This window comes from Rattus rattus, chromosome 11 (assembly GCF_011064425.1).
Source record: "Rattus rattus isolate New Zealand chromosome 11, Rrattus_CSIRO_v1, whole genome shotgun sequence".
Classification (NCBI taxonomy): domain Eukaryota; kingdom Metazoa; phylum Chordata; class Mammalia; order Rodentia; family Muridae; genus Rattus; species Rattus rattus.
Genome location: NC_046164.1, coordinates 30,767,746 through 30,911,924, shown reverse-complemented (window position 1 = coordinate 30,911,924; position 144,179 = coordinate 30,767,746). Strand labels below are relative to the sequence as shown.

The 144,179-nt window shown below is 45.3% G+C and overlaps 1 protein-coding gene and 1 non-coding gene across 2 annotated transcripts; one reads left to right on the top strand and one right to left on the bottom strand.

Annotated features, from left to right (window-relative positions):
- Nucleotides 1–33,464: 33,464 nt before the first annotated feature.
- On the bottom strand, nucleotides 33,465–33,585 carry LOC116913009. Its single transcript, XR_004389563.1, has one exon. It is a non-coding gene; the product is annotated as a small nucleolar RNA SNORA26 (small nucleolar RNA).
- A 21,383-nt stretch (nucleotides 33,586–54,968) lies between these two features.
- Nucleotides 54,969–123,436, top strand: Usp46 (ubiquitin specific peptidase 46). Its single transcript, XM_032915861.1, has 9 exons — nucleotides 54,969–55,139; nucleotides 85,442–85,522; nucleotides 89,599–89,812; nucleotides 92,454–92,683; nucleotides 105,983–106,059; nucleotides 116,281–116,364; nucleotides 118,768–118,965; nucleotides 119,355–119,433; nucleotides 119,929–123,436. The coding sequence occupies exons 1-9, from the start codon at nucleotides 55,104–55,106 to the stop codon at nucleotides 120,028–120,030; spliced, it is 1,101 nt and encodes a 366-aa protein (XP_032771752.1). The 5' UTR covers nucleotides 54,969–55,103; the 3' UTR covers nucleotides 120,031–123,436.
- The last annotated feature ends 20,743 nt before the right edge of the window (nucleotides 123,437–144,179 follow it).

The following is a 144,179-nucleotide window of genomic DNA, read 5'->3' as shown; positions in this document are numbered from 1 at the left end:
AAACTGGAATTTTAAAGAGCAGCTGGTCTAGATTTTAGAGATTTAGCTTCGTATTAACTTGTCAGACGCACTCCCCCCCCCCCCGCCGCCTTTAAGAGATGATTTTCATTTCTTGTGAAATTACAGGAATAAAGATGTATTTGCAGTTACAAAACAGGTCAAGGTCACTCATGGTGCTCGTTTATTCTGCTTCTCCATGAAAAGGACTAAAAGCATTGCCTGGTGGAAAAGAACTAACAGGTTCCATCTTGCTCTGGGTACAACAGCGAAATCTGCAGTGGAGTCAGAAATAGAACCCCGGGGGATTTGTGTTCCTTGTTTGATGAGGAACAGCTCTCTGCTCGAGCAGCCTCATTAAATCATGTGATAGAAGAGTCAGATGGCTCCTGTCGCTCAGATTTCTTGAATAGAATTAAGCAGTTCAGCCAGGTGTGATGGTGCACGTCCATAATCTCAGCATTCAGGGGAAAAAGTAAGATCAGAAGTTCAAGGTCATCTCCAGCTAAGTAGCAACAGTAACGGCAAAAATGTTTTATGTCTAATCAAAGTTATTTATGCTAATTAGCCTAATATATAGGCAGTCAAATATAACATATAGTGCCACCAAGTACACTGGGCCCTAGGCATAGAGGACAGTCTGTAATAATTTTAGGGAAAAATCTTCAAAAACATAAACAAGACTTAAGTTCAATATATAACTGAAAACTGTAAGAGAGGAAACTGTGTGACTAATGTCCATCTGGTCAACCGGCAACTTCTAACATAACTACCCTTTGTAGAATTCTTAATTTTAGGAGATTCTAATTTCTACCCTACAATCATTAGAAAAATCAACCTTAGGAAGAATTATTTGAGATGATTTGAATGAGCGGTTCTTCACAAGTTCCAGGTATTTGGATACATGGCTCTCAGTGAGGAAGCTTAGGAGGTATGACCTTGCTTGTGGAAGTGTGTCACTGGGGGACAGCCTTCAAGGTTTCAAAATACTCACGCTATTTTGAGTGCCTTCTCCCTGCTTCCTGTTTGGGGTTCAAGATGTGAGCTCTCAGCTGCTACTGCAGCCACCACACCTGTCTGCCACCTGCTACCTCCGCTCTGCCATAACAGACTCTCACCTTTTGCATCCGTAAGTCCCAAATAAACTCTTTTATAAGTTGCCTTTGCCGTGGTGTTCGAGTGTACCAACAGAGAAGTGATGGCGTATACCAATACAGATAAGATAAAAATAGAAATTTCTGGGGCTGGAGAGATAGCTCAGTGGTTAAGAGCACTGACTGCTCTTCCAGAGGTCCTGAGTTCAATTCCCAGCAACCACATGGTGGCTCACAACCATCTATAGGGGGATCTGATGCCCTCTTCAGGCAGGTGGATGCATATGCAGCAGAGCAACTTGTACATTAAATAAATTTAAAAAAAAGAATAAGAAAAACCTTTTAAAAAAAAGGGGGGAGGAGGTTGGGGATTTAGCTCAGTGGTAGAGCGCTTGCCTAGAAAGCGCAAGGCCCTGGGTTCGGTCCTCAGCTCCGCAAAAAAAAAAAAGTACTGACTGCTCTTCCAGGTCCTGAGTTCAAATCCCAGCAACCACATGGTGGCTCACAACCATCTGTCATGAGGTCTGTAATGCCCTCTTATGGTGCGTCTGAACAGCTACAGTGTACTTATATATATTATAAATAAAATAAATCTTTAAAAAAAAAGAATGGAAATGTCCATGCTGTCTGCCTTCCACCTTATGTCTACCTTCTTGCCATTGCAGGGTTCCTAAGCCCGTTTTTGTGCACATGAGTGTGCAAGTGTAAAGGTGAGACCAGAGTGAGTAGCTGCTTCCCTAAACTGGGCAGTCAAATAGCTTTCCCAAAATAGCGGAGCACAGGTCCTCGGGTTGCAATGAGGAGCTCAAGCAACCTGCTGGCTAGAGGAACCGGTGGGAAAAATGGGACCAGCCCTCGGCGTTTTGCTCTTACTTTGCTTTGAGGCAAGGTCCTTTGTAACACAGGCTGACCTGAAAGATGGGAGATGACTTAGAGCTCCAGCTCCTGTCTCCGTCTGTAGGCCTCATGAGGATGACAGGCACGGGCATTGACCTTGATTGGGTTTTGTTGTTGAGACAAATTTTCCTCAAGGACTGCAGAGTGGCCTGGAACTCTCCATTCTCCCCATTCAGTCTTCATAGCCTCTGGGTTGGTGTTTGACCCCAGGTCCAGCCCCTGCTCCTCTGCGTAGAGCAGTCATAGAGTGTGATAAACACGCACTCAAGATCAGCTACTATTGTCTAACGTGCATGCCTGGACCCACGCTGGTCGTGTCATGTAAATGCCAGTGCTTGATTGACCTGCATTTATGCCACAAGCTATTATTTAAGGGCATTTTGTTGTTTTGTTTGAAGCAGAGCCTCAGTATGTAGTAGCCATGCTGGCTGGGAACTCCTTGGGTAGACCAGGCTGGCCTGAACTAGTATCAGTCCTACTACCTCAGTCTCTCAGGGGATGGGATTACATATAGGAGTGTTCTGCCACGACCAGCTTTGCTTCTGAAGACTTTTTAAATATGCTCAACCGTGTCGAGGCTAGTCCGGCCTCCCCAGCGACTCCGGCAGCACCTATCCCTGCAGCCTAGTTGATTGCCTCTCACTACATCACATCTCAGTCACCCTAGCCCTTGGCTGTTTGTGCAGAAGTCCCAGAAGCTGTTCTACACCTCCATGAATGCACAGGAACTCTCTGCTGGAGCATGCTCTGTGTTGGTCTTCCCGCTATGGGAACAGAGATTCCCAGGCTCTTCTCCTTTGCCCGGTAGACTGATCTTCAGTTTCCCACTTTGTCATCCCTTCCTCAGTCTCATGGGGGTGCCACTCACCTTCACCATGACACCTCTTAACAAACCTTACATGAGTGTTTCGCCTCCGCATCTATATGTCTGCACAGTATGTGAGTGCCTAATGCCTGAGGAGGCCAGAAGAGGGCATTAGATCCTGGCACTAGAGTTATTGATGGTTGAGAGCAGCCTTGTGGTGCTGGGAAGTGAGCCTACGTGACAGCCGTCCCTCCACTGTCCCATAATGTCTCTTGTTGAGTGATAGTTTTACATCCTCAAAAAGGGTTTTACATTCACACCTGTCCGCTAAGCTAGCAATTCCACAGCCCAGGGTCAAAGCGTTGGACCTTTTACTGTCTTTACTGTTCACTGTTTTCACTGTTTGCTCCAGGTTGATTTGCAGTGCTTCAACATGATCTCTGATCGCGTCATGGTCGGACGTCACTACGCAATGCTGTCACTTCTACCGAAGGGGCTTTTTTTTTTTTTTGTGTGTGTGTTGTGTGTGTGCGTGTTCACATGTGTCGGGGCTCACATATGCGCATGTTTATATAGAAGCCAGAGACTCTTGATAGTGGGTGTCTTCTTTGGTCACTCCATTGGGGGGGGCGGGGCTGGAGAGATGGCTTAGCCATTGAAACTAGGCTTACAAACAAAAAGACAAGCGTCTGTCAAGCCAGCCTGTTTTAAACCAGGATCTCCCTCCCACTGTCCACTGAATGCTGGGGTTACAGGCTTGCACCACTACCACTAGTTTATGTGATGTTAGGGGTGGAGCCCAGAGCTTTGTGAACTACAGTAGCTCTAGAAGCAGGGAAGCCGGGACTCAAAGCCTTCCCCAGATGCACAGGTACGAACAGAGCAATCGCGAAAACCCACGGAGAGCGCCAGATCTTCCAGCACCAAGGTGTGGTGGGAGCCTGTTGGGTTCGGTTTGGTGGCCTGGCATTCAGAGAAGGGCACTCGAAATGCTCCAAGGTTTCTTCAGATCCAGAGCTGGAGGGGGCCAGAACAACCCTAGCAGCCAATAGTCAGGCCTCAGAACTGACTGTAAGGTTCGCAGGCCACGCCCTGAGTCACCTCTGGAATTGGCCAGCTGCTCGCTGTGCTCTACCTTGATTGGTTGCCTTTTTACGCCCCGCCCAGTCGCCCTGCCGGCTTCGGGTCAAAGTGTGGTTGCAGCCTGGGTTTAGGGTCCTGGGCAGGGAGTACCCCCTGGTTTGGGCATCAGGACGGCTCCTTGTCCCCGTGATCTTTGTTCGCCCGGATCAGAGCTCTGCGGTCAGAACGAAGGAGCAGGGCACCCTTGGCACGCTGACGCTTGGCCACAGCAGCGCCGATCCCCCAGGGCTGTCCTCAATATCACAGCGGGCTCCAAAGAGCGGGTATTTTCCTGGCCTGGAGCGAATGGAATGGCCCAAGCCCTGAGCATGTGTGGACACCGATTCATCTGTAGGGTTCTTGAGCACGTCTGCTTCAGCGGCTGGAGCTGACATTCGCTTTAAAAGAAATCAAAGGAAAACACCCCCAACAGGGCAGTGGTGGCATATGCACTCCTTTAATCCCAGCGCTCAGGAGGCAAGAGGCAGGTGAACCTCAGAGTTCAAGGCTAGCCTCGTCTACAGAGCGAGTTCCAGAACAACCAGGGCTGCACAGAGACCACCTATTTACAAAGACAAAACCAAACGAACAAAAAGAAAAGAAAAACACCCAAATCACCTGTTCCTATGCCCTTTAGGGCTGACACAGAAATCCATTGCAAAACTCTTTGGAAGAAGTCACAGCTGAACTAGAAGAAACTTCCATCCAATGTAAGCACCCTTGGGATGGTTTTTTCCGAAGTCATAGCACAAGTGATAAATTCACACTAACCCTGCCCAACCACCAGGACCATATAAAAAATACCATTTTGTACTCTGTAGTCATTGGCTATCTATGGCACTGGCTGATTGAGACAGTGAGTGTGCTTAGCTCTTCATTAGGGTGTAAAATAGAGCATGGAATTCCGACCCCACAAATGCCTCAAGTCGTTTATCCTTTCTCCAAGGACAAAAGATTGTATGATCTTACAGCCAATGGAGTCCCGATCTTAGCTCAGTGAGGGCCATGGAAACCTCCCTGGTGTCTTGGCATCTTAAAACACTGAAGTTGGCATTGTCCATTTCCAGTTCTGACCCTCCACGCTCAGTATAGCAAATTTAGCAAGGCAAAGACACAGGTCATTCAACTTCCATCCCCTCTACTTTTCTTAATCCTTGGACAAAGGAAACAGAAAGAACTCGCGGGGGGGGGGGTGGTGGCAGGGGACAAATACTATACTCTAATGGCTCTCAGCCTGAACTTTGTCTCTCAAATCTATTCAGGCAATAGTGCCACGTGCCTTTAAGCCCCAGCACTCAGGAGGCAAAGGCAGGCAGATCTCTGTGAGTTCGAGGCATGCTTGGTCTGCAGAGCAAGTTTCAGGCTAGCCAGATAACCAGGGCTACACAGAGGAACCCTGTCTCAACCCCCTACCCCACCCATACTCCCCAAATCTAGACTTTTCCCACAGAAACAAAGATCTTTGGAGTTTTGGTGCTTACTTACCTTTTTTTTTTTTTTTTTTTTTTTTTTTTTTTTTTGAGTCAGGGTCTTCTGTAGCCAGTCTAGCTTTGAACTCCCAATCTTTTGGCATTCATCTCCCAAGTACTGGGATTATAGGCACATACCACCACACCCAGCAGAACATCTCTTTTTAAAGGAAGCCAAGAAGGTGCTACATTGCTACATGCTTGCCCTCCCAGCCCTGGGGAAGCTCAGACAGGAGATTGCTGCAAATTTGAGACTAAGCTCAGTTACCTACTGAATTCAAGACTATTCTGGGCTACGTACAATAACATGAGCAAATGCTGCTGGACAACAGGCTGCTGTATGGAGGAACTGTGCTGGGGTGTGGCTCAGTGACAGAGCGCTCACTTAACCTGCGAGTGCTAGCCCTGGGTTTGGTCCCCAGCACTGAAGAATAAAAAGTTATGAAGAGTTGTTACACTTGAAGCATCCCTTCAGTGTGTGGTCTTCACCGACTGTCCCTGCCATCTGTTTCCTCCAAGGGCTCAAGTAGGTATCCATTACTGTCTTGAAGAACATTGTCATCTATCTGGTAGGACTCTTACAAGGTGTGGCTAAGCACCTACATGGCCATCAAAATGAAATCCCTTGGCTCGGGGCAGCCAAGCCAGATCCAGGTCATCGTATGATAACCACAAGGTGATCCTGTGGATTACCTCAAACTAAAACTTTCTAGAGTCTTCTCATGGACCCCAGTAGCTAATTACACCATGACTGCTTAGGGGTTTTGTTTGTTTGTTTTGTTTTTTGTCGATTTCACATCTGGCAAAAGAGAAACAACTCCAACAGATTGGCCTGTAGACACATCTGTGATGCATTTTATTGATTAATGGTTGTTGTAGGGGGGACCCTGTTCCACTGTGGGCGGTACCATTCCCTCGGCAAATGGCCTCTCTGGTTGTTGAAGAGATCTTCAAGCTGAGAGAGGGAGAGGAATGCTAGCATGGGCTTTTGAATCCTCAAAGCCCACTCCCAGTGACATATGTCCGCCCTCCAACAAGGTCACACCTCCCAATCCTTCTTAAACATTTCTACCAACTTTGGAACACGTATTCAAATGTTCAAGCCTATAGGGGCCATTCTCAGTCAAATCAGCACAGTTGTATTTAAAAGTGATGACGATGATGATGATGATGATGATGATGATGATGATGATGACAATCTGGCGACATCAGGCTGATTGAGCAATGCGAAACAAGTTAGTAAACAGTATTCCACCAGTTCTTGTCTTTCCAGATTCCTGTCCTTCTTGAATTCCTGCTGCCATCAATGTTGGATTAGGATAGGGATGTAAAAGCCAAACAATGCCCCCCACCCTGTGTGGCTTTTGGTCATAATCTTTATCATAATAGCAGCAAAGTAGGACAGCCATTGATTTCCCCTTGTATTTTGCCTGGTTTTGGTCTTAGAGGCCAACAGAGGCACATGGGAAACGAGATGCATGAAGTCCAACAGGACTAGTAACAGAGGTCACAGAGGCATCATACCCCAACCTGTGTCTCTCAGGTACCGCTCCGACTTTGTCTGAAAATGGCCCCGGTCTGTTTAATTTCTGTATGAAGATTATACAAAGAACCAATGATCAAGATAATGTGGATTTGGCTATGTGGACCTTCCTAGCAACCAGCCCTGTAGGAGAAAATGCACACATGGCCTGGTGGCCAGCCTACCTGGCACACCACGCTGCTAAGTACGAAGTGTGGCACTCCATGCCCCTGAGTATTCCCAGAAGTCAGAGGACTGAACCCTGAGGCAGCATGAGCAGCTGCCCAATCTAAGGTCATGTGCAAACCAACCACAGTTGATAGGCTTCTACTCCATAAATAGATGTTCATGGCAATACTAGGACGTGGTTCATCTCCACACCCTTTACTGACCCGCTACAGTCTTTTTCTTTTTTTAAGATTTATTTATTTTATATAAGTACACTGTAGCTGTCTTCAGACATACCAGAAGAGGGCAACCGATCCCATTACAGATGGTTGCGAGCCACCATGTGGTTGCTGGGATGTGAACTCAGGACCTGTGGAAGAGCAGTCAGTGCTCTTAACCACTGAGCCATCTCTCTAATCCCCCAACCCCCGCCCCTACAGTGTTGTCTGGGATCCCACCTCACTGTGAAGTAGGTTGCAAACTTGAGGTCCTTCATGGAACACCACTTAGATGCGACCAACGACTCGTTTAGCAACGTAGGCCCTTTGCTCAAGTTTGAGAACTTATCGTCTAGAAAAAAGCAGAACTGAGTCTTTCCAAATGGCAGAGACAACACTCCCTGCCATTATGCGGTACTGCCTCTGAACTCCCAAACTCTGTCCCGCTCACACTGAGCAGACAACTGGCAAATGCTTATGCAGCTGTTGGCACTGCCTCTGTGCAAATAAGAAGTAATGTCTGATCTACGGTGTAGACATGAACAGGTCAATGCCCAACATCAAATAAAGGCATTGCCATCATTTAATTGGACTGACCTGCTCGCAGGAGTGGGAGCCCGTGTTAGTGGAACACGGGGCTGCATGGTTCCCTTTGATCTTGGGAGCTTTTTACAACTCTGTTCTGATCTGTGTTCTTGCCTTCCACGGAGCTCTAACTCCTGACCTTTCACCCACGTCTTGTCTGCGCGGCCACGGAGCCAGCTGTTTGCCAATGCAACTTCTTGTCAGTTTTCAAACGGGCCAGTGAAGGGCCTGACAGCCCATCGGGATGGCCTGAAAACCTGACTGAGGCTGAACGGAGCAAAGAGCAGCTGCAGGGAAAAGCCTCGTCTAAACTCCCTTTGATGAGCTGTGCAGATCTTTCTGCAAATGCAGCTGCTACAACCCCCCTGCAAAGCCTCCGGAAAAGAAGGAGACAGAGTGAGAGGAGAGGGCCTCCCAATGGACTGGGTTGCCTAAACAGGCCTTATTATACCTTCTGCAGCCTTGCACGCACGCACGCACGCACGCACGCACGCACGCATGCACACTGCAGTGAACCACGCCATCAGACAGAAAACCTGGTAAGATCAAGCAGATTACCCTGGCGATTCTCTTAATTCCGAATGGAAGATGGGTAAATTTACTCCCAATCCAGGTTCCTGTCCTAGAACACGTGACCATGACCCCTCAAGGAGAGGACCGTGACAATCAGTGAGGTGGGACAACCTGAAATCCTTCCTCATGCAGATGAGGCGTCCCTAACATCTCACGTCAAGCCAATAGAAAGCCTCTGCCTCTAGATCCCAGCCCACCCCCCGAATGTTTCAAAGTCCTGTCCACAAGGAATAACGTGCACGAGTTATTTTACCCAAGACCGTCGTCTGAGGTCCCGTCTTACTGAGCTGCAGCTCCAGGGAAGAGTTTTCTCTCCCAAAGCTTTCCTGCAGTCACCTGACAGAAGAGGCCCAGCAGCCTGCCTTGTTCTCGCTGCTTCTCAGAGAAGAGTTGTAACTCTTTGGCTGCTCCAGCCAGGCCAGAGCCCGGCCAGTCCCCAAGGACAAAGCCCGGTACACAGACTGGCACATGTATATTAATATATATAAATATTTTCCGTGTGTGTGTGTGTGTAATTTATCAAAATTACAGATTTACAGGCTGTAGCCCACTCACTCAACAATGGCCAACTGTGAATGGGAGTCCAAGAATCTAGTCATTGCTCAGTCCACGAGACTGCGTGGCTCGGATGGTCTGTGTAAGTTGGAATCCTGAAGAAGTAGGTTCCACCAGGTGAACTGACAAGTAAGGATGAGCAGGAAATGCAGAATGAATATTTCCTTCTTCCGTTGTCCTTATGTAGGCCTCCAGCAGAAGGTATGGCCTGATTAAAGGTGTGTCCCACAGCGCCTGGACCTGAGCTTTTCTTTCCTTGAAACTTGTTCTGTCCTAGGCTGGCCTCAGACGGTTTGCCTCTGTCTCCTGGGATTAAATATGTGTACCACCTTGCCTGGGCCTAATCTTTACAAGGTCACTGTGTCTCGGGTCTGGATCACAAGCTTGTGCCATCCCACATCGAGATCTGGAACAAGAGTCTCTGTCTTCGGGGGCTGGAGAGATGGCTCAGTGGTTAAGAGCACCAACTGCTCTTCCAGAGGTCCTGAGTTCAAATCCCAGCAACCACATGGTGGCTCACAACCATCTGTAATGGGATCCGATGCCCTCTTCTGGTCTGAGGATAGCTACAGTGTACTCAAATACAAAATAAATAAATAAATCTTTAAAATAGGTCTTGCCTTTAAAAAAAAAAAAGAGTCTCTGTCTTCCAGCCTGGAGATCTGGATCGCAGGTGTGCCTCCATTCCGGAAATAGTCACGCTGATGATGGGAATAGCCATCGCGCAAGGGATGGGATTTATTTTATTTGGTTGAGAATTCCAGGTCATGAACGATCACTGAGGGAGTCAGGGCAGGAATTTGAAGCAGAAGCCTTGAGGAGAGCCGTGCTTGATGACTTGATTGCAGGCTAATGCTTTGCTACCTTTAAGATACAGTCCAGACGCCCCCGCCTAGAGACAGTGCCACTCACACACAGAGGGGCAGATCCTCCTGCATCAACTAACATTCAGTACAGCCCTCTTCCAGACATAGGCCGTAGGCCAATCTTATCTAGTCAATATTTAAAATTGTGTGTGTGTGTGTGTGTGTGTGTGTGTGACTTAAGGTCTCTGCTGTGTCTGTTGTGGAATTCCTGGAACTGAAGTGGCAGACCATTGTGAGCTGCTATGTGGGTGCCAGGAACCAAACCCAGGTCCTCTGCAAGAGCATCCAGCACTAATGTTGACTACAGCCCCGACACTCAGCTTTCATGATGAGGGCGTTTGGAATTTTTAATACATGTGCTTCAGAAGAAACTCAAGTACACTGGTTGACAAGATTATCAGCCAGCTGGAAGGTCTTTCTATTTCCCTCTGTATATGTATATATGTATAATGTTATGTCATATGATATAAAATGTATTATGTATATGTATATGTATATGTACATGTGTGTGTATCCACATATACACTTTGTCGTGTAATCCTGTCCTTTGATACATTTGTCTAAGTTCTCCAGCTTTGGCCTTTAAGATTTTTAAAGTTGGTTACTGTGTGCTTATGACATGCTGTTGACCACCTTGGCTTTGTTTTGAGGGTTCAGCACAAATTTTCTAGTACTTCCAGACTCATCTTGTGTCTTTTAAAAAGATTTATTTTATGTATATTACTACACTGTAGCTGTCTTCCGACACACTAGAATCAGATCCCATTATAGATGGTTGTGAGCCACCATGTGGGGGCTGGGAATTGAACTCACGACCCTCTGGAAGAAATCAGTGCTCTTAACCACTGAACCATCTCTCCAGCCCCTCATCTTGTATTTTTCTTGCACAACAACGACCTCCAAGAAATCCACGGTCTCCCCCCAAAAAATTGTTTTTTTTTAAAGGTTTATTTATTATTTCATGTATGTGAGTACACTGTAGCTGTCTTCAGACACACCAGAAGAGGGCATCAGATCTCATTACAGATGGCTATGAACCACCATATGCTTACTGGGATTTGAACTCAGGACCTCTGGAAGAGCAGGCAGTGCTCTTAACCCCTGAGCCATCTCTTAAACCAAAATCTGTATCGCTTCCTTCAGGAACATAACTAGGGCACAGATGTACAAAAGTTAATCCTTACACATACAGATACGGCATATCTAGATCCCACCCCACGCCCTTGGGTCAGCACAGTGACCTTCCTTCTTGCCCTTTATTATTTGTAGCTTCATTTCTGTGACACACGGCCCTGTTTCCTATCACCTGAAATTTATTATCTTCAATTCAGCTGTGCTTAGACTCCTACAAGGTTCAGATGGCCAAGTTGTATCCCTTGAGAAATTTCCTACTCCGGATACAGAGTTTGCCTTTCTCCTCTGTTTTACAGTGCTTAGTCTAAGCATTGTTTTCAAAAGTTAAGAAGATGAGGGAAGATTGCTATGAAGTCAAGGCCGCTCTGGCCTACAGAGTGATGCTGGATCGCAAACCACAGAAACGAGAGTTAGATCAAGGTCTGAAACTGTGTAGTCTGTGCTGCTTTGGAGACAAGGACGCTAAGTTCAAAGCCTGACTGTGAAGAGTTGGTTCAAAGGCTGACTGTGCAACTTAGTGAGACTTTTGTCCCCCAGAATAAGAAAAGGCTGGGTAAAGAGCGCACATGCCTGGATTCTATCCCTAAGACCAGGAAAGAATAAAAGTTGAGTCTGCTCTCAGATTTGCATATGTGCATACATAGTTGCTTATTAAAAAATTGATTCATTATTATTGGAAGTTAGATGGTCTAGGTACAAAGTAGAAGCAAGCAAACAAAAACTCAGATAATTTGCTTTAAGATAGTTTCCGCTCTTGAATTTTTTAAAATGTATTTTTATGTGTATGGGTACAGTGTATGTGCCTAGTGCCCAGGGCAGCCAGAAGAGGATGTCAAATCCACAGAACCTGGGGTTACAGTAGTCAGATGCCCTGTGAGAGCTGGGAATTAAACCTGGGTCCTCAGGAAGTGCAGCCAGTGCTTTTAACCTCTGAGTCATTTCTCCAACCCTCCCCTTGCTCAGTTTTAATGTTACATAGATGGAATGACTATCCTGGCTACTTCCTTGCAACTTTATAAAATAATACTTGAGTGTATTAGAGTAAGATCGAATGTAGTAATCTTAACCAAAAGCCAGGGAAAGCAATTTCCTGGCAATAGCTCTGTAATTCACGATTTACTAGTGAGAGCTAGAGGTCTGCAAAATAAAAGGTGAAGGAAGTGGGCGGCTGAACAAAAACATTGTGCACATTGTTGCAACCGTAGAAAGGCTTACTAATGCAGTTGTCTCAGGAAACTGGCCCTGATACTTTGTGTATTCTCAACCAAATGCTGTGGGATGTTCTGACTGACTTTTGAGATCTTTCTGAGGGCCCAATTTTGTATCAATTTCACTAATTGGAGGCGCAATGGCTTGGAACCATGGGACACTGGCGTCGCGTCCTGCTCTGGTGACACGCAGTGTGAGGAATCTGAAGTTTTCATGAAACCCCAGTATTGTTTTTGCAAGTTTCTGTGAAACTATAATTCACAACAAAACGTTTTTAAAGTGACATTTAAAGCTTCTAATTCAACTTAAATGTGTGTATATTAAAACGTAATTGTCTTAACTTTTTTCTGTATTACAGTCATAGTAAATCCTCAAGCGAGATCACATTACTTGTTACATGTATAATAGAATATTTAAAATCCTATTCTCTTTGGCTGAGTAATTTTACTGAGAGTGTATCTTAAGGAAATAGTCCACCCTCTCATACCTTTCTAATAATAGAAAAATATCTTCCCCATTTGTCTTCTCAGTAAAGAATATCTACCAAGATACTCAAAGAATCTAAACAAAAATACTTAACAAAAATATTTAAACAGTAATCAATATTGATAATTATTTCCCATCCCTACCTCCTTTACCCCGCTGTACTGACCTGATAAGGGCAACTCTGGTTGGCCTTCAGTAACTACCTAGTCCTGGCCTGTACTTGGCTAAAATTTAATGCCTAAATGTGAACCATTCACTTTTTTAAGTTCAGGATCATAAATCCAAGATCAATTGTGCCCACCTGTCTCACAATTCTAGTTTGTGCTCTCTGACATCATGGACATAGCCCTGGGTGGTGGTATATGCCTATAAAGTCAGAACTTCCAAGGTAGAGAGGCAAAAAGGTCAGAGGTATGAGGTCATCCTTAGTTATAAAGCAAATTTGAGGCCACCTTGGGCTCCATGAGACCCTTTCTCAAAATCTCAAAATCAAGCAAGCAAACCCCCGAGCAAGCCAGTGTTAAACCTTGTGGGTTTTCTCAGAATATTCTTAGGCTGCCTCCTCTATCAGACGAGCTTGCATCCCATTCACTGAGAAATAGAAGCAATTATATTCTCTTCCCTTCAACCTACCCAGTTCAGTCTCCTCAGTCTTCCCTCTTTCCATGAAGTGCCCTTGAACAATTCACATTCCTGCCACCTCCTCACCCTCAATGTCATCACCAAAGTATCTGCTCATCGAAACCCCCATGGCCTCCATCTTGTCAAACGACCTTATTAAGATTTTTTTTTCAGATTTAGTTTTATTTATGTGTACATATCTGTGTGCCACATATATGTGAGTTCCCACAGAGGCCAGAGAGGGCTTCAGATCTCCTGGGCTGGAGTTAAAGGAGCTGGGAAGTGAACTTGGGTTCCTTTTTTTTTTTTTTTTTTTTTAAGATTTACTTATTTTATTTATATGATTTCACAGTTGCTGTCTTCAGACACACCAGAAGAGGGCATTGTATCTCATTGCAGATGGTTGTGAGCCACCATGTGTTGCTGGGAATTGAACTCAGGACCTCTGGAAGAACAGTCAGTGCTGTTAGCGGCAGAGCGGTCTCTCTAACCCCGCTCCCCATAAAGTTCTTAATGGAATCTATGGCTGCATTCTGCACAGTTGGCCACTCTATATGCCTTCCCTGAGTCACACTGAGAGTATTTTATGTGTCTACCTGACTGGGCTTGGGGGTACCCAGGAAATGGTTCAAGTGTTCTGGATGTTTCTGTGAGGACAGTTTTTAGCCGAGATTGACATTTAACTCTGTACTCAACACTGACGGTAAAAGCAGGTTTCTCTCTGCTGTGGAGAGACCTCAGCCAATTCTCTGAAGGCCCGGCCAGAACAAAGGCACTCACAGAGTCTGTAGCATATGCCACACGTATTCTAGGTGCTAGACACAGACAGCAGGCAAAACACCATCTTATAGTCTGTCAAGAAGGGATAATTCTCAAAGAAGCAGCACCTCGCAATGCTCTGGAGTGAAAACCAGCAGATCATGTGACTGGGGTCACTAGCAAGCTGTGCAGCAGACAGCAGGGCGGAAAATCCAGTGACAGCTCTGTTAAGCCCCTTCCCTGAGGCCTGCTGGAGTCTTTACCTAAGTCTTGGGACTCAGTTAATTTGCTACAGACGAACACGATGGTAATCGAGCCTCCTCTCCTTGAGTTCTGAGAGCGTGCACTGAATAACAAGCGTCAGTGGCTGCCGCACAGAACAGCTCTGAGTGTCTTTGTCTAACTTAAATGCGGAACTTACATATAGCTTTTAGAAGGAAGAACCATTTAAGCTGAGATTCAATGGATAAAAAGGATCCAGTCTTGTGACGTGGGCTGAGGATGAATGTTGTGGGGCAGAGGGATCAGGTGGGCCAAAGACTGATGATGCTGGCCCTGGGGAGTTGAGGGGGTCTCATGGGGCTGAGTAGACCCACCTAGGGATTTGGATTTTATGCAAGCAGGATGGGAAGGGGATCTGGAGTGTGACACGGTGAGAGTTGTCATGGTCCTGTTGAGATCTCTAAAAGGACCTCACCCTACCAGGCTCCGGGATGGGCTTCCAGAAAAGCCAGAGAACAGGCCTGGTCAGAGAGAGGGCCAGTTAGGAAGTTCAGAGACTCCACCGGGATATTTAAGGGGGTTGTTTGGTTTGGTTTGGGTGGGGGAGGTTATTTTTGGTTTTGTTTTGGTGTATGTGAGCATACTTGCCTGTGTGTGTAGTGTATGCGTGGTGCATGGTGTGTGATGTGTAGTTTGTGATGTGTGTGTGTGTGTGTGTGTGTGTGGTATATAGTGTGTGATATGTGATATGTGATGTATTGTGTGTGTTATGTGTGTGTGATATGGTGTGTGATGTATGGTTTGTGATGTATGTGTGTATGATATATGGTGTGTGATATGTGACATGTGATATGTGGTGTGTGGTATGTGATGGGTGATATGTGGTGTGTATATGTGTGTGCATGGTGTATGGTGTGTGATACGTGATATATAGTGTGTGGTGTGCGGTGGGTGGGTGGGAATGTAAAAGGAGGTCTTAAGATCCCCTGCTTTTAATCCCTTGATACAGGGTCTCTCACTAAACCCAGCACTCAGCATTTTGTGTTAAATTTTGGAGAGGCTGGCCACCGGCAAGTCCCAGCAGTCTCTGCTTCCAGCCATGGGATTATGGGTGCAAAGAGCTATTCCTAGGCCTGGGTGCTGGTTATTAGAACTCAGGTCCTCATCCGTGTGCAGCATGAGCTCTGAATCCACTAAGTCATCTCTGAGACTATACCTTGAGTTTTCAAACATCATGTACACTTTAAGAATTGTTGTGATTAGGTTTCTTTGTGTGTTTATGCACGGACAGACATGGGCAGAGATCAGAGGATGAACCGGGGGTTACTTTCTCCTTTCATCATGTGAGTACCCGGGGTCAGACTCAGGTCTGCAGGCATGGGCACCAGCTGAGCTACCTCAGAGGATTAACTTGAATATTTTATATACATTTCGAGTGTTATTCCCTTTCATCCTTCCCCCCCCCCTTCCTTATGTGGGTGTGTTCCGGGGCCGCCCCCCTCCCCACAGTCTAGTTCACTCAGGTTCTGCTTAGCAGGCTGGAACTAGGATATTCATTGCTACCTTTCCAGGGTCAGTCCATGCCTTTAGGTAGTGGCTAGTCCCTGAAGCCCCCCACCCCTATGTTCTTATTGGTTACTTTGTTTCATTTGGAGACAATTAAAATCATAAGACACCTACTCAGATCCTTCAGTATCTTTCCATTGAATTCCTCAAAGTGGATAGAAAATTACTTTCTTCCAACTGTGGTATAAAAATTATTTCTGCTGAGCAGCTGGCTCATAACTTAATCCTGCCAGGGGCAGGTGGGTCTCTGTGGGCTCCAGGCCGGCCAGGAGCCTGGCTGAAAACAAACAAGCAAACGAAGTTCAAAACAATCATTCCCAAACAATTTTTCATTCACTGAAGTTGTTTCACTCTCTTTTAAAGCTTGGAACAATATAACAGTGTGTGTTTCTATATTTTAATTTACTGTAGTAAAATTTTATGAAGCCACTGAAATTCTCTAATTTCTTGCATAATTGACTCTAAAAACTAATAATAGTCTTTCTTTTTTGTATGTTCTTTTATATTAAAATTCACTTATTTTTAAGATTTATTTATTATATATAAGTATGTTGTCAAAATCTCTTTTGCTCTTCCAGAGGTCCTGAGTTCAATTCCCAGAACAATATAACCATCTGTAATGGATGATGTTCTATATTGTTAATGTTACATACATAAAATAAATTTTTTAAAAAATAAAAAATAAATAAAAAAGTATAGTTGTCCACTGTCCCAAGATATCTAGATATCTAAACACATCCCAGTCATTTCTTCACATAAAAGAACACACAAAATACAATAATGATCCAATCCCACTTAAAATACAAAGTACCATCCATCCCTTGAACATTGATAACAACCTGTTCTTTTGTTATGGCTTCCTTTGATCCAGTTAAAACTTCACCCATCCTAATGACAGTTTTATCCTGTACCTTTACCTTTACTTAAATATGGGGAGAAGGTAAGTGAAGTCACCTGAGTTCTGTAGTGACTGGCAGCTTTTCAGTGGAATTAGCATCAAAATACAGATAACCCAGGGGCAAACCACAACATAATTAGCTGTAGCTGTCTCAGACACAGAAAAGGGCATCAGATTTAATTACAGATGGTTGTGAGCCACCATGTGGTTGCTGGGATTTGAACTCAAGACCTCTGGAAGAGCAGTCAGTGCTCTTAACCACTGAGCCATCTCTTCAGCCCAAAGTTCACTTATTTTTACATAGGGATATTTTTTCCTCCACAGTGCTGTGGCTCAGACCCAGGCCCTACTATGCACTATGGAAGCCTCTAACCAATCTACTTATCTCACTCCTCACGGCTTTTTAATAGACATCTTCTCTATATTTGTGTTTAGCATTGTACTAGCATACCCATTTTATGTGAATTCACATATAAACAGGGATATAAAATATTTAGTCTTGGACTTCAGAACTCCTAATGCATCTTGCCATCCAATGGTTCTCTTTTACTTCATCCTTTGTACCGTGCAGTCTCTGGTGATCTGAGCAGGTTTGACCTCCATAGACTCATGTGTTTGGATGCTTGGCCCATAAGTTTTGTCACTATTACAGGTGTGGCCTTGTTGGAGGAAATGGGTCATTGTGAGAGTGGTGCTGAGGTCCTGGAAGCTCAAGCCAGTTCACTTCCTGCTGCCTGCTGATCTGGATGTAGAACTCCCAGCTCCTTCTCCAGCACCATTTGTGCCAGGACGCTGCCATGCTTCCACCATGATGATTATGGACTAAGCCTCTGAAACTAAGCCAGCCCCAGTTAAATGTTTGTCTTCATAAGAGTTGCAGTGGTCATGTCGTTTCCTCACAAGCAACAGAAACCTTAGCTAAGACAGTCTCACTGTGATGAAGAGCATGCTCTGCAAATATTCACATTAGAGCTTAGCCAAAGGCCAAGAAACAATGCCCACGGAATCAATTCCCTTCTCGAAGACTGCCTTAGTGCATCTAAAAGCTAGAACTGAGATGGCATTTGCTGTGTGACAGGAAGTGTTCTGAATACTTTACATAAAGGCAAGCAATAGTAGATACTGATTTATTAGAATTAATTTTTAGTGCTGGCATCAACACATCTAGAGTCTCATTCCTGCTTTGTTGTACACATTTCAGTGATCAGGATCCATCAACCCTCTGACAGAGCCTGTTTCCTTCATCATGAACGCCAGGTTGCTCAGAATCTTGCCACATGGTTCTTTGGTGGTAATGGTGGGTTTTGCCAGACGAGACATTGTCTTACTGTCTATCCCAGGCTGGTCTTGAACTTATGATCTCCCTGCCTCAGCCTCCCCAGTGGCTGGGATTGCAGGCATATGCCACCATGTCAACTTCTCTGATCCTAAATGATAGGTGTTAAGTACTTTTGGCTGGAGGGTCTTGGAGGTAAGAAAGTGAAGTCAATTCAACTAAATTGAATCGGAAGGCCTGGAAGTCTGTGGTATACCATGAAATGTGTAAGCGTTATGAAATATAATATGGCAAGGGGGTACCTTCGATGGGTCCATGCCAAGCGGTGCCCCTGAGCAATTACACCATGCAACAAGCCTGGTATTAAAGAAATTTATTGGGGAGGAAAAGAGGATTGAGGGCCTAGGAAAAGGTTAGAGGCAGGCAAGTGGGCTTGTAGACAGATGGACGGACAGAAGCAGAGCCAGGAGGGGAGGGAGAGGAGGTGGGTGCAGGGAAGAGGTGAGGAGAGCTTACCCTGGGTGGCTGGCGGTCCTTTTTATCTGCAGTGCACACCTGCACACCGGGAAGTGAGTGGCAGGTGATGACCTAAGCAGTTGCTAGGTCCCTGAGAGCAGGTCAGTGGAACTGCCTGTCCACTAACAGAAGGGAAGGAGAACTCAAGCAGCAGCTGAGACAGTATCATGTTACTTCTGCATTTCAGTGACCAAAATACCCAACGGAAAGGAGAGGAGGCTTATTTAGCTCACAGATTCAGAGCGTTCAGTCTGTGTTTCCCTAGTTCCATGCGCCTGGACAGAACATTCTGGAAACTGGGACTCATGACAGAGGAGCCTCTTTACCTCCTGACTAACAGGAAGCAGAGAGGGAGCGAAGGAAAGGAGGGGAAGGAGCGAGGAAGGAAGAGACAGGGACAAGTTTCCCCAGAGGCTCACCCCAGCAACCTGCTTTACCCAGACCCCACCACCTAACATATTCAGAACTTTCTAGAATATTGCCAACGACCGGGGACCAAGCATTCACCAAGGAGCCTGTGGGGGAACATTTTGTACTTCAACCATAACTAGTGTTCACTAATTAATATTTTAGGGCAGTAATTCTCAAACTTGGCTGCACATTTGAATCACTTGGTAAGATTTACAGCTGACACTAATGCCTGAGTCCCACTTCCCAGGACTCTGGCACAGTTGATCTGGAGTGTGGCATAGAAGGGTGAGAATTTCAAGACCCAGGGAATTCAAAGGTACGTCCAGGCTTTATAACCGGTAACTTAAAGGAGCCTTAAAGCTAGTTCCTTCTGTGTATAGAGATGCACACTTTTTTAACCTCAGCACTTGAGAGGCAGAAGCAAACAGATCTCTGTAAGTTCAAGGCCAGCCTAGTCTACAGAGTGAGTTTCCAGACAGCCAGAGTAACTTTGTAAGACCATGTCTCCATGAAAAACAAGAATGCAAACAGAAACACAAAAACCAACCTATCACCTATATTATACAAATTCCAGACTAGTGGTTTGTGTAACCTACAATAAGTCATAAATACACACAACACAATAAACAAGTGTGCATTATGCAAGCGAATATAAACAACATTCGTCACAGCATCGTTCACTAGCCCAAAGGAGGAACTCCCAATACCCATCAACAAACAGACGAGTAGACAAAATGTGGTGTGTGCAACACAGTGGGATATTATCTAGCCTTGACAAGGAAGAGAATGCTGCCACATGTCACAGCATGGGTAAACCTTGGCTGCGTGAAATACGGTAGAGAACAAAACACATGACCCTGCAGTGAGCGTGGTCCAACTCTTGGGGACAGGAAGTCAACAGTTAGGTTAAGGGGACCTGGGAAGATTGGGTTCATGGGTGCAGAGTGTACAATGTAGAAGGTTGAAAACCCTCTGGAAATGAGTAGTAGTTGCATGACATTGTGTGTGTGTTTAATGCTGCAGAATTGTGTGCTTGTAATGGCAAAAAGGGTATGTTTTATATTATATAACACTTATTTCCTTGAGACAGCGTTTCATGAAACCCAAGCCTCAAACTCCCCAGAGAGCCAGCAATGTCCTTGAACTTCCCATCCTTCCTCTGCCACCTCCAAAGTGCCAGTGTCACACCCATTTTAACACAGACACACACACACACACACCACACATGCATTAACACACACACACCACATACCACACACACACAAACACATACCACACACACACTAACACACACACCACACATGCATTAACACATACACACACCACACACACACCACATACCACACTCCCCACACACACACATACACACTACACACATTAACACACATGCATACCACACACACAAACACACACACACCCCACACACCCCACACACACATACACACACACACCCCATACCACACCCCTCCCCACATACACATTGCATCACACACACACACACACACACACACACACACACACACACACACACACACACACACACACACACATGCCATTGGGTATCTGGGCTTCCTTTCCCAGTCAGATTCAGAGTGTCAGGAGAAAAGCATAGGATGTTTTATTTTAGCAAAGACTAATAGTTTGTTCACTGCCGATTGTTTTCCTTAGAACATTATCCTATCTTAGCCAGTGTTCTTTTGCTGTGAAGAGACACTGTGACCACAGCAACTCTTATAAAGGAAACATTTACCTGGGCCTGCCTTATAGTTCAGAGGTCTAATACGTTGTCATCCTTGTGGGCAGCAAGACGATAAGCACACAGACAGACGTGCTGCTGGAGAAGGAGCTGAGAGTTCTACATCTGGATCTGCAGGACCCCAAAGCCCACCCCTGGCATGGCTCCTCCATCAAGGCCACGCCTCTTAATCCCTGTCAAGTGGTGCTACTTCCTAATGACCAAGTGGTCAAATATATGGAGCCTATGGGATCATTCTAGTCAAAACACCACAACATGTATTTAGATGTGTGTGTGTGTGTGTGTGTGTGTGTGTATACACTGTGCACATGAAGATGGTGCCTGTGAAGACTAGAAGAGGCCATCAGACCCTCTGAAACTATGCTAGTGGTGGTTGTAAGGTGTCTAACATGGGTACTAGGCACCAAGCTCAGGTCCTATGGAAGAACAGACAATGATCTTAAGCCATTTCTCTAGCCCATACTTGCATTTTCAGAATTAATTTGTTTGTATGGTTGTTCATTTGGGTCTTTTAGAGACAGTATCTCACTGTGCCTTGAACTCGCTGTGAAGCCCAGGGTGGCCTCAGATCGTCAGCAACCACCTCTCTCAGCCATGGCAGCGCCAGCGTTTTAAATGTGCAGGGATTGAAGTGCACAGCACCACACCCAGATCCTCACACCACTGTCAGAGGAAGCAGTCTTTACACCTTGCTAACAACTGATAGCTGCTCTTACACCCTCGCACATGTGTAGACACGTGGGGCCTGGAGCTGAAACCCGCAGAGCTCTGCTGCTGTAAAGACTCTTGTGGGGAGAGAGCCTTTTGAAGGCGAGATTAAAGGTGTCTCAATCACCCCGGCACCTTTGATGCAGGCCGGCCTAGCTGCACACGGGTAAACAGAGTGAGTCATCTCACCTCCATTTCTTTCCTTTTCTGAACGTCCAGTGAGATTTAACGAGCAGCGGCAGAGCTGCTTGGATTCTACACTTAGGGTCGCTTAGGAGGAAGAATGACAGAAGGGCTTGTGTTTATCTGAGTCACCTTTTCCTCCTCCCCCCTCCTCCCCCCTTCTCCCTCCTCCTCCCCCTCTTCTTCCTCCTCCTCCTCCTCCTCCAAGATGATGTTTCCCTGCATAGCTCTGGCTTTCCTGGAACTTGCTCTGTAGACCAGGCTGCCCTACAGAGAACTCAGAGATCAACCTGCCTTTGCCTCCTGAGTGCTGGGATTAAAGATTTGTGCCACTACCGCGTCACTAGTTCTTAAGTGACTCAGAGTTACCAAGAGAAGTGTGAATTGCATCTGACTTGATGTTTCTGGTATCCCCAAAAGAAAGATGAACCGAACTGAAACCTCTCTCTTTGGTGTCAGATTCTGTGAAAAGAAGTGAGGCCTGTTTACGTGTGGTCTTGACTGAAAAGCAATGGATGACGGGGTTCTGTCAGGGAAGCCTTCATGGACTGTGGTTCTGGATTTCTGCTATGGTGGATGCCGTCAGCAGGAGCGGTTGTCCTTCCCAACACACTGTGGTTGTCCTTCCCAACACACTGTGTGATAAGTTGCTGTTGGACACAATGTAGGTGCGTCTGCACGTAAAGAAACATTGTTCGTGAGATTTGCCACATATGTTTCCTTGACAATCAGAAGATTCTGGAGCCACACTGCTTTGAGGTATGTCATACCAGTGTAGCTGCTGCCACAGACAGCATTAATTCCCATGGCTGCTGTAACATGCATGTTCCTTAAAGCAGTATATTCCATTATTTTACGGCCTGGAGACCAGGAGTCTGAAATCAGCTTAACTGAGCCAACATCAAGGTACATCTGAAGAAGTACCAGGGGGCAAGGTTTCTTTACCTGCCCCAGCTTTAAGAGCTGTGGTCTTTGTGTTTCTTAGTTAAGTGTTCCTTCTTCCAGTTTTAAAGCCACCAGCAGAGCCAACAGCCCCTTACCTTAGTCACTGTCCTGTGCTGCCTTCTGTCCTGTGGTCAGATCTTCTTGTAAAGGAATTTTAATCAAACAACATGGCTGCTTTGGCAAGGGATCATAGCCAAAAACCTTCTAGGTTTGTGTGATCCAACCTCACTAACATACCTTTAATCCCTCTGACTGGAATGCAGACATACCCTTAATCGACAGCAATGAAGGTAAAGTTAGTTTGTAGAGGGAAGCAGCCATGTTTGAAAGTGACACTAATCGAGGGGCTGACAAAGTGATGACTCAGAGAAAGATTTGACAGAATAAGTCAGAGATAGAAGATGGCCAATCTTTGCAAGAACAAACAGGAAGAGAGGCTACCTAAGGCAGCATCGATTGAGTCAGGATGGAGGGCAGTTGGGTGAGTGCAGTTCAGTTGAGTTCAGGCAACACAGCAGAGTGAGTTCAGTTGGGTGCAGCTGAGCTCGGTGTAGTTCAGAGCAGCTCAGTTTGCGGAATGAAGAGGCAGTTTTTCCAAGCAGAGCAACTCAGCCAGAAGCCAAGAGAAGCCAATTTGAATCAAGCAGCTTGGAGAGGGGTTTGACCTAGAACAGCTGCGTTAAACCAGCCAGCCAGAATTCAGAAAGAGCTTACTCAGCAGTAAGCCTCTGAGATGGCAATTACATCTGGGGAATGAAGCTACTTTTACACCTTCTTATAGGTAATTGAAGGCAGCTGTCCCATCTCAGGCTCCTGAGTTGACTGCTTCCACCAAGCTCTTTGCCATATAATGCGTCAGGATTAGCGTGTGAGCCTATTTACATACCAACATTTAGTCTCCTACTTGAACAAACTGAGTAGTTCAACCCATGGCTAGTAGCAACTGTTTCAACAGGAATCCCATTTGTTTGTTTTATTTTGTTTTGTTTTTCTCTTCCTCTTTGAGACAGAGTTTTTCTGTAGCTTTGGCTGCCCAGGAACGTACTCTGTAGAGCAGGTTGGCCTTGATCTCAGAGATCCATCTGCCTGCGCCTCCCGAGGGTTGGATTAAAGTCATGCACCACCACCACCCACTGGTATTTCCATTTCTGAAAGTACAAGTGCAAAAGAATTAGATATCTTATCATCTATCTGTTACTGTAGAATAATACATACACACTGCTTCAAGGCACACACATTGCAGCAGCCATGAGAATTACTATCGTTTGTGGCAAAAGCTATGTTGGGGTGGCGTGCCTTCAACCAGCGTGACGCTAGAGTCTTCTGTTCGCCAAGAAACTACTCTGAGTGACTTTAACATAAATGTTCTGAATTTTAAGATTTATTTATTCCATGACATGATTGTTTTGCCTACATGAATATATGTGTACTACACACATATGTGGTGCCCTGAAGTCAGAAGAGGGTGTTGGATCTGTGAACCAAACCGGGGTCCTCTGGAAGTGCACCAGGGCCTCTCAACCGCTGAGCCCCTGTATATCTTGAAGAGCACCTCAGAAGCAGGCAGCTATGAAACAAAACCTCTAGATTTTGGCTACTAGTAGCATGGCTACTGTCAAAAGCTTCCAGAGAAAACGGAAGTGTACTCTGTCTATGCTGCTTCTGTGCAGTCAATAACTGCAGTCATTTAATTGAATTTGTAATCAAGTCCCAAGATTCACCATCAAGGCTTGTCCTAAAAACAATGGTCGTGGAGATTTGGTATTGGCACAAAGACACATAGACCAAGTAACAGACTGAACTAGAGTTGGGGAATGAACTCTGTTTGTATGACTATTTGCCTTGTGACAATTCCAAGGGAGGTGATCTTTCGCATTAAGCATACAGAGAAATGGTATGTGAGGTTACTTCCTATCCCACTGTCTGAGTTTGGTTTCTGTAACCGTGATGAAACAGCAGGACCAAAAGCAACTTGAGGAAGAAAGGATTTATTTGGTTTACCTGTGACTAGTCACAGTCCTTGGAGGGAAGCCAAGGCTGGAGCTCACACCGGGTGGGAATCCGGAGGCAGGCGCTGATGCAGAAAGGTACTGCAGGGTGCTGCTTAATGGTTTGCTCCCCGTGGCTTGTTCAGTCCTGCTTTCCTACAGAACCCAGAACCACCAGCCCAGGGTCGTTCCTAATGACAATGGACTGGGCCCTCGCCCATCAGTCACTAATTAAGAGAAGCCCTATAGACTTGCTACAGCCGGATCTTCTGGAGGCGTGGTTTTCCGCTGAGGTTTCCCTCCTCTCAGATGTCTCATTGAGATGAAACTGGCCGGGACAGCCAGCACCCAACCTTCAACTCTCAGTGAATAATGAAGCAAACTAAAGCTTGGAGAAGGCAGAAAATCCTCACATAGAGCAGAAAGCTAGCCGTACAATAAAACAAAAAAAAACAAAACAAAAAAAACAAGATTGTCTTAATGTCAAGGACATTTTTCTTCAAAGGACATCATTAAAAGAGTCAAAAGGAACTTGGAATAGGAAGAGACATTTTCAGTATATGCAGAGAAATATTCGGGATAACAAAACCCAAAAATATAACACTAGTTTTTTATTTGTTTGTTTTGTTTTGTTTTTGTCTTTATTTGAGACAGGGACTTACTCTGTCTCTCAGGCTGTCTTGGAACTCATTCTGTGGACCAGGCTAGCCTCAAACTCACAGAGATCTGCCTGCCACTGCCTCCCAAGTGCTGGGATTAAAGGCGTGCTCCACTATATCTGTCACAGCACTTTTGTTTTAAATGATATTTTAATTACATTTGTCTATTCATTTATTTGGTGTGTGTAGGCCTGCATGCAGACTCAGGTCTGTGCTTGTCCTGCACAGAACAAATGTGACTGTCCAAGGACAACTTTCAGAAGTCGGTTCCTCCTGCTACCATGTGGGTCCCCTGGATCAAAGTCAGGTTGTCAAGGTTAGCCCCAAATGCCTCCCTGCTGAGCCATCCCATTGACCTTTTGACATTCTGGGTTTGAGGCGCTCACCATGTATCTCTCTCTGACCTCAGATTTGAGATCCCACCCAGCACTGAGGTTCCAAGCTTACATCACTGAACCAGGGCTTGTCCATGTTCTAAAAGCATTACCGAGCCAGGCAAGGCAGTTCTCACCTGCCACCCTAGCTCTCAGGAAGCTAAGGCAGGGTCAACGAGAGTTCGAATCCTGCCTGGGATACAATGAGAGACCCTGTCTTGAAGAGAGAAAAGCTTTGCAGTGCTACACACTTAAAATGTTGGTGGGGGACAAGATCTGAATCGTTACAATGGTGATAATAAAAAGGGTGGCAGGGAGAGGACTTGGGAGTGATGGATATGTTTAAGGCATTGGTCATGCTGATGGTCTGAAAAGCATAAAATCACTTCCAAATCCATCATGTTGCAAAGGTTGACTATATAAAAATGTAGTGTACCCATGACTCTTTTTTTCCAGAGCTGAGGACCAAACCCAGGGCCTTGTGCTTGCTAGGCAAACACTCTACCACTGAGCTAAATCCCCAAACTTCCCATGACGCAATAAAGAGATTTATGCTTATGGATCAGGAGGGATGGCTCAGTGGTTAGGAGCATATAGCGCTTTTCCAGAAGACCCATGGTCAGTCCCCGGCACCCATGTCAGGGGTACACAACTTCCTGCAACTCTAGCTCCAGAAGAATCCAACACCCTTGTTTGGCCTCCGTAGGCACCGTGCTCACATGGCATACATACAGTCAACATGCATGCACTACATTAAAAATAAAAACCCATATACTGGGGCTGGAAAGATGGCTCAGCAGTTAAGAGCACTGACTGCTCTTCCAGAGGTCCTGAGTTCAATTCCCAGCAACCACATGGTGGCTCACAACCATCTGTAATGAACCCAATGCCCTCTTCTGGTGTGTCTGAAGACAGCAACTCACATATATAAATAAAAATATCTTTTTTAAAAAACCCACATACTTATAATAATCTGCTTCATCAAGTGGATGTCTACTTCTAACTCTGAAAACTTCAAAAGGAAAAAAATGTTTGCTGTGCAGCTGCGTGGGTAAACCTCAAGTAAGTTTGCAGAGTTGAGAAAGCCATAGAGTAAAGAACAGATTGCACATTTCCACTTATGCCAAACTCTGGAATTGGCATAAATAGCCCGCAGTGAGGCTGCTAGTTGGCACGTGACTCATTCTGGGCAGGTGGTAATGGGAGGGGCTATGAAGGAATCCATAGGGCAGCAGGATGCTATACATTTGATAAGAAATGTCGGTTTCACAAGTGAATGTATTTTCAAAATTTGGCACGCTAACAATTTGTGAATGTTCTGTGCATTTTGCATTGAAAGATTACCTTACTCTGGCTTTAGTTAAAAAATGCACACGCACAGAGAATTATTTACAAGTCTTAGCATACATTGCTACCAGCATTCTTTGAAATGCAAGGGTTAGGTGAGTAGAGGGAGGGGTGACTGTATCATACAACCAGTTTTGTAAAGTATCGGTGACAGAGTGTATGTGGACAGTTTAAGGGATTTAATTTATAAAATATTTACAATTTGTTGAATACTCCCAATGCTCCATAGTCAAGTGGCAGGAAAAATGGGAGGGGGGTGGTGCGAAAAGGAACTTTAGCAATTGCTTCTCAGAGTTATTTCTGAATAGCTGACAAGCAGAAAAGAAGGGTGTCAACGGGCTAGGGTGGTAGTAAATTCTGTGTAGAGAAGAAAAAACAGGTCGAAATCGTCCGGGCTTGTGGGTCAGCAGAAAACACCTTTGCCTCAAGTCTGAAGACCTGAATCCACTCCCAGAACCCACAGAATAGAAGGATAGAGCTGACTCCCTGGGGCTGCCCTCTGACTTCCACATCTGCACTGTAGCAAACCTCCCCTCCCCCATAAGTAAACGGTTTGTTTGTTTGCTTGTTTGTTGTTTTTTTTTAAAAGTCATCCTCAGCTACACGATGCATTCCAGACCAGCCTGGACTATATCTGACAGTCTCAAACTAAACAAGCGAACAAAACAAGTGCTCAACTTAATTATCATAGAGATGCAAATTAGAAACATGGGCAACTCCATTATCACCCACCAAAATGGAAAAAAAAGGTGTTGATGGGAACACTGAACTTCAACTCCCATATGTTGCTAATGAGAGTGTAAAAACACAAACACTTTGGAAAACATTAAGTATATCCAGTGAATGTGAACATGGCTGTACCCTTGATTCAAGGCTTCTGTCTGTTGGCCCTGGACCAAGAGATACGCTCACTATGTCTCCTGCTTCTAACGATGTCATCACGACGGCCACAGAAGCAATGTTCTAATAGCTTTAAAATGCAAACGACTCCAATTACTGTCAAAGTTTATCTGGATACATTTTACTGTATTCACACAGTGGAATGCAAAGCAGCCACATAATCAAACTCCAAAAAAAAATATGGGTGAACCTCGAAATACTGAGTTAAAGAAACCAGGAACAAAATGCATGTTGACATGCCTTGGCCCGATTAGCACAAAGCTAGTAGTCTACCAGCAGAAAGCAGGGTGTGGTCCCATCTGGGGAGAAATGTTCCAGGACGTTGGTTCTATTCGATCCTGAGTGTGATTTATTTGTGAAACTTTAACATACTGACTTCATTAATTGTCGGTGCATTTACCTGTCATTTGTTACAGTGGAATAAAAACCGTCTGTGGGAACCTATAAGCAACGAGGGATCGCAGGATTTGACATTTGAGAGACTCAAGACAGATTTGGGAGACATGATCAGATTTGCATTAATGAGATTAGTGCTGAAGCCTCTCCAGGCTGCTAGCAAGAGTAATCCCGGCTGGGCGTAAAGCAAGAACAACCCGGAAGAAAAAGAAAGACTACCGTGGGTGGAGAGACAGCCCGAATGTTGGGAATTGTCCTGTCTTCGGAGCTCTTTCTTGAAACATGTAAATAACCCTCTGGTGGGTGCTATTTTGATGATTTAATGTTTAGTCGTAATTGCCCATATCTCCAACCCCACCGCCGCCCACAGGATCAATTCTCCTTATACAACCATACAGAACTAGATGTATGAAAAGAGAGAAATGACTTAACAAGGCGCCCCATCTTCCCCAAGCACAGGTAAACCCCTCCGTGCTTTGTACTATGTGAGAGTAGGAAACCGGGCACAAGACTGAATGGGAGGAGGAGACAGGACGTCAGATTTGTGTGAAATGTGCCTAAGGAACCAGAACTTTACTGTATCCTGGATTCCAAAAGTAAACTCAGACCCAGTCACAGCAGGGGACCCGAACTATGGGCGGGCGGGATGCGGGCAGAGGGGCTGGAGTTGGAACCTGGGTGTAACCAATCACATGCACCAGTCTCCCCAACCGGTGATTGGCAGATGTGTCTACCAGTGTTGTCTCGTCCCGCGAACCCTTGCTGCTTTTGTTAGTCCGGTGGTGCTTCATCTCTCAGTAGGAGTCACTCCTGCTAATCAACTAATCCCAGCTTCGGAACCTAAGGCACCTAAGGCACCGGAACCTAAAGCAAGGCTGCCTGTCTGCCTACCCGTGTAGTGAAAAGGGAGCTTTGTTCCTATTGGAGCATTGTTAAGTGCCTGAGGCAGGGCTTGGTACCCTGGGTAGGGGAATTAACTGCTCCTGATGTTCCCAGTCATTTTCTAGCTCATATTTCTGAAGTGGAATAAGGCGACATTTATAGTTTGAAGTACCTTTCCTATGCAAAGTCCTTATCCCCTTCCCCCAAAGGTAATTCGATCCTTTCAAATTCCTTCACTTAGCAAGTAATCCCAAATTATCTTAAAGAACCTTATACTTAATCCCGTAAACCTTGAGTGAGGGAGGAGGTTCATAAGAAATGAGAAGTGTTTCCAAGTGCTTATACTCTCCTAGTGAGACGGTGGGGTAGCTGCAGCAGAGAAAGCTGGATGGCTCCACGGAGATTAAAAGTAGAAATACTGTGTAAGTCAAGTTACTTCTCAGTAAATACTGAAAGATGCAGATACTTGACATCAATGCATCAATTAGCATTCATGATAGCCAAAAGGAGCCAGTTCAAACGTCCAACGGAAGAGCAAATTTCAAACAATATTCATCTGTTGCATATGAATACAATAGAGCATTATTCATTCTTTGGACAGTATCAATGTATGGATGGATTGTAAAAACTTGCTCTGAGAGCTAGGGCAGGAGCTCCGCTGACATAGTGCCTAGGATGTAAGCCCTGGATTTGAGCCCAAGCACCATGTAAATCAGGGAGGTTGCAAGTAGGAGGATCAGACGTTCAAGGTTAGCCTCAGCTAGAGTTCAAGGCCCGGCAGGGTGACGTGAGATTCTGTCTCCAAAGTAGACAAAAACAAAAGTGAGATGGGGCCTGGAAATAGGTTGATGGCTAAATGTTTGCTGATGGCAAGGGGACACTGCTTTGGTTATAGCACCCACAGGGCTGCTCACAACTGATCAGTTCCACGAGATCTAGTGCCCTTGGAAAAAGAAGCCTACATGTACAAAAAAAATAATTTACAGACTGACCTGAGAACTAAGTAAAACATTTAAAGCTTACAAAATATTAAGTTTGTTACATTGAACTCCAAAAATTAGTATTTGCAGTATGGGTTTCAGGGAACTAGGATTATAGATACCCAGCCACACATAGAATGGAGACATCAACATCCATTTTATTTTAAAACCAATTCTTATCAATTTCTTGCATTTGAGGTTCCCAGAGTTCCTACTGCAAAAACTATTAACTTCAAACTAGCTCATTATGTGTTTGTGCTAGTTGTTTTTACCCTGGCTGTCCTTGAACTCAGGATGTGCCTGCCTCGCCTAAGGGTTAGAATTAAAGGCATGTGCAAACACATCTAGCTCAAACTAGTTCATTCTAATATATAGCCCAAGGTCAGCTTTCAGAACACTGTTTAAATTCTGTGTGGTTTGTGGTGCTGTCTGCCACAAGGTACTTCAACCATCACTCCTTTTCACTGCAAAATTAGGGAACTGTAGACATCCTTCGGAAGGTGGGGAAATGAAGGTTGAGGTGGCAGGGTCCCTAAGCCTGCAACTTCTCACAGGCTATCCTTTGTTGGCTCGAACCCTTCATGAGTAGCTTGAGAAATTAACCATGGTAGCCATTGCTAGCATTGGCTGTAACTTGGGTCATCTAACAGTGGGTCGAGATCCCTTTGGGGTCAGATCATATCTTGCATATAAGCTATTTACATTGCAATTATAACAGTAACAAAGTAATTTATTAAGTAGCAATGAAATAATTTTATGGTTGGGGGGTCACAACATCAGGAACTGTATTAAAGGGGTGGATGCATTGACCAGGGTGAGAATCACTGATCGTTACTTGATAACTTAAATCTGAAGAGTCCTCATCCAGTCAAACAACAGAATTCATAAAATGGCTAGGTGCCTGAAACCTGAGGCGTGCCAACAGGCAAGAGTAGCTGCAAAGTTAAACTCACTTCTGGAGAAGCTGTTCTCATCGTCACCATCGCTGATGCTCTTGCAGAGGCCAAAGCAAATACAAGAAGCTGTAACTTGGGCATACATTCAGGGCAGTTGTTTTTCCATTGGTCTTGGGGAGATGTCGACATATTATACATATTGAACATCTTCCACTGGTTTCCTGGGTGCACGATCTATGTGGCCTGTGAAACTGTCAGTCTTAATATAATGCAGGATGAGCTGTTAATCCAGACCCTAGCAAGCTAACTCAGGGTGCGAAACTAATAGATCTCCCATGATCAAGCTCACCCAGATACCTGCACAATCTGTAAACCTCCAATGCAAAGCTAGATTAATGTCTCCAAAGGAGTGAGTGGGTCCTGGCAGGCAGAGATACTCAGATTGACATTGAAACTCTTTGAAAAACAAAAAAAAACATGCATTCTAGCACATGCCTTCAATTGTAATTTGAGCCTGAGGGCAGGTAGAACTACTTGAAAAACAGGTGGAGAAGGTCTGAGGAATGGTGAGCAATTTAAGACTAAAATAAAACTACTCTGCTTCCTTATGTCCTGCAAACCATTACAATTTGTTTGTACTTAAATTTCTACTTTAAATGGACTTATTTTGATTTCATCAAGTACATACTCAGACCCCAACAAATACTTATTTCCTTTCCCATCTTTGTATTGTTTCATATTGCAACCCAAGCATTGAAATTACAACATAAAAGCACACATGAGGTAGTTTTGGCATTTATTTTTAGACTGCCTACATGTATGCAGGTAAATCCCAAGTTTTCCAGATGTGTCTGACCCCTAGAGGTTGTGAGCCTCCATATGGGTGCTGGAACAAACCCAGGTCCTCTGCAATAGCAAGTGGTCTTATATGGTGAGGCAGCTTTCCAGCCTGTTTTAGAACTTTCGAAAAATGTTTAGCTTCCCAGGGATCCCAGTTTAAACTGGTGTGAAGACACATGCCACCAGGTAGTTTTAGTCTCCTGCACACCTTATTATTTTCACTGGCCCAGTTCAAGGCAGGCTGGTGGTAATGTCCCATGCTCCAGCTTCCTCTGCCCACACCCAGCTTAAGATCTTGTGATTGTCGAGGCATATCTATAGGCTGCCTATTAAAAAATAAAACAAGGTGGTTGCAGAATGTAATTTTGTTAACAGCTACCAGCAACCCTATAGAAGTGGAACTCTATACTGTGCTATCCTGGCCACTTGTGAGCATTGAGTGCTCTGGTCAGTGTGGCCAAATTTTATCTACTCTGGATAAATAAGAGAATTTTTATTAAACTTTAAAGCTATTGTGTAAATAGAAACAATATTTAAGACACAATTGCAACAGTTACTAAAAGACTGGGTAACTTCATACTTTGTATCTTGACCCCTTAGTCTCTCTCCAAACTCTCAACCTTGTATCCTTGAAGGCGGCTACTTTTAAAAGGGCACAGGTGAAGGTGCCATGCAGCCTAAGGACACGTTAGATCCCCAGCATCACATACACTCGGTCTAGAGGAATATAAATTGTGGGTTCAACAGCCAGTATACATAAGTTTGGAAAGGCCAAAGCCAAAAATACTGCTGAGAAAGAATAATCACACAGTTAATGGTGGCTGGCACCAGGCCTGACAGCCTGAGTCTGATCCTAGGCTCCATATGGCAGAAGGACAGACTGCACCAAGTTGTAATGTCTCCACACTCCAGTAATAACAAGTAACTACTTGAAATAAGAAAAAGACCATCATGGAATTGACATAGGAAAAGCCTTTATTGAAGATTATGGAAAATTACTCATGGGAAACAATGTACAAGTTAAAACACGGTGACTACCAGCACATGAACTACTAGCAAAGAACTTGTCCAAACACGCAGGCCAGATTCAAACATTCTAACGATCTAGCATGAACATCCTTAAAATCCCCTTCCTGTTTGCACCTTTAAAACCCCGTGTCATAGCCAGGTGGACCTGATTCCAGGACACCCATAAATAGAGAAGGGGTCGGGGGAGACCGGATCCTAGTACGTTGGTAAAAATTTTAGGAAATTACCTTCAGTTTAATCAATTACTTCAAGGCCATTCAAGGATACTCTCACACGGCCCACAATCTCAATCTGTAAAATGGACTTCACCTACTTCAGTTCACTAAGCCTAAGGTGGGATCCAGGCAAGCGGGGTCATTACATGTGCGACTACTTCACCTTGGAGCCATTCAGCTCGCGAGTTTCTTTCCCGTAGTTTTCAACCTATAAAATGGAAAAAGATGCTTCAGATAAGTGGAAAAACGCTCAAGTATATCCTTTTCAGCTGACCTAATATCTCATTCCTAGCAAAGTAAGTAAGTGTACTCTTGCTACTTTGTGTTTCAGTCCTACATTACTACCTAGTAATCGCCAGAAGTAAAATGAGCGCACTCGAGTGAAGCTTTCTGGTTCATCTGTGACTCCAGACAGGATCCAAAGAGGAGGTGCAGTTTTCCTCTCTGGGTTTTATGGAGACTTCCTTTACCCTTCTGTGTTAGCCTCTTAAAGTACCGCGACAACCTTAAAAGGGCACATGAAAGGGTAACTGGGGCGGATCTACGCAGCTCAACAAAGGCAGGCCTGGAACCTAGGTCTTCTCGACCACGTGCCCTGCGCCTTCCTTCGGTCAATGCCGGGACGTACCTGGCTTCTATCCGAGGCAGCAGCAGCACGGCTGGGCAGTGGAGATCGATTCGGGTGGGTCGACCTGCGGAGGGAAAAGGGAGGCGATCAGCGCGCCCGGGTCGGACAGCAGAGAGGGCTTTGTCTCTCGCGCAGCCCCGGGCTGGGCACAGCCGCCGTCCCCCGGGCCGCGGAGAACTGCTCTACCCCTCTGTTCTGGCCGCCGGGAGCAGCTGAGCTCGGGGCGGGCAAAGCTCAAGGGGACACGGGGACATCCCGACACCCTGCAGAGTGGACACTCACCGCAACGCCCGGAACAGAAAGGCCGAGCCGGTGCGCGCTGCGCTGATACAACCACCAGGGAGAGGGGAGGAGCTGGCACGAAACCCGCAGCCAACCGGCGGGCCGCTTGCAGGGGGCAGGACAGGAAAAAGAGAGCAGCCAATCCTCAGAAAGACTGCAGGCGTGGCTGGTATGGGAAGCCAATCGTCGGGACGTTTTGGAACAGGTAGGGTGGGGCCATTGACTTCCAGCAGAGGGTTCTCTACCTACTGCGGTGTTGGAGGTGACCCCGGGTGAAGTGTCGTCTTTAGGGTGGTCTGCTGGTCTCTGGAGCAATCAGGAGCCTTTGTGGCTGCTCCGAGTCAAAATCATTCCTTTTCTAAAGCTATGCGGTTGCTAGGTGTGTTCCGACTTAGATCCGGATTTACTCCGCTAGTTCACTCCCAGGGCCCCTCTTAGCCCAGGAAGGATCTGCCTTTTTCAATGCTCATGAAGAATAATCAAGGAGAAGGGTTGGAGGAGAGATGAGGTAGTTCTCTTGTTCTGCTCAGAGCTCTACCACAGAGCTTCCTCAGTCCTTTTCCTTAAGTTTGAGACAGGGCCTCTCCTAGGTGCCCAGGTTGCTTTTTAAAGTTCTGTGTAGCTCAGGGGATGCTTCAAACTTGTTACCCTCGGCGCTTAGTGCTGGGATTGCAGGCATGCGTGCCACTCTACCCCTTGGCTATTTCTGTGTTTATAGTGGTCCTATGTAGAATGTAGAGCCTGGCCTGGCATCTCTGATCCCAAACCCTTTTATTACTTTGAAACAATGTCTCACTAAAGTTCCCTGGCAAGGCTGGAACTTTCCATGGCAAGGCTGGAACTTTCCATCCTCCTGCCTCAGCCCTAGGGACTACAACTCTTCACCAGCAGGTCTGGATGTATGCTTAACTCGTTTTAATGAGAATTTCCACCGTGTGAGATGATTTTACTTGCAAGGTTTTAAAAATAAAATAATATTTTTTTAAAAAAATTATTTAAGATTATTTAATATTTAATTTCTGAACTTTATGTATTAAAACTAAAAAAGTTCAAAGAGCCACGCTCGTGCATTCTTATTCTTCTCTCAGCTAAAAGCCAGCCATTCATCCCAGACCACTGGCTTCCCATTCTCACCTATCAGCTTTGTGTGTTTGGGGGAGGAGGCGTATTTTAAAGCAAATCTCAAGCCTCATTTATTTCACCTCTTAATATTTCAGTATTTATTTCAAAAGAAGAGAGGCAATCATGCCGGAGGACAATGCCAATGTGATTGCTAAGACAAACAGAGGCTCCGAGTTCACACCCAGATTATGGTGATACAATGTTACTTTGCAGTGTGTTCCTTTCAATAAGGACTCAAAGTCTATTCATTATGCTCTCTTGTGTTTCTTTAAAACGTCTTTCAGTCTAGAAAACATGATGACCTACTTTGTAATGCCCTTGACTTTGTAGGTAACTCTTTGAGATTGAACACAAGTGTTCTAAGTCCCCCTTCTAAGTGTACAAATCAGTGTTTTTTAACACTCGTTAAGGTCTTATGATCATCTTCATTGTCTACTCCTAGATCCTTTGCACAGTGTTTTATTGGAAAAGGCAGGCCGGTGGGGCTGGAGAGATGGCTCAGCAGTTAAGAGCTCTTCTCTCGCAGGTTTCTAGCACCCACTACCCGTAACTCCAGCCTCCAGCTCCACAGTCCTCTTTGGACATCCACAAATTCACACAAACTCACACCCTTACACATAAAAGTAAATGATACACTTTTAAAAATTGGAAACAGTCTCTTGTACAGTTTTCGTAGAAACAGACTCACACATGTGACTTTTTTGTTGTTATTTTGAGACAGGGTTTCTCTGTGTAGCCCTGGCTGTCTCTGAACTCACAGAGATCCTCCGGCCTTTGCCTCCCGAGGGCTGAGATTAAAGGCGTATCTTACCACCGCCTGACCATACTTGGTCCTTTAAAAACTAGACTTTTTTTTCCTTTGAAACTTGTTTTCCAGCTTTCTTCATTCATATCAGGCATCATGTCTTACAAGGGACAGCAATCTGTTTGGCCATTCTTCAGGCTTTGTGTAGTCTGTTTTCTGGATCCCGCAGTCCTGGGTAACCTTGAATCCCTTGTACGTAGCCAAAGCGAACTTTAACCTCCTGGTTTTTTTTTTTTTTTTTTTTGCTTGCAGGGATTACAGGCAGGCACGGGCTACCACAGTCTAGTTTTTAACTCTAGAGACCAGACCACTTCCTGAAAGTTTTCCTCTTGTCAGAGTTTGACTGATTATTTATTTCTGGTGTTATTAGTTCTGTTTTTCACATAAACTTGAGAGAAATGTCATGTTCTTGAAGGTTTGATTGTCAAACTTTAGTGCATGAAATAAATCCCCTGCTTGCTAGAGGTACAGAGTTCCAGGCCATATTACCAGAGAGTAGTAAACAGAAAAAAAATAGATTTATTTTTATTTTTATGTGTGGACATTTTGCCTGCATTTATGTCTGTGTACCATGAGTGTACCTGGTGGCAAGGAGGCCAGAAGAAGGTGTCAGATTATCATATGGGTGCTGGGTGGAACCTTGGGTTTTCTGAAAAAGCAGCCAGTGCTCTTAAGTGTTGAGCCATTTCTCAAGTCCCAGAGAAATGATTTTAAATGCTCTCTGGGGGAGCCTAGTACTCTGCATCTTTAACATACCAGTTGCTTGCTTCTCAGATACTGAACATAATTTGGACACATATAAAAACACTATTAAAAAAAAATCCTATGTGTTCCTAAATCTTGAGATTCGCAGAACTTGGCATTACACAGAAAATGCTACACAAACATCTGTCAGGTCTCTAATACTTTTAAAACATAAATTTGCCAATACCACTTTTAGAATGACTAAAAAGGGCCTAAGCTCTGGGCATTTGAAAGAATGATGGCCATGAGAATTATGTGTGGTGTTTATTAACCTCCCTGCTCTGAGCCAAGTTAGGTTTACAGGTGATGAAAGCCAGCTGGCCTCTAATAACTAACTTGTCGTACAGGTCTTTACAGCACTGACCTCTATATTTACAAATGCACTGTGATTAATTAATGAGATAGGGGAAATTGATTTTATTGGGGCGGGAGCTACAGTGCACCTGTGGATGTCAGAGGAGGCAACTTTGGGGAGTTGGTTCTCCTCTTCCACTTTGGGGTTCAGGGACCCAACTCAGTTCACCAGACTTGCCTACAAGAGCTTGTGCTGGCCGAGCCTTGCTCTTCAGCACAGATATGAGGAAACCGAAATGTTGACGCTGATACCACTTTCCTTTAGTTGGCCCAGAGCAAATCAAGTTATGACTGTTGCAACGCAGTTGTCATATTTACCCTAGAAGTGGGCCATCGCAAAGGGCAACAGCCATTACTGCTCGCACAATATTGTCACTCTGGAAACAATGCGTTTTACAACAGAAAAGAATTGTTTTCCCTCAAGTTCCTGGAACTGTGCTTATGATCCCTTAGTAGATAAGTGGTGCTTTCTAGGGTATTTATGTGCCCCTCCCCCAAGCTGCATATGGCGTTTCATTTACTCTGATCTCTTGAGCTGTTAAAGAAATGGTAAGATACGCAGGCAGGGGGAGGCACACACTCTTTTAATCTCAGCATTCAAGGCAGAGGCAGGTGGATCTGGGTCAGCCTGGTCTAAACAGTGAGTTGTAGGCCAGCCTGATCTACAGAGGGAGTTCTGGGACAGCCAGGGGTTCCTCTGGAGAGGTGGGGCCTGGAGAGCACCTACCTGTCCCATCTATTTGGGGATACAAATTTGTCTTTTATAGTCACTTTCTTTTAGTTAGAATATGAACTAGAAGCCAGACACGATGATGCATGCCTTTAATCCTAGTACTTGGGAAGTAGAGGCAGGTGGATCTCTATGAGTTTAAAGCCAGTCTGGTCTACATTGGGAGTTCAGGGCTAGCCAAGGCTATACATAGTGAGATCCTGCCTCAAAACAATGAAAGAGGAAGAGGGGAGGAAAGGGAGAGAAGAGAGGAAGATGGGGAGGGGGAGAAGGAGAGGGAGAGGGAGGAGAGGGAGAAAGTCTGAAGAAGACTCACAGTGTAGCATCTGGTGTACCATCCATCTGTCCTCATTCAGTTCCTGATCTGCTATGGTCCTGCAAAGTGACCTTCGATCCAGATTTGTTCTATAATTCCTTCTGCTTTTCTTTATTGCCCATGTTTTCTTATTTCCTGGCTTAATGAGCATGAGATTGAATTTTGGGGCAAGAAGACTTCTGCTTCTTAGTACCTCCCATCACAAGGTTCCTATAGACACTTGGGCCCGCATTCTCTAGACGTCCTTAGTGTGCTCAACATGTCTATCTAATCCCTGCAGTTGACCCCCATCACTCCTGTGTTTGCTTTGTTTTTCAGACAGAATTTCAGGTAGCCCAAGCTGGCCTCAAACTCACGCTGTAGCCAAGGATAGCCTTGAACTTAGGATCTTCCCATCTCCACTTCTCCCAAGTGCTGGGTTTATAGGCATTAACCACCACGTCCGGCTCCCCCTTTTCACCTTTTAACTAAAGGGCCTTTATAGCCATCCGTGTTTATTCCTTACACATTTTATATAATCAGTAGCTGTGAAATAGTAACTTATTTATTTACTTACTTATGTTGCAGTGCTGTGGATCAAACCCATAGCCTTGCAGATGGGCTCTACCTGCCTCCTTAGCCATTTTTTTTTTCCTTTTCAAGATGCATCAATCCTTTTGCATTAATAGCTGGGCTTCTCTAGAGGAAAAAGCTTTCTCTCTAACTGTTTGGTCCCATGGAAAACAGTTCATATAGGAACAGCAACCCAATTTTTTTCTTTCCACTATGAAGTTTAGCAGAAAAACTTTAAACTACAATAGGATAAATTCTGTATTGTTTATTACAAACTCAGAATTTTCTTTCTTTTTTTAAAGTTTTTTTTAATTTATATTGTATACTGTAGCTGTCCTCAGACACACCAGAAGAGGGCATCAGATCCCATTACAGATGGTTGTGAGCCACCATGTAGTTGCTGGGAATTGAACTCAGGACCTCTGGAAGAGCAGTCAGTGCTCTTAACTGCTGAGGCATCTCTCCAGCCCAAACTCAGAATTTTTATGTGTTAAATGTTTCGATGGCAAATGTGTTCTTCAAATTGATTTTCTGACATGGGCTTTCTGAGACAGTGTTTCTGAAAGTCTGGATGCAGGACACCTATATCAGAAGCTTCTGGAGCCTATGTGATATGTCAGTTTCTGCCTTCCCACCCCCAAGCACACCCAGGACTTACAAGGTCAAGGTCTTTGGGAGCAGAGCCCTGGAATCTGTATTGGTGACTCTCTGGGGGTTTTGAATATGGCTATACCATGCATAGCTTCATTCGGGCAATCCCCTCAGACACTAGGAGTAAAGGACAAGGGGCTGGGGGGGGCACTCTACAGTTATTCTAACTAGGTTTACAAGAGATCAGGAAGATGGCCTAGTTCCTAAAAGAGCAGGGCTGTTAGTCCTGGAATCCTGGCGGGCTGAGTCCTGATTGGGCTTCTTAGAACTCTAGGAACCCTCTTCCCCAACACACACACACACGCACACGCACACACACATCCTGTATAACGTGGTTCTACATGACAAAGAACTAATTTCCCCTGTGGACCATCAGGGATACAGTGTGGCAATATCCATCCTCACATCCCACTGTTCTTCCTCTATCCCCAGAGGTGTCCCTGCCCTGCCCCGTTCTTGGCTTATGTCATCCCACCAGATAGCAAATTCTCCCTCTTCCGTTTGTATCTGAAATGTGAATTAGCACTGCGGTCCACTCTAGCTCTGCCTGGCTCATCTCCCCGAGGGAACACAACTTCCATGTTTTATTTAAGTCTTCTGGTGCTTGACATTTCGAACAGAACACGTATTTAGTCGGATCTTCATAAAAGATGTTCCGTTTTTACAGATTCGTTTGTCTTTAGTTATCGAATTTTAAATAGCATTGTTGAATGCACTGACTCACAGAGGGAAAATGAGATGCTTAAGGAAAAAAAATAAAGATTCAGATGAACAGATCTTCTTGTCAGATGTGATTCTTGTTGATCAGAGAGCGCTAGATCACATCTCCCAGGGATGTTCTCAGCATGTGCTTCAAAAGAAGGATGTGGGGATGTGGCGATCCTGACACTCCCCTAAGGGCGCAGTCCCTGCGTGTGCCGGAGAAGTCCTGCCAATATCCAGCACACTGAAAGGGCTCGGCAACCAAAGGATTGGGCATTCCACCAGGGCCTTGTAGGGGGCACAGTTACACACATCTACCCTGTTTGAAAAAAGTCTTCTGTTGGTGCCAGTGCCTTGATAAGGCTGTGTCCAGGCAGAAACCTGGCCTTAGGAGAACGGGCTTAGGTCAGGGTGTGGAAACCCTAATGCCACTGTTGCCAGGAAACTAGCATAAAAGGGAAGGAGGGCTGGACAGAAGACTGTGGCCAGTGAGGAAGTCATGTCCCCTTAAAGGAGGCCACTCCACTCAGCCACTTCTGACCACAGCCAGGAATGTGGACCCCAAATGGCTAAAGCTTTTGGTAGTTCAAAGACACTGACAATGTGAATTTATTCTTTTGTTTCCTTATTGTATGTGTGTTTTGTGCATATGTGCACACATTTGTGTCGATGCATGTGAGCATGTGGAAGATGTAAGGCAACTTCCGATGCCATTCCTCAGGCACCTGTGGGTTAGGCACCTCAGGCGCTGTCCTCTTGAACTTTGAGGCAGTCTGTCATTAGCCTGGAGCTCACGGAGCAGGCTAGGCTGGCTGTTCAGTGTGCCCCAAGGGTCTTCTCGTCTCTGATTCCCTAGGACTAGGAATACAGGGGTTCTCCATGGCGGCAGGCTTTTTTTGTTCTTGTTTTATGAGTTCTGTGGATTGGACTTAGAACCTCATGCTTGCAGGGCAAATGCTTTCCTGACCAACACAGCCTCCTTGGTTCTGCTAATCTGAGTTTTTGATGGATTGTTCTTTTCTCTTTAAATTTTCCTCTGAAGTAGTGTATCGTGTTGTTCAGTCTAGCCTCAAACTCATCATGTAGCCAAGGCTGGCCCTAAGATACCCGATCCTCCTGCCTCCTTTCCCCAAGTGCTGGGATTACAGGTGTGCACCGGCATTCTTGGCTGTGACAATCTGAAGTTTCATGGAAACTCTTTGTATCTCACGTATCAGCATCAATTCAAATGGATTTAAACAAAACAGTGGTTAAACTAGATCTGTCTGTGGGATTTAGGGGACACAAATACTTTAAATTAATACCAGAAACTAATAGAAGAGAATTAGATTAGAGATGAATGAGATGGAGTTATACCTGCTTTGTTAAGGCCATTAGTGGAGACTCGAACCATGGACCTTGAAGGGATAAGTTAAATGTGCTGTGGGTAGGAACTGGAGGTGAGGCTTCTGCAGATGGGAGCCATTGTCACCCGGAAGCTGAGGATAAAACTGATAGGTGCAAACCAGTCACCCAGAGCACACACGCTGAGGACTGTGGGCCCGTGGTATGGCCAGTCTGTGAGAAGGCTGTCCTGCTATGAGGTAATCACTCACCAAAGGAAAGGGGCATCGTTATTTACAAAGACCACTTTACAAGACTCTAAGCCAGAGGTTCTCAACCTGTGGGTCGGTAGAACTGTCCTTTCCCGGGGACAGCATATCAGATATTTGCATCGCTATGCACAACGGTAGCAAAACTACAGTTATGAAGTAGCAAGGGAAATAATTCTACGGTTTGGGGGTCCTCGCAGCATGAGGAACCGTACAAGGGTCACAGCATTAGGAAGGTCGAGGGTCGCTGCTGTGAGGCTTGTCTTGCTGGTGAGTGAAAACAGCAGGGATTTAGACAGACTGGTCTTGCCTTTCTGAGGAGTGATGGGCAGATGGTATGTTCTACTGGGATTGGATTTCAGCCTAAAGTTGTCTACTAATTATCTAGAGGGAGAGCATAGCTATACAGTTACAGTGTACAGAAAGACCAGTCTTCTTCATGGTTAGTCAAGTACATTTTAGAAAGGAATCCAAACCTTGAGAAGTGAAATTGGGTTTCAGGAGAAACTTTAGACTCAAGGAAAGTCATTTCAGGGAATAATTCTGGGGGGCTGTAGTGTGTGGATGCCTACTTGGCCCAGCCTGCAGCTGCAGAGGTCCTGGATAACCAGTTGCTTTTGCTTCTGACTTGATTGAATTAGGTTGAATTATGAAACCACAATGTCATATCCAGTTATTCTAGTAGACTTTTTAAATTTTACTTTTAAATTTAAATTTAAAATTGTAAATGTATGGGCGATCTGTCTGCATGTATGTGTGTGCACTACTTGTGTGCCTGGTGCCTGAAGAACCAGAGGAGGGTGTCAGGGCCCCAGGACTGGAATTACAGACAGTTGTGAGTCACCATGTATGTGCTGAGAATCGAACCCAGGTCCTCTGGAAGAGCAGCCAGTGGTCTTAATCACTTACCCATCTCTCCAGTCCTCTTTATTAGATTTCTTAAAAGTTAATTATTTTTCCACTACTGTGTATATTTTCTAACCTCTATTTTGTTGATCTGGCTTTCAGTGCTGGGGACAGAACCCACAGCCTACAAGCAGCTCTCTACCACTGGGCTACATCCCTACCCGTCCATCTCACTTAGTTCCAAGGAGACGGTAGATGAGTCCTTGGGCTTACTAGGGGCTTCATGTCTGTGTTGGAGTTTTTGCATCGAGACCATGCTGAAAGGAAACAGGATGCTACGACATCATTGCCAATGCTCCAAGCCGGCCTGGAACTCAAAACCTTCCTGCCTTAGCTTTCTGTGTGCTGACCAAAATATACATTCGGGACCATTATGAAGTTACCTATGGTTTTGTGCTATAAACAAACCACAATTGTTTTACTAAAATGCATATTTAAAACAAGGTAAGTATAACTACATTATGATTCATTAGTAAGACTACCATTAAGGAGCCTATTATCTGAGTCCTGGGAGACCGTGGAGCAGAAAATTCTGACATTCTGCTGGAGGGGAGGTTGCTATGATCCCCTCAAACACCGATTGGCATTGTCTCCTAAAGCACTCATGAGGCGGACAGCAAGCAGAAATGTGTGCATGTACGCTGGACATACGAAGTTCCAGAAACAGTTTTGGTAAAGAGGTCGAACTAGAACGAGCAAACGAACCCTTATCGACTGTAGATGCATTTGGAGATTTGCATTTTACAGACTAGACTGTTATGCAGCGACGAAAACAAATTAATCAGAGCACTTTTTAAAACATACTGTTTTCATGCTAGGAGTGGAGGAACTCTGCACCTTGGAGTATGATTGGCAAGCGCTCTACCGCCGAGGCTTAGCCCAGAGTCGCAGCTTTTCTGAACAACATGGATGAATCTCATAAATATATGGAGGGAAAAGAAGCCAAAGTGTATACTGCATGGTTTTAGTTATAGAAATGTATGCAAACAAAAGCCCACACAAGGCCACATTACGGTGTTAGAGAGGGCGTTCCAGCGGAGACGGAAGAGTGAACGTGGAGGGGAGGGGCACCTGGGGGGAAGGGGACGGACGGCCTAGTGGTCGGCACTGGTCTGTGCCCTCACCTGGGCAGTCATCGCCAGGTGTGTCTGCTGTATCCTCACTCACTTAAGTTTTATGTGATTTCCTGTACGTCGCGTCTTAACTCGACAGACTAAAGCACCAGACTCCGTCTTTTTATTTAGATACAAGTCTTTTAATGTCGTAGTAACCTGTAAGACTCCACCCTATTTGGGAATTAAAGCTCATTGCTTTTGTAGGGCTTCTATCATACGGCTCACGATTGCCATCTCCTAGTACATAATTAATGTGCCTTTGCAATTATTTATCAATTTTTTCATGCCAGGTGCTAGGTAAGGCAAATACCACTGAGCCACAACCTGAGTTCATTATTTATTATTATTATTATTATTATTATTATTATTATTGTTGTTGTTGTTGTTATTGTTATAATATCATCATCATCATCAGTCATTGAAGCTCAAAAATATTTTTATCAGTGTTAGAGAAACAACAGGGCAGGCAGGCTGTAAGTTCTGGCAGCTTCCATAAGTGAGATGGAGAAGAGGAAGAAAGAAAACCATGCCGCTTACAGTGAAGGTCAACAAGTTTCCACACGGTGAAAACAAATGGAAAGATATCCTCAGAGGAAAAAGAGTCCACAGTGCCAGGGAGAGCATGCTTAGCCTTTTTGGTCAATACATGACAAAAAGATCAAGTAAAAGAAAGGGCTGGAGAGATGGCTCAGTGGTTAGGAGCAATGACTGCTCTTCCAGAGGTCCTGAGTTCAAATCCCAGCAACCACATGGTGGCTCACAACCATCTGTAATGGGATCTGATGCCCTCTTCTGGTGTGTCTGAAGACAGCTACAGTGTACTTATATATAATAAATAAATAAATAAATAAAATAAATAAATAAATAAATAAATCTTAGGAAAAAAAAAGAAAGTAAATCTATGGTCAGGACTACAACAGAGAGACCTTGTCTCAAAAAAACAAACAAACAAACAAACAAATAATACCCCTAAACCTAAACCAAAAACATATTTTTCTGAGTCCCAACTCGAATGCTCAGTAAAGTGAGTAGTGGAAGCCACTGCAGATGTCTACAGTCTTTTTAAAAAATATTATTTATTTGTTTATATATTATGTATGTTTGGGGTGGTGATCACGTGCATAATCCACTGCTCATGTGTGAAGGTTGGAGAACAACTTGTAGGAACTGGTCTTCCAGTTTTACCGTAAGGGTCGGGGATTGAACTCAAGTCGTCAGCCTTTGAAACTGGAGCCTTTAACTCCTTAGCCACCTCCAGCGGTCTGCACTCTTCAACAACAACGACAACCACCACCGCCCACAGTCTGTTTCGTTTGTTTTGAGACAAGATCTCATGGAGCCCAGGTTGACGTGGAACTAATTATATAACCAAAGATGACCTTGAACTCTCGATCCTCTAGCCTCTGCGTCCTAAGCACTATGACCTCTGGCATGTAGGACTGTTCTTTTATTTAACCCGTCTTCACGGCAGGGAGCGGGATTATGATGGACGTCTCTACCCTGCGTAGCAGCTTCCTACATACGCCCCACAAGGCTACAACTGAACCAGAATTTTATTTAAAACCTTTGAACCAATCAGTTCTCTTGAGACCCTTGCAGCCACTTACCAGCTCCCATGACCTTAAAAGGCTCAGTAACTGAAAGCAGCCCTTGGAGCATGTCCTCAGGGGCCACCTCTTTTTCGGCCGATCATGACGGTGATCGGTGGCCAGCGTTTGCGGAGATGTCCACAGGGAACAGAGTAGCAGAGCTGCTCCTAGGAGGATGAGACCCACAGGTCCTGAAAGGACAGGCCTCATGTCGTCTGTCTGTCTGCTGTCTGTCTGTCTTTCTGAGAAGAGATGAAGCGCTTTCAGTCTTGACAAAGAGGCAGTGGAAGGCCTGTAAGATATCTCAGTAGAAGTCAATGTACTTGCAGTACGTCTTAGCTGGGGTTTCCATTGCTGTGGAGAGAGATGACGACTAAAGCAACTCTTATAAAGGAAACCATTTAATCGGGGCTGGCTTACAGGTTCAGAGGTTCAGTTCGTTACCACCCAGGCTGAAGGCAAGGCAGTATGCAGGTAAGCCTGGCGCTGGAGGAGCCAAGAGTTCTACATCTTGATCGAAGACAGTTAGGAGAAGACAGAATTTCAAGAAGCTAGGAGGAGGGTCTCAAAGCCCATCCCTACAGTGACAAACCCCCTCAGACACACTTCCTCCAACAAGGCCACACCCCTCGGCAAGGCCACACCTTCCCCAATAAAGCCACACCTCCTAATAGCGCCACTTCCGACACCAAGCGTATTTAAACCACCAAAGATAAAGCTACAGAACCCAAGGAAAGGTGGAAGGGGAGAACTAGCTCCTCATAGTTGCCCTCTGACACCCTCTCCCCTTCTATAATACTAAATGAAATAAAACCTAGTATGGGAATTCAGGACAGTCCCCATCTTGTTTTCTGTGGGCCATGTGGTTTAGTTGTAGCTTCCTAGACAGGGACAAAGAATTGTGGGCGATGCCCTTCTGAGGGAAGATGTCTCAGGTGCCACTTCTCTGAGCTTGACCTCCAAGCAGCCGGTGAGGGTGGGGTTGTTAAAATGGAAATAACTCCAAAGGAACTGGAGAAACGCTGGGTGTGACACAGGAAGTGGTTATTTTTCCTTCACTGTCTTTGGCTTTCGGACTGGAGAGCCCATGGCGGCCCCAAGGAAAGCCTGTTCTAAGTCTAATCCAGTTTCGGAACCGCTCGGCTCTAGTGGCGGTTTAGCCTCCTTCCAGGCTACCCTCTTTCAGTCAGATGCTCATTCGATGAGTAATCACTGAAAGCCTACTGTGTGCCTACAAGTCCGAAGGCTCCAATGGTGAACAGTCATCAGACTTCTTTGAGACTGTCTACTGGCCGGAGAAGATGAAGACCATTTCTTAAGAATTTTCTCCTCCTAATGGAAGGGCTTCCTCTTTCCTGTGTGGGGCTTTTGATCTGTCTTGATGCTATCTAATCTCTTGTAATAATTCTGTCATAAAGCTTCACTGTTTACTAGCCCGTCACTTTTTTTTTCTGGGAGTGAGCCCAGGCTAGCATACAACTTCAGCACTGAGCTATATTCCACACTCTGCCTGCTTCCCTACCTCCACGCCTTTTTTCTTCTTCTGATTCAGCGTTCTTGCTAAATTGCCCAGATTGGCCTTGAATTTACAATGTAGCCCAGGTAAGCCTTCGACTTTCAATCTTTCTGCCTCAGTCTCCTAAGTGTGTGGAATTATAGATCCTTGCTGCCTGGCCTGACACCCTTTACCTTCAGATGAGAAACGCATTGACGGGCTCCCGCACTGATAATCTTGACAAAAGAAACAAATAAGTAGGAACTGCCCCTGGTTCCCTCGCCTTTCTCCAGCTTTCACCTGAGAGTTCGCCTCATTTGATGGCCGAACTTCTTTAGGATGCCTGACTTCTATGGAAGCCAGGTTGTTTCAACTTTCTTCTGGCAGACTCACTGGCCAAACCCCTTCCTACCTCTACCAGAACCTCCAGTTCTACTTAATTCAGACCAGAGTGTGGACAAGAGAGGCCCTTCAGGAAAGAGAGATGGTGAGTGCTATGGTTAAGATGAAGGGCTGAGTGTAGACAAGGGTCTGAGAAGCATCTGAGGCATCCATGAAGGCGCTGGCCACTGGACGAGGCAGTTTAGGTTTCTAATAAGATTTTTAAACCAATGATCTTTGACGAGAACTTTTCCTGGAGAAATTTAAGCCAGGGAGTCTTCCTGGAAAATGGAACTTTGAGGAATCACTGAGTGGGTTCTGCTTCAGGTAAGCCGGTAGGAGCAGGCCTGGGCTGCGGGCCTGGAAGCATGGAGTGCTGATGGTCAGCTTGAAGGGACAATTGAACAAAGTGGGCGGAGCCAGGTCACGTGGTCAAGGGAGGAAACCCCTTGTGGAAGGCATTTTGACTTCTTCCATTGTTTACAGCACCACCCTCCTTCCCTTCACTGCAAACACCATCAAAGCCTTTTGTTGTCTCCTCTCCCTTTATCTTAAAACCATCCATTTCCCTCGTAGATTCTGTCCTAACTTCCCCCCCAAACTACCCTAGAGAGAGGAGCAGAGTACCTCTCAGAGGTGGTGCTTCCTCTCCCTGTATTCCCCCCCCACTCCCTCCCCCTTTTTTTGGTTTGCCTTTGGGAGTCAAAGGATAACTTATGGAGTCAGTTTCTCTTTACACCATGTGGATCTTGGGGATAGAAATTAGGTGGTCAGGCTCAGCAGAGGGTACCTTTCTTTATCCACTAAGTCACCCCCCACCTGACTCTAGGTCTCTCTCTCCCCCTCCCCCTTCCCCTTTCTCCTCCCCTTTCCCCTTTCCCCTCAACGTGTAGCTTGGGATGACCTCAAACTCATTGTAGACCAGGCTGTCCTGGAAGTCATAGAGATCCACCTGTCTCTGCTTTGGAAGTGCCTTGATTAAAAAGGCGTAGGCTGCCACACACCCGCGCTCTGGGAAACTTTTAAATTCCTTAGTTCTCTTTCTTTACAACACAGAAGCTAATACCACCTTTCTCAAAGAGCTGTGAGGCTGACGCATATCTTAGAGCCTGGCCTGAAAGAGATCATAATTATTTATTATTATCTCTCTGGCATTACTCTGTAGCTGCTGGCTGTGGTAGCATGTGCTGGGTGATAGGATATGTTGATTTTGTAGCTGTACTTGATACATTTCCTCCGTCTTTAGCTACTGTTTCCATCACCACACCAGTCTTTCTCCTCTCTATTTCAGAGGCTCTCCCAGTTTCCCTTGGCTTTTCTTCTCCCACCACTGCCTTGTACAGTGGCACTCTCTGACGACCCCCTTGTCTCTCGTCCTACCTTCTGCTGGGGCAAACTCCTCCAGAGCAGCATGTGCTCCATTATAATGTATCCATTAATTACTCAGATTTATTTCTCCAGTGAAAAAGTTTCTTAACCTAAGACTTCCATAGTTAAGAGCTTAATTGATTAATTATTCAAGTGCTTAGTGTCTCAAAGTCCACACCTCTGAGCCACCCTCATGTCTTAGTCATGCTCACCTAAATCTAATCTTTAGTATTTCTTCCTGTTAAAAATAAAAGTGTTCTGGGAAGCCAGTCAGACGGCTCAGCTGTTAAGAGCACTGGCTGCTCTTCCAGAGGACCTGGGTTCGGCTCTAAGCACCCACATGGCGGCTGACAACTGGTGGGAACTCTAGTTCTAGGGGAGCTAATGTCTCTTCTGGCCTCAGTGGGCACCAGGCACGCACATGGTAGACACGCATACATGCAAGCAAAATGTCCATACACACATTAAAAAGAAAAGGGGCACGTGTTTCAGTCTAGTCAGAAATCCGGTTCTGGTCCCTAGCTTCTATCCCTGTCAACCACAAAAGCCAATTTTCCTTCTGTCCACCTCTCTCTCTCTCTTTCTCTCTATTGTCACTCCCCTGACAGGTTATATCATCAACCCTGGGACTCTCTCAGATGCCTACTTTATTTACGTAGTGTTTGAATGGGCACCTGCCTGTGTACGTTTCCGTGCGTGTGCGTGTGTGTGTGTGTGTGTGTGTGTGTGTGTGTGTGTGTGTGTGTGTGTGTGTGTAGGCCAATGTTGATATCAGGAGTATTCCCTGATTATCTAATTCTTTAAAGCAGGGCATCTCAGCTGAACTCAGCTCAGTGATTTGGTTAGTCTAGCCTTCCACTGTGTCTGTCTTCTGAGTGCTGATCACAGACCGGCTGCTATGCTCATGTGGAATTCACACGGACTCTGGGGATCCAAACTCTTGGTCCTCACACTTGCCAGCCATCTCCCAAGGCTTCCCAGATTTCAAACTAGGTTCACCTGGAGCATCTCCACTGTCCTTTAACTTTCCTTCACCCAGGGTAGCCAATCAGAATAATGCTTTTTCAGTTACAGTGTATTATCAAAGTCTAATCGTGTTTCACTTTAGCTCAAAAGGTGGCCATTGAAATAGGCTGATTGTTCTTAGGACTTAGAAAACCTGCAGTACCAGGAAATACAGGAATGAAACTACAACATGATATTAGATGCAGTTATCCCATTAGAGCAGTGGTTCTCAAGCTTCCTAATGCTTCAACCCTTTAATACAGTTCCTCATGTTATGGTGACCCTAGCCAGACAATTATTTCATTGCTACTTCCTAACTATAATCACGCTTCTGGTATGAATCATAATGTAAATATCTGTGTTTTCTAATGGTCTCAGGCAGCCCCTGTGAAAGGGTTGTTTGGCTCCAAGTTGAGAACTATTGCATTAGAGGAATTCTGATGTCATGCTCCCTCCAAAGCTGGCCTTACTTTATACTAACAGTACTCCAAACTGGCAGAGACTCTCTTAAACAGTGCTCACAAATGCCGTTAGCATCGGAACAGCTCCAGCACTCATCCTCTGGGTTTGTCCCAAGTCACTGGAGCTGCTCGGGCCAGAGTGCAGTGTCTAGTGTTGGTTGGCTGCATGGTGATTGAGGGATGATGGCTGCAAAGGACAATGCACTGGTTCCTCAAGTGTCACACAGGGGCAAAACACACCAGACTGCCCACCCCTTCATGTCTAATGAGGGCTGGAGAGCAGTGAATGTGTGAGACCAATCCAGGAGGCAGCCCTTGAGCTGTCTGGGTAGAGAGCAGAGACAGGAACATTGTGGCTCCAGAATGAGCTTCCTGAGTTCTGTGAGCTGGGAGACACTGGTACATTAGGATTCTTTGAGTCTTCAGTGGTAGGCACTCAGTTTGAACTGGTCAGGGAGAGGAAGAATTTCACTGCTCTGGATTACCAAAAAGTCTGGGAGTTAGATCTGGCAGTGGTAGAATGAGCAACGATAGAATCTTTCCTCCATGCCTCGGGGCCATTTTCCTGTGTTGGCTTCATCTGGGTCACGGGTAAGAAGTTGGCTCTAGATCCATGTTGGATCAGCTTTCCTGAATCAGGAGTGGGGACAGGACCTGTTTTCCCACTAAAGTCTCCGGGATGAAAGCTGGATATGATGGTGGATCATACCTATAGTCCCAGCACTTGGAAGGTTGGGGGTAGGAGAGCTGCCTGGAATTTGAGGCCAGCCTGGTCCACAGAGAAAGACCCTGAAATGTATCTGGGGAACAGTGGGTAAAGAAAGGCCTTGCAACAGAAGCACGAGGGCCTGAGTTTGGATCAGTAGCAAAGATGAGCATGTCGCCACACTAGCACTGGAGAGGCAAAGATAGAAGCATCCCTAGGGCTCGCTGCCCAACCAGCCTAGCTAAACCAGTGAGCTCCAGTTTCAGTGAGATGCGTTGCCTCAAAAACTAAGGTAAAGAGAGACTAATTGAGGAAGACACCCAATATTTTGTTGTTGTTAAAAGAATTATTTATTTATTTTTAATGTATGTGTGTACACTGTAGCTGTCCTCAGATACACCAGAAGAGGGCATCTGATCCCATTACGGATGGTTGTGAGCCACCATGTGGTTGCTGGGAATTGAACTCAAGTCAGTGTTCTTAACCACTGAGCCATCTCTCCAGCCCCCAAAGTCACTCACTATTTAACCTTGCCTACACACGCGCGCGCGCGCGCACACACACACACACACACACCACACACACACACACACAGAGCACTCACACGTGTACATGGAGTCCCAGGGCTGACTTTACTGGACAAATCGGTCTCTGTGGCTGGGCCATGAGGCCTCATTCTGACTTCAGGTGCTAGGTAAGACGCACTTGAACCCTAGGGTTTAAGTATGTGTACTGGCTGGTTTTGTGTTGATGTGTCACAAGTTGGAGTTATCACAGAAAACGGAGCCTCCCTTGAGGAAATGCCTCTGTGAGATCCAGCTGTAAGGCATTTTCTCAATTAGTGATCAAGCATGGGAGGACCCATGGTGGGTGATGCCATCCCTGGGCTGGTGGTCTTGGGTTCTATAAGAAAGCAAGCTGAGCAAGCCAGGGGAAGCAAGCCAGTAAGCAGCATCCCTCCATGGCCTCTGCATCACTCTTGCTACCTGACCTGCTTGAGTTCCAGTCCTGACTCCCTTTGGTGATAGATAGCAATGTGGAAGTGTAAGCTGAATAAACCCTTTCCTCTCCAACTTGCTTCTTGGTCATGATGTTTTGTGCAGGAATAGAAATCCTGACTAAGACAGCATGGGAGAGGGAACCTTCCCAGAGTAGGTTTGGCAGTGACTACTGGAAGAAACAGAATGATCCCAGGGCAGGCGGGCACATGGTAAATTCCAGCACAGGGGTTGGCTGAGGCAGAGTTAGACCTGCTCTGAGATGGGCACAAGTTACCACATCCTAGGAGATGCCAGTGCTCATCCATGGGTCACAATTTACAGCAGGGAGCACACTACCTGGAGTGGCTGCCTCCCTCTGCTCCACTTAGGTTGCTGCTGGCCTAGAAAACATTTTTCCATCTTCTGGCTAGTCCTTTCCTCGTCATAGATCTCACATCAGCTGTAGTCTATATGTAGAAATATTTTCCCTCAAAATCCCCTCATTAGCTAGGCACCATGTGTGAGATTTTACCTCTTCCTACCTGTGATAGTTCCTCACTCAATGAAGCCAAGGCTCCAATTTTCTAACCCAAGAGCCTTCTGTAATTGAGACTCGTGAATATCAACCTTGCTGAATTGTAAAACACACTTAATCATTCATGAGTTGGGTAAACTCTGCTATGTTCAATTGATTTGCTGACTAACCCACAGCCTGACTTTCAACTTTTTTTTTTTAATCCCCAGAAGTAGACAGGGTCTTCCCACCTCTCCCTGACTGGCCTGGTACTCACTATATAGCCCAGGTGGGCTGTGAACATATGGCAGTCCCTCTGCCTCAGCCTCCTGAGTGCTGGATTATACCACACCACATTCAGATTTCAACCTGTCTGTCCACACTGCCTACTTAGTTTTAGGTATTTAGAGGGCATGCAAGCAACCCTTTTTCCTGTTGGCACAACACCCAGAGTCAGGTGCTGGTTGTTTTTTGCTGTGCCAGTGGTGTTTGTGTGTGTGAACATGTGTATGTTCATGTGTGAGTACATTGTGTGTGTCACAGCCTGAGGTTGATGTTGGATGTCTCCCTCTCTGCCTTAATTTTTGCCTGAAGATTTACTTTATTTTTAACTGTGTGGATGTGTAGGTGTGTGGATGTGTAGGTGTGTGGATGTGTAGGTGTGTGGATGTGTAGGTGTGTGTGTGTGTGTGTGTGTGTGTGTATGCATGCATGTGTGTAGGTGGGTATGTGCATATGATGCAAGTGTCATGGATCCCTTGGAGCTAAAGTTAAAGGTGTTTGTGAGCCACCCCACATGGGTGATAGGAATTGAAGTCAGGTCCTCTGGAAGTATGCAGTTTTTTTTATTATTATTATTAATTTATATAAGTACACTGTACCTGTCTTCAGACACACCAGAAGAGGGCACTGGATCCCATTACAGATGGTTCTGAGCCACCATGTGGTTTCTGGGAATTGAACTCGGGACCTCTGGAAGAGCAGTCAGTGCTCTTAACCACTGAGCCATCTCTCCAGTCCACAGTACGTACTCTTAACCATCCAGCCATCTCTCTATCCCTTCCACTTTTCTTGTTTGAGACAGAGAGGGTCTGTGCCTGAATCTGTAGCTTGTGATTTGGTTAGTCTGGCTAGCCAGCCAGCACAAGCCCCAGGGATTCTGTCTGCCTCTCTAGCAGCGGGATAGTTACACACAGTGACCATGTTCCATTACTTGTGGGTGTGAACTCTGCGGGGAGGGTTGAACTTAGGGACCCACTCTTGTGCTGTAAGCACTTGATTGACTGGCACATCTCCCCAGCTCTCACTTGTGTATTAACTCCTGTAGACCTTGCACTCAGTGTATTCATATTGGAAGAAATCATGAAGTTCATCATCAGAAAACATGGAAATTTAAAACTTTAGACTAACCACTCATAAAGCTCAGGCCTTCAGCTTGTGACATTCCTTAATCTTTATAAGCTTTTCTGGACCTTACTGTTCTGGCCAGTCAGAGTTTGGGTGTTTTATCAATGGTTCCCCTCCCCCAAAGGTACCCAACCTAAGTTTAGCCTTTATCTGTACTATGTGGGTAACACGGAGCTGAGTTGGACACCTGCTCTGTAAGCCTTGTGGAGCTGTCTGTTAACTAATAGTGTAGAAGCTGAAAGAACTATAACTGGCAGCAGTAAAAAAAATGAAAATAAAATTTTGGTAGAATGACTCATCGTGAGCAGACATATTAATCCTTCTACACACTGAAAAGTACAGTATCCACGTGACTTCCCCCCTTCAGTCAGTAGTGTTCGTCTTCTATTTCCACCCCAGGTCCTAGAAGAATTACCAATGGATGGCTCTCACATGTTATGTATATAACCCTGCGGCCTCCTCCCCCCCACCAGTATGTTACTCTTGGCTACATAAAGATGTCTTCAATTATATTAATTTCTCTCCTAATTTAATTTCCCACAAAATACATTGGTTCAAGAATTTATCACGTTTCACACACACAGCTTCCCTGCAAAAACCATGGGACGGCAGACGCACAGTTATTCCCCATGTTTGAAATGGACTTTTTCAATTTTCATGAATGTATCCTTCAAGCCGTGTACAATGTGCCCCCTGAGCCTGCAGTTTTGGCCTCTGTGGGAATGTGTGAAAACTCAAACAGCACCCAATCTCACAAAACTGAGATCAGGAGCTCCCCGGATGGGGGATACAAAAGTTTTGTTTTGGTATTTCCTGGACAGCCTCTAGCACCGCCCAGAACCTGGCCATTTCCTCTGTACCTTCTAATGTCACAAATCTCCCGAGTGGGGCTTTCCTACACCCGGAATACTTTCCTTTCTGGGAACCCTTTTCCAAGCAGCTGGGTTACTGCTGGTCAGGGCTTTCTGGCCACGCCCATGTCCTGGTCTCATTTTACTTTTTGGGTTCCGGCGGATGCCATCTGGCTAGAACCCTGGAGAGAAACTTTAAAGTTGGACTACGGTTACCCTTACTCCCTTACACCCGTACTCATCAGCTCCCCTAGCTAATCTCTAAAAGCCCTGACTGGTTGGAGACCAGCAGGAACAGGCAGAGGGAAATCGGGAAACGAGCATGCCCGTGTCCCCCTGGTGTAGGTCCCCAGCCTACGATCGGCCAGGGTCCAGTGTCCTGGGTCCAGTGTGAAGGCCGCGGTGCTGGGTTCGTTGGGGACTGACCTAGCGGTGCAGCTGGCACGGAGCGGTACCCCAGGGCAGGGGAGCAAGAACATCTTTCAGCCGGGTTGGGCGACCGAGTCCTGGCGGACGCGGGAACGTAGCAGCGGCCCGGTTCGGCGCCTCCCGGCTCTGGGCTCCTCCTCCGCCGGCCGCGGCCCGGCTGCGTCGCTCCGCCACTCCCCGCCCCGCGCCGCCGCCCCGCCCTCGCCGCCGCCCGGCCTCGCTCGCCCAACCCCACTGCAAGCCGGCCCCAGGCCGCCTCGCCGCCACCCGGCCTCGCTGCGCGCCACCATGGACAGTCCCGTTTTCCCCTGGTAAAGATGGCGGTGCGCGATCGCTGCAACCTTTAGACTAATGACTGTCCGAAACATCGCCTCCATCTGTAATATGGTGAGTGGCCGCCGAGCCTCCGGGGGTCGCGCCCGCAGCGAGCCAGGCAAAGAAAGGGAACCCCGGGCTGGAGCTGCTCGCGCGCCGCGGTCGTGGGGGCCGCGCGGTCAGAAGTTCCCGGCTCTGAGGCTGGGCCAGCTGACCGCAGTCCCCCGCCTCTGTTCCAGCCGGGGACCCCGAAGGGATCCCAGGGATCCCCAGGGCAGCCCCATGCCCCCGCCCTCGAGTTGTGGTGCGGGCGGTGGGTGGGGGTGGAGGGTGCGAGGTGCCGCACACCGCTGTCCCGAGGGAGGACCGTGAGGGTGCAAGCCTGGAGTGGGAGGAAGTAGATCCTCCTGGTGCAGTAAATAAACCCTTCCTGGACTCACGGACTGTCCTCTGCTCCTTTTGGAGTTCAGCCTCGATTGTATTTAAGATTCACTTTGCAATAGCAGTGTTCTTACCAGGAGAAATCGGATAGACATAAAAAAATCCAAGTGAAGAATCTGGTTAGAGAAGCGAACTAAAACCTGGAAAGCACAGCAATTTGTTCTGGAGGCCTCAGTTTCCCCACCTGCATGCAGGAGATTGTAAGGCAGGCCCTAGGAGTGAGGTGACTGTGGGTGTGAGGAAGTCTGCAGGGGTCATCCTGCCCCGCCTCCTCTCCATTTAGCTTGGGCACTGCCTCGCCTGTCTGAGGGGGTGGGGGGGGCGGGGAGTGTTACCCAGCGGTCACTTTAATTTGGAGTTTCCCCCCCAACTACCTTCCCGTTCTGTTTAGTTTCCTAGGGACCAGTTCCAACCTTTGGGTCCCCTGAGTGTACTCAGCTGGCACCCCCACTTGTGAGAGCCTCAGGGAGGTCAGTTTGGGGTCAGCATTACCTTTGGTGTGGGGCTTGAGGGTGTGTGCTCTGCCTGTACTCTCTGGATCCTCCTCTCCCGCTTTGAGCCCCTCCAAACTGGAACACTGCTGGCTGTTGGGTTTTGTTTGTTTGTTTTTGCCATTTTGGAGGACACCCCCCCCCCGCCCCTGCCACCAAGTTAGATAGTAATCCTAGCATGCAAAGGGAATCTGAGGAGGTCTGATTAAGTAGGCCTTAGGTAAGGTGATCTGGCTGCCCTTCCCCCATCACACAGCTCTTTAAATCTTCTGTCCCACATTCTGTTGCAAGATCAACACATGGCACAGAGCATTAAGGAGCCATGTGTTAGCTCAGGTGGAGTTGAGACCTGCTGGGGCTGGCTCTAGCTTTCTGCGCTGGTCGCCAAGAGTGATGGTAACTGCCGGCTTGGTACAGGTCTCCTTAGATGACGGGGCCTGTCACCTTGCCATCTCCCCTTTCTGCTTGAAGACACAGGTTTCCTGCTTCTTCCTGTCCAGTGACATTAATGTGGCTGGATGCCCTGAGAAGCCAATGCATTTCTTCTCCGTGTCTCCGCTGTAACCAAGCTCATGTGGAGAACTGGGAAACCACAGTAGTTTCAATGCTGTATCTCCTGCCTGTGGGGGTGGCCGCAGGCCTACAGCCTCCTGAGGCTCAGTGCCTGCTCCTGGTTCTGCTCTTGTCCAGTTTGCTTTCAATGACACCTCTCAGTATTGAAGCAGAGTGGAAACCGGAGAGCAAGCCTGTCCCAAGAGGAAGTCTGCCTCCGGCTTGTTCTTGCCCTTACTGTGGCTAGGACTTCTTGGCACACCTGGACAGAATGTCACAACCTGTTTTCAGTGACACTCAGCCAGGGAGACAGGCTTCTGGGAGGACAGGAGAGGAATAGGCCAATATTGTGTCAGTAGAATAAACACTTCCTGTGACCAAGTTAATTCTCACCCACCCACCCACCCACCCACCCCACCCACCCACCCCACGTCCGATTGTGAAGTAAATCTAATATGTTTCTGTGTAGACACTGTCTTGGGCAAATGGAGAAATGTTTGCATTCTAATGTGAGACTCTAGGTTCGCTCCTGTTTTTGTACTTATTTGTGGGGCTCCTTAGCCCAGGTAGACTTCCAGCATGACATCGCCTTTAAGCACTAGATGACAGACAGAGGTGTTCTGCTCCATCCAGCTTTCAAGTCCCACCTCCAACACCTCGGCCTCGTGCCCTTGAGCACTTTGATAGTCTTTGCCTCAGCTTTCATTTGTAAAAATGGGCCCATAATGGCTGCAACCCAGGGGGGAGTTCCTGGGGTTCAGGGCCCGGTATGTGATAAGTTCTCAGTGAGTGGCAGCGGCTGTGGTCAGTACCTTCTTTCTCTTACCTTCCAGTCTGTTTTAGGGGCCGTGAGAATTTGTCTTCTTCTCCTACTTGAGTATAAACAACCCATTGGGTCACTTAGGCAGAGCAAGCTGAATGACTCTGTGGAGGAGCTGGGGTGGGAACTGGAAACCCCGCCCCTTATAAAAGCCGCTCAGGTCACTTCTGCCCCTCCCATTGGCATTTCCCAGAGGAGCAGGCTGGTACTGAGGAGACTGCTGTCTCTCTGTGCACAGTGGGATAAAACCTTACTTGAGCATGAACTGTTTCCAGGTAGGTGTCTTCCAAGCCTCTCTGTCACTGGGTTTCTCGATGAGCCTCTTACTTGAGCTTTACAACTTTCTCCCTTTGCCCCAGCTGGTATGAGGAGCGGGGAGTGCAGGCAGGGACTGCTTGTTTGCTTGTTGTTTGTTTATATTTATTTACTTGACACTGGATGGCTCACAACCCGGCTTCATGTACTCTCCCACCGAGCAATATACCCAGGCTGCCTTTAGAAAAGTAGATATTTGGTCTATTTTAAACATCTTCTGGTGTGTGTTCCGAAAGAGCGTTTAAAGGTATTCTCTTCTTGGGGAACATAAACCAAGATCAACCAAGATCTAGCCCTGAGAGACTGTCTCTTTTCCTCTATTGAAGGAGCTCCCAGGAGAGCTTAAATAATCCTGGAAGCAAGTCGTTCCTTCAGTAAGGTCTAAACACCCCCTTCCTTCTTCTTACCCCCCCCGCCCCCCACACACTGAGGTACTTTGAAAGTTTAGACCTGGTTCACATTTAGTTCTTGTAAATGCCCTCCCTTAGCAATGCCCTATCAGCTCCCTTGGGGCGAGTCGGTCTGACCACATGGCCATGTGTGGTTGGAGATGGTAAAGCTCGTTTGGCTGGTGTGTTGTAATTTTTGAAAATGCCTCAGCTGCTACCAGGCCCAAGGAGATGTCCCCTGCTGATAATCCTCGGTTGTTTAGAGCAATGTATTCTGCTCGCTCTCTGTGTGTTTCGCCATCCTACAAATGGAAGGTATCACTTGTGCTTATGTGCTGTTTTGTTCCCTGTTTGAATTGAGGAATTTTCAAAAAATGAAAAAAAAAAAAAAAAAAAAGAAAAAGGAGCGAGTGTGACTTGTGCTGGTGTGAACTCGCCTAAGCCATTCTCTTCTTCATTTCATTTGTTAATAGTGCTGTTGAGATGTATTTGGGGGTGGGAGATGCTTGTATGAAGTAGTAGGTTTTGGGAGGGGACGGTGGAACATGTAGTTTAGGGGTAGAATGCTTTGCTTAGCCGGTGGGAGGCTTGAGTTTTGTCTCCAGCAGTGTGTGTGTGTGTGTGTGTGTGTGTGTGTGTGTGTGTGTGTGAGATGTTGTACTGATGAATGACACACAGTGTTAGTGCTGGCACATACATACTGTTTGCAGGTGTTTAATGAATGAGGAAATAAGTCCGCAGTCCCTAGGAGCTCGGTCCTTCACTGGTGGCCTCACGTTGGAAAAAGATAAAACAGTTCCAATACAGTGTGATAACCACACAGATGGGTGTGAACCGGATCTTAGACGCAGGGAAGTGGTCGCCCCGATGGGCACTCTCAGAGTCGTCCTGTAAGAGCCGCACACTTTCTGTGTGGGGTTCCTACTTTTCATGAGCACGTGATCATGAACTGGCGCTAGTAGGAACTGGCGCTGTGGGACTGGGTTCATTCCATACCGTGTTAACCTGCACCTAGCCAGTACGGTATTGGTAGCCTTTGGAAAACTATACATCTGGGACCTTAATTTTTCTCATCCTGTGCAGTACAGTTTTGGTCCTAAGTTTTTCTTAGTGGATAATGTTTCTTAAAGTCTCTCCTCTTTTAACTGGCCCCGTCACTTCGGTTCCTAACTCCCTGTGTCAAACCTTGTTGAACTTAGCAGATATTGGTGGTTTAACAGGGATCACCCTAGGATGTTTTCCCAGGCCCATTTGTGTGCTAGATTTGAACCCTTTTGTGGGTGGAGTTGCCTCCAAATGAGGATAAACAATAAACATTGGTGGCCAAGCTGGCGACTTGATCTTATGTGCATAATCTGTGTGTCTGTACACTGTGTGTGCCTGATGCTCACAAGAGGGTGTAGGATCCTGGAACCAAGGTACCCGCAGTTGTGAGCTGCTCTGGGTGCTAGGAACTGAACCCAGGTCCTCTCTAAGAGCAGCTACTGAGCAGTCCTCTCAGTCCCCAAACTGAGAATTTTTATAAGGATCATTTAATCTTAATACGTCAACGTCCCTAAAGAAAGTGGTTTGAGGATGATCAGAACTCTGTTTTAATGAAAATAAAGAGGCCAGTCTCTCAATGCGCCTGAAGAGATAACTTATTTTCATGACTCATGCGTTCTGTTTGCGAAGATAACTGGCCGCTGGATGTGGAATTTACTGTATCAGTGAGAAAAGGTTACAGTTATGAATGAGGGTCCATTCTGATAGTTGTTAGGTGTTTAATAAATGCAGCCTGAGGTGAAGTGGGTTAATGTTTAAGGAGAAAAAAAGAATTCTGCTCTCCTGACCTTTCAGGTCTAATATGCTGTAGTTCATTTTAGGTCAGAACCTGACAATTAAGTCTGCAGAATTTTCTGTTTTCCTTGCACTCCTGGGAGAAGACAAATTTGAACACCAGTATTTGGCTAGAATTGAAGATTGTTAGACCTTTTCTGAGTAAGAAGCCTGGTGTTCTACTTAACCACACACTTATTCATCTTCACTACTGTGAGACCTTCATGTGTTTGGGTTAAGCCGAAAGGAATTTTGAACTTTCATTGCCTTTACAGTTAAGAGCACTTTCTCTGCTTAGATGTGGGTCTCTTGCCCGCTAGTATCTGAGCCTGGTCTTTGCAATTAGTTGAGGTTTTCTGATGCCATTAAGCTCAATGGTATCAACAGAAAGACACCTCTTTCTGGTCTGAGCTCGGCTCTCCCCATGAAGCTAGTCCGAAGCAAGTTGACCGGAGGAGCTGTGAACAGTGGTATCTTTTAATCTGGCTAATTTGTATGGTCTAAATACTTTCTTGCAAGTTGTTAACAGTTAAGTGCCATTTGTCGTGATATCAATGCTTGCCTAGGGGTTTGCAAGGCCTTGATAGCCTTTGCAGAGAAAATGCCCCCAAATAAACCAGCACAGACTTATCATTTGCTCTCGATGGTTCTATGGGCTATATGCACTGTTGCTGGTCTGGGATCACGCGTTAACTAATGGACATTATAAATCCCATGTTCGCCATGGTAGTGGGTATGATTATTCGCTCTGCATTCCTATATTCAGATATCCGATCTGATTCCTACAGATCAAGGGCTGGGGACCTGTTGGTTCCTGATGCTTGTCTTGCTGTCCATTGGTCCAGCACCCCTCAAGCCACCCCGCTCCCTTTCAGAATTCACAGAGTAAATAAACTCAGTCCTGGGATTCCTTCTTAGGGCGGAGGTGAACTTTAGACATCCAGAAAGGTATGTGAAATAATAGTGCAAATAGCCAGCACTCCCTACCCAGGGAAGAAACGAGCTATGCCGAACCCAGTTAAAACCTTACGAGCATCTCCAGGTCACTGCTCCTCTCCCCAGACATAGTGGCCATTATCCCAAATTTGACAATTTATCCTGTGTTTCAGAATTTTACCAGATATGTGTGCACCGACAAACCAGATACAGTACTGATTCGTGTGTTTTAAACGAACCCTGTAAATCCGAGCTTATTCCAGTTCTCTAGTATTAATTAAATAATTCTGAGTTTTATTACCAAGATACTACTAATTCTCGTTTATCTGCTGTATCATAGTCCTTCAAATGAATGTGCAGCCATATATTTAATTTATTAATAGTTGCAGGGCTTACTTTTTTGATCAGTGTACTTCAATGTTATAAACAGCCTTAGACTCTTCTTCCTGTGGAAATGTTTGCAGTCTCTCTGTGGTAACCGTCCAGAAGGGGATTGCTGGGTCAAAGGAAATGGGCATCTTCTGCTGTAATACATTGCCAGGTTGCTCTCTGAAGCAGTTGCACCAATCCGCGTTCTAGCCAGCGGTGGTTGGGGGAGGGGCCCTAGTGGCTCCGTACGCTTGCTGACACTCGATATTGTTAGATATGGCATTTTGCCAATCTTGATGGGTGTGAAATTGCATCTCTGTGGTTTAAACTTGCACTTTATTCTCCACTAGCGAGGCTGAACAGCTCATGTGTGTACTGCCATGCGACGTTTCTAATTCATGATCAGGGTTGGTGTTGTCTGAACACAGGGCATGGGATGGTGAAGAGGAAGATCAGGGAGACCAAAGCAAAAGTCAGGGAAAGTGGGGGTGGGGGTGGGGGTGCCGTGGCAGCTCGGAGGTGGTGGACACCAGTGGAGATGTCCTGAGCCCCATTCGGATGCGAGTCCATGTTTTGTTTGAATGAGATTGGCCTTGGTAAAAATCATGTCAGGCCTCTTCTGGCGTGCACAGCTGTAGGGCCGGACTTGAGTTTTCCTGTTGACCCAGTTGCTGTTTGAAGATCTTTTAGAAACTGGTCTTATTCTAAAAGCACATTTCTTTGTCCTTTGGGGTAGATTTTGTGCACAGGAAGCCAGCGTTCATCAGGTCTGTCTTGAATGCTCTGGTGCAAGTGTCGTGTTCACTACCAGAAAACATTCCCTTCACCCCAACTCCGGAGCTCTGTGAAGCCCAATGAGCTTAGTCCCCTCACTGAGCACAATAGGTGCCAAAACGACCTATAATCCAGTGGTTCTTTGTGTACCAAAGAATGGAGTGCACTTGTGTGTTCTCTTATTAAGAGTCCAGACTCGGGAGAGATTTTGAGTGAGCAGATCTCAGGCGGGGCCCTGGAACCTGCATTTTCAAATGCCTAATCTTAACTTCCACTCCGCACACACTCCCAAGGACCATGATTTGAGAAATACCAGCTTCCTAGGTGACAGCCCCAAGCTCTTAAAAATATTGTTTAGAGGAATTACCTGCCATGTGAGAGGTTTTTAAAAATCAATGTAAAATTATTTAAGGCAGTGATTTAACCTCAAAAGCCAGAGAGTGTTGCTGTTTTCCTGTAGCGTTTCTTGACATTAAACAATTAGGCTTTCTGTTTTCTTGTTTTTGTTTTTTAATTTTCTTCTTCTCTCACAGAGGTTTCTTGAGTACTGGTTGTGTATCACTCGTGTAGCCTTTAAAAGAAACTTTAAGAAATGAAATCATAAAACATCAACAAAAGTAAGAAGAAATGTAACATTTGTCATATATCTAGGTTTCTACTTTTCAGAGTTAATAGATAACAAAATGTAGCCATATTTAGTTGTTTTTTGTTTGTTTGCTTTTCAGACATAATGCTTAGAAACCAACTCTCAACACCCTTTCTCTTTGCTTCACCTCTCCTGCTAGGACAAACCATTTCTGGAGTTGAAGTGGCTGGCATTCACCATGCACGCCTTTTCTTTGTGATTCCCTAGGCTGTGTCTGTCAGTGTTTGTGTGCAAGACTGTCCAGCCTTTTGCAACTCTTTGGCTTTGCTCAACAATTAGGGCTGCACATAGGTTGACTCAGAAATCCAGTTTACTCGTCCATTGCTTGGTGACATTGCTCTTCGACTTGGCCATGGGTCCATTGTTGGTTCTCCTCTTCAGGGCAGGTTCAGTAGCTTCTAAAATACTCTGTGTTGAAAAGAGCGATGCAGTGGATGTGTCTGCTGTCTTCGTACCTGGGCCTTCATTTCTTCATCCTACAGTCCTGCAGTAGATCGTCCTCTCTTAGGATGTGTCACCTGCAGCTTTACAAGGGGCTGTGCTTTGGATACAGGTCTCCTGTGTTTCTTGAGGGTTCATGTGTTGGAAGCTTGGTTCCCCAATAGGATGGTGGGGCCTTTAAGAGGGGGAACCTAGAGGGAGATGTTAGGTCATCACGACATGCCCTAGGAAGGGGCTGATGTTGTATTTCTTGGATTCTGCTGAACAGTTACATGAGTTGCCGTAAGAGGGGTCTCGATGGAGCAAGCCCAGCCCTTCTCTGGGCTCTGTCTCATCCTGCCTCACAGCTTGATCACTTCTGGCCACATGCGCTCCTGTCATTGTGAGCCATGCACAGAGGCTTTCTCCAGAGCCCCTGCCATATGCCGTTTGACGTTCAGCCTCCAACACTGTTAGCTTAGGGCCAGAGAGATGGCTCGGCGGGTGAAGGCGTTCGCTGCCAAGCTTGATGGCTTGCGTTGGATCCCCGAGACCCATATGGTGGAGAGAGAAAACCAATTCCCACAAATTGCCCTCTGACTCCACAAGCTCCCGGTAGCACTCGGGCTCCCATACATGTGTATGTTCATGCATGTGAACACCCACAAAGTGGGTAATAGAATATATAAAAATATGTTATACAATTATAGCATATGTATGATTTAACTTTAAAAGTATAAGCTAAATAAATCATCTTTCCTGCCTGCCTTTCACTCATTCTTTCATTCTTTCTTTTTGGTTTTCAAGGCAGGGTTTCTGTTTGTTGCCCTGGCTGGTCTGGAACTTGCCTTGCAGACCAGAATGGTCTCGAACCTAGAGACCCCTCCCTCGCCATGTCCTGTCCCCGTCCTTCCCCTCCCCCACCACGATCTCCCAAGTGTTGGGATTAAAGGTGTGCACCACTGTGCCTGGCTCTCTTTTCTTCATGAGACTTGGCCTTTGGGGCATTCTGTTACAGTAGTGGAAAATGGAGTCAATACATGAAGTATTGTCAAAGTGGTTCTGTTGGTAGGAATTTGATACTCAGCTGCAAAAGGGCCTTGTACTTCAGAGTTTCTGACTGTATAAAGTATATCAGTCTAGATTGGTCGTGTGTGTGTGTGTGTGTGTGTGTGTGTGTGTGTGTGTGTGTGTGTGTGTGTTGTTTAAGTATCATGGTTAATTTTGATGAGCTACTGGGGTTGTTAAACCACCATATTTTACAAATCGAAAATGTTATTTTTTTAAGGTACTGTGTGTGTATATGGACAACACCTTTCAGGTCTTTATTCTCTCCTGATGAGGGAACCCGGGATTGAACTCGTGTCATTAGGCTTGTCCAGCAAGCACTCTGCCCATTGGAACATCTCAGTGGCCTTAAACCATGGTTTCGATAGCCCTCTAGGGGAGGAGCTAGGCCATCAGCACAGTGGTTCCCCACCTGTTAGCGCAGTGCCTAGCATGTTTAGGTGATGGGTGTTTAACAAATAATTTTGATGAATAAATAAGGATATCTAGCTTGGTAGAATGGGACAATTACATTGTAGCAGGTGTAGTGGGAGACACTTGTAATTCTAGTACTTGGGAGGTGGAAACTAGAAGACTGGGGGTCCCGAGTTCAAAGCCAGCTTACCTTAAAAAAAAAAAAAAAACTTTTGTTAAAAAAAAAATCAGTGTTCCTCTGAGTTTATAATTGTGAAAATGTTGATTCTGTCTGACAGGCAGGTCTGGAATGAGATTCTGCTGTGTGACAACCCCCTTTCTGGGGAAGCGGGTGCTTCTGGTGGGAGCACAGTCAGAGCGACAAGATCTTAGGAGGATGACTCTCCGCTGGGTACTTATGGGGTCGGGCTTGATATCGGAATATCCTTGGTAAATCTCAGAGCCCGTTTCCTCATCCTTTCCACAAAAGCAGACAGCCAAGTGGCCTCCCTGCTTTCTTGGTCATCGAAGGCATTCCCCTGCGGAAGCACTTGCAAGCTGTGCTGACCTGGGCAAGCTGCTTTTTCTAGTTACCCCCTTCTGATAGTGACTTAGTGTTTGCCGAAAGCACAAACCTCTTTTGTTGTTGTTGTTGTTGTTTGTTTGCTTGTTGGTTTTTTTGGGGGGTGGGGTGGGGGGTGGGGCCTTATGATAGGTTTTCTGTGTGTAGCCCTGGCTGTCCTGAAACTCACTCTGTAGGCAAGGCTGGCCTTGAACGCAGGGATCTGTCTGTGGGGTTAAGCATCACCACACTCAGCTCAGCACAAAACTCTTAATTTCTCAAGGCCCAAGAAACCTTGCTCTCCTTTGGACGTGCCACCTGCGGTTCGTGGGACGCTTCATCTGGCTTTGGGAGTAGTGACCCTCGGGGTACAGAAGCCAACTCTATTCCTTGTTGAGATTCCTCAGGTGCAGCATCTGCCTGTCTCTAAGACACTATGTAGCAGCAGGTGTCCTGGTCAATGAGAACGCCAGGCCACAGGCATTCTCCTGTGGATGGAGATGTGCTCCTGTGGGAATTTCCTGAGGCCTCACCCCTAGAGGAAGAGCTACAGGCAGTCATTGGTTGCTGAGAGGGGAAGAGTTAGTCTTGGCCCCCTGATTATCCGATCCCTAGCTGTCAGCTCTAAGGCACATGTACTTAAAAGTAACATTAAATCAACTCATAGGTTGTATGTGCGTGTCTGTTTATATGTGCAACAACAGTTATCGAGTAAGAGGCCATGAACTTGAGAGTGAGTGGAAGTGACATGTGAGGAGTTGGAGGGAAGGGGGAGGGATAGAAATGATATAAATCCAGCGCTCATGTATGAAATTCTAAAATAAATAAATAAATAAATAAATAAATAAATCCCTTGCCTTCATTCTAACTGTGGGTGGATCGGAGATGGAGGGGCCCTGTCTTGTTGCCTCTGTTGTCAGAGAAACAGCTAGAGAGATGCTCACAGCTCTCTCCTAATCAGCCTTGTACTATAACAGCAGACTGTAGTTTATTCTGCAAGCCAGACCTCTGAAAGTGAATGCCATGCTGGAGATGGCTGTACGGCGTTGGTCACTCCACTCTGCCTGGAATGCGAGCTATTCACAGAGATGCCCAGAAAGTGAGTGCCATTTAAATGCCAGGCTCCAGGGCACTTTGGTAAGTAGAGGGGACTCTGGCTCATTGGTCAGGGAGAATGCATATTGTGTGGGGAAATGAGGGCAAATAGAAAATGTTAGTTCAGTGGCAGTCAGAAACATTTGTGTGTATGTGTGTGTATTTATGTGTGTGTATGCATGTGTACATATGTATATGTGTACATGTCTGTGCATATATATGTGTGTGTATGTGTCTGGGTTCATGAATGTGTTTATGTCTGTGTGTGTCTGTGTCTGCATGTATGTGTTCATATGTATACATGTATGTCTGTGTGTACATGTCTATATGTATATATGTGTGTATGTGTGTGTATATGTGGGTTCACATCTGTGTGTATGTCTGTGTGTCTCTGTATGTCTGTGTGTGTCTGTCTGCATGTATGTGTGTATGTGTGTGTGTGTCTGTCTGCGTGTATGTGTGTGTGTGTGTGTGTGCATGGGTGTACACTGGGGGTGAGGTGCCTTCTATTCTCATTCATCTTTCTCTAGAAAACACCAGTGGAGTAGATCCAATTGCTTAGGTCGGTGACTCTATTTAATTTTATCTTATATGAGTGGATGTTTTGGCTGCATGGATATCTGTGAATGACTTGTAGCCTGTGAAAGCCAAAACAGAGCCTCAGGTCCCCAGAGCTGGGGCTGTTGGAGTTGGTTCTGAGCTGCCATGTAGGTTCCGTGAACCAAACCTGAGTTCTGTTCAAGAGCAACCAGCACTCATGAGTGCTGAGCTGTCTCTCCAGCCCCGGTCAGTGTCTCCCTGCTGATTGTCACCCAAGCTTTTCTAATCGTTTTCTTTAAATCTGTCCATCTCAGTTGAACCTCAGAGAGCTTCCTGAGGGCAGACAGCCCTGTGGCTGAGGTCTGAGAGCCCAGTGTCCCTACCTGTCACAGACTCCTCCTCATCCAATATTGCCTGGGCGAGGAATGAACTTACCCCTGGTCTACCGTGGGGCTCAGACGGAACCAATTATGCCTAGCGCTTCACATGGCACCCATACATTTTGTGCCTCCTTTGTCCATAAGCAGAGGAGTCCAGGTTGCAGGTCTGGAGCCTGGAGTGACACAGGATGGAGATCCCAGGATCCAGTGGAGATCCCAGGATCCAGTGGAGATCCCAGGATCCAGTCTCTTTCTAGTTCAGCAATGTCAGGCAGGACTCCTTGACCTATCCGGGCCTAAACTGAGAGCACCTTTGCTGCAGGAATGATGGTGCAAAGGCAAGCTCGTTGGAACCTAACGTTGGCTTTAGTGAGGGAAGGCAGTGAGCAGAAGGGGCTGTGGCCTCAGATTGACCTGTCCTGGGGATGCCCAGGCTGACTGCACGTAGCCACGCCTTGGAATCTTCAGTTAGGGTGCATTGTGCTTTCTCCTGATAATGGCTGCCCGTGGTCCACGGAGGTCTATTTGGTCATCCAGAGTGCATGCCACCATCTCGGGTTATTTGGTGTGCACTGGTAGGTGTCGGTGACTGGGAAGATCCATGCAGTGCCGACCACAGTTCCTCTAAGTTTTTAAATCAAGCCCTCGAGTGCGTGATTTGCATCCATGTGGCAAAAATTTCAAAGTGTGTAAAAGGAAAGTGTTCAACAGTCCCAGTACCCTCCAGTTCCTGCCTTGGTGGCTGTCAGTATTTATAGCTTCTGTGTTCTCCTGAGGCAGCTTGTGTACACAGTCAAGTGTGTTTTTACTCCTAGTCTTAATCTTTATTTTATTTATTAAAACTTTTTATTTTGGGTTCATCTATTTTGTTTTATTTTCCTTTATGTATGTGTGTGCTCTGCCTGTACATACATATGACCATGTGTGTGCCTGGCATCTTTATGTATGTGTGTGCTCTGCCTGTATATACATATGTGCACCATGTGTGTGCCTGGCATCTTTGGAGGTCAGAAAAGGGCATCAGATCCCCTGGAACTGGAGGGTAGGGCGATTGTGAACCACCATGTGGTGCTGGGAACTGAACCCAGGTCCTCTGCAAGAGCGACAGGTATGGTTAACGTCTAAGCCATCACCTTCAGTCTCTTCCTTCTAGGTTTTAAAAACACAGTCTATTCGGTACACATGGGTTGTCCTACCAGCCCTTTTCATTTATACCCTGTACTCTGTAAAAAGCACCCTCATTCACTAGGCCTCCACTAACTAGCACTTTTCTTCTTCTCTTCCTCCTCCTCCTCCTCCTCCTCCTCTTCTTCCTCTTCTCCTCCTCCTTTTATTTTATTATTTAATTTATTATTTATTTTGGAGGCAGAGTTTCTCTGTGTAGTCCTGGCTGTCCTGGAATGCACAATGTAGACCAGGCTGACCTCCAACTCAGAGATCTACTCACTTCTGCCTTCTGAGTGCTGGGATCCGAGGTGTGTGCCCCCATGCCTGGCGGCTAGCAGTTTTCTTAATCTTTGTTTTTTACCAACGAAATGGTAGCCATGAGAGATTTTGCCAGCCTTCCACTAGCCACAGGTGCAGTTTGTTTTGCAGGAAGTTGGGCCCTAGCAGTTGTCACATAGAAACCTCTTACGCTTGGCTGGTTGGGGGCAAATGACGTCTTGGTGTGTTTTTTTTTTTTTTTTTTTTTTTTTCTTGCTTGCATCTCTTTTACAAGAAGTGTTGCTGGAGGAGCTGTTCAGACGTGTAAGACAACTCAATCTCATTTCCGTGGCTTGCTTTGGGCAATTATTTTCAAAGTCTACAGGAAAGAACGTGCTTTGTTCTTATTTTCAATCTGTCTCAGAGCCATATCTTTTTTAGTAAAATACAATAAAAAAAAAAAAAAAGGATCACTAGCGAAATGAAATAAAAACCCAAAGATACGTAAAACAGAAGCCTCGGTTTTCTTTATGACTCAGCCTGACAGATACAAAATTGCTCTGGCCACTTGTAGATATGCATATGCGTCTCCTGAGCTGAGCTGGGGCTGGTGCTAAGGCTTTCAAGTGACATTGAAGTACCCTCACTCCTCTTTCCCTTTCTTCTCCACCACCATGATCCTTGGCATGAGGGGAGACGACGCAGAGCCTTAGATTTCTTTTACAGTCCACACATTGCTGGTTTTCTTTTGCCATATTTAACGTCTCTAATGGTACCACCCTGCTCTGGAAGTACGTGGTTCCTAGAGGTGGGAAGGCAGCTAATACTCAGCATAGTGACTCTCTCCTCCTGACGCTGGGAGGAGGGGAGACCGGGACGACAGGCTGACATCGAGGGAAGATGATATGGCCGTGCGCTAAAGTTGTGTGGAGCCGCCTTCGAGGCCTTGCGAGGACCCCGCCCCTAATACCACCTCCTGGGAAAGAAATGAGATGAGAGCAGATGGGGAAAGTCGGAGCCAAAGGTGCCTCATCCTGTGGAGGGATCTCGGGGCTGTGGATCGCCAGTGCCGTTCTTGTTTCTGGTTCCCTGCAGTCAGTGGCTGGGTGGCTGTTTTGTCCTCCTCCTCCACTCTTGGCTGCAAAACAGACATGGACTCTGCCGTTTCCCCTATGCTCCTGAATTGAAGTTCACTTCTGTGTGAGGGCTTTGTAGAGCTGGTTTTGACTTTCATCAGCCAGGGCACCCAGCAGGTGTCCTTCACTGCGTATGGGCGACTCCGTGCCGCTGTGTAGTCAGCTGTCCTGGGAGTGGACGATGGGCTTTTGCTGAACAGCGTTACATGAGACCATGCTAGGCTTCTGAGTAACGACACCCCTTCCAGAGTCACATAACTGACAGGAACTCATGCTGTCATGCATCTGTCATGCTGTGCCTTCTTGTGCACGGCTGGCTTCCTGTTGAAGCCCAGAGAAGTACTGAGAAATGGTTCTCTGACCCGGAGCTGGGGTTGAGGAGTTTGGCCGTCACTGAGCTCTGCCTCAGCTCAGACTCAGCTCGGCTTCATCCCGCTCACCCCTCCTTCGCCTGTGAGGTGGGGACAGGGCATGCCCATTGGTGATTTATTGGCAGGGAGAGTCAAGTTCAGTGTTGCTCAGGGGTACGGGAGCTCTGTGGTGATGTTTGCTAGCTCATAACCAGGACGGCCATTCATAACTCTCAGGGATATGCCCAGTCAGCAGCCAGAAAACACTCCTGGCTATCTGCCCGCTCCCTCCACTCACAGCTAAGGAGTTACTAAAAATGTGAACGAAGCACTCTCTGGCCTGACTCGCGGTCAGCGGCTGATTCTGGAGACAGATGTTTGGGTCCCTGGCTCTGCCCTTACTGGCTCAGTGCGCTTGGCAGTCCTCCCTCAACATCTCCCTGTGTAGGATGGAAGGACTTTGCTTTGGGTCTGTGGGTGAGATTACATGAGCAGGCAGACGTGCATCTTGGAGACCTGAGTACATACCATTTGCCATTCCTCCCCATTTCCCCAGGTTTGTTCAGTGGGCAGCTGTGTCAAGTTCTTTCCACAGAAGGCACTGCTACGGGATGGCGTACGGATCAGACATAATCACTTCCTGAGGAGACTCTGGATCTGTAGCGCTGGTGGGTTTTTCTGCAGAGGATTAGATAGTAAACAGTTTAGATTTTGTGGGTCACATCTCTGCAAACAAGTCCATGATCCAATTGTTCTCTTGGAACATAATTGCCATGAACATCCGACCGGTCACAGCTGTATTCCAGTTAAAGTTTATAAAAAAACATCTGGAAGCACAGAGTAGGTCTGAGGGCTGTAATTTGCACACATGCACCTAGTAGGGTGACGTGTCAACTAATAAGTTACTCTGTTACAAATCGGGATAAATGTCAAAAGGAAACACACAGGAAAGGTCTGTGGTCTCAGTTAGGGTCTTACTGCTGGGAAGAGTAAGTTGTCACGACCAAGGCAACCCTCTGGCTTACAGGTTCAAAGGTGCAGTCCATTGTCATCAAGGCAGGAGCATGGCAGCATCCAGGCAGGCATGATGCAGGAGGAGCTGTGAGTTCAACATCTTGTTCTGAAGGCCAATGGACTGAAAGCAGGCTGGCTTCCAGGTATGAGGGTCTTAAAGCCCAAGCCCACAGTGACACACCTACTTCAACAAGGCCACACCTCCAAATAGTGCCATTCCCTGAGCCAAGCATATTCAAACCGTGACAGTCTATGAGGAGGAAGGTCAAGGAATAAGTGACATTGAAGCCACAGAGTGGGGTGGAGACAGCTGGAGAGGGAGAGACAGGGGTGGGACCATGGCCTAGACAGTTCCCTGCCAGGGTCTCGGCCCCATCTGCTCTTGCATGGTTTGAAGGCACGGTGGATGCACTTCAGCTTGCATATGCCTTTGCTCTCTCTAAACCAACTCCAGGTTCCTCCCCGACCCCTTCTTCCCTCCTAGTGCCATCACAGAGAGGTGAGCTGTATAGACAGACTAAGACACTTGTGTTCTTCCTACCCCTGGTCAGCACACCCTTGAGCTCTGCATTCCCTTGCTTTGTCACATTGCTTATAATAGCCAGGCAGGAATTTAGAAGTTGGAGTGGGTAGGACTGCATCTTATTCTATTATTTACTGTTCACTGATCCGCTCCTTAAAAATTAGTTCTCATTTTGCCTTTGAAAATTTAACATAATTTTATTTCTTGGGTAAAGGCTCGGATACAAATGATGGAAAGCCGATTTTTCCTCTGATGTCCTGTTCCTGTCAGCTCCGTGGGTTCATTTCTTTGAAGCAGGTTGTGTGTCCTATAACAGTTTTCTTTATTTCGTTTTACCCATGTGTATGGTTGTGTGCTAGCATGTAAGTCTGCACCAGGTACGTGCCTGGTTCCTAAGGAAGCCAGAACAGGGAGTTGTATCCCCTGGGATTGGAGTCACAGACAGTTGTGAGCCTCCCTATGGCTGCAGGAAATCAAAGACTACTCCTCTTGAAAGAGCAGCCAGGGCTCTCAACCGCTAAGCCATCTCTCCATCCCTTGATGAACATTTTGTAGAAGAGGACTGGGATGTTTTCTAATTCAGAGGATGCCTCTGACATAGGGGTGCTCCTGTATCACACCAATGTCTACCCCAATGGATGATCTCTGATTCAGTGATAGGGTCTGGTCTCAAAAATATGGGGGAGAGTGACTGAGCTAGACACCCACCATTATCCTCTAACTTCCATAGGTTGGCAACACACACATGTACATGAATGCAGACACACACACACACACACACACACACACACACACACACACACACACACACACAGAGAGAGAGAGAGAGAGAGAGAGAGAGAGAGAGAGAGAGAGAAGAATAATTATTGTAAGGATTGCAGTGGGTACACAGAAAACCCTCAAAGTAGTACCTACATGGTTAATGCTCCTTCCCACTTACTGCTGTCTTCATTACTAAGGCACCAGGTTCCTTATTCCTCCTGAGCCTTACTGGAGGCTCTGGACTCATTCTGAAATCGCCAGCTGCATCCTGTCCCTGGTCTGTGGGATGATCGTTGTCACTGGAAGTCCAGGGAGACAGTCTTTTTAAATGTTTCATTTCTCTCCAGACATCTAATTGGTAGAGTAGCTCTTTGAATGTAGAACTAGGGTTTTACTGGCAACATCTACCGCTCCTGTCATCTGTTTTAATTCACTCTCTATAACCAATGACTCCCTCTGTATGTATTTAGATATAATCTTGGGCCCTCCCTGGGTCCCCTTTCTACTTTGTACAAAATTGAAAGAGAGGCAGCGTGTCCTAACGTATGTGAGCTGCCTCTCGGAGATCCAGGGCAAGGGCATTTGTTTCTCTGGCACTGGTCTTTCGCCCATGGTGTGGTCTAGCTCTCTTCCACGGATGCCTCCTGGCCTCTCTGGTCTTGGCTCACACATTACAGGAATGTTCTCAGCACTTCTTACAGACCTTGACCTTCTCAAGATGTTGTGCTTTCTTTCTCTCTGGCAACCTCCCTCCCCTGGAGAAAGCCTAACTTGTTTTCCTTATAAATCGCTTTTAAAAATGGTTTTAAAAAGACATTTCTTTCTGTGCCGTCCTATGCACTCATGATTCATCTTCCAGGAGTTGTTTGTTGTGTGTGTTGGAAGCACCCTCGGTAGTCTCCGGAGATGCTTTGAAAAGCTAACATTATGGTCTTGTTGGAACTGGTCCCAGCTCCGATTCTATTTTTAATAAGATTCTTTGTATTGTTTTTCAAAAGGTTCCCACTTTCTCTCACTGACTGAAGTAAGAATTTTGTTTCTTATGCTTTCGGATCCTGTGATTTTTCCCACAGGGATCGGCTCTTTGTTCAGCCTCTGGTCATGCAGCATTCATATTTTCAGGGCCTCCGATTGCCTTTTGTGCCATTGTACTGGGCACTTGCAACAGGAGGCTAGGCTTTGTGTGGGTAATGAGCGTCACGATTGAAGCAATACTGATAACCTTCACGGTTGCGTCACTTCTCTGTTGTTCTGAAGAATAGGCAGGCCGGACATCAGGACCAGGACCTCTGAGCTCCCAAGAGAGGTGAAGGGACAGAACGCAAAGACAGACAAACACTGGTAAGAAAAGGCAGGTGCTAGTGACGGAGGTAGCCTTGGCTCTCTAGTGTAGAGGATTAGCTTACTAAACGTTTATTAAACATATTAAATGTAAGTCCCAAAATAATACATCTTCATAGTAAAAACTTCAGAGTTGAAAGGATAAAAAGAAAATCTCTTGGAGCTGGAGAGATGGTTCAGTGGTTGAGTAGGTGTTGCTCTTCCAGAGGACCCAGGTTCAGCTTTCAGCAGCCATATGGTGGTTTTCAGCCATCTGTAACTTCAGTTCTAGGGGATCTGACGTCCTCTTCTAATCCCTGTGGCCAGGAGACACCAACAAGTGCACATACAAACATGCAGGTAAAACACACATATACATAAAATGAATAAATCTTTAGAAAAAGAAAAGGAAACCTCTCCGTGACCGGCTCACCCCTCAGCCCTACCCTCAGGCAATATCACTGGTATTTTCTTGACTGTTAGTCAGATGCAGTGTCTGCATCCGTAACCCCAGCTGCTCTGGAGGCTGAGGCAGGAGGATGACTTGAGTCTAGGAGTTGAGCTTCACTTGGGACAACACAGGGAGAGCCTGTCTCAAAGACAAAAACAAAAACCAAAAACCAAATGGATGAAAACCTTACAAACAAAACAAACCCTCAAGCCAAAAGGCAAGGAATTTCTCAAGAATTCTGGCAATTTTCTCTAAAATGCAGGTCTTGAATACAAGGGCTAGACGGGCTTCATTCACCCTGTTCTTCAGAAGGAGAAGAGTGGGAGCACATAGCAGGCACTTGTTCTGTTGACTGAAGAAATGACATTTCCAGGGATGTCCTAGGTACACTGTCACTATACTGCAATTCGCTCATCATTGGTCTTCTACACAGCAGTATTACCTACAAAGGAATGATATATATATATATATACACACACACACACACACATATGTATGTATTAGTTGGTAGAGCATGCAGGAGGTCAATCCCTATACCATAAAATAAAAGCACTGACATGGTTTTTGTTTCGTAGATTATCATAATTATTTAATCAGTTTGAGGTACTTCTAATTTCCTGTTGCTGCAAGGACCATCTGAGATACTGCCTGCTGATTGTCCCTTTAATATCTACTTTCTATTTCTAGGTATGAGAAACTTCTAACTGGCTACACATGCTTATGTAATGGCTGCATTTGCCAGACTCCCTTGCAGCTATGTGACTCCATGACTTTCATTTTGGCCAGAGGGATTATAAGCAAAAGTATCCTTTGTAGTTCTTAAGAGCCTCCTGGTAAGGGGAGCCACCCATTCATTTTCCCCCTTTGCTGTGACAGGGATTATTCAGTGGAAGGAGCTAGATTAGTCATCTGACTCTTGCTCACAGCAAAGTGACAAGTTAGGAAGACTCTGTAGCCACAGCGCTGTGGGTTGTTGCACCAGACCTGCACTGCACCATCTTGGACACTGATATGAAAGAGTCAAATGGATTTCCATTCTGTGAAGTCACACATATGAGTTAGGTCTTCGTTACGCTCTGTATCCACCTGCATGAGTATGTCTATGTATGTCTAAGTAGATTTGCAGGATTGAGGGACATGGTTGTTTAAATTCTCTGTTGCTCCTGCCTAATTAACCTTTAAGGGCCCTCCGTCACTCTATCATGTTAGGTGCCTTTGTGTGTGCCACCGTACCATGGATGTATTTACGTTTAATGGAGATAACCCCTCACTCTGTTGAAGAGATACAAAGATTCATGTTACCAAAAGAAAACATTAGAAGGTAAAAGCAAGACTTTAGTTCCAAATGTCAATGTCTGTTACATTCTGTATCCATGGAAACCGATTCCCGTGTGTCTATGAAGGGAATGGGAGGATGGGGAAGTGATGGAGGATACCACTTACGCTTCCTTGAACAGCACACGGGGAGACTATACAGACCTGGGTCTACACTATCATGCACACAGTTGCATCACAGACATCCCTAACCATCCCTGCCTGTGCCCAGCTGCCTGACCATTCATCCATCCTGTAGGTACTGTGGACCTACTATGTGCTCTTCACTGAGAATGTGGTATCAGGAAGGTTACCACATCATATGTTCTTATGGATTAAATCAAATTATAATGATTATAATGATAATGACTGTCATATTTGGGGGAGACAATGAGTATGAAGAGATGTGGAATAGGTGTATCAGTTTCTTCTTTCTGGTATAAAAAAATTGCCCTAATGGCTAGAGAAATGGCTCGGTAGGCAGGAGTGCCTGATGGACAAGTGTACAAGACCTCAGCTCCCATCCTAGCATCTCAGTAAGAACATAAGTGTGACAGTTTGTTATTCCAATGCTGAGGGGTGAGGCAGAAACAGGAGTATCACTAGGGCTTACTAGCTGCCAGCCTTACTCTAGGTTCAGGGAGAGACTCTGCTTCAATGGAGCGAGGTAGAGAGTGATAGATGATGACACCCAGTGTCCTCCTTTGGCTTCCACATGCATGCACAGAAGTATGTGTACCTGCACACACATGTGCAAATATCACACATACATGCATGCACACACACACATGCACACACACAAATACCACACACATGCATGCACATACACATGCACACATACACATGCGCGCTCACACACACCCCGCCTAAACTAGCAGCTCATAAAAAGCAGGGTGGCCAGATTGCTCACCCTAGAGTGCTCCTGCTTCCTGGCTGTTGGGATTTCTGTAGGCTGTCTTTGTTCCTTGACTCACAGGCCCTTCTGTCTCCAGGGCCAGAACTGTAGTGGTCTGAGTGTCTCTGAGCTCTGTTTCCACCATCACCTATCTTCACTTATTCTGACCTCTGGGGACACAGAGCCTCCTGCCAAGTCCCTTTTTGCCATGCGTGGTAACTTGATGGAGTCCAGGGATAGGACAACTGGGGAGGGATGTCATCCTGCCTGCCACAGGCCTGGTTTAACAGAGAGAGGCTGCTCTGTGAGAATCCCCAGAAGAGTTGGCCTTTCAATTAGTCTTCTGAGGCCCAGGCAGGGGAAAGGGACCAGGAAAGAGTGTGCTCTGGGGACTGAAGGGCGGCCATTGGTCTAGGCAGGGTGTGCAGAGGATGAGTGACGAGAGAGCTTAGTGACAGCCCTGAATGCCACCAGGGGGAATTCCAAAACAATTCTGTGTTTAAAAAGAACACTTTTTCCTGCCGCTGTTAGGGCTGGCTAAAGGGGACAGCAGAGGCTATAGTAGGAGCTGTTGGTGAGTTGGATGGGAGAGCCTGCCTTCTTGCCTAGCTGCAGCTGAAAAAGAAGTGCATGGAGTGGAGAGATTGAAGGAGTTTGTCAGCAGTGCAGCAGGGATGTTGGGTGTGATGTGGAGGGTCCAGCCTGGAGAAAGCAGGACCATCTACTAAGCAGGGAAAGCACCAGAGGAGTGAGATGTCCCATTTAAGTAGATGACGTTAAGGGCCGGTGGGTAGGTGAGTGGGAAAGCCTGTACTAATGCACGTGGAGCTCCAAGGGGAGCCTGCAAGGTACAGAAAGTTAGAAACGGCTTGCGGCTCCTGACTGAAACCTTGCAGAGGCTTCTGCTGCAACCCTGGAAAGAGGCCTAGGGGAGGCTTCAGGCCACCTCTGGGAAAAGCCAGCTGTCTACAAGTCTTCCTCTGGGGAGCCCGCTATATTTGAAGCTTCTCAGGGTGATGCGGGGGTGAGCTCCAGAAGGAGACTTTCTTTTTCCTTTTGGGTGCTGGGGTTGAGTCTAAGGACCTTGTAAATGTTGGGTGAGGTATGAAGGTGAGGAAGGACAGACAGTCCTTACAGACAGGAGCCATTCAACACAGTGCTAGTTTCCTAGGCTGCTGTGCCATTCATATTATCCGAGTGGCTTAAACAATCTACATAATGCTTGAATTACCCTAGATGCACAGAACACAAGAAACTCAAGAAGGATGACCAAAATGTGAATGCTTCACTCCTTCTTTAAAAGGGAACAAGAATACCCTTGGCAGGGAATAGAGAGGCAAAGCTTAGAACAGAGGCAGAAGGAACACCCATTCAGAGCCTGCCCCACATGTGGCCCATACATATACAGCCACCCAATTAGATAAGATGGATGAAGCAAAAAGTGCAGGCCGACAGGAACTGGATGTAGATCTCTCTGAGAGACACAGCCAGAATACAGCAAATACATAGGCGAATGCCAGCAGCAAACCACTGAACTGAGAATAGGGACCCCCGTTGAAGGATCAGAGAAAGAACTGGAAGAGCTTGAAGGGGCTCAGACCCCATATGAACAACAATGCCAACCAACCAGAGCTTCCAGGGACTAAGCCACTACCCAAAGACTATACATGGACTGATCCTGCGTTCCCAACCTCATAGGTAGCAATGAATAGCCTAGTAAGAGCACCAGTGGAAGGGGAAGCCCTTGGTCCTGCCAAGACTGAACCCCCAGTGAATGTGACTGTTGGGGGGAGGGCAGCAGTGGGGGGAGGATGGGAGGGGAACACCCATAAAGAAGGGGAGGGAGAGGGATTAGGGGGATGTTTGCCTGGAAACCGGGAAAGGGAATAACAATCTAAATGTAAATAAGAAATACTCAAGTTAATAAAGATAGAAAAATTAAAAAAAACCCACAATCCACATTACTATCTTCAAAAAAAAACAAATTTATTATTGGTTGATTTATGATTATTATGTGTATGGAGAGGTATATACATAACTAAATGCCTGAGTGGGAGTCAGAGGACAACTTTTCTGAGGTTCTCTACATCCATATTCACATGGGTCCTGGGGATCAAACTCATTGTCACCAGCCCTGCACAGAAAGACCTTTACCTGCCAGGTCATCCTGCTGGCTTCACTGACTTTCTTACAGTTCTGAAATCCAAAGCAGGTTCCACCGGGCCAAAGCCCAGTTGATGGAGGGCTGCATTGTGTTGGAGCTGCAGGCGTTTCCAGGGTGGAGACTGGACCACGCCTTGGCCCTGTCTCTTCCTGCATCTGCACAGCATCCGAGGTTGTCACACAGCACCCTTCACTCTGCCGTGCCCATGCTGCCCATGCTCCCTTGAGGCCAGTTGGGAGCATTCCGAGCCCACTGGATTAATTCAGAGCAAGCCCCATGCTGTTTGGCCAGCAGATGTGTGGATTAATACTGCCTCAGGTTTCCTTTGCCGTGTGAGGGGTTGTATTTATCAGTTTGGGGAATTAGAACAAGTGTGTCCTTGGTGGACTGGGATTCTACCTTTATATACAGCAGTATATATGTATATGTATGTATATTATATATACACACAATTTATTATTGATTGATTTTATATATATTTATATATGCTGTTTTATTATATCTATATATCTATATATCTATATAGATATATATATAGAGAGAGGTATATGGGACTTTTCCAGAGAAGGCATAATTCTCTCTCTCTCTCTCTCTCTCTCTCTCTCTCTCTCTCTCTCTCTCTCCCTCCCTTTCTTTCCCTCCCCTCTCTTCTTCCTTTCATCTGTGTGTGTGTGTGTGTGTGTGTGTTGTGTGTGTGTGTGTGTGCGTGTTGTGTGTATTTTCCCCCAGACCAGACCAAAGTAATGATTGTAAAAAAGTCCAACTTGGTGAACGAATGAAATTTTACTTTGGTTCTTAACTAGAGCGTGGGTGAGCAAGTGTGACTCAAAAGCAGCTGCATCCGGGAAAGGGTGAGGCCTCATGGGAGCTGCAGTCCTGGGCCTGGCTGGCAGCTCAACAGGTCCAAGAATCTTCTCTCTGCCCCTACACTGATCACAGACTCCTCCCTGAGCAGTTTTCTGCTTCCAGAGCTCTGGAGTGGGGCCTTCATGGAATCTTGCAAGTTTCAACTTTCCCAGGCGTGTGAAGTTTTTTACCCCTGAGTCTCCTGAGCCTCTGCACTCTCTTTTTTGAACATTTGAACTTGGAGGGCACTGTTACACTATCTCAAGCGATGCCATAGTTGTAACAGGGTAGTGGGAGCTGTTCCTCAGTGTGACACACTCTGCGTCTCTGTGGTGACATGCAGAAACAGACCTGTTGCTGTTGTGTGAACGTACAGCACACACCATTATGCAGGGCACACCACCCTTGGTGATGATAATAAGCTGTTAAGTACCTGCATTATGGATTTATCTCACTGTGCTTGGGCTTTCTCAGAACGCACACCACTTGTAAAACGTTTCCTGTACAGTGCTGTGTAATTCCAGAGGCAGCTTCATACAGCTCCTGATGTGTCTCCTTAATTTCATCTGTTTATTTTTATGTGCATACACATGTACTTGAGGGAGTTCATGTGCTCCATGTGCGCTCCCTGGGACTGGAACCATAGATGGTTGTGAGCTACTCTGTGGGTGATGGGAACTGAACCTGCGCCCTCTGCAAGAGCAGGAGGTGCTCATAACCACTGAGGCATTGTGGCAGCTCTTCTATGCGCCTTCTTCATCTGAATATATATATATATATATATATACACACACACACACACATATATATATATATATAAACTCTGCCCTTGGATAGAGGAGATTCTTGGACATATATATATATATATATATATATATATATATATGTATATATATATATTCCATACACACACATGCACACGCACATGCACACGCACACACACAATATGTACTTCATATAGCCTATGTAGGTGGTAGGCTGTACTTTGCATGTATGTACTTTTTGTATGTATTCTCTATGATGTCAATTAATGATAAAATGGCCCAAATAACTCTTTTCTCACTACGTGTCCTCACAGTTAAGAGATGCATTACTGACTGACTATAGGTATAAACGTATAAACGGAATAACCCAGGGAGCCCACCCACACCTGTCACTCAGCTTCCCACACATGACCTTACCACCTTCAGTCCCTTTCCTTCCTTCCCCAATCTCAGGAAACCTCCGATTCATCTGTGTTTTGGCAGAAACACTTCAAAAATATTACACTCTGAAGGAGATGTAGAGTGAAGCGGCAAGGGTGGGGAGAGAGGAGAGAGTACGTGAGGTATGGGGGATGCTGAAGGATGCTGAGTTTATGATCCTGGAGCTGAGGAGGACAGACACCTTGATCATGGAAGCATAGTCACTGTTTACAACAGAGGGACACATAGGCTTCTGAGTAGCCAGTGGGAGTCACTGATTTCTGGTGCATTTTTTCTCCTATTAAGCTAGAGAGAGGTGAAGGGGATGCTAATGTGTTAGAGTCTTGAGAAATTTGGAAACAGTCACTGTGATGTGAGGAGCAATTTCACTCTATGATGTTGGAATGCAGTATCTTTGTTCTATGTATGTATGTATGTATGTATGTATGTATGTATGTATGTATGTATGTATCTATGTATCTATGTAACTATGTATGTATATATGTAGTATGTATCTATCTGTATATATGTATGTATCTATGTAACTATGTATGTATGTATATATGTGTGTATGTATGTATCTATGTATGTATGTATGTGTATGTATGTATATATGTATGTATGTATGTATGTATGTATGTATCTATCTATCTATCTATCTATCTATCTATCTATCTATCTATTCATTGAAGTCAGGGTTTCTCTGTGTACCCCCAGCTGTCCTGAAACTCACTCTGTAGACCAGGTTGGCATTGAACTCACAGAGATCTACCTGCTTCTGCCTCCTCAGTGTTGGGACTAAAGGTGTGATTCACTGTATCCAGCTTGAATGCTATTTATAAGGCCTGCAGAGTTGGAGGAATTTGGGTGAATCTAGTTGATATGGTTGTCTGACCTCTCTTTCCCTTAAGTACTGCATGCCTGTCTGGGTGTATGTTCAGAAAAGGATGGCGAATTTGGTTCATAATGGGTTCCTACTTTGCTGGGTGGGAGGTCCAGTGGGCAGGGTAAGGGGGTGGAAGGCTAATTGAAGTTATGGCCTGTAGATCCTATGATAAATAAGAAAGCAGAAGAGTGGAGCAGTTACCTCTTCAGCACTGTACTCGTTACCGAAGAACAATTTCAAGGAAGGAGTTGCTTGTTTGGATCATAGCTTCAGCAGTGTTAGAACGTGGGTGTGTCTGAGCAGAACAGTTCACACTGTGGTTGCCAGAAAACGGAGAAAAGGGAGTGCAGACAGTGGCCAGGACACGATGCAGCCCTCAAGGATATGCTCTCAGTTACCTGACTTCTCCAGCTAGACCCCACCTCCTAACGTCCCAGAACTACACAGTAACCCAGCCTACAGCATGCCTTCGCCTGGGGACCAAGGCTCCCACATTAGCTTATATCTAAAGCAGTACAATTTTAGCACAGTGTAGGTATATCTATGATGGGAGACTTCAAGACAGAGTGGGCAGGGCTGTGCTTGGTGTCTGGAGTTGAATACAGTGGAATAAAAGATAGCGAGGAAAGAGGATGTCAGGATTTTGGGAGAGCAGCTCTGCCACAAGGCCTCTCCACATGGATGCTGAAACCACATAGGATAATGGCAAAACCTGAGGCCTATGGTGAGTCCTCCGTGACTGGGGGCCACTGAGGAGAGGAGAGAAGGACTTTGGCTGCTGACTTCAGAAAGGAGAGTGTTTGACAAGTGAGTGAAGTTGTAGAGCCCCAGGCAGCTTCCCCCTGGCCCCTTCACAATCTTGTGTGTAGGGTCAGAGAGTGAGCAATCTGAACTGAGGAGAAGTCAGGAGGTGTCGATAACAGAGACAAGCCGGGTCTCACCAGCTACAGAATCGTCACCTGCCCTATGTGTGTGGTGATCCTTCCATCTGTGCAAGTGGATAGATACTGTGTGACCACAGGATCTCTCTGTCCTTAGTACAAATCTTCACCCTCACTTCAGGCTTCCTTTCCACAAATGGCAAAATTGGTGCTAAGACAGGCGAGGCCATGCTCAATCAAAGAGTTAACTAGCAAAAACCAAGTGTTAACTTCTCTACATTGCCTTCTTTCATAAAGAAAGATCTAGTGAGATCCGGTTCCAACCACTGATACATCGTATCCTCCATTAATCCTGCTCTCACTGGCAAATATTCTAATTTTGCTTGAAAAAATATAGGTCTATTTAATATCCATTTTTTATGATTTAGAAATAACATTATTAAAAAAAAATGTTGGTGTTCTTTGTACCACAAAATCCTGCCATAATTTGATCCGTTATTTCAAAAGGTTGGCTACAGTGAAGCCATGTTATCGTGGAGACAATGGTTTTCACAACACTGAGGAAAGGCACTGAGACTGGCTTCCATCTGAGCATTGAATCTTCACTCAGATGGTGGGTAAAGGAGTCTAGAATGGCGGCATAGCAGACAGAGAGGGAAACATCACACAGAAATGTGAGAGTGGGGGAAAGACCCTGTCATACCGCTGTTCTGGTCACTTGGATTTGAGTTATTTTCTATTTAACATGTGCTTTGTGGCAAGTGACCATTTTGCCTGGTTCCCAGTCTACTTCATGGCTGTGTCTTTCTTGAGGAGGGGATGATTGCTATATGAATTAAAATACAGCACCGGGGGCTTAAGAGATGGCTTAATGGTTAAGAGCCACTGTTGCTCTTGTAGAGGATCTGGGTTTAGCCTAGCACCGATGTGGTGGCTCACAAACATTTGTAACTCCAGTCCTATGGGGATCTCACACCTTCTCCTGTAGCAGGTAAGCACAGATCACACTTATACACATGCAGGCAAAGCATTCATACACATAAAGAGTAAACGAAAGAACATACAGCATTAGAAATCTCTTAAAGTTTTATTTTCGGGTGTGTGTGTGCATGCGTGCGTGCATGCATGCATGTGTGCGTGTGCGAGTGTGAGTGTGTGTGTGTCTTGTCTGTCTGTCTGTCTGCCTGTATATGTGTGTGCAGGTGTCGGTGGAATTAAGAGGGCACCAGATCCCCTGGAGCTGGAGTTATAGGTTGTAAGCCTTCTGACTTAGGTGTCAGAGGATCAAACTCAGGCGCTCTGCAGGAGCAGTATATACTCTTAAATCAATACACCATCCCTCACCCCCAGGCCCAGTGGTGTTACTTTCTGAATATAAAACACTTAGCTTTCTGTTCTCTGTCTCCCAAACCCACGTGTTTCTGTGAGCTATGAGTCTTCTGTGATAGCCTGAGAAATAGAAGGCTGTATATGGTCGGGGACAACATCAGCAAAGGACTCTGATCCTACCCACCGCTCCCCCTACATGCATGGACTCCATAGCCACAGATCAGAAACGTTTTAAACATTTCATCTGTACTGAGCACTCAGACTTTGTCTTTATTCCGTAAACTATACAGCATACCAACAGTTTACATAGCATTCATATTATATTGGGTATAGTAAGTAATGCAAAAGCCGTAAAGCACTGAGGAGGATATGCATGACTTATAAGCTCTACCATTTATGTAAGGGGACTGAGTGTCTTTCCCGGGATCTGGAACCTGTTCCCAGGGATGACCGGATCCCTGGCTGGAGTGAACTTTTTTCCCCTTCCAGCCAGCTCACTCAGATCTCAGAGGGAAATGACCATCCATCACCAGTGACTGGCCCCAGGTGCGGGCTTCATCACTGCTCTGATGGATGGCTTTGTGCAACATTTGGTAAGATTGAAACAGATTCCTGAGTTCAGCCTTGGGGAGTTGGTTACATCTGCGGTTTAGCAGGTTCAACAATGGCTGTCTCCCAGGCGAAGGCCTGGAAATCCAGGAGTTGTTCAGTTCATGAGGCTGCACTCATATCTCAGCTGGTCTTCAGCTAGAAGGAAGAAATAGGCTCTACTGCTGCTGATGGAATGGACTTGCCAGCGAGAACGAGAACAAGCAGGTGGAGAAAGCAAGCTTCCTTCTTCCATGTTCTTTTGATAGACTGCCAGCAGGCCTGGCTCAGATTAAAGGTGGATCTTCCCACCTCCCAAGATCTGGATTCAAATGGGTCTTCCCATTGCAAATGGTTTAATTATGAAAAAGCCCTCCTAAGTGTACCCTCTGGGGGTTTTAAGTTACTTCCAGATGTAGACAACTGAGAGTAGTCTTTACAGATAGTTCTTTGTTTTTCTGAGCATCATGAGGGCAAACCGCAGTCCTTGCCACAGGACTGTTGGTGTTACTTACCGTGCTGCATCATCGCTGTGCTTAGCAATCCGATGCATCCGGCAGCTGTCAGGACTCACATGGGATCTTCCATTATCAGCAGCCTTCTCTGGACATAGAGCCTTCTCAGTAAGACGTTCCCCGAGTTCTCTGCTCAAAGGTGCAGGTGCACAGCCTTCACAACTCACACGCTCACACACCCCTCAGCTGTAGCGTCCCCGCCGGCCCCAGCCCATCTCTTGAGCTTACTTCTCTTCACTGTGGTAACCAGCTCCCAGTTTATTGTCTGGTAGGCCTGCTTTGTGCTTCGGGCCGTCTTCATGTATGAAAATGAGAACCCCACAAGAGCTGATATGTACGTCTGAATCTTCACCATTCTCATTACTGCCTGGACCTACAGATTAGTGCCTGGCTGAGCCGAGGTCAGGGATTCCTTAGCAGAATGAAGATATCGACTTGGAAAATGGTCCCATCTTCCAGGCCCTCTGTCTCTGCAGGCAGCTGCTGCAGCTGTCTGGAGTATCATATTTAGAAGGTCATCTTGTTATTTATGTATCTCTCTCAAATATCCATACCTAACGGGCGCTGACTAAAACCACACAGCTCAGGGCTGAGGCAACAAGTACTTTGGGTAAGGAATTCAGTGAGAGGCTTGCTAGTGAGTCTCCTGGTTTACTTGTAGTGTCTCGCATCCGGCATACCCTGCTGACAAGGGATGCTTGTTTGAGGAGTGGAGCAGCTCCTATCACCCCACTTCCCCATCTGTTTTCATGCCACAGAACTGTTGTTGTGTTTTCTTGTAGGGCACCAATGCCTCTGCTCTGGAAAAAGACATTGGACCAGAGCAGTTTCCGATCAATGAACACTACTTCGGATTGGTCAATGTAAGTATTTATTGTTTCCAATGTAAGTAGTTTGTGTTTCCAATGTTTTAGGGTATTTGATGTAACTCTGCGGACTTTTGTTTGTTTGTTTGTTTTGGGGGATAAGATCTAGCTGTGTAGCTTTGTTGGTCCTGAACTCATTTTGTAGACCTGGCTGGCCTTGAACTTGCAGTGCTTCTTGCCTCCCTCTGAGCATGCCCGATTCTCCACCACCATTGCCATCTCTATTCAAATGACTGTGCTTTAATTACTTGTGGAGTCAAATGCTGGAGAAGGGCATTTTAATCTACTTTAAAAAAATGTTCTAGTAGTTGTCCCCAGCAAAGGACTTAATTGCTACATTATTGATTGAATTTGCATCCCTTTCTCACATGCCTCAAGGTCTTCCCTTTGTATCTGTGACCTCCGAGTGATTTCGTTAGCTGTGTGGCCACGCCTGCTTTATTTTCTCCTCCTTTTTCACAGTGTGAACCTCTCAGTCTTTGTCAGTACACTTTGCGTTTTAAGACTTGGTGGCTGGCTACCTGTGCTTGGCTAATAATATAGCTTGTATTAGAGATCTATAGATAGAGTAGACTCTCCACTTGAGGTAGGAGAGGACTGTCAATTAAGAACCAAGAGTCAATTATCCCGGAATTACTTGGCCCCAATTATTGTGTGACAAAACTTTTCCTAGGGAGATGCAACCCACACATTAGTCATCCCAGATAGGGAGCTCACTACGGGCCAAATTACAGGTACCACCAAAGTTTAGTTTGGTGAACCAATGAATTTTATTGGGGTTACTTATAGGAGTACTGGAGAGGAGTTACAGGAGCAGAAATGACTCAAAGGCAGCTGCATCAGCAAGGCCCACCCCAGCATGGTGACAGCTCACAAAGCTGGGGACCTGGAGCACACTGCACAGCCTGTAGGCAGCTCAGCGGGGTGGAGAGTGTCCTTTCCAAGTGAATCTTGACTACTACACCTCCTCCAAGCACCGAGACTGGTTTCTGCTTCTTCCGTCAGAGTCTTCTTTGTAGTTTAGCTCTTTTTAGTTTGGCAGGGGTTTAGTGAATCTGGTCAGTTTCAGGGACTTCCTGAAACTATTTTGAGTTTTTCACTTTCCTATGTAAGGAGCTTCTTTCTCTGCTAGATGGAGGGTTTCAATCTTGGAGGAAACTGTTCCTTACTTACTGCTCTGCTTCCTTGGTGGCAGAACCATGTGCTAGAGTGGGTGCCCATTACCCCTATGAGTTTTCTATGTTACTGTGTCTTTATTGAATAGAAGTTTTAGGTGCTAAGTGTGTTAGCTCATAGACATGTGGGTTTCTGGAGCAGTTGCTCTGCTAGCCTGCCAGTGTCCTACTGCGAGGTGGGTTTGGAGAAAGAAGTTGGACACATTCTTTGCAAGTAAATGCTACATTGGGTATAAAGGAAAGTGCTACATTTGAATTCTCTCAGTACTGTTAAGTGATGGTATGATCCTAGGCAAGGAACTTGGCCTTTCTGGTCCTCCATTTCTGCATTTACTAATTGTGAAAGATGAACAGGAGAGGGAGAGGGAAAGAGAGAGAAAGAGAGAGAGAGGGAGGGGGGGAGGGCACTATGTGAGGTTCTGATGAAGCTGGGGCATATTGCAGACACTTGGAAAATATTCCTTTTATTTCTTCAGAGTTGACCACTAGATTAGGCCAATAGTGACTGAAGGGTGGCTGGGTAAAAGATATTGAGAAACAGAGAGAAGACCGGACAGAGGAAGGCTACATAAGGACCTAGAAATACAGGGTATCATAATGGCAAAACCCAGTATTTTTAAATACAGTTTACTTTAGCCACTGTGCATGGGCCTCCACTTACCTCTCTGAAGAGAGTTATTCAATTCATGAGAATTTTTCTCTAGTTAAGGAAAATACCAATGTAGACTATAGAGAAAGAATTAAGGCTGCTGCTTTCCTTGTAGCAGAATTATGAGAGATGTATTTATTAATAGCTTCAATTATGATTCCTTACCTGGTAATTTATGACAGCACCAGCCTCTGTGTGAAAGGGTTTGTCACCTGCTACATGACTGTGTCTGGGATGGCCTAGCCGCAAAGCCATTCAGAGGTGTCTGTGCTCCAATTGACTTCTACAGCCTAGATTTTGTGATCTAGGCTACGACTCTTGTTATTTCTTTGGAATTTCTTCCTGTTTATTGATTGAGTGGGAACAGCCTTAAAGTACAGGTCTCAGCTAGGGCCTCCAACAGAGTTAGACTTCAGTCACTTAGAAACCAGGGAGATAATGACGTTCCCTCCAAAGTCAAAATCTGACTGGAGAGGGATAGAGTGTTGCTGTGTGGTCCCTAATCTGATTACAGAGGGACCAGGGGCTTGTGTGATACCATACATATTGGGACAATTGCCACCTTGGATGAAACACGAGGCAGGGTAACTCAGAAGAAGGGAGGGTGGTCAATGGAGACACTTCTCGCTCCATTGTGTTGGAGTCCATGAGATTTTGTACTGTGGGGTGGCAGCCACTGCAGTCCTGACAGAGGGAAACAAGCTCTGTTCCTTAAAGGCTTTGGTTGAGCAAGCGGTTCTTAACTCCTTCAATACCCACCCCCCTGCATTGTATGTGAGTGTGCATATGTATGTATACATACATGTATACATACATGCATGCATACATACCTATGTATACATGTATATATATACACATATATATGTATATATACATGCACATACATACATCTCCTCTTGAGCTTCAGTTTCTTTTTGATTTGGATTTTTATTTTTACAGTCATGGGAGGGTGTTTGTTTGTTTGCTTTTTGAGACAGGTTCTCCCTGTATATCTCAAGCTGCCTGGAACTTATTGGGTAATACAGGCTGCCTTCTGATTTGCAATGGTCCTCTTGCTTCAGCCTCCCAAGAGCTGGGACCGCAATGTGCATCACCACACCTGAGGTCAGGGGAGCGTGTTTATATCACTTTGTGTCTTTTCTTCAGCCAGCTGCTTTTCTGAGTCTCCGTGCTGTGTGCGTTTTCTTCCTTGTCTTTTTCTGAGCACCAGAGCTCATTAGATTCCTAAACAGAGTACTTATTATAAGTTTATAGACTTTGATGGATCAGAAAAGCACTAGAGTTAATAGTCTTCTCTTGTCTATGGGGGGCACATTCCAGGACCCCAAATGAATGCCTAAAACTGAATGGTTTTATATAGACTTTATATAGACTGTTTTTTTTTCTATATACGTACACTGGTGATAAAGTTTAATTTATGCACTAGGCACAAGAGGTGAAATTATGTTCTAATAAAATAGAATAATTACAGTAAATTATCAGTATTAGTTTGTTTCTTAAGACTAGGTTGGGGCCATTGTTAAGTAATATAAAGGTTACTTGTGATACCCGGGATATCTACCAAGTGACTAGTGGGCAGGTACCATATATATTGTGGATTTAGGAGACTAAAGGGTGATTCGCATCCCTGGCAGGCTGGTGTAGGATGATGTGAGAATCCATCACAGCGCTCAGAATGGTGTACAATAGAAAATTACAGGTGACTTATTTTCCATTTAATGTTCACAGACTGGGGTTGACTCCCCATAACTGAAAGCATAGCAAGTAAAACTACAGCTAAGGGTGTGTGTGTGTGTGTGTGTGTGTGTGTGTGTGTGTGTGTGTGTGTATATATACACATATATATATATATAGATAGATAGATAGATATAGATATGATGCTACCCCAGTGGTTCTCAACCTATGGGTCCCGACCCCTCTGGGGCTCCATCTACTCTTTCACAGGGGTTGCCTAAGATGGTCGGAAAACACAGCTATTTATATGACGATTCATAAAAATAGCAAAATTACAGTAATGAAATAGCAAAAGCAATCGTTTTATCGTCGGGGGTGGGAGGACACCACATCAGCAGGTCGCAGCATCAGGAAGGTGAGAACCACTGCTGCACCTTTTGTCCCTGTTGGGCGCTGATATGGGAACGCAGGGATTGGCAGGTTCCTGGATCCTGGCATCTCCTTCTCCTCCCCTACCCAGAGGTGCACACACATATATGTATGTGATTCCAGCCACTCCTCTTGTGCTTTGGCAGTTTGGAAACACATGCTACTGTAACTCCGTGCTCCAAGCGTTGTACTTCTGCCGGCCGTTCCGGGAGAATGTGTTGGCATACAAGGCCCAGCAAAAAAAGAAGGAAAACCTGTTGACGTGCCTGGCAGACCTTTTCCACAGCATTGCCACGCAGAAGAAGAAGGTTGGCGTCATCCCACCAAAGAAGTTCATTTCAAGGCTGAGGAAAGAGAACGGTGAGTGCTGCGGTCATCGCGGGTTAGTGGCTCCAGGCAAGGGAACCGGAAGGGGAACAGCAGCGGTCCTGCTGCAGTCATCCTGGGTTCGAGGCTCTGGGATGGGGAACAGCAGCGGTTCTGTGTAGCCAGAAAATGAAAAGCTTATTTAATTTTTGTAAGGGACAGTAAGTATGATCAGCCATAGTGTTTTTTTTTTAAGAAAGATGTTTCAGGGACTGGAGCGATGGCTCAGCGGTTAAGAGTGAGCATTTCAGGAGTGAACTCTCCTAGAGGACTTAAGTTCGGTTCTCAGGACCCATACTGAATGGCTCACAGCCCTGTAACTCCAGTTCCAGAAGATCTAATACCCTACGTGTTACATACAATTACATAGCTACCCCACACATGACTAAGAGAGAGGGGGGGCAGGGGGCAGGGGCAGGGGGCAGGGGCAGGTGTCCTGTGTGTAATGTTAAACCTCAGGAGACAGAGACAGGACATTACTGTGAGTTCCACGCCACCTAAACCAGGCCACCTACATGTTTAGACCCTGTTGCAAACTTGAAACTTAATCAGTTAATTAATTTATCCTCTCCTTTTATAATTTAATTAGTTAATAATTAATTAAACTAGAAAATGAAGAGGATAAGGAAAAGACAGGGTTTCTCTTTATAGTCCTGGCTATCTTAGAACTTGATTTGTAGAGCAGGCTGGCCTTGAACTCAGAGAGATCCCATCTGCCTCTGCAGTGCTGGGAATAAAGGAGTGCCCCACCACTGCTCAGTAGAAGACATTTCTTCTTTTCCCATTATACATGAAACAAAAAAAACAGAATATACATTTAAAAATTGATATTTGACATCCTACTTAGAATGATTTCTTTCTCTTTTCTTCTATCTTCTTTCTTTCTTTCTTTCTTTCTTTCTTTCTTTCTTTCTTTCTTTCTTTCTTTAACATGCCACACTCTGGGAAAGGATCAGTGTAAGGATCAAATACATTGTTCATGGCAGATTTGAGTGCTGTACACCTAGGTTTAGACGTGTTGATGCACTCACTGAGCACAACAGCACTACCTTATGAACTGTAAATGTAGCACAGGTTACCCAAAGAGGCTCTGGAGTGTTTGAAGTAACGTGCTGTAGTTTGGATGTGACATGTCCCGTCTGGGCTTGCTGATTCTCTGACGGTGATGTTGTTCCAGGAGGTCATGGAAACCTTAGGATTTGGGACATAGCTTTGAAGTAGATCACAAGAGTGAGCCTTTGAAGGGGACACCTGGTTCCTAGTCCATCTCCCATTCTGTGTCTCCTGTGCACTGTGAGGTGCACCCCATTGCTCCCGTGTCTGGGGCTGAGCAAGTAAGGGTAGAACCCTCTGGAACCTCGAGCCCAAACACATCATTCCTCTTCTGAGATAATTTGGTTGTGTGTTTTGTCAGCGCTGAGGCCAGTAACACTACAAAAGTCAGTGGCGAGGTTTCCAGTCAGCATTTTTTTGTTTTTTGGAGGGTAAATGGTGATAGAAATATATCGTATATTCCACAAGTTTTACACTGATTTTTCTGATTATTGAACTATTTAATGTGACTTGTACCTGCTCTAAATTCCACTTTACTCCAATGAACTTACACAGTTCACCCAGTGTTTCTTTTACAAAGTTTTGTTTAATTTGATAGCAAGCTTTTAGAAGTCGTAATATTTACGTATGCTAGAATAAATGTGATTTGAATAAAGAAGGAAGCCAACCATCCCAGTGTAGCTGTGAGCAGTTGGACTAGCAGTAGGGGCTTCTAGCTGCTTGCTTGTCCTGACAGCAGGGGCAGCAGCGGGCTTAGGGCATTTGCGTTTGTTTTAGGAGCACTATGGGAAAATTATCTGTTCACATATACTTCATATTTCTTTCATCTTTCATGTAAGAGTTTTCCAGGCTGACCTTAGGTTTAATATGGCTCGCAGGAAGAGAATGTAGTTGCTATGGCAAAGTGACTCAATGACTAATTAGTCATTGGGGGGGGTCACATGTTAAGAATCGCTATTTAGGGGTTCAGTAGATAAAGTACTCAAGCAAGTAAGAGGATTAGTGTTCAGATCCCCAGAGCTGAAAGCCAGGCAGGTGTGTAGCCTATTTGTAATCCCAGCAAGAGGAGGCGGTGGGTGGAGCCAGCTGGTTAGCCAATAAGTGAATGCCAGAGTCAGCGAGTTAGGGAGAGACCCTTTCTTAAAAGATAGTGTGCGGGTGACTGAGGAAGGTGCCTGTGTCAGCCTCTGCCCTCTTAATACGCATGTACAAGTGTGTACCTGCTCGAGTGTGTGCTCCTCCACCCACACTGCATGCATACAGACAAAACCAAGAGATATTTAATCAAGGTTTTTGTTTCGTAATTTTGGTTCTTTTCTAGAATGAATTAAACCTTGGATCGTTGTTATAGATGACTGTAGGGAAATACCGGATATTAGTTTTTGGTGGGTGGTAGGAAATAGAAAGGAATGACTCTTTGAGAAGTTACTCATTTGTAATTGCACAGTAGAGATGAAATACATTTCTGTGCCACGGCTGTCCAGTCTTTGGATATAGTTACTGAAGCTTGGCACGGAGAGCTAAGTATGTCTTCTCGCTCTTGAAGATGCAGAGTGTGAAATGATGACCTTCTCCTTTCCAGATCTCTTTGATAACTACATGCAGCAGGATGCTCACGAATTTTTAAATTATTTGCTAAACACTATTGCGGACATCCTGCAGGAAGAGAAGAAACAGGAAAAACAAAACGGGAAATTAAAAAATGGCAACATGAATGAACCGGCAGAGAATAATAAGCCAGAACTCACCTGGGTCCACGAGATTTTTCAGGGAACACTCACTAACGAAACTCGATGCTTGAACTGTGAAACTGTGAGTACTGGGCGGGGGTGTCCTTCTTCCTTGTATGTGTGTATTAAGATATCTCACGATTACTGTTGCCTGCAGTACATGTGGGCTAGCCTGTTTTACTATGCCTCAGAAGCTCAGGCGCAAATTCTTAGAAGTGTGGATTCATCGTGATGTCTGACTCAGCTGGCGGGAGAAGAGTGTTGGAGACAAATGCCCTGAGATGTTGGGTTACTACACTCCATGGATGGATTTTAGGGCTAAACTTATTGGACTAGACCGTGACCCACTTAATAAGGTTCTCATCATAAAGAGGTCATGAGTGATGTAGAGACTATTGCCATGACTTCTGGGAGTCCGCGGTGGTGTATCTTACTTAGTGGGAAGGGAAGCTTCACTTCTATTTGTAGTCAGCTGGGTAGGTGAGAGGTCCATCACAGCGTTCATTTAGCTATGGAGTGATCCTGTGTAGTTGGTTGTATCTGGCCATTTGGATTTAAGGCAATCTTCTCTAGGGAGTGACCCAGAGTGACATTATTTGCTTGTTATATTTAAACTTTGAGAGTGACTTCATATTTTGCTAGGTTAAGAGCCCAGCTGCCTGAGTTTCAATGCTAGCCCCGACTCGCACAGACATTTCCAACCTTCCTGTGACATTGCAGTTTTCTTCTCTGTCTTCCTGTCCTCATCTGTAAAACAAGGATGGTGAGCACGTTATTCCATTGGTGTCTGGGAAGAGTGGATTTGGCGGCGTCTGTTTAATGCAAGCTGTGCTTGACACACAGCAAAGTTTGTAATGAATGCCGTTCGTCAGTTATCCCGACTGCTAAACCCTTAGCAAGTCTGTGTCTCTTTACAACTCTCGGATTTCTTGGTTCAGACAGACCCGGCTGAATATACATTTTTCTGGGGAGAAGAGATAAGCAGCTTTTAACAGAATCTGCCAAAGATCCCTCGTCATGGTCTGCCCCACTGCTGTTAATGGGGCCAACCCTCCTGGGTGATTTAAACCAGGCCTTCTTAGCTTTTTTTTTTTTCTACTTGTGACCTCTTTTTAGCCCAAGAAATTTTATATGACTGGTTTATAAAGTAGGCATAAAAACCAAACATTTACAATAATCGTAAATTTATTTTACAGTCGTTCTCCGGGGTCCATATTATTTTACTATGTATTACGCTTGAAACCATATTTGCATCCTAGTGAGATGTGTGTACTTGTTTATCTTCACACAAAGAAGTCAATCACGGCTGACTCTTTGATGCTGTGGTATACAGAACACCCTTTGGGTTTTTCAGAGGTGATCAATATTTTGATTTTTATAATCATTAGTGCTGAGAACCCTGCTGCACATAAACACTTAGGAGAAAAATGGCAGAAGCATGTTTAGGGCCATTTCATAAAGTGTTGGACATCCTATCCTGATCCCATGACAAAAACTAATTTCCCAGTTTTTGTATTTGTGCTTTTAAAAGATGTTTTTATTTATTTTTATTGTATGTGTATGTATGTGTGTGTGCCTGTGTGAACTTATGTGTTCCACATTCATGCAGATGCTCATGTAGGATGCGAGAGACTGTTGGATCCCCAGGAGCTGGGGTTACAGGATCTGCCCTATGTAGGTGTCGGGACCCAAAGCCAGGTTCTGAACAAGAGCGGTGTGTGTTCAGAACATACCCCAGTCAGCTACCGAGCCATCTCTCTGGCCCCCATTTCGCAATATTTGAAAGAAGGAGATTAAAAATTACAAGTATCCTTTCCATCTGGAGATGATAAATTTATAACATTTTTTCCAAAATAATATTGCGATTATATAAGTCTAGAGATCAGCATTTGGCACAATCCTATTTATCTGGGTCTCTGCCTCCCTTCCTCCCCTCCCTGTTTTCTGATCTTTTATGCTTCCTTTTTCAGTAAAGTCCAAGTGGATGCAAAAACTGGACACAGTACCGTGCACGGTGTGTGTGAGCCTGACTAGCTCTCCCCTGCTTCCACACCTCTCCTCCCTCAGCCTGGTTCATTTTATAAGCACACAGCAGATATCACTTCACTTGCCATTTACTGATCATCTGTGTACGTCACTAAAGATTGAGTCTTTTAAAACAGCACAATACCATTTTCACACCTCAAAAGAATTCGGCTATTTTTCACTCAGTTGTTGAAGTCTGCCTGGTTGTGTCCTCTTATAGAGCTGGTTAATTATGTTTTTTAATTTTCTATTTTCACATGCGTACGTGTGGCCGGGGTGAGTGTATGCGAGTGCACACACGTGTGGAGGCATAACCCTGATGTCAGAATCACCCTTCATCGCTCTTCCCCGTCCCTTCCTGAAGCCCAGAGCCCACTGCTACGGCTGATCTCCAGGGCCGGCTTGCTTCGGGGATCCCCACTGCCTTGTTTTCCTGGGCAGAGATTTACGTGGGTGAGCATGGCCACTCAGCACTTACGTGGGTTCTGGGAGTCCAGACTCTGAGTCCGGCTTACGCAGCAAGTGATTAACCACCAAGCCCTCTCCCCAGTTCAAATGTTGGTTAATTTATGATCCAAATACCAGTATGAGTGTTAATTTATAATTTATCCCCCACCCTCCTTTCCCTACTTGTGATTCATTTGTGGAAGAAATCAGGTTGTTTGTCCTATATAGTATTTTCTACATTTTGAAAACTTCTTTGTGATGTTATTTACCTAATTAAAAATTAGGAATGTGTATGTGTGGAATGTGTGTATGCTGTGTGTGTGTGTGTGTGTGTGTGTGTGTGTGTGGTGTGCATGTAGGGGTGTGTGGTGTATATGATGTATAGTGTATGGTGTGCTGTGTATGTATGTTATGGGTATGTGTAGTGTGCATGTTATGGGTGTGTGTGGTGTGTGTTAGGCTGTGGGGTTTGTGTGTGTGTGTGTGTGTGTGTGTGTGTATGGCGTGTATGGTATGTATAGTGTGGGGGTGTGAGGGTATGTGGTGTGTGTGTTGGGTGTGTGTGTTGGGTGTGTGTGGGGTATATGCATGTGAGGGTGTGGAGTGTTTATGATATGTATGGTAGGGTGTATGTGTGTGTGCGCACATGCACGCGTGCGCAAATGCCAAGGTAGTGGTGGTAGGTCAGCTCTCTCCTTCTACCTTGTGGTTCCTGGGATTTGAACTCAGGCCATCGGGCTTGGTAGAAGAGCCTTTACCACTGTTGTCCTGTTGTCCCTGTCACCCATCCTGAGCCATCTCACTGGCTCCCCATTCATGCAACTTTTGCAATAAAATACCAGCAGTTCTCTCATAGGTCTACTTCTGAGAAGTCCCCAAAAGACTTTTGTTCATATACACTGAAAGACTTACTTGCAGAGGAAGGCTTGGAACAGTATTTTATCTAATTTTTTCTCCCATAGTATATTATGATCATCTTTTTCTCCTCCGCCACCTTCTCCCAGATCATTCCCATCTCCCTGTCCATGCTCTTTCTTTTTCTCTCCTAAAACAAAACATAACAAAGACTGACTATCAGAACAAACAGAAAACCAAGAGGAAACAAAAAGCCCACAAGACCAAACCAACCAACCAACCAAAAGCAAAACAAACAAACAAACAAACAAACAAACAAACAAACCCCCCAAACCAAAACCAACAACAGCCATAAAACAAAGCCATGAATATGTTGGGCATGGGGCCTACTGGATTATGGCTAAAATGCTCAGTGCTTCTTCCTTGGAAAAAAGCTGATTTTGGAGCAGCATCTTAAAAACAAAACCTTGCCCACGTCGCCACATCCCTCACTCCATCGCCCACCGGAGTGCCTCTGACCAATCTCCTCTTTCTCCTCCTCTCACCCCCTGTCTCCAAGTTCATCATTACTTTTAGCTTTATATATTTTTAGCTCTTGCTTTGCAGCTTTTGAGAATATTTATTTTTATTTTTAGTTGTGTGTAGGTGTATGGGTCGGCATGTGGGCGCAGGTGCCCATGGAGGCTTGAGGCATCTGGTGCCCTGGAGCTGGAGAAGTGAGCTGTCTGACGGTGTGATCTGAACCTGGGGTCCTCTGAAAGGGCAGCCAGTGCCTTAGCTGCTGGGCCTGCTCTCTAGCCCACCGCCTTGAAGTTTTAGGGACAGTATCTCTGCGTGTTTATTCCTAGACATGTAGTCAATTCTGCACCTTCATGAACTTGTTCTTCTCCTGATTTTAAGATTCAGCCATTTGATTGTGTACAGTGTGGTTCATTGTTTTTTTTGTTTGTTTGTTTGTTTTGTTTTTTTTTATCGTTGTGTAGTATTTTATTTCAGGAATATACCACAACTTATTTTCCCATTCTTTGATGACAGTCTGGTGTTTTTAGCTTTCTCTGAGACAACAGCGCTGGAAACCCTCTCACACACATCTGGTGTGTGTGTGTGGGTGAGTGTGTGTGTGTGTGTGTGTGTGTGTGTGTGTGTGTGTGTGTGTGTGTGTGTAACTTCTTTCTAGGGTATCCCTCAGGCACAGGATTGCTGTCATGGAACCTGCTCATCTTCAGGTGGCCTAGGTAAAGCAGTTGGTTCTGGCGAGGTGGCAGTTAGCTTAGTAGAGTTAGTTACTTGTGTTGGTCTCCGCTTTGTGTTTTTGTAGTAACCAAGTAGCTTCCTCTTTGTCTCTTGGATTTTTATTTGTAATTATTTTGTAACACACTTTCCCCACTAGTTTTTTAGTGAAATTGACTTGACTCTCTCCTTTGCTTGTTGATTTGGGAGTCAACATATTTGTAAAACCATGTTTCTGTGAAAGATTTTGCATTCATTCTGAGCTCTCCGTCCCGTGCATGTCTGCTGGGACTCCCTGCTTTTCTCCATATCCTTAAGATTCATGGTTTGGTTTGCGTTGTTGTTGCTGTTCACGCAAACAGTCGTGTAGCCTTTCGCATCCTGGCTCCTTTGGTTAGCATCCCTGGTGAGGGTCACTATGTCTTTGCCTGATGTGTTAGCTCACTCTTTGTCACTGCCATGTGGTGACTTAGTGGATGAATAATGACATGCATTCACCAAGTTTATGGTTGATGACTCTCTGTTCACTTTTACTTTGGGGCGAGTACTGTGAACCATGCTGCCGTGGATATTGTAATAACATCTAGCCGCAGAATCCATATTTCTCTAGGAGATTATCCTCGGTCTCCTGAAAGTAGATGTATGAGATATTGTTTATCATTCATATCATTAGAATGTGTCCAGTCCCCACGACACTATACCAGTTTGTACCCTATGTGAGCATTTTATATGTGAGCATTCTATTTCTCTCTGTGTCTCTGTCCATCTGTTTCTCTTTGTTTACTTTTGTATAGTGTCTATGCACGTGTGTGCAGGCAGGCATGCGTACACATGGAGACCACAGGAGGATGCCGGGTATCATCCTCTATTGCTCTCTGCCTTGGTCCCTTGAGAAAGAGTCTCTTATGGAGCCAGGAGCCTGTTATTTCTTCCTTAGGCTGTGGCTAGCAAACTGCAGTGATCACTTAGTACTGGGGTACATATATGGGGTACATACAGCATATGGCCATACCTGCTTGTTATGTGGCTGCTAGAGTTCTGAAGAGAGGTCTTTGTGCTTCCAAGGAGGAGCTCTCACCCACTGAGCCCTCTTCTCAGCACGAGTGTGAACACTCTTAGCGGCCGACCCCCACATCACCTTTGCTATCTAATGGCCGGGTAAGTATTCTTCTATTCAGTGACTGGTTTCCCAACACGTACATCGCTGTGTGGATGCGTGCTCGCCTTGTTTCTCTGATTTCCACCATGCACGCCGATCTGAAGGACAAAATGAATAATCAGTTATGTAATTACAATCTCAAAACCAAGCCCCGTGAAGGAAGTGAGGACGATTCCATGTGCTTACGAGGCAGAGAGCAGAGCCATGTGGCATTGTGTTCGGGATTCGCAGCTGGGAAGCCCGCAGCACATCTGCGGCTGGCCCCTCCTTTGGGCTTGTTAATTGAACATTGTTAGTAAATCCACCTTGGCAGCATGCTGCGTGGATTTTCAGGATGACTCTGATAATAGGCTCAGCCACATTTATAGCTTAAAAAAAAAAACAAACCCTACAAACAGAACAAATGATCCCTCACATGCAAATATTGCATTCAGAATTCACCCTGCAGAAGTTGCCGTGTAACCTTGTTTCCTGAAGGGTTAGGTCAGACAGGAACCTGCATCTCAATATTCCTCCCCAATTCTTCAATCATATGAAAGTATTTGTTCTAAAGGAACTGTTTACATGTTGTAGTGCGTCTTTCTGGAGGATCGAACAATCTCTTTATATTGATTTTATGTGCACGTACTGGGGCTGGAGAGATGCTCAGTGGTCAGAACACTTGGTGCTCTGGCAGAGGACCCAGGTTTGGTCCCAGCGCCCACATGGCTGCTCACTTCCATCCAGAGCTCCAATTCCAGGGGATCTAACACACTCTTCTGTCCTCAGTGGGCACTGCATGCACATGGTACATACATGTGGACAAACAGTCATAAAATAAGAGTAAATAGGAGAAATGGCTTAGAGATTAACAGTAGTTACTACCCTTGCTGAGAACTACCTGTAACTCCAGTTCTGGTGGCTCTAAAGCCCTCTTCTGGCTTCTGTAGGCACCACGCACGAATGTTATGCCTAGCCAGACATGAATGCAAAACACCCATAGAACATGAAATAAAACAGAAAATGAAAACAGAATTAAAGACTTACATGTTTATTATTTTACAGTGATATGCAATGTATAAATTAGACCATAATTTGATGTTTTGAAACTGAATGCATTATATGAAGCAAGTGTGAATAATTAATATATTATATCCACTATAGTACTTATCATTTCTGTGTGGTGAGTCATTCGGAATCCAGATAGAGAAATCTTTAACCCTCCCTCATTTGAGACACACACACACACACACACACACACACACACACACACACACACACACATGAGATAAGGAAAATATATATATTTCTTTCTTGAATAGTCTTCTTTATTTTCCTATATCCCAGAGCTGGACAGACTCCTAGGAATCATTTAATCCTTGTTTTACCCATGCCTGGGGATGTTCTATGGTGTCCCAGCCAATTGGTCACCATCATCCAATGGACACCGGCCAGAGGCAGGGAACCCAATCTCCCAAGGATGCATTCCATTTTTAGCCAGCCTTAATTGTTAGAAAGCCTTGGGCTTTCTAAGAAAGTGCATGACCCATGGACTTCCTGCTTGTTGACTATGCAGGACTGGGATTTAATAACACCCATGAATCGAACTTTCCTTTGGGGACCCCCTCTGAGGACTGTCATAGGACAGGCTGTCTGCTCACTTTAGTCAGAATTGCCAAAGCCCCCATTCGTGAAATCTCCCAGTGGATTAAGCTGTCCCTGGTCCTGAGTAGCAAATTAACCCCTGGGGTCCCTTGCCTTTGCCCTGCTTCAGCCTCTTCTTGTTGCTCCAATTGTGGAAAACCTCTGTACCAGACTTCAAGTTCCGAAGACAGCGGCTGACTTCCTGCCCAGTGCCTCTCAGTAAAGTGTTGCCTATGATTGCAGCCCAGATGCCAAAGGGAGGATTTATGGAGACAAGTGGTCTCCTTTGCCGTGGGTCTGGAGGGCCTATTTTAAGGGGTAATCAGAGCTCACTTGTCCACACAACCTTGATGAGGGCACTTCTGAATTGGGGTGTCAGGGTTTTCCATTGGCGTCTGACTGCTCCTTTGCTTGTTCCTTTGTTGCGTCCTTAGATTTATTAGGTCAGTTGGAGCTTAATCTTGCATTTGCTTATTTTAATTCCTCTTTCTTTGTAAAGCTGAGCTTTTGCCTTGCAAGATCTGTGGCTTTTTGGGGATTCTCTGTGGCTTTAAGATTTTATCTTTGTTGTTGGAGTCAAACTAATACGCAAAGAACTGTCGTATTAACAGAACCAATTCTGCAAATCTTTTTGCTTAGTTCTCAGAGGGTCATACTGCTCCAGCAGAGCCTCTGAGACCCACGTGGATAGAGCATGGAGCCGGCTGAGGCAGGCTCATGCACTCAGTGGAGATTCTGAGGCCCGGCTTTCAGATGGGCAGCAAGGGCTCCATTCCCTAGTTTATTCTTGGGTTCCAGCAAGGGTACCATCATCATAGTGGAATCCTAAGATACCCTTACCTTTCCTATGAATTCAGAAAAGGAATCAGGGGAGGTAGGCACACATTTAAAGATGGCCTCCTTTTTTGGAGTAGATGTGGCCTTCGAGGAAGTATGTCACTGGGGCGGGGGGCTTTCAGACCCCATGCTTAAACTCTACCCAGGGCAGAAGAGTCTTCTGGCTGTCTTCTGATCAAGATGTAGAACTCTCTCCTCCAGCACCATGTCTGCTTGGTGACAGACATTCCTTCCACCTTGATAATAGACTGAACCTCTGAACCTGTATACCTCCCGTCCCCCCAATTAAATGTCCTTTATAAGAAAAAAAAATAAAGATGGCCTCCTCCTTTGCTCATAATGTAAATATCATCTTTAGGCTGATTTTATCTATTTATGAGTTACAGTTATTTAAAACTGAGCAAGTAGGGTCTATTTCTCTTCTTTTTAAGGAGGGAGGGCTGGTTTTTTTTTTTTTCTTTCTTTCTTTTTTTGAGGGAAGGATACCAGGCTCAGAATTAAGGGAAGAAAGGAGAAGTGATTGTAGGCTGTTCACGCTGAGAGTGCTGGAATCTTTTAGTAATGTGTTTCCTTGGAGACAAGCTGTATTTTCCTTTAGACCAGATCCTTGTGTGGGGGAAGAATATGCTTTCTTGGCAGCTTGCTTGAAAGAAAAGAGCCCCCTCCCTCAAAAATCCTCTAACCACCTCCACCAACCAACAAACAAAAGCAGCTTCTCCTTGTCAAAAATTCAAATAATTCTGCAGTATAGTTCTTGACCGAGCCTCCTTAGCACTGTGACTTCTAAGGGTGGGGACGGAAAAATTCCTGATAGGACTTTGATCTCCCGGCAAGGTGGGCTTACCCAGCAGAGCTTTATCACTCTCATCCTGAGAGCTCTTTGTCTTCAGAACTGAGAACAATGTAGCAACTTTCTTCTGTTTCATAATGAGAATCCCACCTTTGTCCTGAAACCGTTAAACTGAAGAAGAGTTGCATCAAATCTCACAGAATAATTTGCTTTGGTGCCTCTTTGTACCCCACCGTCTATAATTTTTGTGTGATTCCACTTGGCCATAATTCTTTTATTTTTCTCCCAGGGAGGGGCTGTTTCAGTTAAGAGAATGCTCTATCAATTTACATACATAATAATCGTTAGCAAATGTATAAAGGGAAATATGTGTTAAAAAGAAAATGAGTCATATCTCTGCCTGTGAGAGGGCACTGACTTAGGTATCTTAATCTTCATTCAGCTCTTCTTCAGCTGGGCAATCCATGTAGTTATTATGTATCTCTCACATACTGGAGCTTATGTCAGTTACCAAGCATAGCACTTGCAAAAGGTGGTCCTTAAGCTTCTGTCTACTGATATGCATGTTTAACCTGTGCATTCCCCTTTAACTGTAGCAGCAGCAGCAGCAGCAGCAGCAGCAGCAGTACCACCACCGCCTCCACCACCACCACTACCACCACAAGCACCACCACAGTCACCAGCATCACCACAGTCACCAGCACCACCACAGTACAGTCAGCAGCACCACCACAGTACAGTCAGCAGCACCACCACAGTACAGTCACCAGCACCACCACGACCATCACCACAGTCACCACCACCAGCACCACCACAGTCACTAGCACCACCACAGTCACCAGCACCACCCCGAATGACCAGCAGCACCAGCACCGCTACCAGGCATGAGTAGTATTTCAAGAGGCAAACCAAGAATGGTCATCAATCACATCCTTATTCACACAGATATTCACCATTGTTGTTGATCTGGATTTTCACAGGATTTCTCTTTGGCTTAATGAATCTTCTTCTCAGCACTTCAGAAACAGAGGCAGGCCAATCTCTAAGTTCAAATAAAACAGAAAGGGGGAGATGTGGGAGCAGGTGTGGTAGAGGCAAGTGTGGTAGGGGCCAGTGTGGTAGGGGCCAGTGTGGTAGGGGCCAGTGTGGTAGGGGCCAGTGTGGCAGGGGCAAGCATGATGGGATAGGGTCGGGGAGCAGAGCAGAATATGGGACACGGTGGAGCAGGACCTGGAGCAAGAGTGCGGCTGAGACTTATCCAAACCCTGAAAATCTCAGCATGAGACTAACAGGAGTAAGGATTGCTCAGTCCCTGTTGTGGGCCTGCATACCCCAGGGCACTTAGCCCTACAACCTGCTTTGAAGTTGTCATATTCCCCTGATGGTCAAATTACAGGTTTAAGCACCTGGAATTCCTCTTCATGCAAATGAAGCATTCCCAACAGTGCAGTCCCAGCCCATAATGTACAATCCCCCTGAAAACCCCTTCCCACTCCCCAAGATTTATATATCCCCTTTTTACCCCCCGAATGAAAGAGAGGTGTTTCACTTCCCAGAACAGAGAAGAGCTGTCACACTGAAAACCGTCTCGGTACCCCAAGGGCAGACGCAGAGCCGGGTGTGTACATATTAATAAACCAGGATCTTAGTTACTTACTGCCAAAGCCAACCTTCTGAGCTTTAGTAAGGAAAACAGAAAATATATTATGCCGTGTGTTTGTATCAGTTCTCCGGTGTTGGCTACCAGCTACTGTCGAAGCTCTGAGGCTCGAGTGCAACTGTCACGTGTTGTTATAACCTCTGCAAAGTGTGTTGGCTTAGGGCCAGGTGGCTTAGGCTGGCTCTGGCTGAAATTGTGTGTTTGTGGTCTGCTGGCTTATGCCCCTGTCCATGGGCTGGCCAGGGCATTCGCTTTAGGTGGGTGTCTAAGTTGAGACCACATTCCTGGAGTCTTCTATTTTCTTCCTGAATGCAGGGTCAGGTGGGCTTAGCATTCTTACAGTGATGGCAGAAGTGCCAGAAAGAGGCTACATGGTCTGGAGAGATGGATCAGCAGCTTAGAACACTAGCTACTCTTTAGAAGACCCAGGTTCGGTTCCCAGCATCTACATGGTTGCTTACAACTCTCTGTAACTCCAGTTCCAGGGGACCCTAGCCCCTCTTCTAGTCTGTACAGAGGCAACAGAAACACATATAATGCACAGATATACATGTGATATAATTTTTAGAAAAGGAAAAGCAGTTTACCAGTGCTCATTAACCTTTGCTGATAATGTGTCTTCTAGAGTCTCCCCTGGCTGAGACAAGTTCTGGGGCTCACTTGGATTTAAGAATGGGGAAAGAGCTGGGTGCTCTGGCATATGCCCGTCTGTCTATAGTCACCTGGAATTCTAAGACTCACAGGGCTGAGGCATGAGGATCAAGATTCAATTCAAGGCCAGGCTTGACTGCATAGTGAATCACTGTCTCAAAATATTGCACACATGCACACATGCACGCACATGCTCTCTGTCTCTGTCTCTGTCTCTGTCTCTCTCTCTATCTCTGTGTCTCTCTCTGTCTCTGTCTCTGTCTCTGTCTCTGTCTCTGTCTCTGTCTCTCTCTCTCTCTCTCTCTCTCTCTCTCTCTCTCTCCCTCCCTCCCTCCCTCCCTCCCTCCCGGCTGGAGGGTGTGGTGATGGCAATGTCCTCTTGATGAGATGACCTGTAGTCAGTCATAGACTTGGAGCTAAGATGGCTTCACCAATAACAAGAGAAAGTATAGCATAGGACCGTTCATCTAGGTAGACCATACCTTTTAAACAGTTAGTGTATATCATATGTAAAAGATATGTATCATATCTTTTCATTTAATGTAACTACCATGTAGCAAACCATTTCTAGCTTTGTGAACATTTCCTGAACACTTCATTTTTGAGCTAGGTCTCCCTGTGTATTAATGCTGAGTGTCCAGGAACTTACTATTTAGACTAGCATGACCTCAAATTCCGCCAGTCTGCCTCCTAAGTGCTAGGATCCAAGGTGCACACCATTACACCCAGTGACTTTGTTATTGTTTGTTTTTTATTAAAGACTGCATGATCCTGGCCAGTCTTGAACCTACTATGTGGATTCAAACTCTGAGAGATCTGTCTGCCTCATCCGCTCTCAAGTCCTGGGATTATAGTCGGGCTCCACTTATCAGTTAACACTTACTTGATAAGGCTCTCTGCATAGGTCATCTTACCTTACAGCAGTCATAGGAGATGCTTTTCCTAGCCCAGTGAGGAGACAGAGGTATAGAGAGGCTGAGTAACTGACCTTAATTCATATCTTTCAGAGTCAGCAGGGGCAGCCCACACTGTTATATTTACTGTCATAGCATCAGAGGATGTGTCTGTAGCTCTTGAGTGTTTCTCTAGGTCATTTTCCTAGAGTCTGCAGTTATAGGGTCACTGCTGCCCCCCTTCCCCCCAACATAATGTTTTTATTGATTATTTGGGAATTTCACATAGTGTACTTCCCAAAACTCCCAGCTCTGCCCCCTGAAAGGCAAAGGAGGAGGAAGGGGAGGAAGAAGAGAAAGAGAAAGAGGAGGAGGAGAGGAAGAGGAAGAGGAAGAGGAAGAGGAGGGGGAGGAGGAGGGGGAGAACCAGCCAAGTCTAGCTTATGTTGCCCATATACTCACTGGAGTGTGGGTGCACATTACCTTTTAAGTGAGTGCGGCCTTCACTTTCCTGCCAGCAGACTGAACATCCAAGTTTGTGGCTGGGTCAGCTCATCCCTCTCAGTACACTAGCAAAACTGTAAAACCTCAGGGTTGCTGGCGAGTGAGTGGAAAGCACCAGTCACTCCGGGAGCTTTGACTGACATGTGAAGGGCTGGGGCAGTGAGCTGGGTTAGCGGATAGTGGTCTCTATCAGGATGGGCTGTGTGACCAGCTCACGAGTGACAGCACAGGACTCTGCAGATGGGAACCTCTTTCCTAAGGACAGCTCAATGGGGATTAGCTCGACAGTCCACAGGGCTTGAATGGGCACTGGAGAAGGGGCTTCAGGGACTGGACTTGGTGAAAGGCCACCATGTGGAGGTTTCTTATCTCCTGGACTTTTTCTGTCCCTATCCTCTCCCAGAATGGGCTACACAGATGCCTGTCTGATGCTCATGGGTGGCCATGATGAGGAATATGGATGAAGAGGGAGAGAAACCTGGTTGAGTTTTAGTTACCACATTTAGAATCAGAATTGTGAAGGAATGAAGTTGAACTGGGATTGGGTTGGGAGGTTTTGAACTAACTCTGGTTTGGTGGATATTCATAGCCACATGCGACTTTACTGCTGCCACATGTTGGGCCACCTATAAACACTCAAAGTCTTGGCTACAGTGTCTGCTGTGTATTTTGTACCTAACCCCTCCCCCCCTCTTTTTTTGCTTCAGGTGAGTAGCAAAGACGAAGATTTTCTTGACCTCTCTGTTGATGTGGAACAGAACACCTCCATCACCCACTGTCTGAGGTAACTGCTTGCATTCTGCCTGGGGTTTGAGCTTTTGACCTGGTTAGTAAGCACATAAGGAACTCAAATCCCACAAAACCATCCCCTGCTTTTTAAACCAATGTAGCCTTATTATTTTATTTTATTTTATTTTATTTTATTTTATTTTATTTTATTTTCTATTCTTCCCCAAGCGATGAAAAATAAATGTGGTCTGGAGTCAGGTATTTTTGAGCAGAGAGGATCAGGTGGAAGTAATTCATCACTGTAGTTAAAAATAAATCTTTAATCTGCAATGCAGATGTGTATTAGCTCTCTCTCTCTCTCTCTCTCTCTCTCTCTCTCTGTGTGTGTGTGTGTGTGTGTGTGTGTGCGCACATGCATGTGTGTGTCTGCCTGCATAAACTCACTTACGTATTAAGTTAATAAGTGATACAGATGCCAGCCATGACTTATTTTCTAAGGTAGCAGTTATCAACCTGCGGGGCACAAGCCCTTTTGGGGGTTGAATGACCCTTTCCCAGGGGTCTCCTGAGACCATTGGAAAACACAGATACTTACATTATGATTCATAATGGTAGGAAAATTGCAGTTATGAAGTGGCAGTGAAAATAATTTTATGGTTGGGGGTCACCACAATGTGAGGAACTTTATTAAAGGATTGCAACATCAGGAAGGCTGAGAACCACTGCTCTGAGGTAACCTTGTACATGAACATTTATGTGCCTTGAGAACTAGGGATGGAATTGCCTTTTCTGCATGGCTTTGATGTTCTGTAGAGATTCGTCATTAGCGTCAAGAGACAGTAATGAGCCAGAGTTTAAGTACATGTGCCCAGGATCACTGCAGATAGAACACATTCGCATATGCATTGAAACAGTGCTCAGAGAGGCTGGGGAGATGACTCAGTCATTCTGTGGTGACAGTGTTTGACTGAAGGACCTGAATTCAGTTCTCAACACCCATGTCAGCCAATTCCAGTTTTGGGGAGATCCAATCCTATGGCCTCCGTTCTCATATATAGACATGTATACATAGTGAAATAAATCTTTTAAAGGAAAGGAAGTCCTTTAAATCTTTTCCTTTTGAAGGAAAGAAAATGTTTAGAACTGTTGCAAGGACAAGATTCCCCATCCCTACTCCCTTTCAGCAAGGAAATAGGTGCTTATAATTTTCCTAATCCTGTCCTAGACATAGGCTACAGAACGAATGTCACAAATCACCAAGCTGGCTACTTCCAGTCAAGTCGGGCTACACAGATGATCCCCAGAGCATAGGGATAAAGCTGCCCTACAGAGTGGCCAATGGTGAAGAAGCTGATGCAGCTCAGCGGTAGGGTGGGCTGCCCCAACAAACAGTTGCCACAGCTGTGGGCATCTTACAGTATCATAGCAAGGCGCTCTCTGTTTGCGTCAGTAAGAATCAGCAGACCGGAGCTTGCTGGAAGAGCTTCTTGGTATGGTAGGTTGTACGACTTGGGGGCTGATTGCTTTTCCGTTCACTTCCCAGTTCTCCCCTCTCCACTCTCAGCATGGAGCAAACAAGGAAAGTTTAAAGTATGTTTTTCAGGCCGGCCTCTTTCTTCAGCTTGGTTCTGTTAAGGGGCTGGGTGACCCTCCTGTAAAAACAGACCATCTTTGGGTCTCCTTTGCGCTCATGACTATGTGGACTGATGTACTTGACTGGAAAAAGAGAAAGTTGTCTCAGTGTTGGCCTGTGGGGGAAGGATGTTGCTGTTCCCTCGTGCGGTAGGTGTTGGGGTTTGAGGAGATTTGACAGAATCCCTGGTTGTTAGAAGGAAGATTGTGGTAGCTGTAGCACTGAAGCCAGGCAGATACAGCACTGAGTGCTTAGTTCCGACTTCAGACGTGTCATGGAGAACTGAATCATGGATTCAGTTTTCACGGAGGAATTCCCCATGGAAAGGTAGAGGTGGTTGGAAATGGCAAAGATGGGGAAGGGCAGTGTGTAATTGCTCTTGCGTGAGTCACCTTTCTCATTACTGTGATAAAATGCCCAACAGATGAGACAGCTGAGCGGGAGAAGGGTTGATTTTGGTTCACAGTTTGAGGGTACAGTCCATCACAGTGGAGAAGGCATGGCGGCCAGAACACAGGGCGGCTGGTCGGTCGTAGCGAGTCTATAGTTAGGAACCATCGAGGTGAATGCTCCTCCCTCCCTCTGTCCCATTTTTATTCAGTCCTGGACCCCAGTGCATGGGATGATGCTGTCAACATACAGTGTAGGCCATTCGTTACCTGTTATCCTCTCTGGAAACACAACCCCAGCTACCCCCGGAAGCGTATTCTTAGGTCTAAATCCAGTCAAAGTGACAATGAGGATTAACCATCAGAGCTCCCACACTGGCCTTTTAGATTCCTCAGATATTACTCTCTGACTGGACAGTCCAGGCCCATCAGCGTTCCTGAGAAGTACTCCATAACTTTAGGTCACCCCTAAATTAGATCTTGGCCGTCTTACTTACACCTGCCCCCGTACGTCATAAAGAGAAGTCAGTCAGCGGCTGCCCCTCACCATTGAGCTCTCTGACGGGGCCCAAACCTTCAGTCTCTTCTGTCAGAATGCAGGAGACTCAGGGTGGGTAACTCCAGCAGACCCATTGGCTGTTTTTTTTTTTACTTCCTGCCAAATAAAATCTTTGGATTAAGGTGGTTGTAATGCCACATACATTAAAGTTCAGCACTTGGGAAGTAGAGGCAGGCTGACTTTTCTGAGTTCGAGGCCAGCCTGATTTACATAGTGACTTCCATGATAGCCAGGGCTCAGATAAATAAATAAATAACAAATAATAAAGTCTTTGAGTCTGGAGATGCAGTGGCCATGACTCTAGCCTCCCTGACTCAATTCGGGTTGGATTCATTTTGTTTTTCAGTTAGGAGCTCTTTAACATCCCCTGTATTAAGGTCTATGATGTGAGGTTTCTGTCTGTCATCTCTCTTGACTGTTAGGGACTCATGCTGAAATCGGGGGCCCTGAAGTAAGTGTCTAGCCTCCTCCTTCCAGAGGGGTTTTGGGTGACAGATTCCAGTGTATTCCCACCGAACTCTGCCCCAGAGACATGATATAAATAACATTAAAATTCAGAAGACATCTGGAAAGAAACCATGAGCCCACCCTGTTCTCTGAGCCAAAAACTCACGCCTCAGACCTCAGAGTTGCATCCTAGGCAGGCTGAGCCGCCTGTGACAGCGGATTCTAAGAAAGAGGGTGCTTCCTTCTCCTCCCCTTTGCAAAGCTCAGAGATGCCCTCAGGCAAAGACTTAGTGCAGTTTGTCCAGGTTGTCCTTCTCAAGCCTTTCTGGTGTTTTCTCTCCCCCTCGAGCTCCTTTGCTCTCCCTGTGGCTCTTCACCTTGAAGAGTGTAGGTGTGAAAGACTTTCTTCTTCCCCTCGCTTGAAACCCTAGTGGGCCAGGCGGTCAGCCAGGCGTCCCTGTGGCCTCTGAGTCCTCTCAGAGCTCTCTCTATGTGCAAACTGATCTTTAGGGATCCTGTTTCTACCTGTTTAAAGACACTCAATTTATATCCTGAGTTTATACACATTGTCACCCTACTGAATGTCACCCAAATCCTTCTCCTGTGTTGTCTTAGTTTTGGTCATTTCTGACATGGGACATTTTCTGGAGTGTGACACTCACAGATTTTTTTAAATTAATTTTTCAGTTGGCGTACTAAGGGATGTGCTTCATGTGACATTCTCAGACATTACAGTTTGTTCTTACCCCACTCCCCCTGCCTTCTCACCCACTTCCTTTTCTTGGTTCCTTTCTCTCCTCAAACAGTCCTCCCCTCTGCATTCATATCTCATCGACTCCTCATTTTCTGTTAAAGTTCTTCCTCCCTTCATAGACCTTTATTTACATGCCCTACACACACACACACACACACACACACACACACACACACACACACACAGAGAGAGAGAGAGAGACAGAGACAGAGACAGAGAGACAGAGACAGAGAGAGATACAGAGACAAAGAGACAGAGACAGAGAGACAGAGACAGAGAGAGAGGCACACACACAGAAGCACTCACACAGGCACACACACACGGCGGGGGGGAGAGACAGAGAAACAGAAAGAGAGAGAGAGAGGAAGAGAGAGAGAGACAGACAGACAGAGAGAAGCACACACACAGAAGCACTCACACACACAGATACACAGCGACTGAGACAGAGAGAGACAGAGAGGGAGAGGCAAATACACACACACACACACACACACACACACACACACACACACACACAGGAGGGGGGGCTTATCTTTCTGAATCTGGCTTATTTCGCTTAACGTAGTGATGTCCGTTCCATTCCTTTTCCTGTGCATCGTGATCACATTCTTATTCGTGTCTAAATAAAAGCCCATTGTACATGTGGACTGCATTGTCTTTATCCGTTCGCCTGTCCACAGACATTAGGCTGGTTCTGTGTATTGTGAATAGTGCGGCAATCATCATGGAGGGACAAGTATCTCTGGGGTGTTAGTCTCGTTCTGTGTGACGCTGGTTCTGTGTGTTGTGAATTGTGTAGCAAGTGGCATGGATATTCACGTGTCTCTGAGGTATCCTGACTCTTAAGTCTCAGGTATTCGGACTTAAGAGTCCTTCAAGCATGAACCCAGTAATGGTAAGCTGGGGTGTGTGGGTGTGTGTGTGTATAACCACAATACTGATTTCCATAGTATATACCCCCACCCCACCCTGTGCACCCCTTCCTCTGTCCTCACCCCCTTTCTTTAACACTCGAGTCAGTGGTTCTCAGGCTTTGGTCATATGTTAGAGACACCTGGGATGCTGAGGAAGTGAAGCATTGCACATGAAGAGCGTCCATGAGTCTGGGCTTCGGTCCGTAGTGTATGCCCCGGTGATTCTGGGAGCACCGAGCCTTGAGAAACTCAGCGCCCTCTCTGTACCGTCTTGCTCAGGTCAGTGAGCCAGCACCGTTGACACTGCTCGGGATGTCACTAGAAATGATTTAATGTCTTTAGAATCAGAGTCTGTATTTTGACCGGATTCCTTAGGTGCTTCATTTGCAGGCTGACATCCGGATGGAACTGGAACATCTGGTCCCCACCCTCAGCCCCACTTACTCAGGCTGGGTCTGTCTCCGAAAAGCTTTTACGTTTCTTTATAAAGGCATGCATTTCTTATTAGATTTGTTCCCATGGTGAATCTGAAAATAATGCTTGATTGCCGCTACGACCCTCCTGAAGGCAAGACAGAGAGCTCCGTGCTTCCCCAGCCTTCTCTGTGCATTAGTAATTTATCCTACGTTCCAGAAAGATCTCTCTGCTGCCTCCTGCTTATTTTAAGCAGGAGGCTTTGAAAAACCTCCCCAACCTTTCTTGCTCACTTTATTATTATTATTATTATTATTATTATTATTATTATTATTATTTTGATGTCGTTGTGAGAGAGGGCACCTCCTCATGTAGCCCAGGCTGGCCCCAATCTTCTTTACCTAAGCCTTTGAGTGCTATGCTTACAGGTGTACTACCTCATTCCCTTTTGTTCTATGAACCACCAATGTGACCTTCTCTGCTTCCATTACTGCTGGACCAGCCCCCCACTAGCCTACCCTCTGGTCCCATTTCTCAGGTTCATTGTCTTGACAGCTACATACTTTTTATTATGGCATTATGCTCCCCGTCCCCCTCCTCCGCACCCCTCTCTCTTTGAGACAGGGTTTCTGTCTGTAGCTCTGTCATGGAACCCACTATGTAGACCAGGCTGGCCTCTACCTCTGCCTCCCAAGTGCTGGGATTAAAGGTGTATGCCACCACCACTTGGTGGCATTGTACTTCTGACCTGCTGGGACTAAGGAGGATGGTGGCCTTTTAAAATGTGGCGTTTAGGGCTGGAGAGATGGCTCAGAGGTTAAGAGCACTGGCTGTGCTTCCAGAGGCCCTGAGTTCAATTCCCAGCAACCACATGGTGGCTCACAACCATCTGCAATGGGATCCAGTGACGTCTTCTGGTGTGTCTGAAGACAGCTACAAGTGTACTCATACATAAATAAATAAAAATCTTTAAAAAGAAAAAGAAAAAAATGGGGCTTTTAAATTAATACAGATTGAGTATCCCTTACCTAACTGCTTGGGACTAGCATTTTGGATTTTGAGACCCGAAATGATCACCGATTGAAAACTCTCGCTGTGTTTTATCCTATCCCAGCCTACCAAGAGCACTCGTAGCTTTTAAGGTTGCCTGTTTGGCTCCTTCCTCTTGGCTGTGGTTTCCTTGATTGCTCTGATCAGGGAAGCAGTCCCAAACAATACTGCAGGGCAGTTAGCCCCTGGGTCTGCATTCCGTTGAGGGTGAGTGTGATTGCGCAGTAAGGGCTGAAATCAGAGTTCAGCGTGATTGCTTGTCAAGGGTTTCCCTGCCTCCCGATGCCCTCTCAGCCTCTGTGGAGCTATTGAGAGTAGCGGTTCTCAGGAACACTGTCTACTCATGTCTTCCCCACACTGTTCAGGAACCACTGAGCTGCAGGACCATGCAAGCTTCTTAGTCATACCTGAGCTTGTGCTGCTCCCTGCAACGGTGGCTCTCCCTGCTGCTGTGCCTTTCCTCTGTGCCTCTGTTTCCCCAGCAGCTTCCTTCTGTCCACCTGACATTGCCTCTTAGGAAAATACCCTGATTACTCCAGGACACTTGTCTCTTTTCTCTCTGCTTTCCCCCTGGACTTTATTCTTCTATCTATCTAACTGTCTGTCTGTCTTCATTCATTCATTCATTCATTCAGCATGGTCAGGCTGGTTATATATCAGTGATTGAAACACACAAGATCTCTCCCTGTTCTTTTAAGAATCCTTGACGTATAATCCAGAGGAACAAAGTTCAGGGTTCTGAGTTCATGTAACAAGTCAGGCACCTTGTGCATGTGTGTAAATAAGTTCTGAGGTCTGTGGAGGCAGGAGAATGGTTGGGTCCTAGGACTGTCTGAGAAAACAAGAGTCAGGTTTGGGTAGAGGACTTCCTCAAAAGATAGGAAGGGAGTGACAAAGGGGGACAGATGATGCTTTCTTCTGGCCTCTGTACATAATGCGTGCACGCGCGCGCACACACACACACACATACACACAAACACACATTCACACACATATACACACTTACACATAGATAAATACACAGTCACACATACACATACTTATACGCCTACACACACTCATACACATATACATACATATGCATTCAAACACATACGCTTATACACAGATACACACACACATACATACAAACACACATTCACATACATATACACACTTACACACAGATACATATACAGTCATACACAGTCACACACACATACACATAATCATACATATACACATACATATGCATTCACACACACATACACACACTTACACACAGATACACCCATACATACAAATACACATTCACATACATATACACACTTACACACAGATACACACACATAAACACACATACATACAAACACACATTCACACATATATACACACTTACACACAGATACACATACATTCACACACACATATACATAAACATACACATACACACACTCATATACATACACACATATGCATTCACACACATACACACGCTTACACACAGATACATACATACAAACACATATTTACATACATATACACAGTTACAGATACACATACAGTCACGCAGTCACACATACACATAATCATATACACACTCATATACATACACACATACATTCACAGACATATATACACACACATACACACACTCATACACATACACATGCATTCACACACATACATGCATACACACATATACACACTCATACACATACACATGCATTCACACACACATACACACACACTCAATTACATTCACATAGACGCACACACATATACATATTCACACACACAGACACATGCACACATACTCACAGTCTTACAACACACTTACACAACACATACATTTACACACATGTACATACATTGCTCACATGTACAGATGCATGCACAGACACACATAGACATACACACATACACATTCACACATATTCACACACACAGATACACACACTCACAGGCACAGACACACACACACACACACATTCACACAACACACAGAGACATGCACACAGTCACACACTCACTTGAACGTCACATTTACAGACACACTCACACTCTTACACACACACACACTCTCTCACACACACACCCTTAAGAACAAAACAAACAAAATCTACCAGAGTGGGATCTGAGCCTGGGGGCTCCCTCGGGAAACCCACCCTGGAGAGAGGTGGTCCCCTGTGTTCTGAGTAGCCAGGCTTCCCAGCCATGGTGGGACTCCAAAAAGCTCTCCCATTGCTGAGGAAGTTAACAGAGGAGGATACAGCCCATGCAGGAGAGTCTACATCAGGAAGCAGCAGAGTAGAGTAGGAGGCCAGGTTAGAGGATTGGTAGGGTCTGAGGCCCAGGACCGGGGGTGTGGGAGTCTGACTATTTCTCCTGAGTGCATGATCTTAGTCAGGGGCGTCACCTCTAGTGGTTTAAGGGGAAGGAATCCTCATGGGCACATTTGTACTTGTCTCCATATGAGGATAGTCATCTCCAGGTCCCCAGGACCTAGTGCCATTCTGAGGATTGAGCAAATGGACAATGCGTTCCTTTGATGAGTTCTCTGTAAGCGACAGTTCATTGATACCTTTTTTTTTTTTTCTGTTTAATACAACCCTGATCATTCTGCTGCTGGGAGATGATGTGAAGAAGGGAAGTGTCAGCAGGCATTTTTGAAATTCCAGAGTAGTAGATTCTAAATGTTGTTTTCTAAATGTGTTTGAAGCTGACCACAGAAATGCAGAGTTGAATCCAGAAAAGACTGAAAGGCCATGACATTTAGAAAGTGAAAGCTCTAAGTAGCAGGCAGAGCCTTCTGATAAGATTATATCCAACACAGCCACAATGGCCTTTGTTTTTAAAATAAGACAGACTAAAGTGCTTATCCTGTGTTGTGTGGGAGGGCGGTGGTGGATGGAAGGCCACCACCTCTTGTGACTCAAGTGTGTGTGTGTGTTAGAAGAGGCAGACAGAGAGACATGACGCGTGTGTGTGTGTGTGTGTGTGTGTGTGTGTGTATGAAGAGAGACAGAGACAGACAGAGATACAGAGAGAGACAGAGAGGCAACATCTCTCATAGCCTAGGCTGGCCTCAAACTCACCTAGGTGATGGCAGGTAACCTCGGACTCCTGATCTTGCTTCCACCCCCCTAGTGAGAACATTATGCGCTTGCCTCACCACAGCCAGTTAATGCAGCATGGAAGATGGAACCCAGGGCCCCAGGCATGGGCTGGGGCAAGCACTCTACTACCTGAGTACACCCTACACCCGTCCTCAGGTTTAAGCTGGACATAAGACAGTAGTATGCAGTTCTGATTTCAGTATCTTCAACTCTTGTGGTCTTTGAAAAATGGAACTTCTGATATGCCGTTTTTAATTAATATAGAAATCCCACTTTGGATTTTATGATTGCCTTTTTGGGACCAGGCTTGGTAGTTTTCTAACTACTGATGCTGCTACTGCTGCTACTACTACTACTATTTCTCCTTCTCCTCCTCCTCCTCCTTCTCCTTCTCCTCCTCCTCCTTCCTTTTCCTTCTCCTCCTCCCCCTCCTCCCCCTCCTCCTCCTCCCCCTCCTCTCCTTCTTCCTCTTCTTCCTCTTCCTCCTCCCCCTCTTCCTCCTCCCCCTCTTCCTCCCCCCTCTTCTTCCTCCTCCTCTTCCCCATCTCCTATTATTGTTGTTATTATTATTATTATTGTTATTATTATTATTAAGTACTGCCCCTTGCCCCTTCTGAATCTGTTAGAAAGTCTAGTTTGTATCTGTCTGGGTCTCCTTAAATACGATTTTGTTTTGTTAGGGGACGGGGGCTGCTTTTGAACTCACAGTGTAGCTTATGCTGGCTCTAAACTTCCCATCCTCCTGCCTTCGCCTCCGGAGTGCTGGCATTGGAGGTGTGTCCCAACACTCCTAGCTTAAATCAGACTGTTTTTCCGACTCTCACAGTGAAGCCGCAGCCCGGTCCTGTAGACATGCTCTAATGGCGTTAACAGTCCAGTCTTAAGAAGGCTCTTCTGTGATTATTGTTTTCCCCAGTTTCCCTTGGGAATTGCCTTCCAGGTAATAGAGGGGTTCACATGCGGTGTATGAAGTGTGTCTGGGCTGCTTTGTAAAAGGTGAAACTATTTTTCTCTGCAGAGACTTCAGCAACACAGAAACGCTGTGTAGTGAGCAAAAGTACTATTGTGAGACATGCTGCAGCAAACAGGAGGCTCAGAAGAGGTGCGTGAAGGACCAAGCAGGGAGGGGGACTCGCGTCGGAAGGGCTCCTTGGGTCTGCGTTCTAAGCTCCACAGAGTCAGCGACCTCATCCGGAAAACCTGGCTGTCTTGGTTAGGGTTTTACTGCTGTGAACAGACACCATAACCATGGCGACTCTTAGAAGGACAACATCTCACTGGGGCTGGCTTACGGGTTCCGAGGTTCAGTCCATTATCATCATGGCAGAGCATGGCAGCACCCAGGCAGGCATGGTGCAGGAAGAGCTGAGAGTTCCACCAACATCTGGTTCTGAAGGCAAACAGGAGACTGGCTTCCATGCAGCTAGGATGAGGGTCTTAAAGCCCACACCCACAGTGACACACCTACTCCAACAGGGCCACACCTCCTAATAGTGCTGCTCCCTGGGCTAAGCATAGAGAAACCACCACACTAAGAATGCTACCCTCAGAGAGCTGTCCTATGTCTGTCTGTTCATGCTTTCTATCATCAATAAGTAGCAGGTATTAGCGTGTGCTGATGCTGGTGAACAGTGGGGATTGAACATCCTCACTACCCTCTTAGGAGTAAGGCTAAGTCATATAAGGCACATGTGTCAGTTATCGCAGTACTCCGCACACAGTATACACAGCATTGCTGCTTTTCCTGCAGCCTTTGGGCTTCTTATTTCCAGTCAGAGATTTTAAAACCACTCGTTATTTCATAAGGAGCTATGAACCAAGGACACACCAGCTGCAGGAATACGGGATAAAGACGTTAGGAAGACAAGGCTACACAAAGAACCGTCTTGAAGAAAGCTACCCTTTTCTCACTTGGCATCCTATCCGGGGTCCGCCATCTTTTTACCAGTCCCTTCTAGTGACAGCTCTTGGATACTCTGAGCTGACTTGTTTACCACTGTCCCAAACCCAGAAACCAAGAAACTTGAACTTTAATCTTCCTGTGAACTCCCACTTGGGATAAGTTTGTCTCCTTGGTTCTGGAGATTTCAAGGTAGCTCACAGATACCCAGTGGTGCCCTCTGGAGCTGAGGATCTAGACCTGGAGTTGCAATGCTTTTTTTTTTTTCTGCCTCCTTCACCCTAACCCTGCCCGTGGATATCTTTCTTCATGGCCTTGACATGAGAAGGCCAACCCCTAGAGCAGGCAGCAGGAGCTGTATGTATGTCGTGGGCAGTGTCTCTGCTTCCTATCCTGAGGATCTCGCTTCACCTCAGGCAGCCGGGTCTACCTGTGTGGCACGTGTGGTTTTCTGCTCAACCCTGGATGTTTTGTGTATTAAAATGACACCTGTTCCTGGGAAATAGGAAGGTCTCCTATAATTATTGTTTTTCCATCCAGTTTGTTTTTTATGAGACAGGGTCTGGCTGTATAGCCCAGGCTGCTCTGAACCTGCCTCTCCCTGTCTGCACCTCCTCCCAGCATGGGGTTATGAGGCGGGTGCCATCATGCCTGTCTCATCTGATGTTTTTATTTTGTTTGTTTTTATGAAGAGGATTTTTAACCTTAGAAGGCTCCTCAATAAATATTCTCTCAGAATCAGTCCTTTTAAAAAAGGACACACTGAGGTGTGCACAGGTCCAGCAGTGTTTGTGCTAATTTCAGCACTCTCGTCAGTGGGGGTTGGGTCGGGGTAGGAGGAGGAGAGCTGGGTGCTGAGCTCCAGCTGTGCTATCTACACAGCCATTACTGTGTGACAGACACGTTACCCAGGAACGCTAACTGACGGTCAGATAGTAGGGGGACCAGATCAATTCCTCCAGGGCAGTATTTCTCAAAACCTTCAATGCGTTACCACATGTGGAAGCTTCAAAAATGGGACGAAGCCTGGCTCAGCCCGGACCGATAGCCCCTGCCCCTCAATTCCCTAATGTTTGTCAAAATAGCCCCAAGATAACCCCTGCATTTCATAAACACCCAGGTGAGAACTGTGGGAGGGGACCCACGTGGCCTGACATCACAAGAGTAAGGAGGGGGCGTGAGCCTGAAAGCCTTGGTGTTTGGTGCCCAGGCTTGTGCCAGAAGATTCCTTCTGACAGTCTTTGGCACCCCAAGTTCTGTCAGTATCATTTGCCCGGTCCTTTCCCCAGCTTCCTTTTCTTGATTTGTCTGCCCTCCTGCCCATATACTGGGGAGCAGACTGTCCAAACACATCCCATTCCGCAGGCAGAGGCACAGCGAGGGAACATCTGCCATGACCAAATGGAGGAGTGTGGTTGTGACCTTCTCTCACTGTGTCAGCCAAGGACGCAGGGTGCACCAGTCTCTATACATGAGCGCATCTTTCTGCTTGTGAAAAGTCTGGGTGCCTGCTGGGCCCCTCCTGCTCTTGTTTGTGTAGGCAATCGTGTGTTTTCTTCTAATGGGCGCTGGGTGTCATTGGTTTTCTGTTTCGTGCTTTCTTAGGATGAGGGTCAAAAAGCTGCCCATGATTCTGGCCCTGCACCTAAAGAGGTTCAAGTACATGGAGCAGCTCCACAGGTACACCAAGCTGTCTTACCGGGTGGTCTTCCCTCTGGAGCTCCGGCTCTTCAACACCTCCAGCGATGCTGTCAACCTGGACCGCATGTATGACCTGGTTGCTGTCGTCGTTCACTGTGGAAGGTGAATGTGGGCGGGGAGACGTGCTTTATCTTGCCCACTGGTTTTCTGCAGGTCGTGGGGATACAGTGATTCCTAATGTTAACTGAATTTGAATCCCTGTTTTCCCCACTGGGTCTCTGCACGCCCTCATGGCCAGCATGGTGCCAGCACCCAGGTGCTTTGACTTAGACAAAAACGAGTCCACAGTTCTTTTAATTTGGAAACAGCATATCTCTGTGGTGCCCAGGCTGGATTTGACCTCCTGCTCCAGCCTCCAAGTATCTGAGTGTACAGTTCTCTGTCACTGTGGTGGCCATACTTGATGACGTTAGATTTTTGCATCGATAATTGGAATGTTATAAAGAAGTACGTGCTTTCCTGGTGACTTCCCCCTCTTCGTTCTTCCCCAGTGGTCCTAACCGTGGGCATTACATCACCATCGTGAAAAGTCATGGCTTTTGGCTATTGTTTGATGACGACATCGTAGAGGTAAGCATGCGGGTTACTCTCTCATGGGCATAGGGTAAAGAAGGGATTTGGGGTGGGGCAACTCTTGCAAATGTTACCTAAAGAGAGCTTCTTTCCAGTGGTGTGAACTATGTAGATTGCAGGTTCATTCTTTATGCATTGTAAAGGAATATTATAAATTCTACTCTCAAGGGCGGAATCTGTTTTAACCCATTAGCGTAGCTGTTTTAGTAGACACTGAAGGAAACGAGTTCTGATAAATTGAAAGAACTGAGATTGTTCACAGACCCCTCTTATCACTACCTGAAAGACAGACTTCCTAAGTTTCCTAGGGCATCTCTGTATGGTTACTGTTAGAGGGAAGCTTGCATCCGTGAACTGTATAGAATGAACCGTTTACCATCAAAGATTCCTAATTGCATTTTTATACCAACTCATGTATCTTACAGTTTAAACTTTGCTTGCCCAGGAAGCATAGTAAATAATTACTTTTTTTTTTCTTCTTCTTCATTGCAGAAAATAGATGCTCAAGCCATTGAGGAATTCTATGGTCTAACGTCAGACATATCAAAAAATTCAGAATCCGGATATATTTTATTCTATCAATCAAGAGAATAACTTGGTGGAACGTGAGACTAATTCAAGCAGGGAGATACTCAAAGCACTAGAGCCTTGTTTCTCTGCAGACCTCCCTTCCCCCAGCGGCCCACTGATGTTATCACTCTGATGCCCACTGGTCTGGCAGTGTTAAACTTCCTTCCTTCGTGTTTTTACATGCAGCACTACTCCTGGTTCTGTTTTGGTCTGAGGTAGAGTTAACTGTGGTCAGATTATAGTTGGATTTGTAACTGTTGCTAATTTTAAGATTGGGGTGAATGTATGCCGTTTGTCATGTCTGACTAAACTAGAGTGATATCGCCTGTAAATGTCACGGTCCATACTGAGTGTTTGGTAGGCTTCCTGAATGGTTTCTGGGGCCTCCTTTCCATGCATTCCTTCGATAGGTCCCTGGAAGCATTGCTACCGTTGTTAGCATTCCTGTCTCCTCTGATGGGAGGAGTTGGGTAGATAGATATTCATCTGTTAGGGCTGCAACCATAGCTTTAAGTTTGTGCTAGTGAAAATGTTTTAAAGTGAGTGGCCTAGATGCCGAAATCATCCTCCACATTGGAGCAAGGTGAGGTAGGGCTGTCATTGGTGGCCGGTGTTTGCACCCAGCTGTGCTTACCTAGCTGGTAGAATCCCAGGGGCTAAGGCACTGTGGAGCTCAGGGCAGGCAAAGCCAAGAGGAAGATGTTTTTGTGGTCAGTGAAAAGTTACTTATCTTTCTACCAAAAGCCACGTTTCAGGAAAAGAGCGCAATGCTGTTCATTTTTAGTAATAATTTTCTTCCATTGGGTCCTGTAGTTGTATTTTTCTCCTATTTGGTACCACTAGGCTTTTCAAGGTGCATTTCCCGTACTGCGGATGTTTTGCTTTGAGTGGTACCAGGGCTGAGACACCAGCTGACTGCCTCTGGCAGGTCTCTCTCTAGCCAGTCAACACCAACATCTGTCCTAGATGAGGAAGATGAATCAAAAAACTCTGTTCAGCAGATTATACTGCTTCTCCTCCTCTTCCTCCTCCTCCTCCTCTTCCTCCCCCTTTTTCTTCCTCCTCCTCTTCCTCCTCCTCTTTCTTCACATTCAGTCTGTTTAAGGAGGCACTGGTGAGTCCCAGGGATGAAACATTACTCTCCCTGAAGGGAATGCTGGAGTTAGTGGAGTGTGTGGTGGATCACAGGAAGTGTTAGGAGGTGGGCGGAGGGCTAAGATGGCGGCTGTTTCTCTGGCTCAGATTCCTAGAATGCTTGACAAGACAGTTTCCTGGAAGAACCTCGTCTTACCATTTTCCCCTTTTGTTATGTGTATATTTATTAGAGCATTTGCATATTGGTACCTTTTATTAAAAGGGTTGCTTTGGTGTCTTGCCATCGAATGGATCTTGGTTTTCCTAGTCCTTGGCTTCCTTTGGGACGTCAGTTGACTTCCACACACTATAATATACTGTGAACGTGTTACGTTGTGATGTAATACGTCGGCGAATGAACATGCAAACTCTTGGCGTAATGTGAACTGAAACTGCAGTTGAAAATGTCAGTGGCCATTGTGCAGCAACGAAGAGGATAGCACTTTATCTAGGTGAAAACTGGACTTCTCCTTTCTGAAATATCTTGAATTGTTTGTGACTCAGAACTTAAGCATGCTGACGCTTCCTCCGTTCATGCTTGAAGGGACATGTTTCATTCTTCATTGGAGCAGACAAAACAGGGTTATGTCATGTTACTCTCTTATGCAAGTGACGAAAACGGACCTTGCCTTGGTTAGAGGCAATGCATATTTATAAATATTTTGTCTTTTTTTCCCCTCCATGGAGCATATTTATTAATCGCTTACATTGGAGGTGAACCTTCATTCTTCGAGGAGAGGCACTTTTCAAGTGTAAGTGATTGATGGCCTGAGGTGTTCGGACACATACAGCCATATACTTGACTGTGAGTTACAAAGGTTAAGAAAATGGCTACTGGTTTCTAATATATTTGGAACTGATCATAGAACAAAACCTATTAAAACTATCTTTGAAACAACTCTCGCAGCTAATTTATTAGACAAAGAAAAATGTTTCCATGGGAAGCCCAAATGCTATTTTAAGGTTCTTTTCTTTCTTTTTCTCCCTTCCTCTTGTTTCTGTGAGCATGTAAAGTTCTCCCCAGCAATGTAACCAAAGTCATTGCTTTTAATGGAAAAAGTAAGTTAAAATTCAGAATTCACGAAGAGGTTTTGGAACAGAAGGAGATGAGGGTGAGGCTATTGCACTGACGTTCAGTTGGTTGTGTGGTGCCTGAATAGAAGCCTGGAGAAGACCAAGACTCTATCGACACTCCGTTGGTTTTTCAAACGTAGAACTATCTGGTAATGACTTATCTCTTTGTCAGTAAAGAAAACACCAGGCAGCTCTGTCCCAACCCCCATCTTCTTTTTTTTTTTCCATAGAGAAGTCATGTTCTAACTTACTGTCCCTGGTTCCTAGCATTAAGCAGGGAATGACAGTGGCTGTGGGACACAGGAGACCAATTCCAGGTCACAGACATAGCACAAAGACCCAGCAACAGTCCCCAAGGGGGGTTCATATGCCCTTTCTCCAGCAGGAGTGAGTAAGCCTGCTGAATTTTTCTTAATTTCTGTAAAAGCTGGGTATTTAAAAAGAAAAGTGTCTTTCAAGAGACTAAAAATTTTTTAAAAAAATAAACGAAATGTTTCTTTTATCGGTTATTTGCTACTTTAACGTCTAGAGTATGGTGCAGAATGGTAAACCTTTTGTTTCAAAGCAAACGTTAGTCAAATGGTGGTGTGCATAGTTTTACTACATTGATGCAGCTTTTTCCATTCCAAGGCATCATCAGGTAGACTGACTTGAGGAGAGCCAGGAATACAATCAGGGTGTCAGTCAGAATAGGAAGCCATTCCCACATGGCTTTGTGTCCTGATTATATTTTGGGCTTGACGTAAGATGGGGAATGATAGAAATGGTCCCTGTGCGTTGTTTTCACGGGAACCCTTAATCTAATGGGCATGCCTAACTTGAAAGTCTGTTCTAACTGGCGCTTAAGGCTTATTTTAGATACTGGAGTGTAGCTTTATTATGGATGGAGTCTATCTTTTAAACATTTCATTTTGATCAACTTTGTATATTCATGTGTATTAAAATATCGTGCACTAAATGTCCCCCACCCCATCCCCCAGTTTGCTGTATCTGGTCAGGGCATTTGCCAGCACCGATGTGATTAGCTCATGCAAATGGCATGGGCCAGAGAAAATTATTGCCTATTTTTCTGCCTAATTAAATTTCTGTTTTCTAGTATTACATTAATTTATTTTTGACTCCTATTTCTGTAACCAAAATAGTTACTGTATGTGTGTGGCATTCACTTGATTTTTGTCGCTTAAAAAAGAAAAAAAAAGCCTGTAGTTTTTATTTAAAATCAGTATCTTTGGTTTTGGTTTTTGTTTGTTTGTTTTTTTTTTTAATGTAATCAATTCAAACACTTTAAGCAATCCTGTCAGTCTCATGAAATTTCACTCACTTTAGCACTCTGCCTCTAGAAGTGTTTGTCAGAAAAACCAATAGAATAGGGATTGTCTTCCTGGAGAACCATATCTACACACGGTCACATGTGTGACCTTCAAGTTCTTGATGTCACATGGGAGCCGGTGGGGACTTCCTGAGCAGGGCATCGTTCTGAACTGAATTCTGAAAACATGAAGAAGATTCTGCTTATCAGATTATGGAAAGGCACAGTCGAGGCTGGCAAAACCTGTGTCCTGCTGATAATGTGCTTCACCCTGTGGAAGAGAATCCAGAAACTGATGTTGGGGAAACAAAACATTGAAAATAAAAATCAGAGACAAGAATGGGGCACCAGCTAGTTAGACATCACAATAAATTACTTGTGTGGGAGCTTACTAGTTATAGCATACAATTCCTAAAATAAGGGCGTGGCTTCAAGCTCTGGGGTCCCATGAGCACTGGTTTTTAGGAGCAGGCGTGTGTTCCTGGTCTGATTTGTGGGGACCCTGCCCTCAAAAAATCTAAGCTAGAGGCAGCCCACTTTCCACCCACATCCATGAGTGTAGGACCTGCCCCGTGGTCAAGAGCAAAGCCCACAGTTGTCACAGAACTGGAAATTGTGACTTGAGTCCATGACTAGACCTTGGCATCGAAAGACAACCCTACAGGCTGGGAGCAGGGACTGGGCAGGTAACTGCAAGTTCTTTGTTCTTGAACCTTTAGTTGGGTTCAGGACAACCAAAGGAACAGAAGACCTTCTTGGGAATAAGATTTTCTTTCCTAGGCTGTTTTCTTTCTCTGTGAAATGGACTTCAGATGTAGGCCACTCAGAGAACTATTTCTGGAGAATGAGAAGTCAGCCTCTTCATCCAATGTTCTTCTGTTCTCATGGATGCCCAGAACAAGAACAGGGCTGGAGATAGGACTCCATTAGGAGCTGCTCTCCCAGAAGCTCTGGCCTTGGGTCCCACATGATGGCTCACAGCCATTCATAGCTTCAGTTCCAGGGGATCCAACGCCCACTTTTGACCTCTATGGGTACCAGGTATGCATCTGGTGCACATACACACATTCAGGCAAAACACCCATAATAAAATAAATCTTAGGCAAGCAAACAACCCACACTAATAGGGAATCCCATGTCCATGACTTCGTTCCTGCACAAGTGTGAAATCATTGGCTCAGTCACCTTTCCTAAGGGTAAACTTTGATTTCCAGGGCAGAACTCAAAGCAGAGGAGACCCCAGGTGGAAGGATGCTTAATTATTTAACACTTGTGGAGATATAGAAAGATGAGACAAAGGGGGTCCCTCCTATTTCTTACTTCAGAAATAAAATCTGTGTAAAAAAGTTGAAACTTTAAGTTCTAGAACTGCCTCCGATGGGGTAGGCAGTGGCGCTTGGCTCAAGTGCTTTGCACAGGTGACTCCAAGCACTCTTGTTCTCTTCCTTGGGACCCACTTTTTCGTCGCTACTTTTAGGGTTGAATTAGCTTCCTTCCCAGCTCCTACTGCCAACTGCAAAAATTTAAACAAAGTACAAACCCATTATGTTTCACTAATGGATTGGAGTATTTTGTGGTTTAATCTTTTGACAGAAAGAATCGACTTTCTGGGGCTTGATGAGAAGGCTCAGTGGGAGACTGTGTGCTGCTTTCAAACGGACCTGGGATGGTTCCCAGCAACCATGTCTGGCAGCTTACAGATGCTGTGACTCCAGCTTTGGGGACATCTGGTGCCTTCAGCCTCCGTGGGCATCCTCACCCACATGTGTGTGCACGCATGATTAAAAATAGATCCTTTCAAAAGTCATTCTTTTGAAAGTCCAGATGGTGCCTCTTGTGAACTCAAGTATCTATGTATTCTAACCAACGTGTTTACATTATTACCAACTCATTAGACTCTATCCACACTTATCAGAACAAGTCAATGCATGAGAGTCTTGAAGTTGTGTGATCAGTAGTTTTATTGGCTTTCTAACAAGTGTTGGTATTTTTAGGTGCCCATCTAAAATACAGTGCTTTTGGACTACACATGAGAACTTATAAATGAATAAAAATTAACTTCATTTTGGTGATCAGAAATGACATGAGGATATGTAGGAAAAGGTTGCCTAATTCCACATTCATTTGCTACATGACTGTAATTTGTTACCTTGGACGTCATGGTATAATAGAACACGGGTTCGTCTTTTGCTTTTCATCTCTCAAGAGTGAGCATACGGGTTGGATGGGAATCGAAAGGCAGGCAGGTGTCATAGGCTGGGCTCCTGTTTGATTTCTTCTCCTTGTGACAGTGAGGATTTGGAAATTAAGATGGAGATTTGAATCTGCCTTGGTTGGAAGCAAAATGACTGAATGACTGTCTTAATGCTCCTTGCTGGAGAGAATCTGTGTGTTGACCAACTAAAGATGACCACTTGAAGAATTGGAGAATGTCGTCTAGTTGAGGCATGCAGAAAGCTTGGTCTACACATATTAGAGTTCATTCTCCAGCTGAAGAATCCCCTCCCTTGTGTGTGTGTGTGTGTGTGTGTGTGTGTGTGTGTGTGTGTGTGTGTGTGTGTGTGAGAGAGAGAGAGAGAGAGAGAGAGAGAGAGAGTTGTCAACCTTGCATGTTGTGCTCAGGAGTTGTTCACCTTGCTTTTTGAGACAGGGTCTTCGCTGGGAGTTAGGCTAGGCTGACTGGCCAGTGAGTGCCCAAGATTTGCCAGTCTCTGCCTCCCCAGGGCTGGGGCCTCAAGTGTGTCCTACCATACCTGGTTTTCTATGTAGGTTCTGGGGATCGAACTCCAGGGTCTCACGACCTCCCAATCCTGAGAACTTTCTTAGTAAGTTAGGAGACCTGTATGATCAGGCACTCAGCTTCCCTCCCCATCTGCTCAGGGAATCAATTGTTGAAAGATTTTTGCTTTCAAAACTCCTTAGAAACAAAGAGCTTCCTACGTATTTCTCCACCCACTACCCCCAGTTCCCAGGGGACAACAATATAAGCTATTAGCCTGGATGTGGTGACGTCAGTGCCTGGTTGGACATAGAAGACTTTGCTTTGGACATTGTGGGGATCCTGTAGATCCCATCAGGATGTTTACCCAAAAGCTGGGACTTTAGGAGATACGTCTCCTCTGAAGCCTATGATGTCTACGAAGTGGGAACATTCTGAAGAACCTGTCCTGGGGCAAGGGCCTGTGTAGACTTCAGGAGGCATAGGTTTTGGGAAAGATTTGGGAACAAGGTTAAGACTCATAATTTCTTAGCTTCCAGCCTCAGGGTACCCTACCACAATTTGTGCTATGGTGCCCTCACCTTTAAGGGACCAGGACTGAACTCAGATCTCATGCATCCTAGGTAGTTAATGCACCACTGAGCTACATCCCATCCCTGCCCTGAAAAGTCAGATGGGGCCCAGGACACAAATGCTTAAAGGACACCAAACACAGCTGTAAAGTAACAAAATGATGTAATAGCTAGCTGTTCAAAGAAGTCAAACCTCAAGGATCTCTGTCATCTACACACACCAAACATTCACACACTCATACCTTACACACCACACACACACATATACACTACACACACACACACGTTCACACACACACCACACATTCACACACTCATACCATACACACCACACACACATACGCACTACACACACACACACACACACACATTCACACACACACACCACATATTCATACACTCATACCATACACATCACATACACACACACACACTACATACACACACATGTTCACACACACACCACACATTCCCACACACACCACACATTTACACACTTATAACATACACACACACCAGACACACACCACACATTCACACACTCATACCATACACACCACACACACATACACACTACACACACACATACACATACACACACACACACATACATACCACATATACACACACACACACACACACACACACACACACACACATTCACACACCACATTCACACACACACACCACATATTCATACACTCATACCATACACATCACACACACACACACACCTACATACACACACATGTTCACACACACACCACACATTCCCACACACACCACACATTTACACACTTATAACATACACACACACCAGACACACACCACACATTCACACACTCATACCATATACACCACACATACATACGCACCACACACACACATACCACATACACACACCACATATACATACCACATACACACACCACACACACATACACACTACACACACACACACATTCACACACATGCACACACCACACATTCACACACACACACCACATATACATACCACATGCACACACACGTACACACATACCACACAACCACATACACATACACACTTCTATGTGGATAAGCAGCAATTCTCCATGTGGAGATAGATGATCTCTAACATGCAGAGCAGAGACCTTTCTTATGAGAACTCCTAGGCAGGGAAACAGCACAGGCAAGGAAAGGAAGATCCTTGGAGACAGCTAGGAGCTAGCCTGAGAAAGCTTCACTTTGGATGCTGACAGGAGCTGGCCTGCTGCTCAGAGCTAGGCCATGGGTCTTCTTGCCTGCCATAAGCAATCTCACAGAACAGCAGGCTTAGACAAAGTCATGCTGTGACTATGATGAAGTCAGACAAGAAACATGTCTACTTCATAATTTTCTCTAGGCGCAGGCTAGAACAAGGTCGCTGTGTAAATGGTAAAATGCCAGCTAGTGTTGCTCCCCGGAGTCTGAGTGAGGGGTGCGTGCTGTTTACTAATTCCCACTCTATCTCCTCTTGCATCTGACCCAGATATCAAGATATCTGGGAGAGCCACTCCACTTACTGATGGTGTGGGATCCTGAAAAGCCATGTTGCCTTCCTCCATGGTCCCAGATGGAGGCTTTGGCTCTTTAAGCTCTAAAACCCCTTTAGTAGAGGTTTAGGATTCTGTATAACACATGGTCCCAGCTTGACTCAGCTCAACACCATGTGGGTAGTCTAGCAGAAGAAAAGGTAAGTCACTTCCTGTGCCTTGCTGGTCTAAGAGCGGGAAGGGGAAAAGATGCAGAATATACCATGAATACAGTGATTTTTCTCTGAGGGGTCGGTTGCATTGGTCTGGAAGCCAAGTCTTCCAACTTTGAGTAAATAATGACTTTGGACTTCCCTACATTATAGCAGGAGGGTCAAAGAAGCAGAGTTATGATGTATAGAAAAATATTTCTATAAAGCACATTGGTGTGAGCCTCCATACCCACTCTTGAAGTCCCTGTGACTCAGCTGTGTCTGTCTCCAGAGCCTTTGAATTTGCGGGGCACCAGAATCCCCACTGGAGGGTCTGAACCCTGAAGCGGGTCTTGAGAGCCTTCCCAGTAGAGGTCTGGAAAACCCACTCGGCCTTAATAGAGATGGTCCCAGTCTCTCTGCATCTTATTTTGTACATTCAAAAGCTTTCCACAACCCTAAGCTTGGATTTGTACCAAGTACATGCCCTGGATGTAGAGGTGACCCAGGACACAACTGTAGGGTCTGGCGCCCTCTAGTGAGAACTGCCCAAAACACTCCCGAGCTTTCTTGAGCTGTGGCACAGTCTATGGGTTTCCTACTAAACAAAACCCTAAACTAAAACATCAAACCAATGACCGCTGCTGTGAAAGCAAGCCAAGGCTGAAGTCAGGGAGCTCTCGTCTTTCTGAAGAATAAAGTCACAGACCTCAAAGGTCTCCTCAGGGAGAAAGTGGGTTTATGGAGTCAGTGTGCTGCTTGTCTCTCAAACCTTGTATCTCCAAAAGCCGTTGAGTGAAACACATCCATGATACAAATGGGTCTGCATGACAGGGACCTGAGAGAGACAAGAGAGACATTGATTCCTCTCTCACTGAACTTGTTAATGCTAAGAGAAACAACCTCCCCATAGGGGAAAGAGGGGAGGAAAGGAGAGAAAGGAGGAAAAGAAGAAATGGATGGAAGGCTTACATCAAAGACCTAGGAGCCACTCTCTTATTTCAGGAAGTGTTGACAAATAGCCCAAAGTAAGCTTGTAAAGGACAACCACAATCCTCAGTGTCCTGCCCAAGGCAATAGCTGGCCTTCCGTTTGACCTCTTGATGAAATGCTTCACAACCTATGGAGCCTTGCTAATGGACATTACAAGATGAGCCAGTGAGATTGCTTGCTGGGTAAAAGTGCTTACCTTCAAGTCTTACAACCCTAGTACATCCCCAGGACCCATATGATAGGAGAGAACTGACTGCTCTGCGTTGTCTTCTGACCTACACACACACACATGCATACACACGCGTACACATGTGTGTACTCAAACAGGAGTGCACACACATAAACATGCACACGAACACAGTCACACACATGCACACATGTGCATAGACACGACTGCACACATATAAGCATGCATATGCACACAGATACACATGCACACACATACATGGGTCCACACATGTGACATGAATGCACACACAAACATGCACATGCACACAGACACACATGCATACACACATATATACATAGACACGAGTGCACACACATAAACATGCACATGCACACAGATGCATACATGCACACACACATACATGCATGGGTATACATGTGACACAAGTGCACACACATAGACATGGACGTGTACACAGATGCACACACACATCCATAAAATGGTACACGAGAACCCATTTACTGTTGAAGAACTTCTGGCAAGCTGGTTTGCACCTTCGAACCCTCCTAGATTATTTTTGCCAGAGATGTTTGTCATTGTGTCTGCTGGTCCCCAAGCCTAAGCCATATAAAAGGACGCTGACTACACGAGACTCAGAACTCCATGAGCAGACACGATGGGGGAGTGAGGCGTCCGACAGAAAGTCTGCGGTGACATTCTGGGAACAAGAGCTGTGAAGAAGCGAACGGTGGAAGTGTGAGAATAGCTCCTAAAGACTAGGGAAGCACAGCTGAAGGGATCAGGGGGAAAGATCTCGCTCTTCTTCCAGGGCTGACTACTGAGTGACTTTTGTCCCATTCAAGATCCAGAGGAAGCTGCCTCATGGAATTTACTTTAGAAAGAAACTTCAGAGAAGGCAGGCATGTTTTATTTATAAGAAAACTTTATTATGGGGAATTAAAAATGCACCAAGGTAGAATAGACTATGGAATGAGGCTGAACCCACAGTTACTGAAGCTCTTGCTAGCGTCAGAGGCCATGCTCTGGAAGGCTCATAAAACTCTACTCCAGCACCAGTTTCCACCGTGCTAATTAAAGAGGAGTGAAAGGTGACTGACTACTCAGTGTGACCAGATCTGGAAGGAGAATAAAGAAAAGAGTCTAGTGACCCCCAAGTCTTTCTTCCAACACGCTGACTTCATGGGTAGGTTTAATATATGCAGGAATCATGCGTACATAAGCAGTCATAGTCCAAGTGTGGGCCCGCCATCATTGTCTCGGCTCTTCTAAGCTGTCAGAGCCATGTGAAGTTCTTCTAAGGAGGCGAGTTCCTCCTGGGGTTGGGACTTTAGTCATTCTCTTTCCCCAGCACTGCATTCTGGGGGGAGGAGGGGTAGGGGTGGAATTTAGTTCTTTGGTCCATTTGTTCCCCAATAGTCTGATAGCATAAGTGTTTCTCCCTCGTCGTCCATCCTGCTAGGAGGTTACAGCAGCACACAGGAGCACAGGCCTACCTTCCCACACACTGAAAACACGATGATCAATAAGGACTGGAAAGTCACCCAATACCAAGCCTCAACAACTCAGGCTTTCAAGCCCTGTTCAGATGAATGCAGACGGCGTGAACGTGGTCTGGACTCTAGAGGCCTGGCCAATTAACCTGTCATCTTAAGCACAGCTGCAGGGAATGGAAGTGGTGATGTATATTTGAAAAATTAAAGTGAAATAGTTATGAAAACAGCTTTTACATATGTTTGTATAAACATGACACTTTTGCATAAAACATGACCCTCTTCTAGTTGTTTTTTTTTTTAACATTTTCTTATTACCCCTTACTTTTCTGAAATTCTTTTCAAAAGGTTGGGTCACACAACTGAAAAATGCACAGAGAGTGAGATCTTGGGACACTTTGCCCTAAAAGGGATGTCTTCATCAGACCCCTCCCCGCAGGGCTCAGGGAACCCTGTGGAAGGGGAGGAGGAAACATTGTAAGAGCCAGTGGGGTAGGGTGAAGTGGAAATTTCTGGTTTCTTTAACACCTCAGCTGTGTCACGTGATGTTTTTCTGGAAGCTGTCTTATGAGATGGCAAGTGACGTTTTGCTGAAAACAGACACTGGAAAGGGTGCATGATGTTTAGAAAGAATATACATGGAACCCCGCAATCAGTGAGAGGACAATTTGCATTGCTGGTCTTCACTAGTCTTCGCTGGTCTTTATTTCAAAGATAGAAATTCGCCAAAGAGTTTCTTGTGGTATTCCATCTGATCCTGGACTTTCTGGATCCTTATTGACATGTGTTTGGTGCTATTGAACTGCACTCTGATATCCTGAAGACAAAAGAGTACAGTCTATCCGAGGAACTCTTTCTAAACAGGCCTACAACCCCCTTCTCCTCTTAAGGGTCTTTCTCCCTTCCCTCTCTGGTCAGTAGACTAGAAGGGGGGTTGAAGCATTTAAGAACCCTCAATAAAGTAGGTTTTAAGAAATCTAAGCCTATAGATGGGGGGACACCAAGGAAGTAGTGTCTTCCAGATACAACAGGACTGAAGCACATTTGAGCTCATAAATACTATGGCACTGTGCTCAGGGCATGCACAGGTCCAAGAAGATGGGGTCCGCCCAAGAAGGAAAGTAACTCTGGTTTAAATTCTAATTAAGAAGCTATCCCAATAGACCACCACTTGCAAAGAAAAAAGTAGTTTTCTCTAGTGAGTCTCACTGGGTATAGAAAAGACACTTAAGGGTAGACCCCATGCTGGGCAAGAGATGACCAGCACAAAAGGAACTCTGGTATTTTTGAAGATTTTGTTTTTGTTTGGTATTCACCTCATATTGCTTTGTTTGGACTTTTCCCTTTCCTCCCTCCCTCCTTCCTTCCTTCCTTCCTTCCTTCCTTCCTTCCTTCCTTCCTTCTAATCAGTGAAATTTTATCTTGTATATTAATGGCTTTTAATTTTGTAGTTTTATGGTGTGGGGGGGATGTGTGTGGTGTGTGTTTCTTCTTTTTTTCTTTTTTTAATTCTGGTTTGTTTGTGGATTGTTTTCAGAGAGGGGTGGGGAGCTAACCGTGGAGTTGGGTAGGTAGGTAGGGTCTGGGAGGAGATTGAGGAGGGGACACCACGATCAGATATATTGTATTAACATTTTTATTTTCCATTAAAACAAAAGGAACCAGACTTGGTGTTTCCATCTGTCCTGCCCCGACCTGTGCCGCTTTGCCTTGTAGCACGGCATCTGCAGGTTTCATAGGTCCCTGGATGATGTTGAGAAATGCCAGAACAGAAGGAGGCCTTTGATAATGGGCCAGACTTTCCAAAGGAAGTCCTGACGTCATTCACAGCCAGACTTGCTGGGGAGGTTTTCCAAGTTGGTATCACATAGAGTAACAAGGAGGGCCAGGTGGAGGGTCCCCTCACCAATGCAGCATTCCCACACTGTGGCAATAATTCATAGTGACTTCTGTTGTGTGTGCTTGTACATGTGCACTGGTGTGCATGCATGTGTATGCACACCTTTGTGGAGGCCAGAGGTTGACGCTCAATCTCTCTCCACCTGTTTGGTTTTTTTGTTTTTTTTGTTTTTTGTTTTGTTTTTTTTTTTTTTTTTTTTGTTTTTTTTTTTAGACAGGGTCTTTTTGGACTTGGAGTTCATGTGTTTGGCTAGACTGGTTGGACAGAAAGAAAGCCCCAGGGATCCTCTTGTCTCTGTCTCCTGCTCTATGTTGGTTACAGATGCATTGGGCTACTCTAGGATTACATGGGCACTGGGAATCTGAACTCAGGACAGCAAGCATGTTGTTAACTGGCCCATCTCCCATCTCTGGGAACTCCATTTTAATTCTGCAATATCATCTCTCCTGAGTTCTGCATGCATCACCCCAGGGAAGCATGTGGGAGCCCCTGCTGCAGGGTCTGGAGAGGAAGAAAGAAGATGTGGTCTTAGCAGTTAAGTGGGGCTCAGAATTAGAGCCTTACATGTAGGGCTTCACCTTCCATATCTTCCAAATGGTATAGAACTGTGCATGTGGGCATGCATGTATGTGCATGTGTGCTGTTGTGGCATGTGAGTCAATTAAGATATAGAGTTAGTTAAAGGGAATAACAAGCTTTTCAATGAATGTTTGAAGTCAGGGATAATTGGTGCTAGGAATACTCCTCATACCCAGTTGATATTGGAATTTTGTTTTGTTATTTTGATTATTCAAATATGCACAGAGGTATCGTTTTCAGTAGTGCATTGGGTTGTTCTGTTTTTAACAGGTGCTTTGCAACATCTGGAATTCTACTCAAAGAAGCAAGAATAGTGGGAGAGCTTTCATTGTAGGGCTCTTCATAGAAATGAGTTAACCTCCCAGGTGACATCAAGTCTCTACTGAGTTCAAACTTAATTTATAAGACATCCGAGGGGGGTTGGTGGATTGCTGAGTCCAGATGTTTTGTAAAAATGAAATTCTAATGAGGAGATTTGCAGAACTCCTAGAGCAGGGTTTGATGTAACACAGTTCGAAAGCCATCAACCTGACATTTTAAAAGGTATGGCTACCCTTCTGTTCTTCCTTGAGACATTGTTCAGCCTTTGCACCTCCCACATACGGCTCATTTCCCCAGAGAGGTGAACTCATTTTAACTCAGTTTCAGTGAGCATGGGAAGACACAGGAGCAGCAGCCTGTTCCCGAGTCCCTCATGTTCATCTCACCATCGCCTTTGTCTGCTCTTGCATCACGAGGTGAGGTCCTAGCCAGAGCCAAGTTCAGTCCCTTTGGAGGACGTCTTTGGTAGGAGTGCATTTGCTCTTATTTGGATGTTTTATGCCTCCTGCTTTCCTGCCCCAACACACACCGTGTCCCTGAGGCCTTAGACTTTTTACTTTTCGTCTTATCTTCCATTGAGAATTCTTCATTCAGTGACCTATGACCCAGACTGTGCCCACACTGAATATTTCCAGTTAAACCAACAGACTACCATGGCAGATATCTTGGCTGGTACTTTTTGTTTGCAAATATAAATTATTCTTATCACATATTCACTGAGCAATTATCTTGTGCCAGGTAAGCTAAGCAACTGCCTTCCTCAGACTCTGTCATTGTGACAAATACTTCACAGAAGGACTTATCTTAGCTATGATTTTATCAGTCTTAGACTGTGCTGGCTGGATCCATTGTTTTGGGGGCCATGACAAAGAGGGTAAAATAAAGTCACCTGCCACAGGGGAGTCATGAAACAGAGGGGTATATAACAGGAAGGAGCCTGGGACAAAATGTACCCTTCAAAGTTACATCCCCAGTTACCCACTTCCTGTAACTATGTGACACCATCCACCGCTCCACCACATACCAGCGATTCATTCAGAACCTATCTATCACTGGTTTGAACCATTGACAACGTGGGAGGAGAAAAGGCCCAATGTTAAGAGCACTTGTTGCACTCACAGAGGACTGAGGTACGGTTCCCAGCACAGAACTGGTGGTTCTTAACCACCTGTAAGTTCAGTTCTAGGGAATCCGATGCTCTCTTCTTGCCCCCGTGGGCACTGGGCACATGTATGATATACACATGTACATACAAGTGATATCGCGTGCATAAAATTTAAAAATAAATATAAACAAAATTCATTTTAAATCATCGATGAGGTCAGAACCCTCCTGATCTAATTGTCTCTGGAACCCTCCTCGCTGACACAGAGATGTGCGTTCTGCACACCCACGTGCCTCTTAATACAACGAAGTTGACAATTGTGATTAACCGTCGCATAACCGTCGCAGCACTCAGCATGAGTCAGTTCATTGGGTTTCCTTCTGGTGAGCTCACTGGGCTTCCATAACAGCCTGGTGAGAACTCCCTAGGGAAGGATTAAGTGTGAAGGAAGCCATGAATCTACAGTTGTGTCTTGGTAGATGTGTCTTATGGTAAGACAGGCTGTTTGCCCAATGGCATTGCTGCTGTAGTGTAACTTCCAGTGGTCAGAATGTCATGTGGTTAAACAACGTTGCAGATGAGGTAGGCTGTTTCTGACTACAACCAAGAGACCTTTGCAAGTTTCACATGTACACTCATGGAGGGCCTGTGTCTCCTATGACCTCCAAAGACCCTGGCTTCATTATAATACCATTTACATTGTGGTTTTGAAACTCTTTGTAGGCTTTTCAAGATGGAAGATCTGGTCTACTTGAAAGGGGAAAGGTTACTTTGCCACCATGAGTGTTCATAACAACTTAGGGGATCAAGAAGTTGCTATATGCCCCTTTGGTTCAGTCTACTCCAATCTCTCTGTCTCTGTCTCTGTCTTGTCTCTGCCTCTCTCTGTCTCTGTCTCTCTCTGTCTTTCTCTGTCTGTCTCTGTCTCTGTGTCTTTCTCTGTCTCTCTGTCTCATTCTCTGTCTCTCTGTCTCTGTCTCTGTCTCTGTCTCTGTCTCTGTCTCTGTCTCTGTCTCTCTCTCTCTCTCTCTCTCTCTCTCTCTGTGTGTGTGTGTGTGTGTGTGTGTCCCTTGTCTAAACATTAAGAACCATCAAGAAACCTTTTTGTAGTTACAATGAGATGTAAGGTTCTCTTACAATCTTTTTCACATTTCTGAGACCATTGGGAGAGTTTTGTTCCAGAGTCTCCCCAAACCCAAATGATGAGGTTGTTTAGAGGCAACAGTTTACTCTCTTCAAAAGACTAGATTTCTTGCTTTCCTTTTGCAATAACATAGCAGTTCAAAGAGCAGGCTCTGAAACCAGAAAAACAAATGAGCTTGTAGGGTATATCAACCAGCTCCAGTTTGTTTATGAGCAAAATAGGGATAATGACACACCTGCATCTCACTATCACAGGGGTGGAATGGGGAAGGCACATCCAGCTCCTACAATGATGTGTGTGACCATGTGACCAAAACAATGTAAGTGATGGGTTTTTTTCATTATTTTTACTTGAAGATGTGGTACCATCAAATCTACTGAGTAAGTACATACTTAAAATAGTAGCTGAAATTCTATTAATTTGAAAGAAAATGAGACTAGTATAATTTAGCTTAATGATTTTATATGTTGAAGGCAAGATTTTTATGTTTTGTTTTTGTTTTGTTTTTTTTTTTTTTCTGGGTCATCAGTGTGTGTTTTGCACTGTGGCCTGATTCTAAACGTAGCTGTTTAGCATCTTTTAGGTCAGTACACTCTACATATTAGGACCTGGGGCATAGATGGGTGCTTTGGTGGCCAAGCAAGGAAAGAGATTGGTGGTACCCTCAGATTTTACCTCTCACCTTTTAGTTTTAAGGGAGTGTTGGCCCAGGAGCTTGTCCTATCAGGGATGTGTAGTTAAGTTTTCTCTAGATGGACTGCTTCTGCACTTCCTGGAAGGCAGAGGCTTGCCGGCCATAGCTCTTATGCTATTGTGCATGGGGCTGGGTGAAGGGCATCTATCCTCACACAGGCACATGCTACCTGAAGGCCAATCAGTGGACCCTTCACAGTTCAGAAGCATCGCCTAAAGTTGCCCTGAGAACACAGACTGCTTTGAAGTTGTAGCCACCCATGGACACTCAGGTGTTTCCTTCTGGGCTCTTATACGTGGAACTGCCTTCCGGTCTCCAAGTCTCAACTTATTAATAATTTTGTTTCCAAACACTTTACTTTCTGTTTACTTTTGTTTGAGACACATGAGCTAGTCAATGTGAAAAGCAGCTCTCATTCAAACAGGCTAAGAAAGAGTTTATTCTGGAGCCAAATGTGAGTAGTAATGGCCTAGGGACACAGATTTAGGTCACCTTAAATTCCATGCTCCATGGTGGCAACAGTTTCATGAAGTTTTTATAGTAACAGAACAAAGAAGGTGATAAACTAAAACATTTTCTTCTTCTTTCTCTGTCTCTGTCTCTCTCTGTCTCTCCTCTGTGTGTGTGTACTGTGGGGTGTGTGTGTGTGTGTTTGTGTGTGTGTGTGTGTGTTGTGGTGAAGTGTGGTATGTGTGGCATGTGTGTGTATGTGTGTGGTGTGTATGTGTATGGTGGTGTGTGGTGTGTGTGGTATGTGTGTTCGTGTGTGTGTATGTGGTATGTGTGGCATGTGTGGAGTATGTTGCGTGTGTGTGTGGTGTGTATGTGGTATGATGGTGTGTGTATATGTGTGTATGTGTGTATGTGGTGTGTGGTGTGTATGTGTATGTGATATGGTGGTGTTTGTGTGTTTGGTGTGTATGTGGTATGCATGTGTGTGGTATGTGTATTCGAGGTGTGTGGGGAGTGTGTGTGTGTGTGTGTGTGTGGTGTGGTGGGGTGTTGTATGTGTGGGATGTGTGGGGTGTGTTGGGTGTGTGTGTATGTGTGTGTGTGGTGTGTATGTGTATGTGTTATGGTGGTGTGGTGTGTGTGTGTGGTGTGTATGTATGTGTATGTGTTATGGTGGTGTGTGTGTGTGTGTTTTTGTGGTATGTGTGTTCGTATGTGGTGTATGTGGTATGTGTGGCATGTGTTGAGTGTATTGCATGTGTGGAGTGTGTTGCGTGTGTGTGTATGTGTGTGTGGTGTGTATGTGGTATGGTGGTGTGTGTGTGTGTGTGTACGTGTATGTGATATGGTGATATGGTGGTGTGTGCGTGTTTGGTGTATATGTGGTATGTATGTGTGTGATATGTGTGTGGTATGTGTGTGGTATGTGTGTATGTGTGTGTGTGTGTGTGTGTGTGTGTGTGTGTGTGTGTGTGTGTGTGTGTCTGAACTGTAGGTAGGCAGGCTATAAAGTAGGGATATCTCAGCTATAGCCGCAGGTCCTAGCTCATGGCATTCTTAGTTTCTGGGCTGGTGAAAGCTCAGGTCCGTTTGGACATTTCAGAGGGATTTACCTAACAGTCATAAGATGTTTGATCAAGCAGAGTCAGGCAGCAAACTTGGGAACTAAGAAGCTCAAGATAAGTTGGCTCTGGGCTTGTAATTGTAGTGTTGTCTGTCCCATCGTCCTCAGTCAGTGAAGTCCTAAGCAGTTGATCAGCGTTGTGTAGTCTTTAACATGGGTATGAGCTTTTCCTGAAAACTTCAGTTAGCACTTGTTATGCAGCCCAGGCTGGCCTGGAATTCATTGTTGCCCAAGCTTATCTCAAATTCATAATCCTCCTATCTCAGTCTCGTAAGTGCTGGGGTTTCTGGTCTATTATTTTTTGGAGACAGATTCTCCCTATGCTGAACTCTTGAGTCCAATTATCCTCCTGCCTCAGCTTCCCAAGCAGCATCACTACTCACAGACAATACACTGTATTTTAAAAGTAAGTGTTGAATTCAGTGGTGGCAGCACACTTTTTTTTTTTTTTTTTCTTTTTCGGAGCTGGGGACCGAACCCAGGGCCATGAGCTTCCTAGGCAAGTGCTCTACCACTGAGCTAAATCCCCAACCCCCAGCACACGCTTTTAATTCTAGCACTCTGGACAAAGATGGATATCGGAGACGCCAGACTGGAACAGAGCAAGTTCCAGGACAGCCAGGGCTTCACAGAGAAACCCTGGCTCAACAAAACCAAATAAATACATTCGTACATAAATAAATAAGAGTTGACAATTAAGAAATAAATTACAGAACCTTAAATCTTTTTAAAAATTCTTCTCTCATTTTATTGCCATTGACTTAAATACATGTATTCTCGGTAAAATTATAAAAATGAATACCAATATTGTCTATAGTTAAAATTTTAGACTACTCTGTTAAATAGAAAAAAAAAAAGCAGAAAAGTCCCCTTTACTTAATCCTCTTACATTTCTCTCACAAATGAATGTTTGCAGAAGGCCCTTACCGAACTTCCTTTCTTGAACATACATATTGGCGTGTGTACCACACAACAAATACACTGACTTCTAAAAATTAACACTATTAAATTTTATTCTGCAGCTTGCTTCCCCCCCCCAGATTGATAGTTTTGAAGTTTTCATTAAAACCATCACATATATTTTCAAAATATGGACGTGTGTGATTTATTTAACGATCATTTGTAACTCTCTTGTTTTGAGTTCTGCTGTTATCAGCAGCCTTGCTGTGAATATCTTTATATCTATCTTTGAATGAACAGGGTTGTTTTTTTTTTTTAACTTGAAATTTTTCTACTAACCATGAAGGATTTACACTAGCAGGCCTAGAAGGGAAGGCTGTATTCATGTGTGAATGTCAAATTAGCAGAGAATGTAATTGAATATATCGGACAGACTCATGAAATCTTTTGGACCAAGAGCGAAAATGGAAGCCCAGCACCGCCTGGTTTTAGAGCCAAGAGAGCCTTGTGTGAAGTTCATGTTTGTTGATACGCACCACCATCATCCGAGTGTGGTAAACTGAGACACGATTTCGAGTTTGCTAGAAGACAGTATCATTTGTTTAATGCCTGTCCTCTTCTGATGTGTGGAATTTTTTTCTTCTCAGGTTTCCTAAGCCTGAGAGAGGCTTGAAAGTTGATAGTGTATTTTTCCATTATTGCCCTTTCAACAGGGTCTAGAGTTTCCAGCGAGTGTAACTGGGACACTTGTCTTCTTGATTTGTAGTTATTTTGTAATCATTGCCAAAGTCATGCCATGGGCATTTTAAATGAAACAAAATTTACTTTCACTTCTTTGTGTGCCTGTTTTTTTTTAGATAAAAAAGTATATATATATATATATATATATATATATATATATATATGTAAAAGTTGAAGGTTGGGGTTTGTAAAGAAGGCTCAGTGGACTACTGACTCCAAGCCCTCTATGAAAGATGACATCTTGCCTCACTTTAACTTTAAGGTCTCTTACATAATTTTGTTTGTCTGTCAGACAACCTTTGTGCTGTTGTAGCCTGAAACATTGAGAGAAGCCAAAGGCACCATTATCTGTCTAGAATTTAAATAGACTATGCCCAAGACAATGAGTAACTGACCTGACTGTACCTCAGAATTGTGGGAGGCTTTTACCATTGCCACCACCATCACCCACAGCAGACATCCCATGACCACCACTACAATCACCCCCAATTCCAACACTACCTACAGTAATCAATATCACCAACATCATTAAGACCACCAACACCAACGACAACACCACAAACACCAATATCACCATCACCAACAATCATCATTACCATTACCAAGAATATTAACATAACCCAGTACCACTAATGCCACCACCACCACCACCACCACCACCACCACCAGCATCACGCCATCACTGTCTCTCTCAACATCTCCTGGACCCAGATGCATTTGGCTGGAGTTTTGGCATATTCATTCATGATAATTTATTACATTATACAATGGAGACAAGTTATTATGAAGTTGATAATAGTCACAATGACGATGTGACATATAGCACATTGGTGGTGATCTTAACGACATGATACCTGGGAAATTAGCATTACATTACTAGATCAATTGTAATAAACTAACGAGTGCAGTTCTGTTGACATGCATACATAAAACATAGTCTTCCTTTCATCCCCCAGGGCTATCCCTCTACGTTCAAGACTTGTCAACAACAGGATTCCTCCATACCCACCACCAACCTCTGAGCCCAAGCCCAACCTTTCACTCTTCCTGGCTCTGACTTTCTTTCTTTCTCAATCCAGTATACTCCCACAATAACAGCTTGGGGAGATTTCTTTAATATTTCACGTTGAAAGATCATCAACCATACCAAAAAGTTGTAGTAGAGTAATTAAGCGTATTTACTCTTTGTGTAGATTTTCTGATTTTTAATAACACTGTCATCTTATATCTACATATATATAGATATATAGATATAACTAGATATGTAGATATAAGTATCTTTGTACTTATAGCTACATACATGTGGTCTTTTGTAACTGTTGGCCCATTGCTATGTTGAAGACAGCATGATGCTTTGTCGTTAAACACTTGAATTTGTGACCTCCTTAGCGGGCATTTTCTTATTCCATCCCAAAGCACTAGGATAAAATTCAAGAAATTGTTCACGTCACGACTATTATCTTATAAACAGTCCTCATGCACATTTTATCAGTTGGTCTAGAAGGCAGCATGTGCAGTAATTTCTTCCCTCTAGATGGGGATGACCCTGTATATTTCCTTACGCATCTTCTGCCGTTTTAAGGCTTGCTCTGCCTCCTCAGTCAGGACTTTAGGGGGTGCTGACCACTAACAGATGGCTGTTCCATTTGTGTTTGCTGCAGGATTCCCCTGGAGCAGACCATTGGTAGGGTAGAGCACAGGGTCCTTTAAACCACAGAGGTAGATGGTTTCTCTGCCAAGCTTTGTAAGCTCCAGGGGCATCTCCCTGGGTTAAAGTTCTGGGCCTTGGTCAGCGAGGCTTACCATTGGTCTGCTCCTATCCTGTCCTATTTTCCTTTCACTAAGTCCTGGCCATTGTTGGCTGCGTCCAAGCTCTCGACCAAGTCAAGCATCTTCCCTAAAAGCTTCTCCACTCTGTTCTGATTCCCACTATTTAACCCATTCATCACAAGAATTTAGCTATGGACAAAAGTAAGGACGTGTCTGTACACGAGTTTGTTTTTGTTTTTGTTTTGTTTTGTTTTGTTTTGTTTTTGTTTTTTTGTTTTTTACAACCTTTAGCTTTCACTTTCAACTTTTGCATAAGAAGCAGTATGGGGGTCGTGATGGTTTGCATATGCTTGGCCCAGGGAGGGGCACTATTAGAAGGTGTGGCTTTGTTGGAAGAAGTGTGTCACAGTGGGGGTGGGCTTGGAGACCCTCCTCCTAGCTGTCTGAGGATGCTGTCTGCTCTTGGCTTCCCTCAGTGAAGATGTAGAACTCAGCTCCTACTGCACCATGCCTGCTTGAATGCTGCCATGTTCCTGCCTTGATGATAATGGACTGAACCTCTGAACCTGTAAGCCAGCCCCAATTAAATGTTGTCCTTTATAAAACTTACCTTGGTCATGGTATCTGTTCACAGCAATAAGACACTAAGACAGAATTAATATGGATTGGCAGTTGATTTGAGATAAGAAACACCTAGATTATTAAAGCACCCTTCTGGTGAGTCTGAAGAGTGTTTCTACCATCCATTAAGTATGTATGAGAAGCCACCCTGAATGTGGGCAGTACCATGCAATAGACTGGTCCTAGATATATCAGAAGGGGGAGGATGAAAGCCATGTAATGAAGACCTGCTTGCTTTCTGTCTCATGGCCATCATGAGGTAAGTGTCTTGGCTGTACCAAGCCCTTCTACCATAACATTCTGCCTCACTTGGTCCAGAAATAATGGAGGGCAAATGACCATGGATGGAAACATCTGAATCTGTGAGCTAAATATATTTCCTTAGTTTCTCTCACATATTTGTAGAGCTAGAATAACCAAACAATTACAGGCAGAGCATCTGTACTTGGCTGTTTTATGACAACTTGACACAAGCTAGAGTCATCTGAGAAGAGTGAACTTCAACTGAGAAAATGCCTCCATTGGATTGGCCAGTCAGTAAGTCTAATGGAGTGTTGTCTTGATTAATGCTAGAGGTGGGATGGCCCAGGTGGCGACACTCCTGGGCAGATGGTTCTGGTTGTGTAAGAAAGCAGGTTGAGGAAACCATGAGCAGGGGATCAGTAATCACCATCCCTCAGTGGCTTCTGCTGTAGTTCCTGCCTCCAGGTTCCTGCCCTGGCTTCTCTCAATAATGGACTTCTAAGGTCTGAGGTGAAATAGACTCTTTCCTCCCTAACTTACTCTTGGTCATGATGTTTTAAAACAACAATCAGAACATAACTAAGCCAGTACACTAACCCCACATAACTCCAGCATTTCCTTGTTTTGTGTTTTAAGATTTTGGATGGGTCGGGGGTGGGGGGGACAAGAGGATCTTGTTGTAGCTTCCTAAAACCTTTAAGATATTTTGTGTTTTTACTCAAAACATTCTTGGACTCATAGGAGTAGGAAGTAAGTGTGCTAATATTTATAAAGCTAGAGAGAGGGTTAAATAATTCCACTTAGAATTCTTGGTAAAGATGGTAAGCTACTACTTGTAATATGTGTTATAAGCCCACTCCAGATTGAACACCTTGATTCACAGTAGACCCTACGTGCCTGGTGCTCTGGAGATGGAGAGATGGGCATAGGGGAAGCTGTTTACAAAGGAATAGTGTTGGAGTCCAAAGATGTCCACAGTCAGTGAGCTAGGAGATGAGAGCCTGGTCCTATATGGCTCCCACTTTCTGTGTACAGAAGTGTTCTCACACACTTGGAGGGCATATAGGAATTATAATTTTAGAACAGAAAACTTGTACAGAAAACTTGACAAGATATTGCAGATGTCTCTTGCGTTCTTCATCCAGTCTCAGCTATCACTATCCACCGTAGACTCAGTCTGTTCATTTGTTAACACTGGGAAACCAACATTGCCATATTTTTACTATTAACTAAACTGCAGACTTCATTCCGACCTTCCCACTAATGAGCCCTCTCTGTCTGATGATGTAATCCAGGAAACAGCGTTCCATTTAGTGGCCATGTCTCCCTCGTCTCGTCTAGTCTGAGATGGCTCTGCATTTCTTTCCTTGTATGTCATACTTTTGACAGTTTT

Bases quoted from the DNA above. Each gene is read 5' to 3' on its own strand.
- Usp46 (XM_032915861.1), top strand. From the start codon at position 55,104: ATGACTGTCCGAAACATCGCCTCCATCTGTAATATG. The intron at 55,140-85,441 runs GTGAGTGGCCGC...GTTTTCTTGTAG, and splicing joins TCGCCTCCATCTGTAATATG to GGCACCAATGCCTCTGCTCT. The intron at 119,434-119,928 runs GTAAGCATGCGG...TCTTCATTGCAG, and splicing joins TTGATGACGACATCGTAGAG to AAAATAGATGCTCAAGCCAT.